The following is a 144,179-nucleotide window of genomic DNA, read 5'->3' on the forward strand; positions in this document are numbered from 1 at the left end:
ATGCCATATATTGTAGAAAACTAACACACAAGGGTCCACACAACACACTTGTTGTACACTGGAAGGAAGAAAGCCTCTGGAAGGACAGTTATCAGACCTTGACAGCCACTCGCAGGAAAACAAGGGGTAGAAAAGCAGAGGGCCTTGGATTCTATAGTTCTATATGGACTGATTTTCTTTAGGAACACACATACGTTTACAATGGTAACACATAAGGACATGCCATAGATAAAAAGACACTTGACACGTATACTTCATGTTGGAAAGGAGTTTTCAGAATACACTCTAAAGGTTACGACTGTTCTATCTTCAAGGTTGGTACTGACATAGAAACACTTTTTCATTTTCTGACTCTTTTCAAGCTTTGTAAGACTTACTAAAATATTCACACATGATGACTTTTAGGTTATGGCCACGGAAAGGGCACACACACGTGTGTATATGGTTGCATATTCTTTAAAACAGACAAAATGTGTACGATTATTTTACAAATGTTTGCACTCACAAGAGATGCCTGCTGAACTCTCTGTGCTGCCTCCCAGACTCTGACCAAACAGCCTTTCCCGGTAACAGATACCACTTTGTAACTCATATACTGGAAAAATTTTCAAATCATATAAAAATACTTGTAAAAGGGAAGTTATTTAAAGACTAGAATAAAAATCCCTGAGTAGGCCAAAGACAAGAGGCACAGTAACCCAAGAATACAGACAATCTCAGACCCAAGAGTCTCTGTTCACTCAGGTGTGACAAACGTGTGACACAGATAGATGTGTAAACACGGCACGGTGACGTATGACATGCAGACGTATGCAAGACACATCCATCCTACTCACATCTGGCCACACTGATGACCAAATCCAGGGAAGACGAATCTCTTAAAATGAAGAGTCTTACAGCAGAGACATGTGTTTAGTAAAGAAGTCCTCATTCTCTTGGTCTAAGACCAGCACGCCTAAAGCAGACAGTAAACACTCGGCAGATGGATGGCTGAAGGAAGATGAACCTACGACCCCAGAGAGCGCTGTTCCTTACCTCATACCACAGTCTAGAACACGCAGTGCCGGAGCCAGCACTGCTGTGCACTCTTCTCAACAGAAACTCGCCACTTAGGCAGTTGTCCAGCACTTTGCCATGTCTCAGAAGGAACATCGGCATGCTAGCTGGAACTCCGACTGCCCTTCACGGACACGAGCTTTCTCAATGAAACACGAGGGTATAAAGCTCTTACACTCTGGCTTCCGAGACCATGAAACAACCCATCGCGATATGAATCTCTACTTCAGTCAACCGTGGTTAACAGTAACCAGCTAACTCTGAGAATTCGGGGATCAGAGGAAAGCCTCAGCTTCCTAGCGTCTCTTCTTGGTTTGGATGAACTTGATGAAAACAAGGGAAGAGAGCTGTGCCGGCAAATTCCATTTCCTTACTCAAAAAAACATCCTGAAAATATTTTCATTTTCATCCTTCTCCAAAAGTTTTGAAGAAACTATGTACATTAAAAGCGGTTTTCAAGTTGTCTCTCTATAAGGAGATATCAACAAAATATGCACCCACATAATAAACAAGGGCAAAATCTGCCAAAACTAGTATTTATTTTTGTAAAAAAAAAACTTGGGACAAATAAAAAAGAGAGACAAGAGAGAAGGAGGGAGTAGAACATTCAATAATTTTAGAAAATTCACCTAAAGCAAAATTATCTAGGATTATAAGGTGGTAATTAAGTAAAGAGCAGAATGGAAACTAAATTAAAAGTTTAACCAATTTTCTTCAAAGCAAAAGATTTTTTTAAAATTAAATAATCCCAGGACAGGCTAAATTATGTGTGTCGAAATCCAAGGAATCTGAAAAGAGCAAGTGTTAGAAACTTGGGGACTTTCTGAAATCACCCGTTTGGTTTTGTCCGTTTTACAAAGTTTGGTATGTCTCAGAGTGACATTGCATACATCGCTCTGTGTGTGTGTGACCACAGAAAGAGCAAGAAACAGACAGTTACCATGGAAACAACATATTGACATTGGCTTTAATTCAGTACATTACCAAGTTAGGCCCATGAAAATGACCATCATGGCTGAAAGGTTCTATGAAAACAGACATGGGAATAGATGATCACACGGTTACAGAGCCTGGTTCAGTACACGTTTATATACACACATCCACACCCTCACACACACGCACCAGTAACTCATGGTTCTTCTCACTAGTTGCATTAATTCCCTTCTGGGTGCTGAGATTTTTTTTTTTTTAAAGCAATTACAGTATCCATAGAACAAATGATGGTACCATTGGGGTTACAGATGACAACAGGTGCATTTGGTGAACTTTGATTTATCTTCTGAAGAGTGGCTTTGTTTGTTGAGACAGGCAGGATTCAGCTATGCATACCAAGTTTCAGAGACAGCCCAGGGCAGCACAAGGTTCAGACAATCCAAATAACACTCCTGTGAGGTGTCCTCAAAACACGTCTGAGGATACCCTGTTCTCAAAATATTTTCTTCCAAGAACCACGAAGGTCAAGTTACTACATGAATGTCTATAGTTAACGAAAGTGACCATTGTTTTCAAAGCAGCAATTGTTTAGGGAAAGGACAAGATACCACGTTGGGAGTGCACCGTAGCTAGAGGCACTGTGGCCTTTGGAGAGCCACAGGAGACAAGAACGCACGAGTTCCTCTAGGTGGCTCGAAGGATCCAACTCACAGACAGGTGCGTCGTCCTGCACAGCTCCTCCTGGTACCGGCTGACATCATGTGAAATCCTCTGTGGATTACCAGTGCATACCTGTCCGTGATCGCTTTCTTTGTTTTTTACAAAGGCAATATATAGGAAATACAAATAAACCTAGGGATTGAAAAAAATGAAGGCAATTAGGAAGGAAAGCACTGAGGTATGTAAGTGTATAAGTGTGTGTGTGTGTGTGTGTGTGTATAAATATATGTGTACATATAGATTTAAAATTTCCTAATTTTACTTATATACAAACTATTTACAACAATCATTATTAAGAGTTCACAAATATAAAAATACTATTGGATGTGTTTTATAAGACTTCATTCTTTCTATTTCCCTGTCGTCCGCAATTCCCTTTATCAGACGCAGTCCTACAAGTCTATTTAAAGAACAGCAAGGCAATGTTTTCCAGCCACCTAGCTGTATGTCTTTACTGTTAGTCCCATCATGTGCACACTGTGATATTCATTTCATTACTGGCTGGTACAACATTTTATTTAAGAACATACATGTGCATGTTTGAGATCTTAATGAGACTTGACAGCACAAGAGAGTGACATCTGTTCTATAAAGTCCCAACTGACTACAATGGCTTGAACGTGACACACTTTGTCCCACACATTCATTACCCATAAAGAGTTTACATGTAGAAAATCATTTAATTCAGCAAAAAGCATCCCACTTTTCAATAGGGAATAATGATCAAAGTAGCTTCTATCCAGAACATTGAAGTTGAAATTTCTAAAGCTATGCTTTTCAAAGTGTGGCCCATGGGCTAACAGCATTAGTCACATCTGGGGCCTCTTTAGGAATGTAGACCCGGCCAGCACACTGCTTGAAACTGACAGGGGCATCCAGCAATGTGCTTCCAACAGCTCCACGGGCTAGCTGGGTCACGCTAAGTCAGAGAACTAGTCCTGTAACACCTGTGCTCATCTCTCAAAAGTCTCACGAACACATCCTGTCGGAAACATGCTCCTCTGACTCACACAGCCCACGCCGCATGGCTGTCTGAAGCTCGGCAGAGCAAAAGCCACGCTCTCTGGCTGACCCACGCTACTGCATACACACTCACACTGCACTGCCATGGGAGAATTCTAATCTCAATGTCACGTGTCTTACCGATGACGACGGCTATGGCCCCTAGTGCCAATCCCAACACCAGGATGAGAGGCGCGATGAACAGCTTTCCAGCTGAAAAACAAAAGTTTGAGAGTTGAGGGTTTTCATTGCTGCGCCACCCAGTACTGACGGGAGCCTGGGTACAATGGGGGGCACATGGAGAATGGATACAAAGCCACAGGCCGATGCCAAGGACCCACCGTTTATAACCCTCGCTGTTTATAACCAAAGACTATAACCCTCCACACCGACACACTTCACTCTTTGTGTTTTTCCTCTCCACTTCTACTTTCAATATTCAAAGTCTTGCATGATTAAGAGCAGAGTGAGTCAGCAGACAATCTATTCAACTCACAAAGTTAGAGAGCCGGTAGGGACCAAAAAGGGTGTCTGACCAGGCCCATGTCTAAGAAAAAGGCTCTATTTACTTGTTAGATAAAGAGGGAAATCATGTCTAACAGACTGAACTCCAAATGGGATGCCCGAAGACAGCTGCTAGAGGAACTTCCCACTGAGTATGTGATGTGCTGGATGTGACCCAAGTGAATCACTGAGACAGATGTTAGCAGGAAGCACTGTGAGACAGCTCCGTGCTGGCATGCTTGGCAGCACCAGCGGCTTCTCCGCTGAATGAATAAATAGATCAGTGATAATAATCACCACAATTTCATGTAACACAGCCCAGAAGCCACCCGTGGGTTCGCTCTGACCCTGAAAGGCAGCAACATAGATGCCAGGACAGGTACTTATGTCCTTTTACTGTGCTGTGGCTTTTGACGAAACTGGACAGACAAGATGTCACAGAGTGTGAAGGAAACAGGAGTGCCCAGCAGCCACACAGCTTTTTAAGAATCACACAGCAATGCCACCTATAAGTCATGATCATTGATCAACGAATGAAAGATATCCCAGCCATCTGTTGGGACTTTGGCAAGAAAAAAATTAACTTTTTTTTTAATTTATAGAAAGCAGTTTTGGAATTAGATGAGTAGATATTGAAAAATATAGCTTTAAATATCAATTTTTACAGCGTTGCCTGATATCTAATAAATTTAGGTATGAATCACTGTCCACTTAACATAACGCCCAGACATACATTTTTCTTTTGCTTCACATCAATGACAAAACTCAGTTAAACAATATTAAATCTTACTGAACAATGACTTGTGTATCTATAGGGCTGTGAGGAAGGATCTAGAATGCAGTACCAAGGTTTACATATTTTAAGAGTCTGCTTTTCTTTCCTTAGCCCCTGCACATGGCTTAGTTTCTTTAGTAATATATTCTCTTAAATTACCCACTGAGACATTTTCTTCACAGCAACAGAACACAAGCATCAAGTACTAGTAGCACTGACTTCTAACCATCTTCCCAACCATCACTGAGTTCCAGGAGCATATATATGTCTACCCTTTAGGAGGAATAAACTTGACAGTGTAGGACATGGTTAGGTCTACTTCTAAAGATGATTTTAACTGGAGTAAGCATGTTTTTTCTTATACCAAGATCAATAACAATTCTCTTAGTGACATCCTTTTAAATAATCAAGCGTAACTTTTCATAACCATAAACTATATCTTACTTAAACATTTTTTAAATTTACAATTTCATTTAATTTCTGCTATTACAATAAACCATTGACTGTATCTCTAGATTTACTGTGTTACTTGTTTGTTTCTTTGTGATGTGTGTGTTTATCCACCATTGTCCCGTTTCATGCTGTACTGAACATATTTAAAAAATAAACAGCCCGTCCTAGTGTTCAGTCCATACAAAAATAAATATAACATTCTTCTTGTCACCAATTGGCTTTCACTCAGTGTTTCAGAAGAGCTGATCATCAAAGAGTGTCGTATTAACAATCTTAACTTTTACATTTTGTTCACAAAAGGAATGCTTCTCTTCTTACTCTTTGGTAAAGGCCGTACTAGAACCTCTGGCACATAGCAAACCCTCAAGATTCTCATGGCTGAGACCTGCTACTGCCCTTCCTCGGATCCTAAGGCAGCACTGAAGAGCAAGAGTATGTGCTACTCACCACAGACTGACCCTCGAACTAATCTTCTTAAATGAGGTCTCTCTGGGAGGTAGCGATATTTGCATCCAAATATACTGAGGTTTGATGTGTGGTCTCCGAAAAATCGGAGCTGGCGGTATCTCTCTCCACATCGATAGCAAAAATTAGTGTTACACTGTGAGCAAGTCATATGGTCACATCCTTCCGTTCTCTGGATATGGATCTGGATAAAGGGACAAAGAGAAGGAAATGCAATCAATGTCTTTAAAGTAAAATATATCAAGTAGTAAAATATATCAGTTTTACCAAATTAAAAGACTATAGCATCCCTGAATTGAAGTTTTCAATTTGTTCAGTCATATTTGTTTATAATCATGTTTATAAGGTCCCCGATACTGCTTTTACCATGATGGGCATATAACGTGGCTTTAGGGATATTATAATGTAGTTAGTAATTTTATAATTAAAACAAGAGTCGAGCCTGCCAGAGTTTGTTGTTCGATGTTTAGCAGGTAAGTTGTTGCTGGGCTCTAGGACTTTATGTATTTCACTTGTGACTCTAATCTTCTTCCTCAAATGCACAGAGTCAGTATGCGCTCGAGGGTATATGAGCAGGTACATTCAGGGTCCTACTGACCCAAAGCTGATGATCCTTGCTACTGGTCCTCTCCCCCTTTAGAGCCATATCGTTTTCTCTTTGTATACACTGGTCCCACAGAGGTGGAGATGGGCTTTGTGCAGCCTATCAATTATCTGAGGGTCCCTCTTTAAGGACAGATGTACACTGAAACAAAATCTGGATACCCGGTCTCCTAGTAACTCAGCTGCTGGTCCAGTGACCACCCTTCTTGTGCCCGTCGGTAAGAATGAGGTGACAGCTATGCACCCTGCAGATGGCACTAAGAAATAACTCAGCCTGTAACTGGGGGTACAGGGCACAGTCCTGGTTCAATCCACTGCACCTCATGAGCTGAGTACAGGCCTGTAAAGCCAACAAGCAGAGGGCTGGGAGACGGGAGACTCTCAAGTCCAAGGTCTTTCTCCACCACTAGGAGAGAATCCAAGACTAATTTGGCCTGCACGAGGCCTTGTCTTTAAAAAACAGAAAACAACACAACACAAAAACAACAAACAACTAAAACAAAACAGAAAACATGAAGTCCCAGTAGCCTTGGGCCAGGGCACTTTTGAACCATTTCTCAGCCTTCACACACCAAGGCCCTTGAAGGCATTTGTGACATCCACCCCTAAGCACTCAGCACCTACTTTTGGACTGTCTGATGCACTGAGATGGAGCTAACAGTTCCTGGTGCTGGTGAGAACGCAGCAGCATCATGGGTGACCCACAGACTGCTACTGCCCCTTCTAACTGCACAGTGTGACCATCATTTTTACTCAGACGTGAGCTCTGAGAAGTATGTGGATCACAGAACTTTGGGGAGGTGGGCAGCAGCTGTGAGAAGCAGGTCATCAGGTGAGGGTCTTTGTAGGATACAGTCCAGGCCTTGGTTCTGGTTGTGCTCTCTGCTTCCTGGTATGTTATGATTTAGCCACATGTTCCTGCCACCGTGAATGCTGCCGTTCGGCCATGCCTTCCAATTACAACAGACTGAACCCTCTACAAGTATGAGCCAAAAAAAAAAAAAAAAATCTTAGAGTTTGTACCAGCTGGTTTGATCCCAGTAGTACAAGAGTAATGACTATGATTGTATAAATTCTTTATTATTTTTTAACTCTAGAAATAAACTGACACAATGCAGATTTGTGTCAACAGGAGGCATTCATAACTAATATTTGCTAAGCAACTTAGAATTCTGAACTTCTAACCTCCAAGGTATACTAAATCCAACATGCTACGTAAAGTCCTGGAAAACATATATTTATTTATTTTAAATTTATTTATTTACTTATTTTTGTATGTAAAAGCAGAGAGTGTTTTATTATGCATAAGTTCAGCATGGTAGGGTCTCCCATTCCAAGATAGAGACACCCAAGTGAACTCACAGGCCCCATTTAAAGCACATTAGGGGATTGTGGGAGGGGTAGGTGACCTCTCTCATTGGCTCTGTCTCTCGAGACACTCCAGGACCATTGCTAGGGAGGAAGTAGATGAGGAAGTCTGAAAACTGCCTCTGACTCGCTGTCCTTGTTTCAGGCCAGGTGGGGCAGTTTCTGAGGCCTGCACTTGCCCAGTGTTTGGAAATGGGCCTAGTCTCCTGAACTGCCAATGTGAAGCCCACCATGGAGGCAGCCTGTCTCAATTTCCAAGAGTTTAACTATTTTGTTTGTTTTTTGTTGAGAACATAAATTTAAATGATACAGCTTGATAACAATGTTATTTTTAGTTTAAGAACATCAAACATTAAGACAGGTGAATATTATAGTCCTTATTTTTTGTCACAGGTTCAAGCTATGCATCATTTTTGTTCTTCTAGAAACAAACTAACCACTCAGTTCAGTATCAGAGCCCATGAGATTAAACTCACAGTGCCTGCGGCACAAAGCCCCACCATGTATTGCTACTTAGTGTCTTCTCTCCATCTATAATAGATGAGGGGGCTGCTTCAGGAATTCAATATTTATACACCAATGTTACCTGTCTGACACTTAAAGACATGAGACAAAGGTTGATACTAGCTTACTGTTTTCATCTGCGACAGGAGCTGACCCTGTGCCACACCTGAGAGCACAGGTAAGAACACTACTTCTGCTCCAATACCAGGCCCAAGAGGGACCCACCCAGAGCCCTCAGGACACAGGAACCAAGGAACAGCCTGAATCAGGATCATTTCAGTTTCAGTCTGTGCCCTGGAGCTGCTCCTGTACCACAGCTCTCCATACCCAAATTCTGCCTGAAGAAAGACTCCCAGGAGTGCTGACACACAGGCTCACAGGAAGGACAAGCCACAGTCAGAGACAGCAAGACCTGCCAACAACAGAGATAACCAGATTTTGAGAGGCAAATGCAAGAACCTAAGCAACAGAAACCAAGGCCACTTGGCATCATCAGAACCCAGTTCTCCCACCACAGCAAGTCCTGAATATTCAAACACACCAGAAAAAGCAAGATTCTAATTTAAAATCATATCTCATGGTGATGATAGAGAACTTTAAGAAGGACAAAAATAACTCCCTTAAATAAATACAGGAGAATACAGGTAAACAAGTAGAAGCCCTTAAAGAGGAAACATAAAAATCCCTTAAGGAATCATAGGAAAACACAACCAAACACCTGAAGGAATTTAAAAAAAAAAAAAAATCTAAAAAATAGAAACAATAAAGAAATATCAAAGGGAGACAACCCTGGAGATAGAAAACCTAGGAAAGAGATCAGGAGACACAGACACAAGTATCACCAACAGAATACAAGAAGTAGAAGAGAGAATTTCAGGTGCATTAGATACCGTAGAAAACATTGACACAATAGACAAAGAAAATGCAAAATGCAAAAAAGCTCCTAACCCAAAACTTCCAGAAAATTTAGGACACAATGAGAAGATCAAACTTAAGAATAATAAGTGTAGGAAAAAAAGTGAAGATTCCCAACTTAAAGGCCTAGTAAATCTTCAACAAAATTACAGAAGAAAACTTCCCTAACCTAAAGAAAGATATGTTCATGTTCATACAAGAAGCCTACAGAACTCCAAATAGATTGGATCAGAAAAGAAATTCCTCCCAACATATAATAGTCAAAACACCAAATGCACAAAACAAAGAATATTAAAAGCTGTAAGGGAAAATAACATATAAAGGCAGACCTATCAGAATCACACCAGACTTTTCACCAAAGACTATGAAAGCTAAAAGATCCTGGTAAGGCGTCATACAGAATCTAAAAGAACACAAATGCCAGGCCAGGCTATTATACCCAGCAAAACATTCAAATACTATAAATGGAAAAACCAAGATGACATGACAAAAACAAATCTATACAATATCTTTATACAAATCCAGCCCTACAAAGGATAATAGATGGAAAACTCCAACACAAGGAGGGAAACTACCACAGAAAAAGCAACAAAGTAATCTTCCAACAAACCCAAAAGAAGACAGTCACACAAGCATAACTCTTCCTCTAAGAATATCAGGAAACAACAATCACTATTCCTTAATAGCTCTTAACATCAATGGATTCAATTCCCCCAATAAAAAGACATAGTCTATCAGACTGGATAAGTAAACAGGACCCAGCATTTTGCTGCATACAGGAAACTTATCTCAGTAATAAAGACAGACAGTACCTCATAGTAAAAGGTTGGGAAAATTTTTTCCAGGCAAATGGTCCCAAAAACCCAGCTGGAGTATCCATTCTAGTATCAAATAAAATAGATTTTCAACCAAAAGTTATCAAAAAAAAAAAAAAAAAAAAAAAAAAAAAAAAAGGGTAAGAAAGGACATTTCACGCTCATCAAAGGACAAATCTATCAAGATGAACTCTCAATCCTGACCATCTATGCTCCAAATACAAGGGCATCCACATTCATAAAAGAAACTTTACTAAAGCTCAAAGCATATATTATGCCACACACAATATTAGTGGGAGACTTTAACACCCCTCTCTCATCAATAGACAGATCATGGAAGCAGAAACTGAACCGAGATGCAGTGAAACTAACAAAAGTTATGAACCAAATGGATTTAACAAACATCTATAGAACATTTCATCCTAAAAAAATACACCTTCTTCTCATCACCTCATGGTACCTTCTCCAAAATTGACCATATAACTGATCAGAATATAGGCCTAAACAGACATAAAAAGATAGAAATAATCCCATGCATCCTATCAGATCACCATGGACTAAGGCTGGTCTTCAATAACAACAAAAACAACAAAAAGCCCACATAGAGATGGAAGTTGAACATTGTTCTACTCAATGACAACCTGATCAAGGAAGAAATAAAGAAAGAAATTAAAAAATCTTTTAGAATTCAATGAAAATGAAGGCACAATGGGACACAATGAAAGCAGTGCTAAGAGGAAAATTCGCAGTTCTGAGTGCCTCCAGAAAATAACTGGAGCATACACTAGCAGCTCGACAGCACACCAGAAAGCTCTAGAAAAAAAAAAAAAAGAAGAAGCAAATATACCCAAGAGGAGTAGATGACAGAAAATAAACTCAGGGCTGGGATCTACCAAGTAGAAACAAAAAGAACTATACAAAGAATCAACATAATCAGGAGTTGGTTCTTTGAGAAAAATCAACAAGATCAATAAACCCTTAGCCAGACTAACTAGAGGGCACAGAGACAATATCCAAATAAACAAAATCAGCAATGAAAAGGGAGACATAAGAACAGAAACTGAGGAAATTCAAATCATAATCGGATTCTACTGCAAAAGTCTATACTGAGTGAGGTAACTCAGTCAGTCACAAAAGAACACACATGGTATTACTCACTGATAAATAAATAGTAGGCAGAAGGGACTTCGCAGGCACTGATCTACTTTTGACCTTTCTGTTGGTATGACAAACATCGCGGAAGACTGTGACTAATGGGCTTACCAATGCCGCCTTCTGCTCCGCCAGCTTGCTTTCCTTTGAGAATTTCATATGATGTGTTTTCATCATAGTCCCTCCACAACTCCTTTCATAACTGTTCCCTTCTTTCTTAATGGCTCACCTTAGTGTCCTCATGACAAAGAAAAACCCATTGAGTGCAATTTGTGCTACCCACAAATAGACTTGAAGAGGCTATCTACTGGAGAATGGCTGACATACCAGGGGCCACACTGTTATTAAAAACAAAACAAAAAACAAACAAACAAACAAAACAAAAGCAATCATGACTCTTCCTCTTTCAGTAGAATCCAACTACCAAGAGGTCCTCAGCTGATGGGGGTTTGTGCCTACCTCCTGTGTACGGTCACATGTTCCTAAGTGTAAATGTCATTACATCCAGAATACACCAGTTTGCCGTAATCATCCACTATCTCTAGCTTTTACACTTATTTTTTTTACTTCCTACCCCTCTTTCGCAAGAATCCCTGAGCTATGAGAGGAGGGAGTGTGATGCAGATGCCCCATTTATTCCATGCACCTTGACAGTTGTAGGTCTCAGTGTTAATCAAAAGACTGTCTACTGCAAAAAGAAGCCTCTTCAGTGAAGGATCAGAGACACACTAATCTCTGTGTGTAGCTGTAATTCCTTAGGAACTGGTTTAATACTATGCCCATTTAGAAGGAACTGTCGGCCAGTAAGGCCCCAGAGTCTCCCAAACATCACAGACTATTACTGCCAGTTCACTTTGGTACCCTCCAGAACTCAGTGGTAACGTCCTACTGATGAAGACCTTACAGGCTTGAATTATGGGACATGGAGAAATGGAGCTGGGACTGCAAAGCTTTTTTCCCACTTTCAACTTTCAAAGTGCTGAAAGGTGCTGTGGCTGCTATCAGAGAAAGGTAAATTATTAGTGTTACCGGCTACGAACTTTGGGACCTACCACCCAGAAGACATGACCACCATTACAGCAGTGGTATGGAAGTTATAAGCGTAAACAAGAACCTTCGGGTTGGTTGAGTTCAAATCCTGCTTCACAAGATGAAACCCATACCTGGCACCATCACTGGGGGCAAGAACCTATGGCTTCACAGGTCACAGACCACCCCATATGAGATCCTTCAGACAGTCTTTTTAAAAATTTGGGACCACTGGCCAAGGGGTAACACCACCCACAGTGGGCTGACGTTCCCCACATCGGTCAATAACCAAGGTCTCAAAGATATGCCCACAGGCCAGTCTGGTCAAAACAATTCTCCACTGGAGATGCCCACAAATAACTGTACTCAAACGGACAACCGTAGCTAACAAGATCTCCTCAGATCCTATCCAACAAGCAGTCAAAGGGAAGAGAACACTAACTAGTTGTAGACTAACTAGTTGTAGACTCCTGCAATCTGGTGCTTGGAAGCCCAAGGTATGAGGATGGCCAGGGCTACATAGTAAGATCCTGTCTTAAAAAGCAATATAAAATAAAAGATAAAACAAACATAATGTGTTTAATTACCAAAAGGGAGTCAACAGACAATGTCAAGGGGGATACATAAGAGCTGATTACTGCCAGGCAACTACCAGAAGCTAAAAAAACAAACAAACAAAAAAACAAAAAACAAATGAGTGAAAAGCAGTTGCTTTTACTGTCAGCCATAGTCAAAAACAAATAGGATGTTGATTTCGTGATTATTTGGTATCTTCCATTGTGATATTGGCTTTTTAAAAACTCCAATGGATTTGTTTTCAGTAAGCCACAGAAGGTTTTATGCATGCTTCTGTCTTAGTTTCGATGAAGGGAAGTCTCTGAAGCAGGTATGAACACTGTCCAGCTTCTAATTCCACAGCCTAGAGCTTTGGTACTGACTAGCCCCTCACTACCTTTCTCTCCTTTACCATAGTACCCCTCGTCCTCAGACAACTCTGAGTTCCATTTCCTCTTCTTCACATTCATTCTCAACCTTTCCCTTCAAGCACCCATTAATTCCCCATGGCTGTCTAGCCAGAGATTATTCTCATTTTTCTGAAGCCCTTGTTCCTCTTAGTCCTGTCTCAGTTCTTCCTCAGCTAACCAGAACTCATGCTCTGGAAACATCCATCTGTCTTCTACTTAGTCCTTTGCCCAACAAACAATTACTTTCTTGCTGATAAAAATCTTTCACAGCTCCTACTCTTAAGGACTGTGTAATTTAAAGTATAGACAGATATTAATCAACTGTACAAAAACATGTCTCTTAAGCCATAAAATGTTCTATGAAGAAAATGAGTGTGCGTGAGAAGAACAGTTAATGGGGGAGGAGCCTGATCAGGTGTTATGGGCAAGAGGAAGTTTATCTGAGGAGGTGACATTTAATCTAGGAGATGAAAAGCAAGAGCAGTGTACTCGCCGAGTGGGGCTCCGGGAAGGAGCGGGTTCTCAGCGCGAACTTCTGAATGTACTGGCGGAGTGCTGCTTTTCCTATGCCCTGAATATCTGCTTCCCTCTGCTTAAGCCCCGGTGAATAAAGTCTACGCTGGTCCAGATCACTTATATGTTTTTTAATTCATCTAGTCATCCCTGTATTTAATTTTGTTAGTATTGTGTCTGCATCAGTGTGTGTGTGTGTGTGTGTGTGTGTGTGCGCGCACACACATGCTCGAGTCCATGGGGCTGAGGGGCGGCACACACATTTCTGTCTATGAGACGAGAGGGCAGGAGAGATCTGTGTTCTCTTCTTCTGTGCTGTTCCTTTGAGTCAGGGTCTCGTTTTGAACCTGAGGCTTTCACTGTCTTGGTTAAGCTGGAAGCCAGCAAGCTTCAGCAATCTGTCCTAAAAGAGCTGGGGTTGCGGGAGTAGACTGGGTTGCTCTGTGGTTGTTAGAAAGTGAACTCTGGTCCTCAGGGTTGCAATGGAGTGCCGGGCCACATCTTCAGCCTTCAGTGAGTCACTTCATCATTTGTATGTTAAGGGGCCTGCACACGTCCTTGCACAAGCACATTCTCAATGAATCCGTACGGAGAGGCAATGGGTGTGACATGCTTTAGCGGTTATCTTCTTGTATCACTTGGTGTCACCAGTCAGCTGTGGCACACTCTTCCTTCAGTGGCCTCCATCTTCCCATTCTTCTCTGATCGCTCCTGGCTTTTTACTTCTACTTGTACATCTAATGCTTTGTGCGAGCTCCTTGGGTGACGTCCTCCACATCTCACTGATGTCATCTCCCTCCGCTCTATTTCATGTCTTCATCTCCTTGTGGGGGCCTGGCCTTAGCCTTAGGTCTGCACAACTATCTGCTTGTCGTGACATAAGACTTTCAGTCACTTCCAACCCAAATAAGCAAAAGTCAAGCCACCGTCCTCATAGAGCACTTCCTCCTAATGAAGCAAGATAAAACCGTGTCTTATCTCCAAGTACAAGTGAGCTCACGGCTTCCTCGCCAGTTTAGGCACGTGGCTGAATGTCAGCGGGGGTGGCACACTGGTCTCCTTGAACTGTGTATGTGGAACTGATCCTGAGGTTCCTGGAGATGCAGGTACAGGTGACATGTCTGATCCCTCTCTTCTCAGCCTTGGGACAACTAGCTCACACCCCCATCTCTTTCTGGCTATTTATACCGACTTTCAAAATACCAGTAACAATTTAAACTATAAATCTGTACCACCACTTAGCTCGTGCTTAAATCCTTTTAATGGGCACTAAAATTAAGTTCCGTAATATGCAGTGAAAAGCCCAATTTTTTAGATATCAGCTCTTTTTTTAATCTTACATCCAACTTTTTAAAACTTTTGTTTTTTATTTCACATGCATTGATGGTTTTCCCTGCACATGTGTCTGTATGAAAGTGTTGGATCCTGAAGAACTGGATCTGACAACCTTGATCTGCTGTTGGATGCTGGGATTTGATCCTCTGGAAGAGCAGCCAGTGCTCTTACCCACTAGGCCATCCCTCCAGCCCCAAAGTCTGGAGACTTTTTCATTCACTTCTCCAGCACCATCTTGCCAGTGCTTTCATGAAGTCGACACTAAATGAACGACCCACGCATTATGGCTCCCGCACATCACATTTTCCACCTCTGGGCTTATGTCATGCTTTCTCTTGGAGACCTTTCATCACGCAATCAAAGTTTCCAACTGCTTTGCTCATGTTCCCCAGGAGGCATCTTCTCATCATGAACCGTGTGTACTGCAGCTTTCTGGAAAATCCTACTGAAGTATAATGGTGTTTAACCACCCCTTCCTCTCTTCTCCTTTCCTTCTTTCTTTTATAACTTAGACCCCCCTCTCTTCTCTCTTGTCTTTTTTGGTGCTGAGGGCTGGGCATTAGATATTCACATAGATAAAATCTACATGTAATGTCTGAACTTAGGCCCTAATAATTTTATGTATAAAAGATACTTACATAGTTTTCACATAGCATTATTTTCTTAACTTACACTGCTATTGTGTGACGGAAGATATTGATTGTATCTGACCTTAGAATCTAACTCCATTTTATATTAAAGCTCAAAACATGTTTGCATAGCTTTAAAATGTGTTGACTGTTCTCAAGGTATAACTGCATATTAACATAAGCTTTTATACATGTGCAAACATGTGCATGAACATATTAGCATGTTTAGACATATTATACAATTTTGCCCTTATTTACTACTGTTAAATAAAAGGGCAAATCTTGTTAATATCTTAACTTCAAAGTTTACTAAGTATTAATACATGTATGTGTATCTGCCTCCTTATGTCTTTTAATATCATAATACAAATTTACATAGGTGTACGTTGTTACATTATTGTAGTGTCACTTGCTTCTATTTTATAATTAGATTAATTAACAATTTAAATGTGGAGAGCAGGAAAGAAAAAATTTTAAAAATTAATGAAATATATATTTAGCAAGTTTTTTTCCTCATAGAACTACAGTTATGATTGGGTATGTCTGCACACGCTCACAATCCCAGCCCGTGGCCAGCTGCTGCGTGATGACCCAACGGCTGGCGTGTGGTAGCAAATGTCAGCTTACATTAGACGGCACTCTTCCTGCCATTAAGGTGTGGAATAGAGACCGCACATAAGACTTTAGCACTGCCTGTCGGTATTTTGCTTGTGTGTTCGTGCATGTGTGCAATACAAGTCAGAGCGTGAGAAAGCGAAGGTCAGCACTCCGCCTCTCACTGTAGCCCTGACAATCCCTTTAAAAGCAGAAAAGTGACTGTCCTTTCACCTTGAAAGAAGGATTGTGTTGGCTTAGAATAAATTACGTAGCTCCTATTGTTTTATATTATTTCACAAATCCTGCTACTTACATACTAACCTTAGAACTCCGGTAATTCCCAGGTAATCAGTTCTTCCCTATGTCTCATAAAGTGGCTCAAACAGAGCACATTAATTTCTGTAGGAGGAGAATAAATCACCTGGTTGGATCACGTGGTTAATGTCTATCACAAGCCATAATAGCTCAGTAAACAGCCTTTAAATCCGATACCCTGGAAGAGAGTAACGTGGGAGGAGGCGGTTTCATGAATTCCCTTTTTACTCCTGCCTCCAGCACGCACCAGCAAAAAAGATTCCCCAAGAAGTCTGGAAGCAACTCAACTTTGGTTTATTAAGTTCTGGATTCTGAGCAAAACTTGACCTTCACCCAAAGAAAGAAACACAAAAACAGGCAAACTAGACAAAGAGACATTCCAAATCTCTAAAGGACATCAATATACAGGTGACAGGAGTGAATGTCTGTGACCCAAGCAATGCCACAGGACGTGACACTACAGGGCTCCTCTTACCAGGCTGGATTTTAATTTTAATTATGAGCAAGTGCAAAGATTTTAAGTATTATCAATGGCTGAATATGGACTCAGTGCCCACGGTTAACAGAGAAAGCAGTGTCCAGCCTTTGCTTCACAGGCATGAAGAGATGCTTTCTTGGATGACTGCTTTCTTCATATAATTAATTATGTGTGCTTGACTCAACTTCCCATTCGATTTGCACTTGCCTCAAAGCCTCAGATAAAACACCCCAAAGGTATGTACTATTGTGTTTTCAAAGTTCCTAAGGCATGTTTGGAGGGCAGGAGTCCTGCCTTGGAAACAATGGGGTTTGTCTCTGCCTCCCCCGTCTGGAGATGGCAGGCATGAACAATCACTCCTGGGTGAGGACAAGAAACTAAAATGTAAGGTTTTTTGTTTGTTTTAGATCATGGTTTTAAAGAAGCATTCAAGATTGGGAATCAAAACCTAAACACTCACGAACAGCTACTAACTTCACTGAAAGTTTAGTGCTAAAGAACATGTAGCTTTGAAAGTTCTTACACAGTGAGGTTTACTTAGTTTTATATTGGTGACTTGCATTTATTATTCATAAGTATACATCTCAACTTTAATCTTATTTATCAAATCTTAACTCTGATGCTGCTTGAATGGTGCATTTTACGTAGGCCCAATCATTGGAACTCACCAGTTTTTATCATATAATTTGTCTAACAATTTAGCCACAAGATTGGAGATCCTATCAAAGACAGTATTATGTACGTAAGAGAACATTTGCTTAGCAAGAGTTACAAATTAGTTGGTAGGATGAAATTATTTAACAAATACAGATGAGCCAAGATGATTCAACTGGGGAAAATCATTTTAGATATCTAATTAATAATAAACACTAAATAAATTATGGTGAGATTAAAATTTTAAAAGTTAAAATATTGATATGTCAAAAAATAAAAGGAAAGAAAGAAAACAGACACTTGTATTAAATGTCTGCATCAAACTTCTGGATGATAAATGACTTTTTAAGCTTAGAAGCAAACATGTAAGTATATAAAATATATGTGTGCATGATATTTGTTTGTGTTTACGTACAAAGAGAATGAAAAGGATATATTCGGACAAATAAAACTTTAAAAAATATGTGAAAATCAATTAAGTAAAAATAAAGAAAAAGCAAGCAGAGAAAATATTCTATAAAAGGGGTTAATTTTTTGAAATACAGAGTTCATAGAACTTGATGCGAACAAGCAAGCTACAGCCTAGCCCAGCCAAATGGTCAAAGAATACAAACAAAATTTCAGGGTTCACGACAAATGCCAAAGAATGTGAATATTTATTTATAGCAAGTAAGGGAATGTAAATATGAGGATGTATGTCACAATCACTAAGTTTCCAAATGACTAACAGTGTACTTGAACAGGAAGAAAAAGCTCACCAACAATCTGCAGACTTTTCTGGGAAGTAAGCGGTTTCACCACCTTTAGAATTTAATAATCTGACATATATCCACCAAATATGGAAAACACTGCAACCCTGCAATCGGTAGCTCTGCATTGACAACGGTGCACGTTAACGGTTCAAGACAGGAGAGAAGATTTGTCCATGGTCCATAGAACTCACGCTGCAGTGCGGTAAGTGAAACCAAGCATCGGGGAAAGGACGCTGAAGCAGAGATGACATAGCTAACAGAGATGCTCACTGATGTCACAGATGCCTGAGTGGTCCCATAGGACACTAACGACCATGATAAAAGTGATTTCGGAAGGGCACGGCTGTGGAGAAGGCGGATGTGGTAGTGCAGTGGGGGCTGGGTGCACGCTTTCCCTCTCAACCCGATTTTCTATCAAGTTGATGAGTTTAGAAACAACACTTAGAAATACCAATTACTATTAGTACTATAAAATTAACTTAAAATGCAATAACAGAATGCAAAAATATAAGTAAGTTTGGTCAAAACAAAATTCAAAGACATTTTGTTACAAATATTGAAGCTATTTACATGAAAATAGATTGTTCACTTGGAAGCTTTATATATGAAAATTCTTGAAAAGAACCTCTTGCACCTTCCTTTTGCATATTTGTAAATTTTAATGGATATTTTGTGAAAAGTGCTCTTAGAGTATAAAATACTACTCACTAAATCTGTCTCCTTAATTCTTAGTAGGAGAAAGAAAAAGGAAGTTAAAAGTCCCTGTTAGAAGAAAAGAATATATATATACAGGTTTACAGTCAAAACAAGCCATAAAACATGACCTACACTGCTTTATGGTTGTTTTCAGGCGTCATGTAGGTGGTTCCATGGATCATTCCTTTGGCTGTCTAAAGGGCAACTCTTTTGAAAGCCTCTTTACCTTCTTTAAGGGCTGCAGCCCTGCCCACTGTCTCTTAAGCTATTTCTCTGTACTTGTGGAAGCTGCAGACACTGTTAGAGTCCTCAGTGGGTACCCAGCTGCCGTTCCCTCCATCCTTCCATGTCAGGTTAGGATGCTGACAGCATCAATGCGTAACTTTCTGCACTGCCTCCATTCATTCAGAAACCCTCCACTGCATGTCACGGGGCCATTCGTTCAGAGCACAGTTTGAGAACCACGCTGCATGGAAACTGCTTTTATGACTATTTAGAGATGTGAAGTAGAGTCCTGAGGAGTGTTCAGTAGTAGCACCTACTGGCCTGGCCTGAAACTGAGGCATCCTCTGAATGGAGTGCTCGGCACAGAGATAAAGACTGAAATGGGCTCTGTTCTACAGGGCAGAGAAAAGTATGGAAGCCTTAAATCACTACGTACCAATCTCAAAAATTAAGTTAAGCTGGTCTAAAGGCCCAGATACTGAGGAGGCTGAGACAGGACAATCACTTGAACCCAGGAGTTCCAGTTCAGCCTGAGTCACACAGAAAGAACTTCTCCCAAAGAGTTCTTCTTGTCACTAAGTACACAGCATAAATGTCACACTATATGCTATTTACTGTCTATATGTATAAGATAGGATGTGAATTTGACACAGCAAAACATTACATGCTCGATAATACATTAGTTTACAAAATGCTCTTGCTTTAATTTGAATTCACCATTATTAATTCTTTATAATAATTTAAATTTTATTTATCTAGTGCTAGATATCAAGGAGGCAACTGAAAAATTATTCTCAAAGAAAATAAGGCCCGATATGGTTGCCTAAAAGTAAATTTGTTGAGAGATAGTACAAATACTATTCAAACACACACATAACTTTCTAAAGTAAATCTTAAGATTAAAATGTCACACTGTAATGAATGCTAATGACAATAAGACACTATTTATGTGCCCATATGTTCAGTTTGACATATAATTATTCTTTAAGAATGAAGTGGCAGAGCCTCACACAGCTGACTAGGCAGTTATGAACATGCTATATGGCCATGCTGTAAATACTGTGTCTTTAAATGCAGGCGCCATTTCCTGCCTGCTAAGGTTTACCTCACCTTGCACTTTGGACACTTCTGGGCATTTCTCTGCCCATGCTCAATCTCACTGGCCCAGTGACGCAGTAACTTGTCTCCTTTTCGGTACTCCTTGCAGTTTACACCTTCATGCCAAGGAGAGTGGCACTTAAAACACCAGATGAATTGGCACGTGGGACACTGGACCTGTGCAAGAAAAAGTTATTAGTACTCCTGAGACAGGCTGACTATTTTCTATCACTGTGGTAAACACGGTAAACAAAGGCAGGTTGGGTAGGAAAGGGGTTGTTTGGCTTTCACATACCAATTGCAGTCCACCATGAAGGGAAGGGTAGGAACTCAAGGAAAGCAAAGGGCCTGCAGCCGGAACTGAAGCAGAGGCCACGGGGAAATGCTTGCTGGCTTGCTCAGCCTGTTTGCTTACATAACCCAGGACCACCTACCTAGGGTGGCACTGCCCACAGTGGGCTGGGCCCTCCTTTATTATTATTGAAGACAATGCTCTCCTGATGGAGAAATTTTCTCAATAGAGGTTTCTTCTTACCAGATGACCTGAATCTGCGTCAGGTTGACAAAAAAAAAAAAATTAAGCATCATAGTGCCTCAAAGATAAGAATGTCAATGCTCTGGAAAATTAACTAAAAGATAATTATTTGAAATACTTTCCCCCAAACAAACAAGACAAAAATTCCCAACAAAATAGAAATACTCTGCTACTGAAGAGGAAGAAAGTGTTTTGGCAAGAACGGCTTCTTGTTCAGAGCATTCATTGAACTCAGGCATTCATTGAACAAGAGGCATTTTCATTTTGAAAACAATTTGGTTGTTGAAAAATCTCCCCCACTGAGACACAGAGTAAACACCGAAGGCACCAAATCCAAACGCTTTGACCATGTGTCAATTCGCCCGTCCCCTGAGACAACTTTCTAGTCATTTTCATTTCTTTTCATACCAAAGGCTTGCTCAACTCACAAGCACAATGCCAGTGCCATATTGCTGAGTCAGCTTTGAGCAATGAGGGTCCTGTTAGAGAGGTGACAGTATGTGGTCCTGCTGGGAACACCTAGGACACCATCAGAAGGAAGCATTTGTGGTGAACGCCAGTGTACAGAACATGCTCAATGGCGCATCTGTCGGCCATCGACACGGAAGATATCTTTCACGCCCTTTCGTTTTGAACAGCAGTCTTTCTCATTCTCGTTAGGAAGGTGTGGTGATAAACACACACCATCGAATCCCTGAACTCTAGCACCAAATTCTAACATCATCAGATGAGAAGACGTGAGATCCCTTTTAAAGGAGATAAAACAACAAGCCTGAGGATCTGAGGTCAATCCCCAGAACCCATATTTAACTTAGTGAATAGACCTTAATAGTTACAGACCTGGTTTTCGCCTTAAGATGCCATGATGCCTTATTAATTATGACCTTAACCACATTAAAAACCAGTCCTACATAAACGCAGATAGGAACACTGCCTCTTCCTCTGCTGCTCTGTTCAGTTACTGCCCTTAGGAGATGTTCACAACCACAGGCCTGCCACATGGAGTCTGTCTTCTGAAAAAGGATTATCTTCACACAGATGCACCACACCCCCTACCCACTGAGACTGGTCTGACTGTGAGAACTGACACCCGTTCTCCAGCTGGGGGCACTGTTGAGGAAGGTTGTGGAGCCTTTAGGAGGTGAAGCCTTACTGGAAGTGGGTCACTGGGGCAACCCTGAAGATTTAGAGCCTTGCCCCAGTTCCTGTCCACTCTTCTTTCTGGTTGCAGATGCAATGTAGCACACTCCCCAGCATGGCGGGCTGCGTTCTTTTGAATGAAGGTGTTTTGTCAGCAGTGAGGAAGATCACGAGCACACTGCTCAAGGAAAATCAGAGGACAAAGGACATCAGCACCATCTAGGACATTGGTGGAAGCACAGGGCTCATGAAAGCCCATATGTAACGAGTCAAGAGCTTACATTTTCCCAAGAGTGTCTTCAGGTGACTCCTACTGTCTCAGTCAGGGTTTCTATTCCTGCACAAAACTTCATGATCAAGAAGCAAGTTTGGGAGGAAAGGGTTTATTCAGCTCACACTTCCACATTGCTGTTCATCACCAAAGGAAGTCAGGACTGGAACTCAAGCTGGTCAGGAAGCAGGCGCTGATGCAGAGGCCATGGAGGGATGTTACTTACTGAATTGCTTCCCCTGGCTTGCTCAGCCTGCTTTCTTATAGAACCCAGGTCTACCAGCCCAGGGATGGCACCACCCACAATGGGCGGGGCCAGGGATGGCACCACCCACAATAGACTGGGCCCTCCCTCCTTGATCACTAGTTGAGAAAATGCCTTACAGCTGGATCTCATGGAGGTATTTCCTCAACTGACGCTCCTTTCTCTCTAACTCCAGCTTTTTCCAAGTTGACACAAAACCAGCCAGCACAACTGTCCCTTTGTCAACCTGACACACAAACACATCACTATTAAGCCTTACTTTCCTGTTCACTCACAAAATCTAAACAACTCTAAAAGTTCCACAGCATCTACAAATTCTTACATATTAAAATTTCAATCCTTTTAAAATTCAAAGTCTTTTCACAATTCAATATCGCTTAACTGTGGGCTCCACTAAAATACTTTCTTCCTTAAAGAGGGAATAATATCAGGGCACAGTCACAACCAAAAGCAAAATCAACCTATAACTGTCCAATGTCTGGGATCCACTCACGAACTTCTGGGCTCCTCCAAGGGCTTGGGTCACTTCTCCAGCTCTGCCCTTTGTAGCACACACTTGTCTTCTAGACTCCAGCTGCCTGTTCTCCATTGCCGCTGCTGTTCTTGGTGGTCATTTCACGGCACTGGCATCTCCAAAACACTGCTGTCTTCCGCTGCAAGTAGGCGTCACCAATAGGCTCTCTTCATGGTGCCAAGCCTCAAATTCTTTCTTTGTACGACCACTTCAGTCCTGGGCTGTGAACTGCAGCTGAGGCTGCACCTTCGCCAACAGCCTTCCATAGCCTTCAAAACCAGTAGCACCCGGGTGACTCATACACATGACTGAGTCCAGCTGCAGCACGAGGCACAACCTTAGCCATCTCTGGTTTATAATGCCTTATTCACCATGTCCTTAACCACATTCAAACTCAGCCTTATATGAATGCAGATAGCAACACTGCCTGTTTCTCTGCTCCTACGAGTTACTGCCCCCAGGAGATGCCTGTTCACAATCACAGGCCTGTTACATGGAGTTTGCCTTCTGAAATAAAACTATCTTCATACAGGTGCGCCACACTCCCTCCTTCCTACTGGGACTGGTTTGAATGAGAGATGTGATTGATACTAGTCTCCAGCAGGGGGCACTGAAACACAGCCTCTTTGTGCTCTCAGAAAACACTTCCCAGGTTTCACCTCAGTGATGCTGGTCTCTTCTTATTTATTTATTTGTAAAATATTTTATTGGATATTCTATGTGTTTGCATTTCAAATGTTATCCCCCTTTCCCCCTCTCCTGCCCTCCCTCCCCTTGATTCCATGAATATGTTCTCACAATCAACCAACCACTCCTACCTCAGCGCCTTGGCAACCCCCTACAGTGGGAAAATGAGCCTTCCCTGGACCAAAGGCCTCTTCTCCCACTGATGATAGAAAATGCTATCCTCTGATACATATGCAGCTAGAACCATGTGTCTCTCCATGTGTACTCATTGGTTGTTGTTTTAGTCCCTGGGATCTCTGGGGGTTTGGTTGGTTTATATTGTTCTTCCTATGGGGTGGCAAAACCCTTCAGCTACCACATTCTTTCCCTAGCTCCTCCTCTGGAGTCTCCGAGCTCAGTCTGATGGTTGTCTCCAAGAATCTACATCTCTACATACTGACTGCCAGTTGAACCAGCACCATTTATTGAAGACGATGTCTTTTTTCCATTGGATGGTTTTAGCTCCTTTGTCAAAGATTAAGTGACCATAGGTGTGTGGGTTTATTTCTGGGTCTTCAAATCTATTCCAGTGATCTACCTGCTGGTCTCTGTACCAAAACCATGCATGTTTTATGACTACTGCTCTGTAATACAGCTTGAGGTCACGAATGGTGATTCTCCCAGAGGCTGTTTTATTGTTGAGGATAGTTTTCAATATCCTGGGTTTTTTGTTATTTCAAATGAGTTTGCAAATTGTTCTTTCTAACTCTATGAAGAATTAGGTTAAAATTCTGATAGGGATTTCACTGAATCTGTAGATTGCTTTTGGTAAGATGGCCATTTTTACTATGTTGATCCTTCTAATTCATGAGCATGGGAGATCTTTCCACCTTCTGAGATCTTCAATTTTTTTCTTCAGAGACTAAATTCTTATCATACAGATCTTTCACTTGCTTTGTTAGGCTCACACCATAGTCTTTGTGACTACTGTGAAGGGTGTCAATTCTCTAATTTCTTTCTGAGCCTGTTTATTCTTTCAGTAGAGGAAGGCTACTGATTTGTTTGAGTTAATTTTATATCCAGCCACTTTGCTGAAGTTGTTTATCAGCTGTAGGAGTTCTTTTGGGGTCACTTAAGTATACTATCATATTAACTGCAAATAGTAATGTTTGACTTCTTCCTTTCCAATTGTATCCCTTTGACATTGATTTCTTGTCTAATTGCTCTGCCTAGGACTTCTTGTACTATATTGAATAGGTAGGGGGAGAGTGGGCAGCCTTGTTTAGTCCTTGATTTTAGTGGAATTGCTTCAAGTTTGTCAACATTTAGTTTGATGTTGGCTAGTGGTTTGCTATATTTTGCTTTGACTATGTTTAGGTATGGTCCTTAAATTCCTGATCTTCCCAAGACTTTTATCATGAAGGGGTGCTGAATTTTGTCAAATGCTTTCTCAGCATCTAAGGAGATCATCATGTGGTTTTTCCTTAAAGTTTGTTTACATGGTGAATTATGTTGATGGATTTCCATATATTGAACCATCCATGTTTCCCTGAGATTTAACCTAATTGATCATGGTGAAAGATTGTTTTGGTATGTTTTTGAATTTGGTTTGCAAGAATCTTACTGAGTATTTTTGCATCGATGTTAATGATGGAAACTGGTCTGAAGTTCTTTTTCTTTTTAGGGTCTTTGTATACTTTAGGTGTGAGCATAATTGTGGCTTCAAAGAATGAATTGGGTAGTGTTCCTTCTGTTTCCATTTTATGCAATAGTTTGGAGAGTATTGGTATTAGGGCTTCTATGAAGGTCTGATAGAATTCTGCACTAAACCCATCTTTTTTTATTTGAAGACTTTTGATGACTGCTTCTATTTCTTCAGGAGTTATGGGACTGTTTATATGGTTTCTGATCCCGATTTAACTTTGGTACCTGTCTAAAAAATAGTCCATTTCATCCAGATTCCAGTTTTGTTGAATATAGGCTTCTGTAGTAGGAACTAAATTATTTTTTTAATTACCTCAGTTTCTATCATCATGTCTCCCTTTTCATTGCTGATTTTGTTAATTTGGACACCATTTCTGTGCCCTCTAGTTAGTCTGTCTCAGGGTTTATCAATCTTGTTGATTTTCTCAAAGAACCAGCTCTTGGCTTTGTTGATTCTTTGTATAGTTCTTTTGGTTTCTACTTGATTTCAACTCTGAGTTTTACTCCTTTTGGGTGTATCTGCTTCTTTTTGTTCTAGAGCTTTCAGGTGTGCTATCAAGTTGTTAGTGTGTGCTCTCTCCAGTTTCTTTTTGGAGGCACTCAGAGCTGTGTTTTCTTCTTAGTACTGTTTCCAATGCATCCCATAAGTTTGGTTATGTTGTGCCTTCATTTTCATTAAATTCTAAAGAAATCCTCAAGTTCTTTCTTTATGTCTTCCTTGACTAAGTTACCATTGAATAGAACATTGTTCAGTTTCCGTGTGTATGTGGGTTTTTTGTTGATTTTGTTGATTGAAGACCAACCTTAGTCCATGGTGATCTGATAGGACGCATGGGAGTATTTCGATCTTCTTGTATACGTTGAGGCCTGTTTTGTGACCAATTATATGGTCAATTTTGGAGAAGGTATCATGAGGTGCTGAGAAAAAGGTGTATCCTTTTGTTTTAGGATGAGATGTTCTAAAGATGTCTTTTAAATCCATTTATTTTATAAGCTCTGCTAGTTTCACTGTGTCTCTGTTTAGTTTTTGCTTCTATGATCTGTCCATTGATGAGAGTGGAGTGCTGAAGTCTCTATTATTGTGTGTGGTACAATATATGCTTTGAAATGTAGTAAAGTTTCTTTTATGATTGTGGGTGCCCTTGCATTGGAGCATAGGTGTTCAGAATTGAGAGTTCTTCTTGATAAATTTGTCCTTTGATGAGCATGAAGTGACCTTTATTATCTATTTTGATAACTTTTGGTTGAAAATCTATTTTATTAGATAGAATGGCTATTCCAGCTTGTTTTTTGGGACCATTTCCTGGACAATTTTTCCTAGCCTTTTACTCTGAGGTAGTGTCTGTCTTTGTCACTGATATGAGTTTCCTGTGTGCAGCAAAGTGCTTTATCCTGTTTACTTAACCAGTCTGTTAGTCTGTGTCTTTTTATTGGGGAATTGAGTCCATTGATGTTAAGAGATATTAAAAAAATGGTGATTTTTGTTTCCTGTTATTTTTGTTGTTAGAGGCAGAATTATGTTTGTGTGCTTATCTTCTTTTGGATTTGTTGAAAGAAGATTACTTTCTTGCTTTTCCTAGGGTGTAGATTCCCTCCTTGTACTGGAATTTTCCATCTATTATCCTTTATAGGGTTGGATTTATGGACAGATATTATGTAAATTTGGTTTCATAATGGAATATCTTGGTTTCTCCATCAATGTTAACTGAGAGTTTTGCTGTAGATTGTAGCCTGGGCTGGCATTTGTGTTCTCTTAGGGTCTGTATGCCATCTGTCCAGGATCTTCTTCTAGCTTTCATTGTTTGTTGAGAAGTTTGGTGCCATTCTGATAGGTTTACCTTTAAATGTTACGTGATCTTTTTCCCTTACTTTAATATCCTTTCTTCATTTGGTATTTTGACTATTATGTGTTGGGAGAAATTTCTTTTCTAGTCCAATCTATTTGGAGTTCTATAGGAGTCTTGTATGTTCATGGACATCTTTCTTTAAGTTAGTGAAGTTTTCTTCTATAATTTTGTTGAAGATATTTACTGGGCCTTTTAGTTGGGAGTCTTTGCTCTCTTCTACACCTATTATCCTTAGGTTTGGTTTTCTCATTCTGTCCTGAATTTCCTGGATGCTTTGGGTTAGGATTTTTTCCCATTTTGCATTTTCTTTGATTATTGTGTCAATGTTTTCTGTGGTTATCTTCTGTACCGAAGACTCTTCCTTCTATCTCTTGTATTTTGTTGGCAATGCTTGCTTCAATGACTCCTGATCTTTTTCCTAGGTAATCTATATTCAGGGTTGTGTCTTTATTGTGATTTCTTTATTGTTTCTATTTCCAATTTTGGATCCTGGGTGGTTTTATTCTATTCTTTCACTTATTTGGTTGTGTTTTCCTGTAGCTCTTTAAGTGAATTTTGTTTCCTCTTTGAAGGCTTCTACTTGTTTACCTCTTTTCTCTTGCATTTCTTTAAGGGAGTTATTTATGTCCTTCTTAAAGTCCTCTATCATTATCATGAGGTGTGATTTTAAGTCCAAATCTTGTTTTTCTAGTGTGTTGTTAAACCCACTACTTGCTGTGGTGGAAGAACTGAGTTCTGATGTTGCCATGTTGTCTTGGTTTCTGTTGCTTAGGTTCTTGTGTTTGCCTCTTGCCATCTTGTTATCTATTATGATGCTAGTTGATCTTTGTCTTCTCTGGAGCTTGTCCCTCTTCTGGGCCTGTGAGCTTAGGAGTGACAGCACTCCTGGGTGCTCAGCTCTCTGGAGGCACATTGTGGGTCCTGATGGCAGTGGAACAGCCTTAGCTTGGGGCAGATGGGGACCAAAAGAATCTGCTGGTCTCTTTTAAATCACCACTAATTTCTTAGTTCTAGCTAACCAAAATCAACAGTCCTAGTAATACAAAGGTTTAGCTTTAGTGGTTCTGGTATTTTGTTAATCACAGCTGATTCTTCAGCCCCAGCTAAACAAAACCACAGAATCCTCACAATCAAAACAGCAATGGCCCTGATAATAGTCTTTAATCTTCCCTCTGAAACTTCACAAACCAGGCCTCCATCATTTGTACTGTTCTCAACATTATTTCCCAAGCTCCTACAGAACATCCCACAGAGCTCTTAACAACCAATGGCTCTTCTAGCCCAAAGTTCTAAAGTCCTTCCACAGTTCTCCCCAAAACAGTCAGGTTGTCACAGGAATACCTCTCTTTTGGTACCAACTTATGTATTAGTCAAAGATCTACAGAGTCACAGACATGTGGAATGTCTCTATACAGTCAGGAAATTTTTTATGATGGCTTACAATCTGTAGTCCAACTCTCCAACAATGGTCAGCTGTGAATGGGAATCCCAAGGATCTAGTAGTTGCTCAGTCCCACAAGGCTAGTTGTTTCAGCTGGTCTTCTATAGATGTAGGTTCCTACAGATGTGCTGGCAAGTAATTGCAAGCAGGCGAAGAAGAGTAAATCTTCCTTCTTCTAATGTCCTTATGTAGGTCTCCAACAGAAGGTGTGGCCCAGATTAAAGGTGTGTACTACCACGCCTGGATCTGGGACTGGTTTTATACCAGGCTGACCTTGAACTCAGAGATTTCACCTTAGTCTCCTGGGATTAAAGGCATGTTCTACCTTGCCTGAGCCTAAGCTTGTCATAGCCACTATGCCTCAAGATCTCCATGTCAAGATCCAGGTCAGAAACTTGTGTCTCCCAGCCTCAAGATCTGAAGTTGACAACAAGAAATAGCCATTATACATACCTATGGTAACGTTTGAAAAGGACCAATCTATTCCCTCCATCTCTTTGACTACCTACTACCAGACCCAGAAATTCTCCCAAATACATGTAGCTACTGGTTGACAAGCTGCCTACAGAATAGTGACATTTGTTTTGGCAGCAGATGTCATCCCCTCTCTAATGAAGAGAAGCAAGCTGTACCTTCTCTCCTTAGATGCAAGATAGGGACTCACATACATCTGGCCTTTACTGTGGAGGCAACGGCCAGGAGACAAGTGGGTGCAGATCCCCGGAGAACACAACTGAAATCGGCCTGTACATTTCTGCTTCTCCTGAAGCCTGCTCTCTTCCTTCCCGTTTCTAGGAGGTTGTGAGTGTGTGTAGGGGATGTGTTTAGGAAACCGCATTGGTGTGGCCTGAGAGAGATCACTTCTTTGCTTTCTCTAATTGAAAAGGATGTAATTAACATGATGTTTCCTGAAAATGTTTCTTGCTTCAAAGTGACTCCCCTGTGCTCCCCAGACATATTCAGAACCTTTAGCAGGAGAGTTATATTAGGTGTACAGATATCCAATCTCCCCAAGAGTCCAAGAACTCTCTGAGCTAGTCTCCACCTGCCCCCTGGATGCCCAAAATTAGTAACACAAACCACAGGACATTAGTAAGTTCTCTGTAAAAGGAATCTGACTGCATCCGGGAACTAATGTGGCACTACCACAGCGACAGATAACATTTTCTAAACGTTTTATCTTTCTTGCGTTTTAGTGATCGTCTTGAATAAAGTGCAAATGCTTCTGTGTGAGTTAAATACAAACTAACTTCATAAGACATTTGTGACACTATAAACACATTACCTTTTGCAGGAATCCTTTCCATAAGGACACTAAAGGTGGCTGCCCTAAGAAGTGGTGTTTTCCTGTAAACTCATCAACTGAAACCCCCCCCCCCCCCCCCAGAAAAAAGAAACACTCAAGAATAAGAATCTCAAATAAAGAAAACTGCAGGTAAGTTTTCACTAAATTCCCATATTCCTATAGTTTTAAATTTTTATTTGAGTATATGTATGGAGTATGAATGTGTGGGTTCATGTGGCTTTCTGCACTTGTGTGTGGAGGTCAGAGGTCAATGTCTGATGTTCTCTTCTCTCGCCCTTTTTCTTATTTTTGAGACAGGGTTTCTCAGTGAACCTGGAGCATCCCACTTGGCATCAGCCTTTCTCCAAGCCTCCCAGGTTGGGGATCACAGATACACATTGCAACTCCAGCTTCTGTGTAGGTGTAGGGCTCTGAACCCAGATTCTTCAATTTCTACAATTTATACATCAAGTACTTAACCAAACGGGCCGAGGGCCAGCCCTGTAATTTTAAATAAATCACAAAACTACTATTTGTTATGCTAAAGGTGTTAGACAACATCTATGCATAGGTGAATCACTCTGAAGATGAGCGCTACCTCAGTTTCCCATGAGGGAGTTCTTTAATTCTAACTCCTGGTTAAGTATATTCTCAATAATGAACCAATGACCCTCTGTCAGCCAAAGTCCACCTGCAGTACTAGATAAGTCCCAGTGAGCACACGCAGAAACAAGTATTCTAACAGCCAGAACTGAGAGGGCATTCAGCTAGCTTACCCTGTTTCCAATAAACAGGCTCTATAAATCCCTATAACCCTACCACATGGTAGAAATGGTTCAGACCCTCCTTGTATGAATCATCTAAAAATCAGCCTATGGTATGTCCTAAAGAATCTAACCAGTGTAATAAATTATCAGAAAATATGAGTTATAAGATTTTAAGAAAAGAAAAATCGTTTTCTTCTGTTCTTCCTTTTTTTATCCTTTTCCCCTCTTTCTTTTTCCTTCTCTTCTTCCCCTCCTTCAAAAGGGAAAACGTGAGGATGTACAGCTTTTACAAAGGGGAAGAAGAGTCTGATATATAGATTCGAACACTTCCAAGAAGCACTATTTGATCCTTTTAAACATCCAGTCCTAAAGCCAGAGTAGTAACAGTAGCCAGATTCTCCTGGCAGACTCACAATATCCTACTCTCTAAAATGTCACTGTCTATTGGGATTTTTTTCTATTAGTACAGGAAACTTCACATTTCACGAGGCAAGGTCCCTTAATAGAGTCCAGGTGTAGTCAAATGAACCTTCACTGAGGGTTGCCCAGGAGGTATGAAACCAAGCTAAAAGAGGGGAGTTTGAAAGACTGGGGACCAAAAGTAGAAAAAACACAGAGTCACACAGGGCAGGATAAGGTCTATCAAGATACTAAGCTTATCTAACTAAATATGCAACCTTGCTAACATCTTATAATAACACCAACTTCATGGCTAGCATTACACATTTCATACACATTCATTTATACAATACATTCACCTCAAAACTTAAAAAAAAAAAAAAACTATTTTCAAGCAGAATGTATGTCTTTCTAGGGTGATGTATCAGAACCTGCAAAGGACTGTTGTGGATTTGATCCCCCAGATTACACAGAACATAGGACACTGAGGGACCGGAGAGACCCTGTCCCTAATTGGTTTTGATTGGTAAGTAAAGTTACTACTGGTGGCCAATGGAAGGGCAGGGAGACAGAGGTGGGACTTTAGGATTCCTGGGCAAGGGACTGAGGAGGAAGAGAGACAGTGCCATGCCAGGAAAGGAGTAGATGCCTACACAGCTGTCCTGTAATGCTGGGGAACTCAGCTGGAGAGGTCTGGGTTCAGGGCAGCCAAGATGGAACATAGGTTTTAGTAAGTAATACCTCAGGAATCGGAGGGAAGAGTGTTAGCCACATAAAGATTTGGAAGTGGCCCAGCCATTGAGCTGCTTAAGGCATATTAAAATATAAAGGCTGTGTGTGTGTGTGTGTATGCGTGTGTGTGTGTGTGTGTGTGTGTGTGTGTGTGTTTCATTCAGAAACCCAAAACATTGGGGCAGGTAGCAAGGAGCAACACTGCCATTGCCACCGCTGCTGCCACCACCACCACCACAGCCGAGGCTTTGATTAGTGTGGCCCTAAATGGGAAACGCAACAGGGATTTCCCCAAAGAGCCTCTTTCTCTCATCCAAGATCACAGTTACACAACAGCTCACCTGGAAATGCTTTGTAGACTCTTTCTCAACTCAGAAAGCAAGGAAGCGACTGAGGCCACATCTTGTCCCAGGACCCACATTTTCACTAATGTATAAAAGAGGAGAGGAACTGGAAAATTCTGTCTTGAGCTACCTCATCCCTAGGCCAGTGTGGGACCTCACTGGGTTTATACAATGGGAGAGTAAACAAGAACAGGCAGGTTTACAGAGGACAAAAGAGAAGAAAGGCACAGTCCCAACCCTTCTTGTTCCTGAACATCTTTGGACTACTGTACACCAGCCCTAGATGTGGCTAACTTACCTCCTCCTGGCTGGTAAACAGCAAAAATGATTCTTTGTTGCCTTGTTCTAAAACCTCAAGAGACAAGGTGATGAAGGAAAACAAACTCACTTCTAAACACTACTGAGGTCAATTTATGTTAGCTTTAGGTTTGAATTATTAATATAATTTATGGTATTTAGGGGTAGCTATAAGGATAAAATATCAGGTGAATTTCAATATGTAACTGTTAGAAGGGCAGGAAATGTTTCTAAAAATATAGCTGTTTTATGAAATCAAGAAAGAAAGACAGGTGTGTTTGACAAGGCCCCTCATGAATAAACAAAGGGAGAAGGAAATGTGTTCATAACACCTAGTGGGCTTGCATCACCACAGAGCATCAACAAGTGCTTCAAGGTTAACATATGCAACACACCCTTTGTTTAACTGGCTGGACGGCTTCATTTTTATCTCTGTGTGAAAGAAGGTTTGAAAAGCTCCATTTGTTTTCTGTCAGCCGCTAGCGTGGACGATGTGTCAGGTCAGTCAGGAGCTGCACTGACCCCGGCTGACTGGCAGTCTGCTGCTCATTTGTACTGGAGAGATGGTGGGGGAGAGCGGGATGTGGAAAGGAGAGCAGAGATACTGATTTCACATTCATGGGGAAGCCTAGAATATTTTTGCACATAGATACTCTCTTGTCATTTCAGTCAGAAGAAATGCTAAGCACATTCTATACCACCTGCTCACCCAGTAGCCTTCTGGAAGCCCTTAGGAAATTATTTTCACCGCATGCCGAAATAGCGTGTGTGTACAGCTTAGGGACCCAGAGGCCTGTGACCATTACAGAAGGGTGGAAAAGTGCAGGACTTTCTGCAGGATGTCTGTCTGGCGGGTGGTTCTGTCTATCTGATGGTGAGTCACAGCACCATTGTGCAAATACCCCAGTTGAGCTTAATAACCCTTGTGATGAATGAAGGGCTGTTATTAGTTTTACCTTCTGGAGCCACAGAGGTGCCTTTGAGATGTTCCCTGTGTTGAGATGCAAGGCCTTCAACTCAAACTGAGTCAGAATGAAGAGTGGCTCATTCTTAGTCTTCACTTGGGAGGAGAGGGGGGCTTCGAATTGAAGGGTCTCAGTAACCACAAGTAGCTGCTACTGGTCCCCGGTGATAAACTGTCCTCTCTACTTCTCGCCCTGAAACAGCAGAGCTCTCACTTTCTTCATTATAATAAGTTTAGTTATTATGATGGATACTCGATTGTCCACTTGACTGGAACTAATTAAAACCCAAGTGGCTGGGTAAACCGATAAGAGACTTCTCTTAATTAAACCATTTGAAGTGTGAAGACACCTTTAATCTGGATCTTTCAAGGTAGGAAATCCACCCTTAATCTGGCCACATCTATACACAGAACAGGGGAGAAGGAAGGTCCTTACTTCCTGCCTGCTTGCTCTCTCGTTCACTGGCAGTAGAGCCTTCTTCCGGATTCTGGTGTACACTGAAAGCCTCGAGTGGGCTGAAGTACCAGATTCTTGGACTTTCTGTCGGGAGGCAGCTAATGTTGCTGTATCTGGGCCACAACCTATAAGCCACTCCAATAAATTCTTTCTTTTCCTTATATCTTGTTCCTTTCATCTACCTCTTTCTCTCATATGTATATGTAATATAATTAAATATTTATACAGATAGACTGATACATGGTAAATAGATGATAAATAAATTCTATCAGTTCTGATCTAGGGCATCCTTACTAATCAAGTGAGAAGTCTCTCTTCCTACAACCCCCTACTACTGATGACCTCTATAAATCACTTCTGAGTCATGGTTCATGGATATCCCTCTGATGTCCCTGTGGGTCTTTACACATCAACATGTTTCTAACTCAAGTGATCTATTCTGATCTAAACAACCTAGCTTGCCGCCCTCCTCCCAGACAGCCAATCTCACCCTCTCCTATCCCTGCCATCCATTTCTTGCCCTATCATTGCCTCTGTCTCTACTCTTTATGACTCTCCTCCCTTCTTGATACTCAGGACTGTTGATCTCGTTCCTTTGCCCAACCATAATGACCACAGTGGTTTCTGGTACGTGTGCAGCATTATGTCAGTCATGGTGCCAATCTTTATATATGTGATTTCATTCAATCCTCACCATAGCCTCAGAGCACAGGTACAGATGGATAAACTAAACTCAAGGTTACTGGAGGAGGTGTGACAGGGTGAGAATAAAAATCACGCTTACCCACGTTGGCAAACTCAACACTGAAAATTTTAATAACCTTTCTAATCGCTCCCACCTTTTCTCCTCTCCTGCTCCAACACTTTCCATCTAGATTTATTCCAGGACATTTATTATTATTTACATGTTGGCCACTCATTAGTTCCTGTAGCAAGTAGAAGTCGTAAGAGTGCTGGCAAGTTTGCAGTTGCTTATCAACAATGAATGAAGTCAGCCTGGACCTGCCCCCGCACCAGGTGGAAGGAGAGGCTCTAACCAGATGCCACACAAATGTCCAGTAAAATCCCAAATGACAGCCTCTTTGGAGACACACTTGGGTGTCTCTAGTTGTCATGTGAGTACATTGAAGCCACATTAATTTTCCCATGTTTGCAACTTGACAGGCATTAAGTATGACATCGGGGCATTTAGAGGAATGGTTTAGGCAAGAAATTGTATTTTTAATCAGAAATTGAAGTCAGCCTTATAGAAATGGAACTGTATACATTTTTGATCTTATGGCATGAGTTACTGGGAGAAATGTAAATACTTTGAAGGAAAAAGTAAAATTGACTTGACAAGGTTGTCTTGGTATATATTTCTCAACTCAGGAAAGCACTTATTCAATGTGATATCAATTTGATGGTGTTTAGAATACAGCACATTTTATTCAAATTATTGCCAGATGCAAACTCTTAGCTGGGGACCCAGAGATACAAATGAGTGCTCAAGAGTTCTGATTACCTGCAAAGGCTGCAGTCTATCTGCCCTGTTGGTATCTGTTAAATAAATATTTAACAGATGGTCTTTACAAAAAACACAAAAATGAAAGGCCTAGATACAGCAGTTTTGATCCTTATGCGAGAAGCATCCTTCAGCTAGAAAATGGCAAATGACTGTCACATTTTAAATCAATTTTAGCCTGCTCCCTGAAGTGCTTCTGTCTTGATAGACAAAACCATAGTAAGAGTGACTGATATCTTAGAATGACGCTGTGACTTAGTGATTCAAGAACAGCACTACTGAAATAAATGTGAAAAAGGCAAAACCTGTGTACAGCTATAAATACCATAAAGAGATACTAAATTATTTGGAAACATTAGAAATTACAGGCAACACTTTTTTGTTAATATACGTCCTAGTTTGAGTGTCAGTGTTAGCAACAGCCAGGTGTGCCTGACTCACTATGAAGGGGCTGCTCCCCCAACTCTCCTGCTCTTCCCTTCTTGCTCCCACTCTCTCCCCGTTCCCTTCCCCCTCCTCTATTCAGGTGCTCATGGCTAGCCTCTCCTCTTCCTCTCCCTCCCTCTGTCTCTATCCTGTCTCTGTCTCTCTCTGTCTGTCTGTCTTTCTGTCTCTCTCTCTCCTCCCCCCTTCTCTCTCTCTGCCTTTATTACCCTTTTAACCTGCCTCCCCACATCCTGAATAAACTCTATTCTATACCTTCATGTGGTGGATCCCTCAGGGTAAAGAGATACCTCAGCATGGGCCCACAGAGGCACCCCTTCCCCAATGCCTGACGATGCCTACACAGAACAAATCCACCCCTCTCTGTATCTTTTATAAACACATTATTGAGCACTTTACTAAACTGGAAGTGAATTTAGTTATTGAGATAGATGATTAAAATACATCAAAATGGAGGGGGAAAGCTCCCATCTGCTCACCTCAAGTATCAAAATTTTATCGTCAACTTCCCGTGCTATCTGAAAGCATGTATGCCATGGGGCTTGCTGGCATGACCATGTCAGCACCATCCTGACCTCGGTATCAAGATACTTCTGAGCACATAAACTGGGTGGTGCTGGCTGATGTACAGCTTGGGTTTTCATGGTGAGAGATGCTATGTGAACACTACACTAAAGTAGTAAGAAGTCCCGCTCCAGGAAGCCTGCCTCAAAACATGGCCAGCACAGAACAGAATCGATGTCTCTTGGCGGCTGGTGTTTTTCTCCTCTAAGGGAATAAACAGGAGCAACAACAGTAGTCTTACCTACAGCCAGCCGCAGCCTTGCTCTTGCTGAACTCTGCAGAACAACTGTTCCGACTGACATGAACTCCGTGGGGTGGCATTTAGGGACAGAAGTTGGACGTCGTGGGTATGCCCCTGAGGACAGACGGAGACCCAGCCCGTCCCTTCTCGTTGGCTTCCTCGGTCACTCTCCAGTTTCCAGTTACTCACCACAGACCCCAAGACAACGGAGACAGCAAAGCACTGACCAGGCTAGAAGGCCATCTTCTCCCCTTGTAAAATGCATTTGTTACAGTGACATAAAGCTGTCGGCCACATACCTAGCTTGAGATCCTTACCCCAAACCCTGAAGATGTCAACTGCTTTATTCTGAACATTTCTTTTGTTCTAAATTTCTGCTTTCCTCAAAGCAACTTTTTTTTTCCTGGTCCATTTGCTCTTTTGCTCCTCTGCTTAACTACAACCAAAAGAATGCTATTTATTGGGATATATTATCTAAACACCTGTGGTTCACTCAAAACTACACACAGCGAAATATACATGCAAGGTGATAAATTATGCTTATCCTGACATGGTTTTGATAAAACTAGACATATTTAATTCTTACAATAATTGTAGCTTAAGTTATAGTACTTGTTGCCAATTTAGTAATAACACTTAAATTACTCAATTATTTTCACTTTGATTCAATTATGCACTCATGTTTTAATTGCCAAATTCCATAACTGGGTATTATTTTATATGTATATCTAATTGTGAAAGTAATTTAGGAAAAAACCCACAATACTCCTAAGTTATGTAAAGACACAGTTTAGTTCTAAAACTAAAAGACTAGTTCTAAAACTAATCTTGTCTTGATAACATTAATAAAACAACCTAAGACTACACATCGTCCAACAAAAATGTTCTATTAAGATCCCACATCCTCGGGCATGATTTCATAAGCTCAAGACGGCATGCTCTGCAGAAGATGAACAAAAATCATTCCTGACGGCTAAGTGCTAGAGACTAGAGAACACAGCAACACCACACATAAAGATACTAAAGAGTCCGAGCAGCTGCCGAGGCCAGTTAGTCATGGAGAGACTTGGGCTCTCGCTCCCCAGGACCACGGTGAGCAGAGGAACTCACTCATAACCGGTCTCCTTGAGGCTACAGGATCCATAATGGTGTGGCCACTGCTTCAGAGACACAGCACACGGGCAGGAACTGCCCTAAATGAAGAGGCCTTGAAACAGCCGCTTGCTGGGATGGGAGGAAGGACACAGGACATACTGCAGCGGCCTGATTGCCCCATCCTAAAAGTCCTCTACTCTGCTGCTGCTCAGGCTCCTGGTGACGTGCCATGTTTCAAGACATTGTTCTGGGTAGGGCTGACACAAGCTTGTGTCTTGACAGCTCCCGAGGCTGCATCCCACAACCGACCCTAGGACTGCTGTCCTCGGTCTTGCCCTACTGTGGCAACCTGTCAGTGCTGCAGGTCTGATTTCTCTCAACTGCCTACAGAGTTATTTCAAACCTGTGAAGACTTCTTACAAGACTCAGCCTGCCCAGTCTTATCTCAGCTGCTCCTCTCCCTTCCCTCCTACGGTTTCCAGCACACCCGCCTCAGCCTCTGGGCCTAGGCACTGACTCAGGCTTTCTCAGCATTGCTCTCCTTCGTGTCAGCTGAACAATTCCTGCAGGTTATTGTTAACATCCCTCGGGTGTCTACCCCACCACTGTACCTGTGCTTTTCAAATGTCTCCTTCTGCAGCAGACTGAATCTTAAGCAGCCGCCACCCCCATTCCTTTAAGGTAAAGAAAGGCTTGTTCTCAGTGAGAGGTGTTGGACCTTAAGGAGGCAAGACCTAAAGGTCAGGAGGCTACGCCCTTAGCAGGGGACACTGGCACTCCAACCCCAGGCTAGAGGACCCTGAGATAAAATGTCTCCAACTGGCCAACAGATAACAAAAAATGTTACCCTCCATAAGCTGACTATCACAGATCTTTGTTACAGTCACACAACACTGGCAAACATACCTTTATGAGACTATTTGGAAGCAGAGACTGTGTGACGTCTGTCACCTACTGCTTGTAAAGGCTAAGCACCTGGCAACATTCTGCGTTTGGCAAATCGTGAATGAAGGATGTTTTATACAAGTTTACTCATTACACATAGAAGCTGAGAAAAAGGAAATTGAGACCACTGAAAAAGTTAAGCTCATTATTAAAAAAGAAACAAAGTCTTAGTATTTATGTAGCATTTGGTGACAGTGATGACTGTCACTCTAAAGCTTAGCCTTTCCATCAAGTCATTAAATGAATTTCCAACATGATTAAACTTAGTTAAATCCTCCAGTGATCTTTTAACATGCACCTCCCCAGGCCACGTGTCAGGATCACAGGGAACATCCACTGACCGCCGGGCCAGACAAGGGGGTAAGAGAAGGAAGGCCACGTAATGCCCACCGGTCAGCCTATATGGCTGCTCCCATCTTGTGACCTTTAGCTATGGTCTGGAGAGCATACTTACTTTGTGTCTGCTGTCTGATCTGGAAGGAGTGGGGACGTGTCCTTTTTTCTTAACGGTTGTGAAGTGTTTGCATTGAGGGCAGGGCTTGGTGCTGGAGTCGATTCGGCCGAGTTCCAAGAAGTACTTGTATCTGATGGAGTCCTCGTGGGTTAAGTTGTAGACCACAGTTGTTTCCTCCAGGAATTCAAAACACTCTGTGACTGGGCATTTGATTTCTACTTGGCCAAGTTGTACCTGTGTGAGGGAACAGACAGAGAAGACCAGTGGTTATTAAGGCTCTTTGCTTTGGCATACAGTCTTTGTAAATAGAGTACATTGTTATCTTGTGCTTTAAGAAAAGATGATCAGCTATCTTCCCAGATAGCATGACGAATACTAGTCATTTTGAAACCTATACTAAAGTACCAAAACCTAACCAGGATCTGTAGTACGCTCAAGTGCCCCTTCTCAGGCACAGTGTGACTCATGACCTATCTGATTCTGGCCAGCTACAAGTGTATCATTTTCAGAGCAGTTTTCTCAGAAGGTTATCTGACAAGTATCTTGAGTAAGCAGTGTGTATTCATTTATTTACCCAGCTATATATGTTCTATTAATTCAAGGACACACTTAAATAAAACCTTTTAACACTGCAAAAGTAAAATTTGTCTTACAGGCAATAGATGATTAGCATTAAGTTGAATTTGCAGCAATTTTACTTTCAGATGGTACATGGCCTAACAGCATATCCCACAACTAGTCACCTGTTAGATTTCTGCAAACCGTGGGGTTCACAGGGCAGGCAACATGAAGGCTTCTAGAGAGATGGGGGAGGCTCATACAGGCTTCCCTAATCATATTAAGGATTCTGGATTACATCATAAATTCAATTTGAGTCACTTCCAGATTTTAAAAGGAGATGTAACATATCACATTAATAAGTAAATGAATCATTCAAGCTCTTATTGGAAAATGTACCTACCATCCAGGAGCCGAAGTGCAGGCTAAGAAAATAGTAGCTCTCAGATAGTACCTGGGTTTACCAGATGTTCAGGGAACAGGCCGATAATGACTGAACTTGGGTGTCTAAGGGGGACACATCTGCATTTATGCTGTACAACTCGATGCTTTAAAATATGGATACACTGTGGACTGGCTACAGCTGGTTTCAGTATTTATTATTTTGGAGTGGGAAACACTCAAATCCTTAGCAGCCTTCAAACTCCTCATTACTAACCATACTGGACAACAGTCCCCAACTTATTCCTTGTCACTAAAGTTTTGTATTCTTTGACCAACGTTTGCCCAGTACCCCATGTCTCTCACCGCTGCTGCCAGCCAGATCTGGACAGCTAGCTATTCTCTGCTTCTCTAACGCCATCCTTTTCGGGTTCTGAACTGAGTAGGATTATCTAACAGTTATCTTTCTGTGTGTGCCTACATCACTCGACATTTGTAATGCTGTGGTAGATGACAAAATTTCCTCTTTTTAAAAGACTAACCAGTGTGTATGTGTATGACAGTGTAAAGCGTATTTCTCCATCTACTAATAGATACTTAGGTTGACTCTACATCTTAGCTCTCATGAACAATGATGCAATAAACATGGAAGGGAGTTAAATCTTTACATGCATATATTACACACACACACACACACACACACACACACACACACACACACACACAAGCATATATTTTTGTGGCTAGTATTTAATTAGAGAGGAGCCATTCTTCTATTGTACATGATAGCTGTAGTAAATTATTTTATCTATTTCAAAATGAATTTGGGGGGGTCACCACATGCAGCACATGTGACGGTCACAGGACAATGCACAGGGGGAGTCAGTTCTCTCTAGGACATGGCTCCTGAGGATTCTACTCTGATGGTCAGGCTTACCGGCCAGCACCCTGACCCCGAGCCAGCTCACCAGCCTGGCTGTGGGAATTTACATTCCCACCCACTGCACACCAACATTTATCCTTTTTACATTCGATAGTAATGTTTTTGTAGCAGTAGTAACAACCATAATGGGCATATAGAGTGGATTAATCCATGAAAGCTTCCTTCATGACCTTGACAACAGTGATTAGTGTTGACAGTTTTATAACTTGGGTTTCACATTACTACTTCAATTAGTATCTTCCCAGTGTTTTACAAAGCCTTCATTAGGAATAATTACAATCGTATGTGGAAATGGTAGACAGGCTCTAAGAATCTTCAAGTATTCATTCTCCCATTCAAACAACTGTCAACTTGTGACCAAGACAGTTTCTTTGGGTACTTGACTCACTTAGATCTTGCATCTCATCTCGAAGTAAATGTCCAACATCATATCATTTCACTCATAAATATTTTCATATGGTTCCAAGAACTAAGATATTCCTTTGCTACCATAACTGAGTTGTCAAACATTTCCCCAAATGTCTCTTAATATCAAACCAACACTTTCAAAATGGCAGCCAACACTTGTCTATTGTACACTGACGTTCTGAATACATACAAACTGACTTTGTATTTTTGTTGTGTTCAATGCTTGAAGCCACTGCTTACATCACTGAAAAATATGTTCTACGCTTCTTCTGAGCAAGTTCAATCTTGTAAGAAAAAAATTACTTAACTGTAAAACAATCTCCAAGGTGTGAGCAGAAAGCCTAATTATCCACTTAACACCTGAGCTAGATGGCTAATTTGCCACATGAGAGAACTCAAAAGTAATTTAGTGGCTAAGGTGAGAGGGACCTCAGAAGTAGTGGATTAATTAATTAAATTCTCTAAAGAAAAGGACGGAAAAAGGTACAATCTGGGGCCTCAGACTCAAGTCATCCAACCACTAGGTTAATTCGTCCCTTGGTTTTAAGTGCTAGACATGAGACTTTACAAGGCGTTTACAGCCTTTTGCTCAATTGATACCAAAGGATCTCACTGTCTGTATCCTGACCAGTGAACAACAGAAGCTTCAGCACCCACCAACCCACGCACCACTGTGCAACGGTTTCCCACTGCACTGCTTTCCAGCATCAGTGAGCATGAAAAGGTATACGCTCCAGGGCACATGTCTTTGTTTTTTGGCTTATGTATACATGTTAGGGGATAAACATGTATCTGTGTGCCTGTACACAGGTGTGGAGACCAAGGACCAAGGACAGGTGTTTTCAGACTGCTTTCTTCATTCACTGAGGCGGGGTCTCTTACTGAGCCCAGGGTTTATAAGTCTGGCTATCCAACTTGCCAATCTGTCTCCTCTCCCGAGCGCTGGGAATACAGCGGGTGCTAGGGATTTGAACTCTAGTCTTCTTGCACAAGAACTTTATCCACTGAGCCATCGGCACATGGTTTTTTAGTTTCCTCAGCAGCTCCCACACTATCCTATGATGACGCCTTAGAGCTTTTTCTTTTCATAGTTCTACCAGGTACAAGCAGCATCAACACAAAGAAGACCATATTTAGGAACCTGAAGCAAACACACACACACACACACAAATAAATGCAACCATGAAAAAGAACCATATCACAAAATGGGAAAAATTCAGCCCTAGGTACCTTGCAGGTAAATTCACCAAGCAGTCAAGAATAAAATAACATTAATATTATGCAATAACTTTGCAAAAGGAGGGGAAAGAGGAGAGAAAGAAACCATTGCTGTGGTTGGCTTATGGAGTTAGCATAACCTTCATAAACAAAACCTGCAACAGAAGTTGTAAGGAAAAAAAAAACTATTGAGCAATCTCTTCTATAGATATAGATATAAATACCCCGACCAGGCAGTCACAAACTGAACTGACCAGGAGAGATATCATGATAAAGTTGGCTGTATTGAAAAATGCAAGCAATTGAAGCATTTCGCACATTAATAGTACAAAGGAGCCTTACTGGCCCTCTGGATAGCATAACAGTGTTTGTCAAACGAAAGCACCGAATGAAAGATGGCAGAGAGGAGCCCAGAAGAACGTGGTCCATCCGTGTTCTAAGAAAGACCTGTCAGATGCGAAAGCTCTGGACAGATGAATGTTGGACACAGGAGGGAACCAGAGCGCATCCCACAGCCTCAGGGACTGGGTATGAAGTGAACCTGGCTCTTCTGCAGACAGATTTTGGAGTTTTATCTGAACCACTGAGAATGTTTGGGGCAAGCCTGTCTAATTAATTTACATGAAAATGATCTAACCCGGGACAAAATGTGTTCTATGGTCAGAATTGGAGTTGGTCAGGAAGGAAGATCACCCTGAACATCTCAGGCTATTGCCATTACTTTTCAGTTGCCCTCCAGAACCTGACGTTAAGACTGGTGAGTCAAAGTTATGGAGAAATCAAGCTGCTACCATCATGAAAGTTTCCTCCCTACTAGCTAACTTCCACGGTGCAGGAAGCCTCTCTCATGCTACTGGGGGAGAAAGATAACCACCAGTTTTATACAGCTGTGATCCCTTGGAAGCGATTTTATAGCAATGCCTAGATTGACAAGATAGGCCCTCTACTGCAATCGTGGTATCAGGAATGTTACAGGATTAACCAACCATTTTCTGATAGGATTTAAGGCCCATTGAGGTAGAAATCAGGTACCACTAACTGGGCCAAAGACCTGATTGTGGTTAAGTCAGCCTTAGGATTCTGTAAACCCCGCCCCACAGTTACCTGGCAATAGCCAGGTATGCTCCTCCCCAGTTACATGACACTATAAAGGGGGCTGCTTGCCCCCTCCTCTTACTCTTTTGCCCTCTTGCTCTCTTGTGCCCTTGCTCTCCCTCCCCCTTGTCCCTCTTCTCCCCATTCATTTTCCCCCTTTCTCCATGTGCTCATGGTTGGCCTCGACCTCTCTACTCCTCCCCCCGCCTCTCTCTACCCCTACTACCCTTTTAACTCCCCTCCCCATGACCTGAATAAACTCTATCCTGTACAATACTGCCATGTGGCTAGTCCCTCAGGGGGAAAAGATTCCCAACATGGGTCCCCCAGAAAGCATCCCCCTGACCCCCATGCCTCACCACACCTCCATGGAGCATATCCCCCAGCATACACACATACACTCTCACTTTATCTTTTTCCTAGTACAAATTGACCTTTGGGAATAACCTAATATTATTCTGTCAAATGGACACAGTATCAAACCATCACTGGGTTCTTATATTTATGCTTATAGATCATGCATTTTCCAACCCTCATCAGAGAAGCTCTTTTTTGGAACAGATGGAGGTTAATATCGACACCTACAACTTCCAACATGCAGGGCGAAGAGTCTATGAAGTGATCCAGTCTAACTGGAACATCTGTATCATAGCCCACCCTTTAAGGTTCAAGGATCACCTCAACAGAGGGGGTGGTAAGAATGTAAGAGTCAGGGGTAGTAACTGCAGTGAAACAGTAGTTGCAGGACAGGCAGGGCCACTGCACACATGAACTTATAGCATCTGTGACTACATGCACAGCACTTGGGTAAGGCCGAGCCAGCCAAAACCCCAGCACGGATGGGGAAAGCTCATTAAGGTACACCCCGAGCTAAGCACCTACTGTCAATCGATGACTTTTAGTGTGGTATGGAATTTTCCTCAGACCTCTGAACTAGTTATGTTTCAGTAGACAGTCCTACATCCTTGCATATACAGGAACTCAGTTGCTGTTTTTTTGTTTTTTAAGAGCATATAGAATTAGGGAGGAAAAAAGGTTGAGGGAATAGCGGTGGTGTTGGAGGGGAAGGAAAAGGGGTGGGTTTGATTAAACACACACACATACATCTATGACATTCTCAGACAACAACAAAAGGCAGGCTGTGTTTACGCTCATGGCAATGCTGAGCTCACGACAGTTATTGGCTTCATCTATTTTACATTGTTTTTTTACAAAAATACAACAACCAGTGAGCAAGAGCTTCAGTTCCCACACACTGCCATTCCCAGAAGACGATGAGAGAAATCATGACCCAGGAGGACACGCAGATGCCTTGAAAGAAGAGGATAATACGTTGCTTCTGGCTGGCACTGGGGAGGACACAAGAAACGCTTGTCTGTCAGTATGTCCCTTTCATGGTACTTTTCATAGGAAAGGAGAAATGCTAAAGGCAGCAGGTTTGAACTGAAGAAACTCCTGGAGCTTCGTGGTGGAGGCAATAGGTCGGGAAAGAGACGGTCCAAAGATCTGCTTAAAATTCAAAGCTTTAATAGCGACAAATTTTAAAATCTTAAAGAAAATAAAATTCAAAACACAATAAGGAAGAAAAATCATTTGATCATCACACGCTAGAAAACATTTGATACAGCCAACATCTATTCAAGAGAACAATCATTCCGAATCTCAGCAAACTCGGGTTATATGAAAGTGTCCTTAGTGTGATGAGGAATAGCTGCAAGAACACCCACAGCAAACACCATAACTGTGAAACACTGACATTTTCTTCCTAAAGCTGGACAGTGATCCCCAAGGTCGCTATTATTCAACAGAGTAGAGTACATGAGCAAAGCAAGAGGACAGAAAGAGGAAATGAGAGTCGAACCACTGGAAACGAGGAACAGTCCCTCATGACTTGCAGATTTCGTGATTGTACACGTAGAAAATTTGAGTTCTAGCAGATAAACTGTTAGAATTAAATGTGAGTCCTGCAAGTGCAAGATGCTGCGGTTGGTCTTCGAATCTAGACTACACTTGATAAAAGGAATAAGAAAGGATGGGCACACAGACACACGGAGGGAGGACCTGGGGCCCCATGGAGATGCACCACGCATCGTGGTAACAGCAACCAGAAACCTGGGATACGCATTTTATGTCTATAAAGCAGAGGCAGGTTTACTGTATCCAGCTGAACAGGGTATCTAGGGTGGCTATTTTGAGCTGCAGTCATCTGGAAGAAGGAAGCCATGGCTGATAGTTTCTGTGTAGGCTGTCAACATTCACACTCAGACCAGAGGAAGGCTGTGTAGCCCTCTGAGCCTCAGCACAGGAAGGATCTGCGGTCCGGAGGCTCTGGGTTGTTGATATAGCTGTCCTCATGTCAACAGAGCAAATTCCCTCGGGACTTCATCCTCTCTGCACAGCTATTCAAGGCTTTCTCCATGTGAGCAAGGGTGCTAAACAGGCTAGTAATGCACAAGCTTACATGTCTGTATACTGCTTATGAGAAACTAAGGATAATCTTCAAAAACCAGTGACATTTTAGATGATAAAAACATTTCCAACAGAGATAAATGTAACAAATTATCTTCTCGTACAAACATCTGAAATACTTTGGAGACAAAAAGCAGCAAATGACTGGAAAGATGTACTGCATTCTAGAACTGGGGAAACACACTTCTGGGTCTAGAAAGACACACTGCATTCTGGGACTAAAAGGACACACTGCATTCTGGGACTAAAAGGACACACTGCATTCTGGGACTGGAAGGACACACTGCATTCTGGGACTAAAAGGACACACTGCATTCTGGGACTAAAAGGACACACTGCATTCTGGGACTGGAAGGACACACTGCATTCTGGGACTGGAAGGACACACTGCATTCTGGGACTAAAAGGACACACTGCATTCTGGGACTGGAAGGACACACTGCATTCTGGGACTAAAAGGACACACTGCATTCTGGGACTAAAAGGACACACTGCATTCTGGGACTGGAAGGACACACTGCATTCTGGGACTGGGAGATTCAACACTGTGAAGTGCAAAACCAACCTGGACTCAGCTATTAGTTCAAGTTAGTGAAATTTCTAGCAGTTTTTCTTTTCAGGGGAAAGTAGGCTCAGTATTTTGAGATAATTCCACTGTTTGAGCTCCCCAAAGCTCATAATTGACATGTAACTGCCATTGTAAATATCAGGAGACAGGTGATTTGGCTCATGAAAGTAAAGCCCCTGCAAGTGGGATTAGTGCCCTTATGAAACCGACCCCAGAGAGCTGCCATCTCCCCTTCTGTGTTGAGAGGACACACTGGGAAAAAGCTGTGTACAAACACAGGCAGTCTCAGGACTCAGTTTCAGAAGTTCCAGTTGATGCTCTCACTGTGGACCTGCAGTGGCGCACGCAGGAACCTGCGGCAGAAGAGACAAGCTTCCTTCATGCCATCTAGAAGGTGAAGAGCAACAGAAGGGAGCGTCCTAACACCCCTTCGATGATACATGTCCCCAATGGCCTACCTTTCTTCCATTAGCTCCCACCTCCTAAACGACCCCTATTTCCCTGCAGTGCCTTAGGAGCGAACCACTTTCCACATGCTGAGCCTTGGGAGGCTTTCAATATCTAAAGTTGAACAGCTCCCTAGCTGATGGTATTTGATTATAAAGGCATGAGTGGACTAAGTAAATACTTGATCAAGAAAAGAACAGCAGTAAAACTTGCTCTGCAAGATTTCAAACTAATCGGGGAGCTCCAGGATTAAAACACAATGGTGCTTGAGGACAGATAGCTCCTGCAACAGCGGACCAGGAGTATGGAGCAAAAGGCATTCCATGGGGAAGCTAAACGTACCAATGTTACACAGTAGGGTGGCAGACAGCTGTTTCAGCATCTGGGTTCCTTAAAGCTCCACCGCCATTCACCTTAGATGTCCCCTTTGCATGAGGTAGGTTATATTTATATAAGTAAAAAAGGAGCTTCCAAAGACACCCGAGAACAATTTTGGAACAGAAAGTGTTTCTTGCACACGATGGGAAAAACACTATACTCACCAAAAAATATAGAAGAGTAGAAACTCGTAATTATAAAATGATATTCACAAAACAGAAATGACAAAGGACAGAGAAGAATTTTAGGAAAGCTGATATCCACGTGACCACAAAGAACGTCGAAGTGTGCTCAGATTTGTGAGTGCTCAGAGAAGAGCCACGGAGCAGGTGCTTCAGAATTAGCAAACTGAATTCTCACTGTGCTCGAAGAGTCAATGTATTGGCTGGGGCGAGATGGCTTAGTGGGTAAGGGACCTGCCAGGCAAGCAATGAGGACCTAAGTCTGAATTTCCAGAACCCACAGACAGCCACAGAGAGCAGCAGCACACATTTTCTGTGCTGTGTTTCTATGTCCCAATGTCTCTCTGCTGAGATGGGAGGCAGACATAGGAGAACCCAGAAACCCATGGGCCAGGTAGCCTGGTCCATCCACCAATGAAATGAGAGGTTTTTATCTCAAGACAGAAGACAAAGCAGAACACCTGAGAATATGCTAAGCACAAACTTACTCACACACTTACACACACACACACACACACACATACACACACACACTCTCACACACTCTCTCACACACACTCACACACTCACACACACACACTCTAACACACACTAACACACACACTCTCTCTCACACACACACACACTCACACACACACACTCTCTCACACACTCTCTCACACACTCACACACACACTCACACACACACTCACACACACACTCACACACTCTCTCACACACTCACACACACACTCACACTCTCTCACACACACTCACACACACTCACACACACACTCTCTAACACACACACTCACACACACACTCTCACACACACACTCACACACACACTCTCACACACACACAGTCTCTCACACACTCACACACACACTCACACAGACACACACACGGAGAGAGAGGGGAAAGTGGAGGGGAAAAGACAGAGTAAACAAACAGTAAATATTAAATGACTATAGAATTAATGATTTGCTGGATTTTACACAGCCAGTTCTAGGCACTCTCTCTCTCCATGTAGCTATGCTCCTTCCTGTACTGCGGGAATGTTTCACCCTCTGGATTTTATAACCACCTACTAAAGTAAATGTAAACATCCAAGCTCATGTGTTTTAAGGTTGTAAATTCTCATGGTTCTTCAATAAAGAAGAAGGACGCAAACCCAAAGGACAAGCCTGGGTCTCAGCCTGGCCCTGTTTCCTCACATCTTCCCACAGAAGGCTAGAAATGCCTTCCAGAGACGATGAAGGCTGGGTGGGAGATGCAAGGACTTCCACTGTCCTCCCAAACTCAAATGCCTGTGAATACTTGTCTTACTCTCTTTACACATCCCAGAGCTGCACTGATATGACCTGAGTAGGTTTTACAGTTACTTCATAATTCCCAGTGCAGCTAACCAGCCACATTGATATTTAGACTATTCATGGTGCTTTGTTGTGCCAGATAATGCTGGAATGTCTACTATTTTACATGCATTATTCAACTCTACCCAATTACTTAAGAAAGACAAATGCCCTAGATCAGAATTGTTAGCTCATATCTGCAACCCCTGTACTTTGGATGCAGAAAAAGGAGGACCATGAAGTCAGGGGCCAGCTGGACCAACATAGTAAGACTGTATTTCCAAATAAACAAGAGAAAACTTTAGATCAATTTCAGAATAAAGCTTTGTCTAATTGTGTGAGGCCAGCCCTAACTCATGGTCGTCCACTTTGGGGACTCCCTATTCCCCTATCAGAGGCTATGTCTCCATCATATTTGCTTTCCTCTGGGTTCTTACACATGCTAAGGCAGATTTTACATCATTTAGGACATATATTTAGAACATTTTCTTACATACATTCTTCAGATCTCAGTACAGAAGTCAAATACTTTCCCATTTTATCGACACTGCATCTGGTGACGCTAAAACAGTATGTATACCTTTGTACGCAAGTAATCTTATTTGTACTGTCTTTCCCATTTTCTTATAGCTCCTTAAAGATAGGATCTGTGGCTTGCTTATTTCTGTACCTCCTACACCCTGCTGATGACCTGCCACAGAGTGTATACCTAATAAACGTGTTGAAATTTTAAAAAGAGGCTAATACAGCTTTGCATGGGGTTTGCTACGTACTGATCAGGTGTCACTGATAATAAGGGAGAGTATGTGAGAAAATGTCCGTGTTATAGAATAAACAGTCTATGATTCTGGACTATTCTAACGAGGGTGAGGAGGCATACAAAATGGTCTCAGTGGCAAAGAGGATAAAAATGGTCAGGCCTAAGAACCAGAGCAGACCCATTCAGGCTGTAGGGGCAGCCTGGTAGGAATCACCCACACTCGTGGCTGGCTATGGATGTAGATGGTGCTGGTGCTGGTTGAAAAGGGAATTTCTGTGGCTCTCTGACTACCCGTCCTTCACAGTCCAGCTCCCTACAAGTATTCCCAGCAGCTCAGAAGAACAACAGGCGGTATGAGGGTTAGAGATTCACTGTCCCTGCAAGAGTCTCAGGTATTGAAAGGTTAATCTCACACTACACCTTCATCAATGGATTAGTCTATTGCTTCATTCAAACTCTCAACAGGAAACTGAGAGGCAAGGAACCGCAAAGGCGGGGTATATTTGAGCAATGCGCCCTGGAAAGGCAGACCTAGTGCTTGGCCGCATCCTACCAATGGTTTGCTTCCTGGAAACTACAGACAACCTCTCATCCAGATGTTCACACATCCTATAGCCCAGAAAGAGCAGACCCAGCCAACCACAGGCTGAATCCGCTGATACTATGAGCCAACCGGATACCACTGGATGTCCTCTCATGTTCTGTCTTAGTGACCAAAAGCTAAAGACATTTGCTAGTGACACGTACTAATGTGCTACTGAGCTTCCACTAGCTGAAGAAACATTAATGGACCTCTACTAAAGGCAACAGAACTATACAAATCTTAGCTGCTTGCTAAACAATCTCATTATTTCAGGTGAGAGATATGAAATATCTATTTTTTTATTCCTAAACCAAAAAGCTATAATTTCAGTCTCATTGGATGGGAACTTAAGGGGTAAAGGAGGGCACTGTCGGGTCAAGTGTGTGATTCTGTATGACTCTTACGATGCGTTGTCAAACAGACCTGCAATATGTGTACTTGTATGTACTTGTATGTACTTACTTTGTATCTGTGGTCACTGTGCTTCTCTTTTCTCTCTTAAGGACATGTTAGGGGCCTGGAGCTCATGGGGTAATATCTGAAAACAGCTTTGGTCAGTGGACGGTCTTATTTACTAAGGAGATAATGCCTTATTTTCCTAGTTGTTTTGATCATACAGGAAAAATAAGGTGCCTTGTATTTGTGTAACTAATAGATGGTTTTATAAAAGATTTAGAAAATGGAAAAGTAGAAAAATCAGGCCTTTAAATACTACCATTTTTGAACAAGTTCTTTTATTTTCTGGATAATTCATTCTCTTCCCCCACATGTCTGTCTGTCTGTCTCTCTCTCTCTCTCTCTCTCTCTCTCTCTCTCTCTCTCTCTCTCTCTCTCTCACACACACACACACACACACACACATACATCCTATCATGGTCTACATGTAACTCACTTTAGTATCTTACCTGTCCATATCTGTGCAGTGTGAGCCCTTTGTATGTTATTATGTGTTACTTTCTGATATCCAGGAAACAGAATATACTGACCATTCTGTGAGCAGCCATAGTCCGGCTCCATACGGACACTGCATCCAGTAATGCACGTCACTTCACTGGGCTAAATACCTCAGTGCAAAAGGCCTCTCTATTAGAGATTATTTTCTCAGGCTAGATTCCCAGAACTGAAATTACAAGGTCAAAGGGAATGATTATTCTAAAATTTTTAAAAGCATACTGTTAAAATAATTCTCAAGGGCTGTATTAATACTTCATACTATCAACCATTTTACTACCCTTTTCTCTATAGTAGACTAGCACCTAAAAAAAGCATGCAAACACATACATAGGTACACTCACTAACTCACAAATATACCTCAGTATTTTTAATGTATGTATATGTTACTAACTGTCCACGTCCCCCTTTCGGTGAGTCCCAGCCCTGTGCTGGTCAGTAAGTCAGATCCTGCTCTTGCACTTTGCAGTATTCACGGAGATTATCTAATATTCTATGTGAAGCATGAACAGTTTCCAGGAAGCGCAGCCAAAGGAGAGCCTTTATCCAGAATTCAGCCCTGAGCAGATGTTTACTTGGCAGCCTAGCTGCACTAATTAGCATCAGAAAGCAGAGCAATTAAAAAATAGACAACCAGATCTCAGGTCCGTGAATCATGGTTCTGTAAAGGGCCCAAACCATCTGGATGACTGGGCACACGCAGTCCTCCATTTTGAGAAGCAGCAGCCGGACAGTGGAGAAAGTCAAGGGACCTCAGAACACCAGGCACTCACAGCACAATGTCTTCACAGTCTTTCTATCCCTCTTTCTGGGACTACCTACATCTCACAGGGACATGCTGCAGTTTTTGTCTAATCTTAGTTCCGACCTCGAACCAGAACCTGCCCTGCATACAAGAAGCAGGACTAAGTGCTTACTTATTGACACAGTAGAAAGGACAATCAAAATCTTGGCAGACATTATGTCCCGGGCCAAAGGCAGAAGATAACCACGGGGCACAGGACATTCTCTGCAGCCCATAGTACCAGAGAAACCACACAAACGAGGGGCAGCAATGGAGACCTCAGGATCCGCAAAGCCTCTCGCCAAGGTCTGATGTGCTGCCCTCCACAAAGCTGGCCTTCTGGAAAGCAAGCTGACTCTGATCTCATAAGCAAAACTGGCAATGTACCATTTTCACGGACATCATTTTAGCACTTTTCCCCCTGTTTTTCTTTCTTTTTTTTTTTCAAGGAACAGATGTTTACGGGTGATTTTTCTTTAAAGGGGAAAGTACTTTTCAAAGGATCTACTCTAACATGGCAACTAAGAAGGAGTTTTGTTTTGAGGTCTTAAAATGATGTGATTGGATATTTCCACGATATTTCAGAGGTAATACACATTTAGAGAACTACAATGTTGCCTTCTGCTCTAATCTTCCTTGTTTGCAAATTCAAATATGTCAAATTCTTTTACTAGCAAAGAATTATTAATGTATCTTTTTTAAAAGGAAAAAAGTATAAAGTAGGCTATAATCTATCCATTAAGTAATTTATTTCTAGATTTCTATTTTGAAACATTTGAAATCTTCTCTTATACATATTTTTCATTGTGTTTCATCATTTAAAAAATATTTACTCACAATATAACCGTGATGAGTACACAGCACACATTAGGTATTTTCATCTAATATAAATGCTATATTCACATTTCCCAGTTTCCCCTCCAATGCTCCTCACAGTTGCTTTAAAAAAAAAAAAACAATTCAATATTGATCAAGGAACACAGTCTCTTAAGCTGTGCCCTAGTAGTTCAGCCCTACATCTTAAGAAAATACTGTCATTAAATTCAGGTCAGTTATTTTGAAGAATGTCTCACAATGTGGATGTGTTGATTACTTCATCCTAAGAAAACCCAGGTGAGCATTTATCTAGTGTGGTGTCTTGACAAACAGCAGGCCAGGAGGCATACAGCTCAGCATCCAGCTCAGCTCCCCACTGTTACTGATGGCAAGTGAGATCACTTAGATACAGTGGTATCTGCCAGGGCACGCAATCACAGCACTGCCTCTTCCTTCTGAGATTAGCATATGATTTATAAGTTGGTACCTGGACACAGAACCTTATTTGGTTCCCCCAAGAATGTTTTACTCTGTGGCTTTCCCATTTGTTGATGATCTGTTCTGGAATCAGACACTACAGTAGGGGTTGCAAAATGCAGCTTTTCTAGTTGTATTATTCCTTCTACTTCTATAATCTATAATTCTGAATAAGAGAGGACTCTGCATGCTTGCTCTGTGTGTGAGTGTGTGTGTGTGTGTGTGTGTGTGTGTGTGTGTGTGTTTTTGAGTTTGTGGCCAGAAGAAATCCAGTAAGTCAGCATCTTTTGAATTATTCCTTGTCATGGCACTAGAATCCGCAGACTCCAGAGCACTGCCTCTTGAATGAGGAGTTAATTCTATCTGAAGCCCAGGATCTGGGATTTCTAAGAGCACTCCTTTCGACTAAAGCATCGCTGCCTCGAAGCTGCATGTCCTATCTGTCCCTGCCCTTCCTCCGCTTCTATCCCAGCTCTGCTTGTAGCTAGCTCTTCACTGCAGTGGGAAAAACTAAGGCAAACATTTCTCCTTCTCTCCCCTGACCCAGAGCATATTTCTCTGAGTGAGTGTCACAGCAAGGTATCTGGTATCTGTAACTTTTCTGAGTTTAAGTCTTTGGCATAATTATTCAGTCAGTCTGGTAAACAGTTAAGTGCCTTTGTTCATTTCTTATTCGATTTTTAAGTTTGATTTTTAACATTTTCTTTTTCTATTTAATTGTATTTTGGGTAAGTAAAACAATGTGATGTGAGAATTAAAACTATTTGAAAAATACACAGAGCATTTACACTTAGGCTCTCAAGGGTTTATACTTCAAGATGGCGGACAGGTACCAGCCCCATCCACTCCATCCCACTCCCCCCCCCCCCCCGCCCGCCATCCAGTTTCTAACATGGTTCTTTTGACAAAAACAAGTTTGTCTCTACTTCACTGTCTTGTCCCCAACATACTCTTAATCTACTTGTGTTAGGGAATTTCTATATCAAAATTTAACAAACACAAGACAGACCTCTAGTTTCAAAATGATAGAGAAAGAGCAGATAGAACTATTCCATGTTCCAAAGACCTTCAGTGAAGACCAGCAATGCATTTAAGAAATATTCAGAGACAGATTTTGGCAAACAAATCATCATGCACTAAATTTAAAAGCCACACCCAGGTAAAGTGCTGCGTTTCCAGACACACATCTCAGTAGAAACAGACTCCTTTTTTTTTTTTTTTTTTTTTTTTTTTAACTAACTGGGCTTTTAAGTAAGAAAGGAACATGCAAACATTATGTACATTTCTACCTGTACCATACATGTGACACAAAGGCCAGTCATCACTGCAGGACATACCAGAACCATGACAATACATCTTAGAAGTGAATATAAGGTATTTAGTATTGTCTTTAGATATAAGCCAAAGCTTCCTTCACTAAACTAATCTTTTGAAACAAACTTAAACTGGATATTTCTACCAAACGGTGCTAATTAGCCTTACAAGTATACATTTTATTCATGGTGTGGTCTTTAATTGGAAAGTCATTAAATATTCAGAATTAATCTCTTTCTCACATACATAAAGATACAAACACACACACACACACACACACACACACACACACTGAAATACAGGAAACTGAAGATAGAATTCTATGCATGGTAGGCAAATGCTGCATACACATTTGGCCCTCTTTCTGCTACTTTGAGACATGGTCTAATTCAGTTTACCCAGGGCACCCTTGAATTGGACTTGAACTTGAAACCCGCTAGTCCTAGCTTCTGAAGTCATGCCACCAAGCTATAGTCACTTTAGAGATGATAGATTACAGTCAAAGTGTGATCCAAATCTAATTTGAATTCTCCTGGCTACACAAAAATATGATGGATTTGAACGTCAAGTGCGGTTATGGACAAATACTAAAATGAAATTCAACCATGTATATATACCTAACACTGTATCAAAGGGCTTTGTATACATCATTTTCTCTTTGTAATATTCATGGGAACATATTTTATTATTAGAATTACTATAATTATTCCCATTTTGCAAACAATAAGACTAAGGCTTTCTATGACGCAAGTATCTTCATCAGTCACAAACCAACACAACTCTGCTGAGGAAACTTAAAATTCTGAGTGGGGTAGCATGTCATATACGTGTGGTCATCAGTCTTCACTTTCCAATTACACATCCACATTATTCTTTAAAGTAAAACGGTAAAAGGAAGATAACATTGATACAGGACAAAGCCCCGCTCCTGAGGCAGTTTGAGCTACTGGTTATTTCTTCCTGTGCTCCCTCCCTTTCACTCCTCTTGGCCACACGCCATGCTAGGGAGCATCTAGTGACTTCCCCATGGAGGACCAGCGTTGAGGACGCTCCTGTACTTCTCACTGCTTTGGTTTTGTCCCTTCATCTTCCTGCCCAGTGGGATCCACATCTGACCCAGTGTGGCTGAAGGAATGGGATTTACTCTTCATCTGATGGCACAGTAACATTTCACCTCATACTGTTACAGGGTGACACACTCTTAGACCTTAAATTTTCCTCTATTTTGTTTTGTCTTACTTGGTTGGTTTTCTCTGTCCCTATTGCTATTGCCCTGGGAGGAGAGGGACTGTCTGTCTGTTCAAAGGCGGGCAGAAGTATGTATTTCAGAGAGCAGGAGTTCCTTGACTTTATTCAGATTTCTAAGTAATCCCACTACGTTCATCGTGTCTTCTAAGTACTCGGACACCATCTACAGCAATGCTTCTCCACCTTCCTACTGTAGTGACGCTTGAACACAGTGCTTCATGCTGCAGAGACCCTCAGCCATCGATTTATTTTTGCTGCTACTTCATAACTGTAATTTTACTATTGTTACGAATTATAATGTAAATATCTGTTTTCTGGTGGCCTTAAGTGACTCCTGTGAAAGGGTTGGTCAATTCCAAGGGGGCTGTGACCCACTGGTTGAGAACCACTGGTATACACCAAAAGACCTTGTGAGATTCTATGGTATGGACTAACATATTTCTTCCTGGTATTTCTTTTATCCTCACCTAACCTTCAAATAGAGCTCTGAAGTCTATCATTCCTCCAACAATCTCCTAAAAACACTGTCTGGATTTATGGTCCAGTCCTGTCTGCTCTTTTCTTCTCACTCTCCCAGTGAGCTAAAACTCAAGTTTTGTGAATGCTAATGTGAAGCATTATAATTGATAATTATAAATTATTAATTATAATATAAATAATATTATATTATATATATTATATAATTATTATATAATATAATATATAATATATATATTATAATATAAATAATATAAATAATTATAAATAATGTTAGCATTTGGAAGCCTTTAACAAAAATGAACAAGATATTTATTATGTTTTCTGCGGAAATTCTTATGCTGAAGGAGGTCTGTCCCTGAAAACACAATGGTTCGTTCTATGGCATACAAGAGAATATCGTAACTAACCCAGTAAATAACCCATATTCCTTTACTCTGAGGTCCTCCAGATTTGCAGCAAGTCACTTGACTTAATAAAAATAAAATATAATTGTTACCCTTTTCAATTTAATGCAGGGGACTTAACTAGAAATGAAAACTATTTACCACAATCAAACAAATCTACGAATTACATGGGTCTACACTATAGTCTATGCTAATGCCGAAGGGGCCCTTACACTATGTCTCCATAGGAACACAAAGCTTTCCCCAAATCCTCCCATGCTCCTTCCTCACAAGCTTTCAGGGAGTCATCTTAACAACCAGTAGTTGTCCTTACACAACTCTAACTCAACACGTTCTGCCTTTAGAGCGGTGGGGGTAAGAACGAGGATTGTAAATGCTTCAGAAAACTCTGGTAAAGGAAATCCATAGTAACCTACGTCTTCTGTAAATTAGGATTCATGGCAGTCACTATAGAGTGACTGGATGCTTTCCTACCTCACTGTGTTCTAACTATAGATGTTCTAGCTGCATTTTTCAATATTGAATGTCTTCATTCATCTCAATACCATGTTTGTGCCAAAACAGCCACTGAGCACAATTTGAATAGAAGGATTAAAGAACTGTTGCCCACACTAGAAAAAGTTACCACTCGGTACGTTCCCAGTAAAAACTCAGTGATGTTTGAATGTACACAAATAAAGATTGAATTCAATCTCTATGTTTAAATATAGGGTTACATTCCTTTGAGCTTAAAGGCCTATACAAACCTTAGTACCAGTGGGAAGAATACAGGCCTGTCTTATAGTAACAGTACTTAGAAAGAATATTTTCCCCTTAAAGCAGGTTATCTATTTTGGGCACTCGGGTGGTACTGCATCTATATATCTAGCTTAAAATTCAACAAAAGAACCTTAAAACAAGTTATGATAGAGGAGATAGCTGCCAAAATGAAGTCATGGAGAACCTGCATGTTTATGAAAGAGGTAGAGCCTTAATTACGACACCTTGCTGAAGGAAATTCCATTCATCTCCAACTTAACTGAAGGCTTTCTAGTTGTGAAGGCAAATGAGAAACAAATGCAGCCTAAAACATTAACGTAGAATTGTAATGCAGTCATTCCCACAGCGGAGCGACCACTGCTTCTGTCCAGTGGAGAAGCTTTGTGTCACCCAGGGGATACAAAGATAAAACTCTAAGCAGACCGATCCTTCGTGTAACGTACAAGGAATGTCATATCCTGCAATACATTCCACTTTAAAGGAAAGTTCACTAGCTCGCCGTCTTAGTGGTAGTCTTGGAAGTTGTTTCCAATTTTTAAAAATAATACATAATACACCAAATCCCTACACAGGCAGAGTGTATGTGTGTGTGTGTGTGTGTGTGTGTGTGTGTGTGTGTGACAGAGAGAGCAAGAACAAGAGAGGATGAGCAAGTAGGGAGGAAGGAGAAATCGAGGGAGAGGGACAGGAAGGGGTGGCACTGACAGGAAGAGGGAGCCGGAGTCTCTGAGGCCAGAAGCAGCTTTGCGTTGGCTCAGGTCAACCAAACACACGACTGAGTCCCCAACAGCACTAGGATGAGGTACACAGCAGATGACCTTGGCATTCACTTTCAACTTAAAAACTAGCTTCTCTTTGTTACGATAATGGCTTCCTCGGAAAAAGCATGCCCCACACAGACGAATGAGTCACTGGAAGAAGCAAGTCTTTGATAATGGCAAGTTCAGCTGTGGTGTTTGGTGTTCAGTGGCTTCTAACTGTAAATGGCTGGAAGATCTGGTCACACACCCCCCCCAGGCTAATGATTCTGTCCTGTTAGGTTTAGTCAGCACTGAAGTGGATTCATACCTCATTTCCTGAATAAGAGAGAAAGACATACACTTGACTGAGTGACGTATCAATCATAATATCAGATAACAAGGAAGCGGCAGCTTATGTCAATTATCAACGGATTTTCCCTTTGTACCTTCATTTCCCTGTCTATAGGGACCATGTGATGCTGCTCCAAGGAGTCACGAGTGTGCAGGGCATTCAGAGTGCAGTATAGAAAGCAGTGCCACCTAATATCGACACATCACTGCTGTCACTGTTGCTCTAAATCTCTTTCTGCCTAGTCTACAGCTGATACTTGACAGAGGTGAAGACAAGTTTTCTCTTGATTTAAGTCAGTGTGCCCAGCTCCATGAACAAAGGCACAAAAGGTGCTGCCCCAGACTGCCCACGAAGGCAGCGCCCTCTTCAGCTGCGTCCACATCAGCCTCGGGATTAGACAGCAACAAGCCCAACAGTGTAAGTTTTACCTGAAGCATATCCTTTCGCAAATATGGACAAGCTAACAGCGACATTTGCACATATAGCCAATGGGACAATATATGTAGGAGTCACGCTGACACATGACTCAATTAGTAAGAACACCGTTTACTATAATGCAGTTGTATTTCATTTACCCGATGAATATTACCCAACAGTGGTCAAATGGGGATTTGCCGCCAGGTCTAAAGGTACGACTCACTTCCTGGTTGTATGGAAAGCAGTCCTGCAACACAGCGGACCACTGGGATGTAATAAAGAAATGTGAACTATTTTTCTGTCTCTCCTGCAGAGTCTGGATATTTTCCTACTGTATTACTTACTATGAACTAGATAGGTGAGGAAGAACTCTGATGCACAAAACTGTCTTTAAAACATGAGCATTCATGTTCATTTCACCTATAAATTCTTCCATAACCATATTTAAATCAGCCTGTGGACCTCACACCTCCCACCTGTGCTTTCCTTAACTTGTCAGCGTCCCGTTTTGTATTTATATGAAGATATCATTTGGGGTAACGAGCACAGCTCTAGAACAATAGAATCTTTATGGCATATGGATTAGATGCTTTATCAATATACAACCCACTCGATGAAAAAAATCAAACCCAATATCCGTTATTTCAAATATTTTCCAGTACTTTTCACAAGCTTAGGAAAAAGGTAAAAGTGCTGGTTTCTTAGGAAACATTTAACATTCTATTCTATATTTAAAACCTACTCGTGAAAAAGATGTGCTGTATAATGACATTTTGCTTCCAGTACTGAACAGACATTCAATTTGAAGACTACAATCATCACACATAACCCACATGAATAAATATTTCAAAAATGATTATAGACTTTCCAATAAAGTGAAAAGCAAATTAAACAAAAAACCTTATAAAGCTTAATCCAACATGCGCAGATAAGCATGGTATAGAATTAAAATTGATTGCATTCCCATAGGCTCTCTATTACCACAGTGCACTATTGCTCCAGTGGAAAACAGGAACAAACTCGTAAGAATCTGGAACAGAACAAATTTCTGTGAAGGAACAGAACTCATGCTCTCTTCGAACATATGCAGTACTCTAGTTGTAAAGGCTTGAACCAAATGACAGTAACTATGAAAACAGTTTGAATAGAATCCCAACAGGATTATAAAGATTTCTGAACCATTAACCACAATGGCCACAGGCAGCATTAGTTTAACCGATACAAAGAACTGCAGATATGATGGAGACATTAAAATGCCACGTTCATTGCTGTCAGCTCATATTCATCAGCAGATACAACACTTCCCACATTCTGCTCAGGGAAATACTCAGGGCTCACCCTGTTCAGTCAGCTGAGACTGCTCAGGAATACTTTCCATCGTGTTTCTGTGTGCTGCATTTTAATATTTAGAAACACCTAAACTGCCTCAATTCCTTTATCCCTGCATAACTTCCCATTACTTCCTTCCAAGTGTTTTCTCTTTCAGATGACTAGATATCAAACCATTTCTGACTACCTCTTTCCTCTATTCAGTCAAACTCAATGCATACTTCTCTAATGAGAAAGTGGGTTGGGATCTTCAAATGGTATTTGGTCAGCCTCATGAAACAACCTCTTAAATTCACACAAAGGTGCTTATAAAGGCAAAGAAAAAAGTCAGGAACTCAGAACCCAAAGGGAGATACTAGTTAATTTACCCAAGTAAGCTGCCTGCTGGGTGTGGTGGCTCACTTCTGTAATCCCACAACTGGGGAGGCTTAAAAGAACAGATCACTGTGAATTTAAGACCAGCCTAGGCTTAGTTCATTCCACTACAATGGAAAGAAAAAGTTAATGGAAACACAATGAAAAAAATGCATTATGTTCCTACTAAATGTCTTTAAGGGACTGGGAAGATGTCTCAGTGGTTAAAGAACTCTGCCCTTGAAGAAAACCTGACTTTGGAGCCCAGAGCCCTTGACTCCAGCTCCATGGGATCTAAGGCCATTCCTGTTCTGTTTGTTTTTTTTTTTGGGGGGGGGAGGGTCTCTGCAGGCATGTATATATGCATATGTCATGTCACAGGACATCTGACGGTGACGTGCCTTAGCCTCTTTGGTGGTGGCCCGTGGACAGACGGCTAGAGCACAGACACAGAAATAAAAATACAGAAACCACAGCTTGTTGTGAAAGTCATTTGCAAAGACTCAAGGTGACTTTTTGTGGAATCCAACGTTTCTTTGTTCTTGAAATGTAACCAGTGCCAATCGAGTAAATGATGCATTTACAGCCATGTCGCCCCACCTTTGAGACAAGCAGAGAGACTTCAGAGTTTATCGGTGAAAATTACTGACAAGGCTAAAATTTATCAAGAAATTTAAAATCTTAAAGTAAGATGAACGAAGGCCCAGGGCACTGGCATCAAACCACTGCTATTATGGCTCAGAAAGTGAGGCTTAACCTGTGCTAATGTAGAATGTGGACCACTCTGTGCAGTACTAGGTGACAGCCCAAATGCCCCCAGCATTTGCTTTGTTATGCTTCCTTACATTTCGACCCCCCTCTATGATGTCACCTTCAAAACTGCTGCTGTCTAAAGTGACTTATCAGATCTGAAGAAGCTGGGCTAATTAATGTGTCAACCACATCCTTAAACGGCTTCCTGCTCCGGTTATGGCTTACCCCTTGTCCATTTGGGCGCACATGTGAACTGAGTCCATGAAAGTAAATGCAGAGAGCTGGAGCCTGGAGCCAGTTGTCAGTCACTGCTGAGGCCAGCCAGCTGTCCACAGGCCACCATTGAGGCTAAGGCACTTCCCCTCAGAGGCCCTGTGACATGACAGGTTCCTTCCCCAAGGACTGAAGGAATGAGGTGCTCAGTGGACTTTCTGTGAATTTTGCCACAGTTTAAATAAGAAGTAGTTTATGTCATGAAAGTCACACATTAGGAGATAAAAGTGTCCGTGTAATGTTTTTCTGACATCTTAAAAAGCAATTTCCATCACGTAGATAAAAACTGGCAAAGACATCAAATCTTCAGAGTTAAAATTCCCATGGACTGTTCATGTTGGAGACAATTAAAACAATGCAGATGCGAGGATTATATATTGCGAAGAAGGATAAATGTGGGACTTTTTTGACTTGTGTGGGTGTTCTGACCATACATACTTCTGTGCACCGTGTGTGTGTGTGTGTGTGTGTGTGTAGTGTCTACAGAGATCAGTTGTTTAACAGTCATGAAGGTAGGATGTTATGAATCAAACCCAAATCCTGCTCTTAGCTGCTAAGTCCTATCTCCAGGCCTTCAACTTACTTTCCTTTCATCTTTAAAAAAAAAAAAATTAAAGAAGCTTAGTCTTCACTCTGTAGCTGCCGTTCCCAGCTTGAACTCACTAGTCTTACACCTTCCCCTGCAGAATGCTGTAACTGCAGGCATGTGCTGGCATACATACTCCCACCAGACAATGAGGAAGAGCAACTGGAGTACAAGTTTTTATCAACTTAATACAAGATAAGATCTGTGGGAAGAGGAATTAAAAAAGAATTCCACAATATTAGCCTGTAGGCCACCCTGTGGGTCATTTTTCTTGATTAATAGTTGATGTGTGAAGGCCCAGCCCACTGTGGGTGGTGTCATGTGTCAGCAAGTGGTACTGAGTTACCTAAGACAGCAGGCAGAGCTAGACATGGGGAGCAAGCCAGGAAGCAGCATCCTTCCATGGTGCTTGCTTCACTCAGTTCCTGCCTGCAGGTTCCTGCCCTGACTTCCCTTCATTGTAAGCTGAAATAAACCCTTTCCTCTCCAAATGGCTCTGGCCATGGTATTTGTCACAGCAACAGAAAGCAAACTAGACCTCAACTAGAAATAAAACTAAACATATTTCATATCCGCCAAAGCTCAGCAGTAAGATTAAAAAAAAAGAGCATGACAAATCATTACATCAGGCAGCCTATCTTGATGAAATCATTTCTGGTCCAGTGAGCACTGAGCCTCTACTAGGAAGCAACCTAAGAAATGCCGACCTACCTCGTGAGTGCAGAGGATAAAAACAGTACCTGAGGGTGGCCAGCAACTGGGCCTCTACCTCTTCTCCCGTGACGCTAACCATGCTCAAAGATCTGACTGCCCCTAGACACGCTAAAGGATGATGAAGAGTTGCCTGCCATTGTGCCATTAAAGGGAGTGTGTGATGGTTTGCATATGTTCACCCAGGGAGTGGCACTATTAGAAGGTGTGGCCTTGTTGGAGGAAGCACGTCACTGTGGGGGTGTGCTTAGAGATCCTCCTCCTAGCTGCCTGAGGATGCCTAGTGTGTTCCTTCAGATGAAGACGGGGAACTCTCACCTCCTGCACCATGCCTGCCTGGATGCTGCCATGCTCCCGCCATCATGATACTGGACTGAACCACTAAACCTGTAAGGCAGCCCCAATTAGTTATTCTTCTTTATAATACATGCACTGGTCATGGTGTCTGTTTACAACAGTAAAACCCCAACTAAAACAGGGTAGAAGAGACCAAGCAGGAAGCAAAAAGCTGCCAACTGAAACTGGTCAAAAACAACTGAGAATCTAAGCAGTTTCAAGGGTTCTAATATCTTAGCATTCAAGTAAGGCCCACTGAAAACAACAGTGTGGGGGCAGCTTGTGCGTTCCCCCAGGGTCTCACAGACCTAGAGCGTGGCTTCTGAGCACTTCCTTTTCTGTGAGTTCAAAAGCAAGGGGTCAGTCTCTACAAGAGAGAGGACCTGAGTTGAATCCTCAGAACTAAGGATGATGGGATATGCCTGTAACCCCAGTACTGAGGACTCAGATCTCAAGCCTTTGCTGGCTAGTCAGCACAGCCAGTCCGTGAGCTCCAAGTTCAGTGAAAGACCCTGCTTCCAAAAGATAAGGTCTCTGTCTCTCTCTGTCTCTCCCTGTCTCTCTTTCACGAGCGCGTACACACACACACACACACAGGCAAAGAACAAGGGAGAGGGAGGAAGGAAGGGAAGGCAAGCCTTTAGCTAATCATTACACAAGGAGAGTGGCTGCTGGGCATCACAGGACACGGCACGACCACGCATTTTACTCTGCCGACAGAACTTCAGTGTAACTTTCTTTTTTTCTTTTTCTTTTTTTAAATCCTATTTGTAATGATGGTTCTTAAATGTTTTAACCTTCCCTGTAACCTTCCACCACCAGAGGTAGTGGAAAAGAAAGGATTCGGGGAAAGTGGACCTGTTTAAAAAGGTTCTTTGGTGCAACTCCCGTCTATGCTGTCTGGAAATCGGCAGTTCAGGTCACAGATCAGCTGCACGGCCTGATCCACTCGCAAACACTTCATGGATACACCAGCCATCCAGTTCGGTAGCGTTGTGTTAGCAGCACCAGTGACACGACCTAGCAGAGACAGCCAGGCCTCAGCCTTGGCTAGAGTCAGGAACACCAGGAGAAGTTCTCAGCTGTCTCTCTCAGGGAACAGGGGGACCCACAGCACTGCACGGCGAGCTGTACCAGCAAGCCAAGCTGTCTCTCACTCTGTGGAGTCCTATTTATACCCTCCAATCATCACGTGTCCTCTACGTGTCTTACCTCATCATGTGAGTCCTTGGAAGCAGCAACAAACTGCAGCCCACCGCCAGAAGTTTTCTGGTGCATTTCTGTCTATGGCTTCCCAACAAAAGCAGCTCAACTATGCAATGTAAGGCGGGCCAATACCTGTGTGTTGTTAGCAAAGACTTTTTCCTGTGTCCTTTCCTGTGCTTGTTTTAGCACCCTATCTCCTGTGTCTGCTTCAGCAAAATATCCCTTCAGGAGTCTGCCTTAGCCTTTCTTTCACACCTGTGTCCTCTTTAATGATACGTTCCTTCATGTGTTTGTCCCAACAAAATAGCATCCAAACTACTTTCCGAAGAACCCTTAAGTTTCTACTTCACTTCATAAAATATTTATTCTCATAAATCCTCCTCCCCATCCCCTTTTCTCTGTTCTTATTCATTTACCACCAGACAGCATCCACTAGCAGAAAAATAACTCTGCTTCTAGAAAAAGGGAAGAAAAAAAAAAGCCCTTCAAAGCTCTAGTTCTATGAAACAGCTTGACAAGATGTGTCTGAGGAAATCCAAGATCTACTACAACATTAATAAATGTTCCTTCCCCTCCTTGAAGGGAGAGATGAGACAGTCTCACTACTGTGACCCAAGAAGGCCTGAGACCTGCTATGTAGAATAGTTTCAAATCTACACTTCCTCCTGCCTCTGTCTCCCAAGAGTACAGGTGTGTACCGTCAAGGGAGCACATTTGATTTTTTTTTTCTTTTGTAGTACCTTGATCTTCAACTCAGGAAGCTCAAAAGTTCCAGGCAAGCATCTACCACTATGCCACTGTGTCTTCCACAAGATCTGCCTTCATTCTTTTTGGAAACCTGTTCATGAATGTGGATGAGAAGGAAAATAATAACACAACAGCCTGATGCTCCTACTCTGAACCTTCACCCGGGTTCTGGCAACAGATGTGTAAACATGAACATAGAGACACATGGTACAATGTCAAAGAACGAATCATACATATTCACAGCAACGTTGCCACATCTACTCAGGGAAGTGCATTCTATCTAGTTTTCTGCCCTCTCTGCCTAACTAGTGATATAACTAATTCCCTGAGATATAAAAATGCACGGATCACTTCCAACCAACAAATGGCAACACTCCACGCGAACATCTGGATGGAGAATAATGCTTGCCTATGGCTGGGCGTAGGACAAGTAATTGGAAATTTTGGTTCCATGCAGTAAATCGAATTCCTAAAAAGAAACAGTGCCATAAGTCATGTGCATGCTACAGAGCCAAACAAAATGAAGCAAAATATTTTTTGCTACCCAATTAAGCAATTCACCTTGGAACTAACAAAAGGAAACCAGGTTAAGGCGTGTGGAGGGGATGAAACAGATACAACCTACAACTGAAGTTGGAGAAGTCATGGTCCGAGTTAAATGCACACGTATAGGCTGGTCCACAAGATAACAGTGTCTCATTGACACTGAATCGGTTTTCTGTTATTTGGATGAATACTGGTGACAACAATTTTAAAGGGAGGAAAAGTTTACTGTGGCTCATGGTCTCCGAGGCTGTTATTTATTGTTGGTGAGCCGTACTGGTTAGGACATATGATGTCACAATCTATATTACCCAAAGAATTGATTTCCACGGGCCTTTGTATCTCACTGCTAGCCAGAAATCGAGGAGAAAGAAGGAGTTGTTCAGTGGCACGTGTCTGATTTACCTAAATTCTACCAACTAGGCCAGTCTCTTAAAGGGCCCACTACCTTCTCAGAGTGCCAGAGGAAGGCGATTAAGCCTTTAATATACTGGCCTTTGGAGAATTCAAGATCCAAACTCTAACACGCCTCAAAAGCAAAAGGCTTCTCTTCAGCTGACTACACATAAAATATCATTCCAACAGATAGTGCATACAGCCCACAAGGTGCTCATTGGAGTGTATACTCAGTGCTGGGACCCCAAGGAGGAGAAAGTTGTGACCAGGTCACACTGAGTAATACTCACTCTCTATCCTCTGGCTCTTTAACCCAGAGAATAAGTGTTATATGAGGAAAACAAAAGAAGTTCACACACAAACCTATGTATGCATGCACCAGAAACACTACAACACAGCATCTGCACTTCAAGCACTGGGGACAAAAGAGACTTGAAAATATGAAGAGCTACAGGTTCAAACAATAGGGAAAAAAAGAAGCTATTAGTCAAGAAAGTTACTTCATGAGAAAAAATACAGCAAAACAAATCCTTGATAAAAGGAGAATCATTCTAAGAATTCAGTTGATAAACTGATTATGGTCAGGCAGAAATTTAAAACACAAGAATTAAAAACAAACCAGTGAACTGAAATATGGGCTTCAGAAAATGACTGAGAATGTTATACTGAGTCTTGACTATAAATACATTAAATAAGCCAGCCCTGGAAGCACACACCTTTAATCTCAGCACTCGGAGGCAGAGGCAGGCGGCTGTCTGAGATTGAGGCTAGCCTGGTCTACAGAGAGAGCTCCAAGACAGCTAGAGCTACGCAGAGAACCCTGTCTCATTTCAACCCCTCCTGTAGCTAAGAACTGTATATATGCGTGTCTCTGTATGTGTGTATTTGTGTAACATATAACCAACAGTTATACTTATTATACAAAAATAAGCCTAAAATACTGATGAGTGTACATTTCTTTAATGCTAAATTTAATGCTAAAATTCAAAGCCAAAACACAATTGTAATGTGTACTGATTCCGACTCTTGGGTTGCTCCAGCTCATCTGTGGAGCAGTATCTGTGGAGCAGTGCACCTTAATTAAAATTAGAACAAAGCTCGTGAAGAGGCCAGCGCAGACAAATCTGCCTCGACCGTGACTTCCCAGCTGACAGCAAGCTCAGACTGTTGCTGGAAAAACAGAATTATCTTTCCTCTCCCTCATCTCACTGTGAAATCTTCTCCCTTTGAGCCCTTATGTTATGCAAGACACCCCGTCTTTAAACTGCAGTGTCAGCATGTCCACATGGAGACTTTTTCTCCCCTAACGTCTCAATGTGCTGATACTCCAGCGTCAAACAGCATCAGACACAGCCCCCCTGCATGGCCCGAGTGTACCCCATGTCAGAGACCAAGTTCAGAGTCCACTACTGCTTCTGCTGTTCTAATTTCTACACAGGGGCTTTAGAAAACGGCTTTTCATTTCTTTACGGCACCGTTCAAACAATTGAAATGAAGACTGTGTTATAGAGTAGGAGGCAGGGTTTTTAAGAAACAGAAAGAACTGACAAGAGACCAGGTTTTTAATATTTGTGCAATTTTATCCATTCATAATTTCACTTTTCCCTTCCCATAAAGCATCTCTAGTTTCAAAGGCACAGACCTCCACGGAGCATCTGAGAAACCTTGCCTTCTTCCTCAACGGCGTCATAATGAAGAAGGCTCCGTTCTTACTGCCTTGCGCTTGGCAGACAATGTTTTCTCCCACGGCTAGGACTCCTCTGCTCTAGTTTTCTCCACTCAGCTTCCACTCATGTATAAGGATAAGGATCTCAGGGCGGGAAGCCTGGCCCGGTTGGAGGCTGGCAGGTATCGATGGAGGGGAGGGCTCAGGCACTGGAGGGGGATACGGTGCCTGATGAGAGACAGTTCTAGGATCCACATGTGCTGCAGGGACAGGGTCTCAATCAGACTACATGCCCTCCCTGTATCAAGGCATAAACGGTGTAATTGGATGGCCCTCACATGTTGACTAACACTTTCTGACAAGATTCAGTTTTCAAAATTACATCTAAGAAAGGTAACCTTGACTACTGAATTTGGGGAGGAGAACTAAAGAAATTTATTTGCACCATATAAATAAAAGATCAAAATCAAAAATCAAATTTAAAAAGTTGTATTGGCCAGAATGTGGATGTCTCAGTCCTTAGAAGGGAGAATAAAGCACTGACGGGAGGAAATACAGGGACAAATAGAGGAGTAGCCATTGAAGGAAAGATCATTCACAGGCTGCCTCATCTGGGGATCCTCCCCATCTGCAGCCACTAAACCCAAGCACTATCGATGATGCCAAGAAGTTCTTACTGGCAGGAGTCAGGCATGGATGCCTCCTCAGAGGCTCTGCCAGAGTCATAAAGATACAGTTAAGGATGCTTGCAGCTAACCCTCAGACTGAACACATGAGGTCCCCAATGAAGGAGCTGGAGAAAGGACTGAAGGAGCTGAAAGGGTTTGCAACCCCATGGGAAGAACAACATTATCAACCAACCAAACCCTCCAGAGCTCCCAGGGACTAAAGCATCAACCAATGAGCACACATGGAGAAACCCATGGCCCCAGGTGCATATGCAGCAGAGGATGGCAGTGTCTGTATCAATGAGAGGAGAGGCCTTTGGTCCAGTGAAGGCTCATTTTCCCAGTGTAGGGGAACACCAAGGTGCTGAGGTGGAGAGGGTGACTGGAAGAGGGAGCACCTTCATGGAAACAAGTGGAGGGGGAGGGGAGATGGGATTGGCGAAAGGAGATAACATCTGAAATGTAAATACAGAGAATATCCAATAAAAAATGTATTGAAAATAAAAATTTTCCTAGGGCATTGGTTAGCTATTGGACAAGGAGATTAAACAACAATGTTGACATTGACTACTTTGAATTTCCATCTCGGGCTTTTTTTAAGTTTTCTTAATCTAAACTTCCTTTCCACAACTCATCCAGCTCAGCAGATGCTAAAGACAACTGCCCAGAGCCTGCTGCAGTAACAGGTGCAGGAAGTGCCCAAAAGATACCTGCCTTTCCTCCAGTGAAGATGTCTTTATTGACATTTATTTCTGTGTGTGTGTGCACTCCCGAGCACGCGCTCACTCAAGCATGCACATTTACATGTACAAACATGTTTGTAGCGTGTTGGCGAGCACACGGTAGTTAGAGGACTACTTGTATGAGCTGACTCACTCCTCCATAGGACCCTGCTTCCTGACCTGCTTGAGTTCCAGTCCTGACTTCCTTTGGTGATGGACAGCAATGTGGAAGTGTAAGCTGAATAAACCCTTTCCTCCCCAACTTGCTTCTTGGCCATGATGTTTGTGCAGGAATAGAAACCCTGACTAAGACAAATTGAACTTTATGGAAAGTTCTTGCACCTGCTAAACAATCTTTCTGGCTTTATTTTTTTAAACATAATAATCATATAGATTATGATGGTCAGAGCATACAGTGTATACAGTGATTAAACCAAGCTAATTAACATATCTACCACCTCTGCTTATGTTTATTCGGTAGACTATTTTAGATGTTAAGTGATTCTGAAATATCTGACACATTGTCACCACGGTGTGTGATAAATCTCTATTTACACATTTGTTTATTATCTAGCATTTGTGTGTACATGCTAGCATTTGTATGTATGTGCTAGCATTTGTGTGTGTATGTGCTAGCATTTGTGTGTGTGTGCTAGCATTTGTGTGTGTATGTGCTAGCATTTGTGTGCATGTGTTAGCATTTGTGTGTGTGTATGTGCTAGCATTTGTGTGTGTGTGCTAGCATTTGTGTGTATGTGCTAGCATTTGTGTGTGTGTGCTAGCATTTGTGTGCATGTGCTAGCATTTGTGTGTGTATGCTAGCATTTGTGTGCATGTGCTAGCATTTGTGTGTGTATGTGCTAGCATTTGTGTGCATGTGCTAGCATTTGTGTGTGTGTATGTGCTAGCATTTGTGTGCATGTGTTAGCTTTTGTGTGTGTGTGCTAGCATTTGTGTATGTGCTAGCATTTGTGTGCATGTGCTAGCATTTGTGTGTGTGTGCTAGCATTTGTGTGTGTATGTGCTAGCATTTGTGTGCATGTGCTAGCATTTGTGTGTGTATGTGCTAGCATTTGTGTGTGTATGTGCTAGCATTTGTGTGCATGTGCTAGCATTTGTGTGTGTGTGCTAGCATTTGTGTGTGTATGTGCTAGCATTTGTGTGCATGTGCTAGCATTTGTGTGTGTGTGCTAGCATTTGTGTGTGTGTGCTAGCATTTGTGTGTGTGTGCTAGCATTTGTGTGTGTGTGCTAGCATTTGTGTGCATGTGTTAGCATTTGTGTGTGTGTGCTAGCATTTGTGTGTGTGTGTGCTAGCATTTGTGTGTGTGTGCTAGCATTTGTGTGTGTATGTGCTAGTATTTGTGTGCATGTGTTAGCATTTGTGTGTGTGTGCTAGCATTTGTGTGTGTATGTGCTAGCATTTGTGTGCATGTGCTAGCATTTGTGTGTGTGTGCTAGCATTTGTGTGTGTATGTGCTAGCATTTGTGTGCATGTGCTAGCATTTGTGTGTGTGTGCTAGCATTTGTGTGTGTGCTAGCATTTGTGTGTATGTGCTAGCATTTGTGTGTGTGCATGTGCAAGCATGTGCATGGCATGGCAGCCATGTAAAGCTCAGAGGACAGCTCTCAGGAACCAGCTCTCTCAGGCTGCAGTGTAAGCTCATGGTTCAGTGCTAGGAAGTCGGTCCCAGCTAAATCCCGGAGGCCAAGCAGGCTCCTGACCACTCAGCACCCGACCTGACAGAAAGGCACTGCCTACTTAGCAGCCACCAAATGGATGTCCCGATGGGGAGAGTCAGAGTGGAGGGTAACAGAAAACAATCCACACTACCTATAGGACTGTGGAGTCCATAAAAATGTCTGTGACTAAATCCCATTTCACACTAAAATCTACACACAGAAGGGTCTTGGTATCCGCCCTCACCTCTCCCTGCCCGGATGGAAACAGTAATTCTAGAGGCCTGCGCTGGGGATGGCCGATGGGGGCCCCTCTTGCCTGCTTTTCAGCTGCTGAGCACTTTTCCACTTATCACCGCCCCGAATCGTACCAGTCAGCGTAAGAAAATCACTGTTTCCCTCTCTCAGCACAAACCATACAAAGCCCACGCAGTGAGGCACTGCGTCTTCTATCTAACACACAGGAGAAATCCTACCTTAGACTCAAAATTGGGAACTTAAAACAGAAAAGAAAGCAGAGTGTATAAATTCCGAATAAGCAGTGACTGCTAATTTTAACAATTATGATTTCAAATTTCAACAAAGTAATTTGATAAAAGTTTACAACCTTAAGAGTCAGCAGGAAGGAACCCACTCAATTATTTCAATTTATTCCTATTGTTATTTTAATTACTAGTTAACCAAACATATTATTATTTTATCAGCCAGGTTGCATGAAACAGTAGGTGTGGGGCTCTTCACTGGGTATTCGCTGGATCCTTCATTCTAGAACTTTCAGATGCAATCCAACAAACCTGAAAGCCAAATTCCCTTGAGAAACAAAGATATTCGGTGGCAAGACGGGACAGGGAGGAGAATAAACAGAAAAAGACCGACGACAGAAACCAGAAACACGTGGCGGGCCCCATGTGGCCGTTCCCATCTGCAATCTCTTCACACAGGAGGCTGCAGCCAGCTGGGGCTGAGTCCACAGGAACAGCCTAGCAGGCCCTGGAGATGAGTCCGGCTAAAAAATAAACTGAGAAGGGAGTGACATAGAACACGGACATGGCACTGCACAGGTGTAACAACTCTAGCCTCTCTCAATACTCCTCCCTTTTATTTCCTGTTGGGAAAAATCTTTTAAATCAGCAGCTGGACCGAATTATCTAATCAATAAAGAAACTCAAGGACGACTTAAAATTAATATCATGCAAAATGTCAAGTCGATAAGTAAGAGAGGATCTCTGGGCTCATGGGAAAGCTGAGACTGCCTTCCAGGGCAGCAGTGGTGCACGCCTTTAATCCTGCACCAGGGAAGCTGGCGAGTTCAAGGCCAGCCTGGTCTCCAGAGCAAGTTCCAGGACAGCCAGGGCCACACAGATAAGTTTGAAGTTTACGTCATGGAAAGATACTTCTCTCACGTCATGCTGCTAATGGATAGTGGTGTTTTTAAACGGCTGTATGGACTACAGTGTAAAATAAAGAGTGAAGGGGAGGTAGGCAGCCACTCTTGCAGTCTAAGGACCTGTGCTTCTTCCAAATCTCATGTGCAAGGTTTTCTGCCAGCATGCTTCTCTCAGGACTGGCCATTCCATGATTACAGAGTACTGCTGGACTGGAGTTACTGGATATCCAGTTCAAGCTGGAACACGGACACGGGCATGCCTATACTTGTGTATCTGAAGCCGGCGTACTCGGATTAAATATATTCTAGTGTGTCTATTTTTCCACTATGCATTCAGATCTGAAAGGCAAAATGTATTCCTAGAATATTTAGTGATATGGCCTTAGGAATAATATTTCCTTAGGGATTCTTGAAATGGACATTTTAAAATAAAGTACCAGCATTTTTTTTTAAGTTTTTTTTACATCATTTTATATTCATATCAAAAAGACAATAAGCCATACCCACCATTGATATCTATAAGACCCCTGCGTTCGTGCCCTAATGGATTGTGATGCATCACAGGTGTACCAGTGTTTTTCACAGGAGAGTCTAATATACATGGTAGGCCAAAAAAGTTTTGGTTGGTTTTTAAACCAGTTTTAATTCATTTTTAATTCTGTGTGTGTACATGAGTGTGAGTATGTGTGTGTGTGTGTGTGTGTGTGTGTGTGTGCAGGCATGAGTGTTTGTTAGTGCAAGTGAGTGTGGAGGCCACCAAAGGGCATTGGACTCCTTGAAGATGGAGTTACAGGAAGTTGAGAGTGATCCCGTGTAGAGGTTGGGAACCTGCAAACTCAGCTCCTCTGTAAGAACAGAAAATGCTCTTGGCTGCCAATCCATCTCTCCAACCCAGATTTTCAGAACAAAACGTCTTTTCAGGGGACTATTCATGTCGTCATACGTTTAGTTTATAGAGTGTTACATACATTAAAACCATAGTGCAAGGACACAGGAACAGCATCAAGTGTCAGGGTTCTGTGCATCTAACTGCTGAGCAATCCAAAGGAGGAGAGATCTGAATGCAAACTCTATGCACTGAACGGTGACGCCCACCACTGAAACCGAGGTTTCTCAATGCTTGGCAGAGATGGGGCGTGAGGGAACTGAGCCGTCGCATGCCCAGTGGCTGCCTTCCACACAGCAGTGTCTGCACTGACCTTGTTCGTGGCTGTTGGGTAGGAGAGAAGCGCTGCTGGCCCCGTGTGAGATCGCCTGTGCTTTACACAGTGCTTGCAGTTTTATAGCTGGGTAGCTGTGTAGGAGAAACAAGTGGGAAGCACGCGTGGGGGTTCGTGTGTGTTCCAGCGTTAGTGCCAAGGTCTATACATCTCCCAGTGTCACCTAACACCGCTTCAAGTTTGTCCACTTTGATCTAGTGTCCAGAGTGGTCCTAGTCAGTCACCTGGCCTAACATAGGATGAGATCATATTAAACATAAAAATGAATTTGAGCTATGCTTTTAAAGCTTAAAAGGAGGATATCCATGACTCTTCTTTTTTTTCCTTTAAATCTTTTAAAATAAATTATTTATATGTATGTGTGTGGCTGCATTGAGTTTGTGTGGATCACATGTGTGTCTTTTGTATGGTGCCCACAGAGGCCAGAAGGCATCAGATCCCTTGGAATTGAAGTTACTGTCGATAATGGGTATATCGTTCATATAAGAGGACCTAGACCCTGGACCAAACCTACATCTTCTGCAAGAACAAAAAAAAAAGTACTTTTAACCACCAAGCCATCTTGTTTTTCAGCCCTTGTTTCTTCATATTTAAAAAGAGGTGAACAACTATTACAGAAAACCACAACCAATCAAAGCACAGCCTTTTTAACCTGATCCCAACTGATACATTTACAACACAACTCCTGCACCCAGGGCTCGGGGTCACTGCAGAAGAGAGTGCGGGAGGACCATCTACCGAGGGAGCAGGGAGTCTGCCCTGACACCACGTCTCGTGGGAATGTCAAAAAGCTACACTCACAAGGCCACACCCACATGGCTGCCGAAACATGAACTGAACAAGGACACCAGCAGACATGCCGATGTGGACAGAGCAAGCTCATGGGGCCTCAATCCTAGACAGAGAACTACAGCAACCAAGGAATGTGAGATCTGGAGAAACAGTCTTCCCCCAGGAGAGAGCACACCAACTGCCATCCAGCACCAAACGGTCAGCCCTGAAAACATATGCAAGTAATATTATATGGACTGAGTGAGTTGTATTTATGTAATCAGGAACATATACATACATACATGCACACACACACACACACACACACACACACACACACACACACACCAATTAATGAAACTAGAGTTCGAAAATTCAAAAAAGAGCAAGGAGTGATATATGGAAGGGTTTGAAGAGGGAAAAAATATAACTGTATTATAATCTCCAAAAATGTTTTGTAAGTGGAAGAGAAAGGGGAAGAGATACACTTAAAGGTGTTTAAACAACAGCAGGTATCCAGTTTTCACAACAGCAGACATCCAGTGTGTTCACACAACAGCAGGCATCCCAGTGTGTTCACACAACAGCAGGGGCCTAGTGTGTTCACACAACAGTAGGCATGCCAGTATGTTTACACAGCAGTAGGTGTCCAGTGTGTTCACACAACAGCAGACATCCAGTGTGTTCACACAACAGCAGGCATCCCAGTGTGTTTACACAGCAGTAGGTGTCCAGTGTGTTCACACAACAGCAGGGGCCTAGTGTGTTCACACAACAGCAGGGGTCCAGTGTGTTCACACAACAGTAGGTGTCCAGTGTGTTCACACAACAGCAGGCATCCCAGTGTGTTCACACAACAGCAGGGGTCCAGTGTGTTCACACAACAGTAGGTGTCCAGTGTGTTCACACAACAGCAGGCATCCCAGTGTGTTCACACAACAGCAGGGGTCCAGTGTGTTCAAACAACTGCAGGCGTCCAGTGAAACTGGATGCTTGGGTGGCAGCTGAGGAAGAACTGAATTTCTGCCAGCTGCAAGTTTGTGACTGTTGTCACAAGCAGACTAAAAGTGGAATGATGTTCTGACAGGAGAATTTTGAAAGTAAAGTATCCCAAGACCAATTCCTCTCAGAACTCGACTACGAGACTTAGAATGAGAGCTGACAGGAGCTGGCAGGCTTTGGCCTGTTCTCATCACAGAAGATGGCTCTCTTTCATTACACATTTCTTAGATGAGCAAAGGCACGTCAAGAGATGAAACTTGGCCATTAGTCAACTACAGGTTCTCGGTACATGTGAATATGGATCTGTCCTGGTTTATATACCTTTTCTGAAATACTTGAGTAAGAAGTGCTTCTGATCTTAGAGTTTTGCTGAGTGTTTGAACATTCGCATAAACTTTAAACGCTGAGCATAAACTCTAAAACTCTGAAATCTGAACCGCTCCAGAAACCTTTAGAGCATCACATGTCAGTACTCAAAATGACGTTTAATTCTGAAGCACCTTCAGATTTCAGATTTGCTGATGTTTTCAGATTGGGGTGCTCAACCTATGGTTGTGGGGACGAAGCAGTGAAGGAATCCTGAAGAGTTTACTCAAACAGGATCTTAGCCAGTTTGCCTGCCAGAGAACGCTTCTGAGCAAACCAAGAACAAGAGACTTCTTGTCCATTGTAAATTCATAATTTTTACAGTGTTTTTTAATCTGCTGCAAAATGGTCGCTTCAAAATTTATAATGCTATGGGGAACGTAAAATCAATGTGTGTGGGAAATGTCAGTGCCCTGGATTTGCAGGCAGCGAGCGGAGTGAAGGCTTAGGAAGCTTGTGTTTCTGCAGCATTTAAAAGGAAAAGCAGCCGAACTGGCCTAGCTCCCTCTCTGCTTACTCCTCACAGTTTGTACAGTAGGCAATGATAAAGGAGCTGAGGAAGCAGGCGCACAGAAGCATTCAGAAAACAATCCATGGAAAGGGAGCTAGAGGACAAGAGTCGGGAAGCAGAGTGGTTAGTGGGGCTGTAGAGATGAGCAGGACCCAGGGCTGATGTTTAGGGAACGGAGACGGTGAGGACTAGACATGAGTCTGTGAGGATGCAGTGGCAAGCCGTCTAGAGGAAGTGCTTTCCTAAACTTCCCTTCTAGAAAGGGATGCTCATGTTTAGAAGGATCCGGGCTACAGAAGTCAGGCACGGGAGCCACATAAGAATGGCTGAGATCACGGAATCTGTGAAGTCAGAAAGATTCTGCAGGCGAAGGGCAGTAAAGAGTCGCTGGAGTAAAGACATTACAAGTCTTCCTGAGACTGTATAAATCGTATACATCTCTGTGGTCGATGTTACACCCACATCACAATTATGTGAGCGGTGTGTGGATCTTCATATTCTCCTTTTTGAGACTAGATTAGACTTTGCTCTGGTGTGGACCGTATTTTTAGCACTCCCAAAGTTCTGGATAGAGGAAAGTCTGGCAGCAGAAAAAGCAAACAAACAAACAAGCCAAGGGAACAAACAAAAGAACATCACATGCTGAAATAAAACAGAAAGGAAAAGCACAAGTCACAGTCAAACAACCAAGAATTTACTGTTCAAGATGCGACTGAACTCTTAAAAGACAAAGCCATGACAAAGTACAACAAAGGAAATATAAATAACCTGTAATTTGCAAAAGCAAAAAGCAAGCTCAACTTCACCATAACCAGGAACTACATATATAACATGGTTCTTTTTAATGCAAAGGTGACGGAAAGGCCGGAACATCTTTCAGCTTTGCGAGCATACATCCATTGGCACAACCACTTTGAAATCCCTCTGGTCATCCCAGCAGGGCCAAAGATGCCCAGGTTTGTAAAACAGCTCCTCCCTTCCTAGGGAAAATTCCCTGTCTGTATAAGCAACAGAAAACCAGAAAAAAAGCCCAAATGTTGTGTGACATGAATGTACATGTGTGTGTCAGTGCCCATATGGACATATGCACACCAAATGTTGTGTGACATGAACGTACATGTGTGTGGTTATGCCGATATGGACATATGCACACCAAATGTTGTGATATGCACACCAAATGTTGTGTAACATGAACATGCATGTGGCAGTGCCCATATGGACATATGCACACCAAATGTTGTGTGACATGAACATACATGTGTGTGGTTATGCCGATATGGACATATGCACACCAAATGTTGTGATATGCACACCAAATGTTGTGTGACATGAACGTGCATGTGTGTGGCTGTGCCCATATGGACATATGCACAGCGTATGCAGTCACGTGTCATCTAGTGGTCTCTGGAAAGTGTCTTCCTCAATCAACCACCTCACTTTTTGAGATGAGCTCGCTCGCTGAACCTGGAACTCCCCACCTGGCTAGTCACTCTGCAAGCCCCACAGAGTCCCTGTTCCGGGGTCACACAGACAGGGGATCAGTTACTTACTTGGACTTAGAGATGGAACCCAGGCCCTCGTGTGTGAATCAAGCATATTACCAACTCCCCAGTCTCTGAAATTTGACTTCAAATAAAAAAACGTGTTGCTATAAGAACAGCACAGCGAGTGTGTCTTCACATCAAGGTGAGAGCAGCTTTAACTAAGCAACAGTGCTTACGTGTATGCACTAGTAGCTGGACGGCTAGTATATGACCTCATAGAAGCCACGATGCTGCTTAACTCTGAAAGCAGAGCGGACTGCGTTGGATGTGCGCCACCATGACGTCCAGAGGACCTGTTATTACTCTGCTTCTTACACAGACCTGATATGCAAACATTTGCTTCCTTATACGTTCTCTCATGAGTGTTCTATGCCGCAGCATGAAAGTGTTGCAGACATTAGAGAGGAGCAATCAGAGTCTGGTCATCTAATCATGTGACGTGAGAGAGGGATGTTACAGGTGCCTGGCAAGCCACAGATATCTCCAAAGTTACGGGCGCGACAGAACTCCTAATAATCTTACTTTAGATTCTTTAACCCAGGAGCTGTAGCATCACCCTTGGGGAGCCTGGAAGGCTCTGCATCCCACTTTTGTGCAGCACTGGGACCCTGGCTTTACAGATGAAGCTATAAGTGACCAGGCCATCAAAGATTCTAATATATCCTTGACTATCTCGGAGATATCTTTCTCAGACCATGAGGTCCAAATCCATGAGGCTGTCAGGGGTCAGCCATTGAGCAATAAAACCCAGGGACAAGTAGCAGGTGCACAGTTCTTCACGGAAAACTATTCTAAAGAGATGAGTGTAATTGGAATGCGATGCTCCACACAGCATTTGAAGACAGTTAAAAAAATGCAGGGCAGGACAGCATTTGGCACATTCAAAACACAAAAACAAGGTCTGAAACTATGTATTTACCTGCAGACACGTCAGGAACTTTTTTTTCTTTCATTCTGGTGTGTTGGGCATAGGAGGACTGTATCACCAAAGCGATGTCTAAATGTTTTAGAGTTTGTGTAATGAAAAGGTGCACACAATGTACACACAATGTGTGTGCGCGCACACACACACACACACTCAACTGTGTTCTTTCCTTTTATAAATCTTCCCTTGGTGCTCTATGAAGATGATTTACTTTCTAAAATGTACAATATTATTTCTTTAAGTGACCCCCTCTACACACACACACACACACACACACACACACACACACACACACACACACACACACTAGCTGGAGGAAAAAGGCACAGACTCCTTGCCAAAGGCTCTGACTTATGTCACCTGAGCAGAGAGCCCATCTGAGGCCCTGGGAGCCATGCCCCATGCCACCAACCGCTCACTCTCAGGCCCGTGAGACTCTCTTCTCAGCCCTTTCTTGGCCTGGCTCATTCCTCAGCCACCCTCAGCTGTTCCCTGACACCCTGCTGCCACAACAGCCTCCTGACAGCCTCCCTGTTCTAGGCTACCCCAGCAGCCACACCCAACCACAATGCAGCACAGGCGGCACTGAGCCAAGTGCTCCGCGTGGGTCTCTCCCTGGCTGCCGAGCACAGAGGTGGCCCACTGATGGAATTCCTGTTCTAGCCTCCCCAGGCCTCCCTCCTCACAGAGCCCCGCTTGCTCGCCTTGTAACAGCTAGGTTCCCCTCCCCATGTTCTTCTCCCCCCTCTCACACAGCCCTGGCCAGTTCAGTCTGATTCTTTCCTCTATGCTCTGGGTGTTTTCTCTTTTACCATAGGAAGGACCCTAACCATTCCAGGAAGTGCTTGTGTCTGAATGTTCTTCACGGCATCCCTTCGTATACAGTTCCTATGTTAACCATGTTGACAAGAGTTCCAGAGCATTCGTGAGAGAAACACTGCTTTACGGTTTGCGTAAAAACAGTTTGGGATCCCAGTGTCTTAGACCATGACCTGTGAGGCCTTGGGAATCAAAAGGAGCTTCCGCACCTGTGCTGACAAACGCTGATGTCACTGCTCATAAGTGCTTTGAAAGTGTCCGCTATCAAGAATGAAGAACCACATCTTTCATTGATTTAATAATGACTTAATTTATAGAGAGAACCAAGCATCTAATAATATAGACGCAGGGATTATAAAACCTTAGGCATGGTAATACAGGCCTGAAGTCTCAGCCACTTAGGAAGCGGATGTAGGGGAATCAACTGAACTCAGGTTTTGGACACTCATCTAAACCATAACCAAGACTGCCTCAGAAAGCATAGAGCCTGGAGCGTGTTCGCTTAGCACCCGAGAGGCCCTGGATTCAATCCCCAGTAGTGCAGGGGAAACAATAAATTAAATAAAACCCTAACCAACTTTAAAATATCTCTCTCAGACACACACACACACACACACACACACACACACACACAGTAGTTCAAAGTGGAGTAAGAGACCAATTGTTTCAAATACTGTTAAGAAATCAAATAATGTAGGAAGGACAAAAAAAAAAAAAAAAAAAAAAACTGGCACCGTGGAGTAACTGAAGGGGAAGATCACGGTGACCCTTGCTAGCAGTCACAGTGGAAGGCAGAGACAAGCATGACGTTGATCAAATGACAACGTAAGATAGGGCTGGTAGCCAGCTTTGGAACAACGAAGTGGGGAGCTGTGACAAAGGGAGCAGCCCGTGCCGCCCCCACACCCACCCTGTCTGCCTCCTGTTCCTTAAAAGACCGAGTAAGAGGGAAAATGGACACAGGACACTAGTTCAGTAACCATTTGGCCAATCTGTACAGAGCATGACCCAAGGAAGGTTTCTACCCTTCCCAGTGGTTGGAAAATGAACATCACGGTTCACTCCCACGTCCATGTTGCTGGGGACCGTAGTTGTGCTGCGTTGTCCTGCACCGTCCCTGGCTGCTTCTGTGCACAACACACGGCCCAGAACACTCGAAACGCTGCTCACAACACAGGAACAGGACACACCCGTAGCTTGACTTGTGTCATCTCCCGGCATCTCTTTCCTCCTTTCAGTGACTTTCTAAAGATTTATATTTACATTTTGTGTGTATGTATATGTGGGCCACTGTGTACAGGTGCCCAGAAAGGGTGCTGGCCTCCCTGAAGCTGGAGTTTCAGGAGGTGACAATCGGCCAGACATGGGAAATTAGAACTAAATTCGGGTCTTCCAGAAGAGCGTCATGCATTAGGAGAGATTCCTAACAGCCATCCCTCCGCCCCACTGTAACGTTTATTACTGCTGTTTACTGTCTTGTGCATCAGAAGGAGACAGACTTCACAGTGACGCATGGATCAGACGGCGGAGCACTGCTTACTCTGCGCTGCCGCTAGGCTAAGAGGACACCAGGAAAGACTAGAGTCGTGAACACCCCGCAGTGGACTGACGGTGCCACTGCCTGTGTAAAGAGTGACACGCATAAAATCTCAATACAAAAGGACATGTCAACACTGACACAACCAACACTGGCAACTTCGGACTCATCAAGCAAACTGTTTCCCGGAACAGAAATGTTTATAGCAGCTAACAGACATTATACATTTTAAGTGTCTTGTTACTGTCACGACAACTACCATTTTTATTTTTTCATCTGGAATAGGTGCAAATCTATTACACGTTTTTCTCTAGTACTTTTAACTGCATAAAATTCTTGATTTTTATTTTTTGTCCTGGGAAAGCTAAAATATGTCCAGCCTTGCCCTTCACAGAAGGTCGGTGTTAGCCCACCCTCGACACATGAAGAAGAGTGGGTGTTAGAGAATTGCTCTGAATAGGTATCTGTGCTGGTTGAATGAAGACAGCCCCCACAGGCTCAGAGAAATTGTCCTATCAGCAGGTATGGCCTTGCTGGTTGGGTCATTGTGGGTGGGCTTTAGGTTTTAAATGCTCAAGCCAGGCCCAGTGTCTCTTCCTCTTTCTGCTGTCTGAGTGTCTGGATGCTGAACTCTTAGCTCCTTCTCCAGGACTGTGGTTGCTTGTGTGCTGCCATGATGACAAGGGACTGAACCTCTGAACTGTAAGCCAGCCCCAATTAAATGTCCTTTATAAGAGGAGTTGTGGCCATGAAGTATCTTCATAGCGATAAAAACCCTAAGTAAGACAGTGAACTGTTGGTATAGTGCTTTGTAGCCTGTGAAAAGGTCCTCTTTGTATTACTCAACTGCTGATTCCTGTAGCAGGGGAGTGATGGGAACTGCCTGTACTTTGTTATTGTTATTATAATTGCTCAGCACCTGCATCCTATTTTATAAACATTCTTCTCCACTGCCTTCTCAATGGTTTAATAAAAAGCTGACAGGAATGATGGGAAGAGCTAGGAGGTGCGGGGTTTGCCAGCATGACCATGAGGAAGGAACAGGTGCCAGGCCTGAAGGAGCTGTAGCAGGCCATGGGGCAGGACTTAGATTAGAATAGAGGGGTTAATTAAGTTATATGAGCCAGTTGGGAACAAGCCTAGCTACAAGGTCTAAGCATGCATAAATAAATGTAAGTCTCTGTGTCATTATTGGAGGCTGGCAGGTTGACAGTCTGGTGATAGTAAACTCTTAATAAATACATCTGCTTTGAGGGTTTGGAGGAATTGCTTAAGAGTACTTGCTGTTCTTTCAGAGGAAGCAGGGTTCAGGTCTCACGACAAACTATAACTACAGTTCTGGAGAATCCAAAGCCCTCTTTCGGCCTCTGTGAGCACCACCACACACGTGGTATACTCACTGCACACAAGCAAGACACTCACACACAAAATTTCCTTAAAAGGGCTGTAGGAGTCTGTAGCATTAGCATGGAGCTAGGTTCGACACTCATCAGGACGCGTTAACATGGGGAGTCAGGAGTCAAAGGCAGACCCACAGAGAGGGGACCTCAACAATGAGAGGACGTTTCACATTAGTCCCTGACACAATCAGAAGAAGAAATCTGTTGGCTAGCAGTTCTTGCCCTCCCTCTATTATAAAACTGCAACTTTCCCAACAGAGAAAAGGCCAGCCTGGCATTAACTAAAACGAAAGATTACAGAAGAGAGCAAAGCACTGGCAAGAACAGTGATCTCTGCTTTGCACATCAAAACAGTTAAAAGTTCAAGAACCCTGTCATCCTAAAAGGAAAAGGAGAGTAACGGAGTTAATGGGAATGTGACGCGAATTGTACTCCTTCAGCGAAGATATTTATTTCCGCTTCTGTGACTGACCCAGAATTCACTTTAACTCACAAGGAAGGGACGGGAGGTAGAGGACAATAAGGAAGATCAGGGTAAGTAATGAACGTGCCATAATAAAGCCCATGGCGTTGTATGCTAATTTTTAAAACATAAAAGCATGAACAAACTGGCGTGTGCACCTGCTGTACAATGCTACTGTTACATTCTGTGTCACGCTTTGTAAGATGAAGACAGAATCTGACGGGACTGGAACAAACCTCAAAGGTGGCAGTACTCCTGCCTCTGACTTTAAATGGATATTCTGGCTGTTTAAGATGAACACAGAAGATACCAAAGAACTTGTCAAAGCCTGTGTAGGCTTCTATAACAAAATTCCCTATAGCTGCTAACGTACGAACAGTGGGCACGTCTTTTCGAGGTGAGGGAGACAAAGAGCAAAATACCAGGAGACTCTATCCCAAGAGATCCTGTTCTCCACAGACACATGTACTCCACGGCCTCGAGCACTGGGCACAGTTCTTATCCAAGAGGTCTCATAAGCTTTCAAAGCCAGTCTGGGAATGAACTGACCCAGTGTTCCCGGTGTGTGAGGACCAGAGAATGTGGCAGTCCCCCTTAACCATGCTTTTGCCTCCCATGATTTCAGGTAGCCAGTGGCCACTTTAGATTGTACGACTGAACGAAAAGAAGAATAGATAATTCATGTTTTAAACCGCACAGTATGATGGGGCCTTGCACTGTCTCAGCTGGGTCCTGGTGGCACATGAATAAGCATTGTGACCAGCACTTCGGTCCCATGTGTATACTTCCGTCTTTGTTAGAAGATGAGCCGTCGGTGTACCTGGTGATTGCCTTCGAACACCTACTAGTCTAACCCTAGGAATGCTACTGTCACTGTGACACATTTTACAACACCTGGGAGTGTCAATAAGTGACTACTGAGGTCAAACTGGCCTGTGGGCACGTCCTGATTATGTCACTGGATATGGGAAGACAGCCTGGATTTGGACCCTGACTGCTTGAGCGTAGAGTGAGAGAGCTGGGCAGTACGGTGTGCGTCCATCCCTTCCCTGCTCTGGCGTCACCTCTCTGAATGGACTGCATCCTCCCCTGAAACAACCCCCTTGGCCCTACACTGTTTGTCCTGAGTTTATTTTATCACAACAGAAATAAACGAAGGAGCCTCACCACGACTGTGATCATGTACAGTCCTGTGCTAGCATCTCACACCGACAGTACAATCAGGTGCGCTGAGAAACTGCACCCTTATTACAGTGGGAAGCCATTATCACTAGTTCATCTAACTATTGACGAAGCTACCAATCTTATTATAGCTAACCTTATATTGCCTAATTTAATAAACTATTATATGTATGGATACTGTACTGGCTGCTTTTGTGTCAACTTGACCCAAGCTGGAGTTATCACAGAGAAAGGAGCCTCAGTTGAAGAAATGCCTCCATGAGATCCAGCTGTAAGGCACTTTCTCAACTAGTGATCAAGAGGAAAGGAGAGCCCAGCCCATTGTGGGTGGAGCCATCCCTGGCCCAGCCCATTGTGGGTGGAGTCATCCCTGGACAGGTAGACCTGGGTTCTATAAGAAAGCAGGCTGAGCAAGCCAGGGGAAGCAAGCCAGTAAGTAACATCCATCCATGGCCTCTGCATCAGCTCCTGCTTCCTGACCTGCTTGAGTTCCAGTCCTGACTTCCTCTGGTGATGAACAGCAATGTGGAAGTGTAAGCTGAATAAACCCTTTCCTCCCCCACCTTGCTTCTTGGTCATGATGTTTGTGCAGGAATAGACACCCTGACTAGGACAGGTACACCTATAGAAAAGTCCAAGCATAGTACACAGAGTTCAGTGCCATCCTCAGCTGTGGTCACCCACTAGGGTGTTTAGAATGTATTTCCCACAGAGAAGGAGGGACTACTACCCAAGAAATGCTTTTTTCATTGACAACAAGATACTCTATAAAAGTCATTTTGCAATGATAGTCATTATCTGCTTTTCCTTGCTTTGCCAAAACTGGTTACTGAAGAAATATGTCTGACTCCTCTTCACAGCCCTCAAGCTGATCAAACATAGCATGTGACTCTGTTAATAAACTGCTTGGATATATCATAAACTCGTCAACATTTGCCTTTTCCATATCTAATTTATCAAAGGTATAACTGTTTACATACTATATATGTTGGCATCTAGTCTAGGTCCCGCCCCACAGTTACCTGGCAACAGGCAGGTGTGCCTGACTCACTATAAAAGGGGCTGTTTGCCCCCTCCTCACTCTTGCTTTCTTGCTCTTGTTCTGTCCTCTTGTTACTCCTCCCCCTCTCTCCCCATTCCCCTCCCCCTCTCTCTGCCTTTCTCAGTCCCTACTCCCTCAACTCCCCTCCCCATGCCCTGAATAAAGTCCTGTGGCTGGTCCCTGAGGGGGAAGGGATGCCTCAGCATGGGCCTGCCAAAGTACCCCCTTCCCCCACACCTGACCACATCCAAACAGATTCCTTCTCCTTATTGTTTTATAAAACACAACAATACAGATATTAAAAGCTGTTCCAGGTAATATTTGTGAAAATGACTATGTTATCAGGAATCTACTGAGTCTATGTAACCAACAGTCCAACTCTTCACAAAAATGGAGGGAGAAACAAAGGTCTTAAATAAATAGCTGAAGCAATCCATAGACCATGAGCAAAAGAGTCACAAGACCTAATTTCAGATTTACTACAAACCAGCAACTATAGGCAAAAACCACAACAAAGATAGATTAATGAATCAGAATAAAAAACTCAGAAGCAAATATGCACCAAACAGCCACCAAGGTTTCCACAAAAATCCAAACATACACTGGAGAAAAGACACCTTCTTCAACAGTGCTACTGGGAAAACTAGCTTTCTACAAGTTGAAGATAAAACCAAATCCCTATCTTTTATCCACACCACTCAAAATGGATCAAGATCCGAAACTCTAAAGAGAAAAAGGGAAAGCTTTTCAAGTTCAGACACATGATGGTTTATACTGTCAGGTTGAAAGGATCTGGAGTCACCTAGTAACAAGGCTCCGGGTATGCCTAGAGGAGATTATCTAGATTATAGGAACAGCCATGGGAAGAGTCACCTCAGCTGTGAGTGGCCTTACTCCACAGGGCGGATCTGCACTAGAGGACTGTTAATATTCACTCCCCTTGCTTCCTGACATCAGTTGCAATGGAACCAGTTTCTTTAGCTTCTTGCTTACTGACTTCCCTGCCAACTATTAGGTGAAATAAATCCTTCCTCCCTTAAACTGCCTTTGTCAGGATATTTTGCCAAGTCAACAAAACAATAACTAATATAATACATAAGGACTTTCTCAAAAGGGTTCCATCGTCTGAGGAAATAACACTGGGAACTGATGAAAGGTAGTTCATGAAATTATGACTTCTTTAACCCAGGTCACAAAACACCAAATAATGTCATTAATAAGAGCACAAATGAAACCACTAGACACTTAAAAAAAAGATAAGGTTCAACTGTAAGTAAGTGAGAAATGTTCAAATATCCTTAGTCATCACAGAAATGCACATCAAAAGTACCATGTTTCCATCACCCCCAAAGCAAATGCTGGGACGAGTGTGAAGGAAGAAACTCTGGGTACTGCTGGGGAGAGTCTAAATAAGGCAGCCACTATAGTAGTCAGTAGGAGAGCTCCCCCAAATAGAAACAACTATTACATGATTCAGGTATCCTCCCCTGGAAGTACTTGAAGGCCACAGTTGAGTAAAATGGATTCATGAAATTCACTGTTGTTTATGATGAATAGGAAGAAACAAGGGTGGAGGAGCTGGAAACATGGCTCAGTAGTTAAGAGTGGGTATTAAAGGCTGGAGAGAGGGCTCCACACTGAAGGGGCCCGTTGCTCTCGTAGAGAAGCCAGGTTCAATTCTCAGCACGCCATGACAGCACACAACAGTCTGCAGCTTTACTTCCAAGGGATCTTACACTATTATCTAGTCTCTGTGGGCCCTGAGCACACATGTGATGTACAAATGCAGGCAAAATACTCACACATATAAAATATATAATTCTAGAAACTGTTTTCTAGAATGCATGCTGTTCTTCCGAATACACAAGTTCAGTTCCAAGCACTCATGTGGAGTGGCTCACAACCACCCTTAACTCCAGTTCCAGAGAATCTAATGTCTTCTTCTAATCTCACCCACACTAACATCACACACACACACACACACACACACACACACACAAACAAATATTTTATTTGTTCTTAAAAAAGCTGAGCCTGGCAGTGGTAGTACTTACCTTGAATCCTGGCACTCAGGAGGCAGAGGCAGGTGGATTTCTATGAGTTCAAGGCCAGGCTGGTCTACATTGAGTTCCAGGATAAAAAGAAAGAAAAAGAAGAGGAGGAGGAGGAGGAGAGGAGGGAGGAGGAGGAGGAGGAAGAGGAGGAGGAAGAGGAAGAGGAGGAGGAGAAAAAGAAGAAGAAGCCGCCAATGTTCCTTACTGCTCCTGTGGCGCTCTGAGCAGCATGTGGGCATGTGGGCGGGCAACCTGCCTGGGCCTTTATGAAAAGGGCACCATTTGGGAAAACAAAGTAGGATAAAATAAGGCAAAAAGAGCCCAAGTTCCTATAGAGTTGAAATGTTCTGTTAACATAAAATACAGTGAAGCTATTCAGTTTTCTAAAATTATTTTATAAATACTTAAAATACTGAAGTTTCCCTGGACACTACACAGTACCTTATGAAAATGTCTTGCATTTAGTGAACACCAAGTGAATGGCTTTCTTCTCGGAGTAAGCCATACAGAATGAGGCGAATCATATGTACCTGTTTATACTCTTCTAAAATACCTATAAAACACACTGGAGCACAGATCTAGGGTAAAGGTAAACACAAGGCATTTTTTATACTGGGAAAACATCACACTGGCATTAATGCCAATTCAAATGTTACTGGTCTTCTAATAAACATAGAATGTATCAGAGGATATCCTCAGGCACTGTGGGAAATAAATCCGTGTGTGGGAGGGAGGGGCAACTCAGTCACTCAGCACAGACCCAACAGAGCAGACCTTTGTTTAAGCAGCCACTTTATCATCATACGCTTACTGAAAACAAAGAACAGGACAGCCACATCCAAACAGCACAGCTTGTGCGTGGCGGAGCCGTGACCCCAGAGCCTGTGCCATTAAATGCAGAGGAAGTGGAACTTAGAACAAAAAAGAACACTGTTACAGAACTAAGAATCAGAAAGGGGAATATCGGTAATTAAACACAATTAACTGGCGAAGCAAAGGGCAGTTACTAACCAACTCAACAAAGGCATACATGAAATAGAACCACCCGTCCCCGCTGCACCTTTGCTAGCTACAATCGGGGAGGAGGGAGTGAAGGCTAAGAACTGAGCATCAATTTAGCAGAGAATTCCTTTCAAGAAAAACAAAAAGGCATCTAAAGGGGGAATGGGAATCAAACCTGGCTCTAATAATCGCTAAAGTAACTACAGACAGTAAAATATATAGACAGATGTGTGCACCTATATTTTAGGGCAATGGACTTTCTACATAGTGTCCCCAAGCTACACAAAAGCAAGCAAGCCCACAGAAATCTATCCTAGACAGGTGAAATCTGGCAGGAGAATCAAGCCAAGGAGACATCTGTCTGTGTGGCCTGGGGGATAAAACTGCAGCTAGTGTTCAGGGTTGTGCAACCTCTAGACCTTTCAGCAGAGTGGCTGCAGGCACTGGCCAGGCCTGCTGCTGTAGCAAGAGCACCCTCCACACCTTTGAAAGACATAACGCAGACAAGCCATCTGCAGCACCTGCACGATGACGGTGCAGAACCACAGTCCCCTCTGCTGTCACAGCAACTGCCTCCTAGTCACCTCCCTGCTATTCTCCCCTGGAAACACAGCCTATGCTCCCCACAGAAGGGAGGATCCTTTTAAAACATTGATGACATCTCTACACCTGTACCCAATGGTCCAGTGACTTCTCATCACACTTGCACTGAAGTGTCGATTCCACGGAGGAGCTGTAGAATCTGACCCTAGGCAGTCGGTGCGCCCTCCTGCACAGCTGCACCCGAGCTGCACGTCCCTGAAGAAGGCCAGGCCTGGTCCTATTGGAGCCCTGTGAATCCCAGCCCTACTCTGTGGGAGATCTCAGAGGCTCTCAGCTCTTCTTCTGTAACTGCTACATGGACTGATCAGTCCCCTCTCCAACCGTGGTCACCAAGCATTCTATTTGCACAAGTGTGTTTTGATTGTGTGTGTGGGGGTGTGTGTGTGTGTGTTTAATCTAACGCACAACTGTCTCGCTTTTAACTCCCCCTTCTTCCACCTCCTACAGCCAACAGCCACGTTTCAGATACCAGCCAAGTTCCAACTTTCACTAGTCCTAACAACACAGTTCTCTCTTCCGAGAACTGCTGTCTCCAACAACCCCTAACAATTTCATCTCATAGATCACACCCTAATCTTTGCATGGGGAGCTTATATTTCACCTGTTGATTTTTTCAAAGCATGTGCTCCCAAATATTCTGTGCTCTGAAATCATTTTCATAGAATACACTCAAGTTGAGCTCCTCCTTCCCATGATCCTCTTACGTCCACTGTGGACTAGTGAACGGTCTGTATGAAAAGTGAAAGAAAAGCAAGCTTTGGACAGTGAACTCCTGGCTGCCTGTTCAACCTCTGATGTGTTTGTCCAAAAAAGGTGACAAAATTAATTATTCCCCCACCTTGCCAGCGCTCTGGTCTTATGAACAGCAGCAGGCAGACCTTGACTGTGTGGGGTTAAGGATGTGGCCACTAATCAACAAGTGGCCTGTGCGAAGACTGCCCTCTCGACCTTGGCCTCATTAGCTAGTGCTCTGAGCAAGCCTACGGGGCCCATCTAGATTGTAACAAACCAAGAAGACACTGAAATCGATCAATCCACAAGATCTGGGGACTTTTTTTTAACGTCTTAATTTAATGAGTTAATTAACCATATAAAAGTGATGCCATAGAACTGCCTTTGTTAGTTTTGAAAATTTGGTCAGCTGCTGGTGATTCTGGGTTTCTAAAGTCTGCATTCTGCTCACTTTGACACTGATGACAATGTGACTGAGACAGTGCCTCAGCTGAGGACAGTGGAAAACACTGCACTGTTGCCTATGCTTGATAATCTTTAGACTTGCTTTTGCCTCCCGGGCACAGCTTATGGGAAAGTTGCTGCAGCTAAATACATGGCACACACTCTTGCAACTAAACGTACACCACTACATTTGTAAGTCTTTAAACAAGCAGATCAAAATCTCTCTGAAAAATCTTCATTTAGACAGACACAAGCCACAAGTCAGGAAGGACTTGCTATCCTTTCTCTGTTCCCTCCTCAGCCCGACCTCTAAGCACTTCCTTCTTATTACTCACAGGTAACGTTACAAATCAGGACAGCACAAAAAATAAATGTTAGAATTATCTATTCTGATCAATCCAAACCACACTTGAAACAAAGACTTAACTGGGAAAGAGTAAACTTGGGTTTTTCAAAATCAACAAATATTCTTGTGACACAAATATGTAACTCTGAAGTTAACAAGCAGACAGTACACACAATCACAGTACATATGTGTGCACACAAGCACATACACACAGAGTTTTAAGTTAAATATACCAAAATACTATTCCTTTCTTAAGTTTAGGGAACCTCTCACTAGGTGTTTCTTCCAGAAACAATCTTGAGAAGAAAACAATGGCAGCACATAGGAAGGAAAGCCACTTAAAGACACTGGTGGTTACGTAGGACCAAATGGAACATTTCACATCCAGGGCATGTCTGGCAGTGGGATAAAACTAACCTTCCAGCCAAGGTCACATCAAAGTCACTTCTAAATTTACCAAACAGCTGTTCTTAGATATGAACTAATTAAATTATAACTATTAGGGAAAACATCTTATAATCAATTACAGTTCCCTGCTGGTTTTGATTGTTCAGCACCTAGGAGAAGAGGCCATGGTGAATGTACTTGCCACACACAAGCTAGAGCTAATGAGCCTCACTGACACTAAGAATGGCCAATGGTCACATGACGGAGAACAGCAAGAGTGAACACCACAAAGGGAAAAGATTTGCCAGGTAGCCCGTAATTAGCGTCCAGTTCTACAATAGAGAACAGTATTAAGGCAGTAGATTAGGAAAAATTTAAAAGGGATTAGTCATTCATGTGAAGAACTAATCCCTGATTTAAGTTACCTGAGCCAGGGGGTTACATCATGCGAGCAATACATCCCTCTATCATGGATCCCCTCCATTAGAGATCCTCCTCCATTACAGGTCCCCTGTATTATAGATCCCTCTATTTTAGGTCCCACTCTTTAACAGATTCCCCTCTATAATAGAACCCCCTATTATAGGTCCCACTCTTTAATAGATTCCCCTGTATTATAGATCCCTCTATTTTAGGTCCCACTCTTTAACAGATTCCCCTCTATAATAGAACCCTCTATTATAGTTCCCACTCTTTCATGGGTCACTCTATTATAGATCCCTCTTCTCCAAGTACAAAGAAGCAACATTGGAGTATAGCACACTTGCTTCTGGAAAGTTCAAGCTACTTCTTAAAGGAGACACTAAGCAAACAATACAATCATTAATAAGACACCATACACCACAGAACTCTAACAGTGAGCCAGTATGCATTAACTAGGAGGGGCAACTCTTAAAGTATTCTTAATACAATACCAGCACCATACAGAATCTACATGATAAAAGAATCTGCTGTATCAGAAAGCTTAAAAATTTCAAGGGAGACTTTTAGCTTCCACTATGACTAAAATTCTGATACAAAGAAAGGAAGCTGTACTAGAGACAATGCTCTTAAGTAATACTAATTAGAATAGTTGAGCTTGACCCCAGAATATCTCAGTTACAGTAAAATTAAATAATTCTGAGAAGAATGGCCTTCAATGGTCCCTTATAAAATTATTCAAACACAAAGCACAAAAATACAAGATTAAGATGTATTAATCAATATAATGACATATCGGAAATGTGCAAATGGTTGGGAAAACATAAACATTAAACAAAGTAGACGCTGGGAGGTGGTGCTCCCCGTTAACTTTAATTCCAGCACTTGGCAGGTAGGAGCAGGCGGATTTCTGTGAGTTGGAGGCCAGCCTGGTCTATAGAGTACGTCTGAGACCAGCCAGGGCTACACAGAGAAACCTTGTCTTGAAGAACACAAACAAAAAAAGGTAAAATGCCTATTCTAAGACTTTTACCACCTAATTTAACAATGTTTCTATATTTTATCATTGCGTGGTAGTTACTAAAATAGGTCTCTAAAGTCCTTGAAGGAGTGGGGTAAACACCCCTTTCCACTAGTGGATAGGCATGTGATTGCTTTACCCAGGTGGTGCTGAGTACTTGCAAGTCAGAGTGGAAAGGATTAGCTGATGTTAGCCTGGTTGGATGCCATCTCTCAGGCAGAACCCTGGGACAAGCAGGCATGTTGGTAGACAGCCACAGCTGAACTCCCTGACAACAGCTGGGAGCCGCTGAGTATGACATCTGACTACCACCACATGAGAAACTCCAAGAGTGAACTAACCATTTGAGCAGCTCCCAAATTCCTGACCTAAGGCGTCATGGTCAAAATTAAATGGTCATCTTAAGCCCCTAGGTTCTGGAAGAATTCATTAAGCAGCAGGCACAGTTACCAGAGCAAGGGCTATAACCAGAGAAGAAACTTCATTGATTGGTGGGCCAATACAAGACATACTCCAGCCATGGCAAACGGTAACATTCAAATTTTAAATATGCTGTACAACAGCATGTCAAAGGACTCAAGAATTCACCTTTCCAACCTAGCTTACACCATTTTCCACCTTGCCCTTTTGTTTTACTAAGAATTAACTTAACACTTACCTGTCCTGGATGCCAGTCCAAGATGCTAGCTATGAAAACAGCAACGGTACTGAGTACAGTCCCTGATCCTCCAGAATCAAGCAGCAGTCATGTTCGAGGACATGCTGACAGCAAGAAAGGGTCACATGGAACTTGGCAGAGATCTGAAGGCTGCGGGGAGCTGAGCACAGAAATGGCATCAGAAACGAAGGGAGTTACAGAACAACAGAAAACACCTTAGGACACGGAGAGGAGGGGAGGAAGGACTCGGGCAGACCCTGAACTGGGTACGATAGAAGCAAGCAGGGACTCCTGAAGCAGGAAACAGACGCTGAAAAGGCCGAGGACAGAAGCAGGAATCCATTTGGAAAGTATTCAACGAGCTACCATCCGGTAGGTATAGGTAAAGCATCCTGCTAGAAGTGGTCAAAAGATAGAGCCTTACAGTCAAGACTGAAGAGCAACAGGTTCTTAGTGTTTTGAGGCAAAAGCATTTGGAGGATCCCTGAGGAAATATGAGCCAACGCTGAGGAAAGGCTTGAGGACCATCCGGACACCATCACGAAGAAATGGTAAAGAGCAAGCTTAAATAAAGAGTAATGACTCAAAGGGGGAAAAAAACGGGAGCACAGCCAGAAGAGAGCAGTAAATCGAGTCCCTGTTTCTAAACCGAGCTCCCATCGGTTACTCACAGCTCAGGATCCTTCCCTACCAAGTCCCGTGGGAAGTTTCCACTTTCTGAAACTGTGTAACTATGTTTCTTTTCTGCCTTCAGCTGGGAGAATTTGAATCTGTGCGATATAAACATTTCCTCCCTGGAATACTCCCATCCTCATTTAATCAACTTTTTACTTCCACTCCATTCCCAGTGTTCTCTCAACAGACATTAAATCCTTCCAAAGGGATGCACCCACCTCACAATTCCTCACTCCGTACATCTCTCATCCCTCCCAGAGAGCACGGAAATTATTTACAATATTATGCAACACCCCCACCCCCTCACGCTCCCACTCCCCTACCCCCTACTCCCCCACCCCCAGCTTTGCCCAGGTCTTTGGTCAACATCATCTTGTTGATTAGTTAACAAATTTAAAGGCTATAAAAGGGCTGTGGGCTCTAGAGCCAAACAGATCTGAACTGAAATCCCACATCAACATTTGCTCAGTGAGTGACTTTGAGAAAGCTATCTGCTCTCCAGTGTTCTCTTAGAATGTCCTACCATATCCGGTCTTAACCTGGGGGCTCGAACAACATTTCCACAGGGGCCGCACACCAGATATCCTGCCCATCAGATTCTGATCTTACAATTCATAGCAGTAGCAAGATTATGGTTATGAATGAGCAACAAAATAATTTTATGGTTGGGGTCATCCAACATGAGGAACTTTATTAAAGTCGCAGCATCAGGAAGGTGAAGAAGCGCCATCCTACAACCTAAGCCTTGACATGAAATGTGTTGTCCCTATACTCTAGTCTGAAGGTCAACTGCAATGAAGAAAGATCCGTACACGGTTAACAACTGTCTTGGGAAAGATGACGGTCACTTTCAGTTATTGGTCTGGGCCTCTCCGCTGCTAGAGACACTGACCACCTTCATGAAGGTCTCCACAGCATCTCCACGTAGCCTTTCCGACTCCTCCTTTTCCAAGCCGTGTCCTCCCACCTTCTTCTTCTTCTAAACGGCAAACCTGCTTTTCTAAATGCTCCGATCAAATCCTGACTCATCCTTAACTCTCTTACTCCCTGTCAACATGCAATCAGTAAATCCAGTAAACTGTCAGCTCTATCAGGAAAATATATTCAAAGCGCAAGCAGTTCAAACCATACATCTCTCTCGCTTCAGTGGAAACCATACCTTTCCTGCTTGGAATAACAGTACCCTCTTCAAACTTCCCCTTTTACTTCTACTTGACCTTTACTTTCTCCTTCAAAGGAACACAATTATTTGGCTACACCTCTGTTCAGTGCTTCCCTGTAGTTTCCACCATATGCAGATGAAAGACAAACCTGCCTATGGCCTTAAACCTCTGCCTTCTGTCTTCTTCCCACACCCCCCAGTCCTGCCCCATCAACCACATGGGCCTCCTTGCCATTCCTGGCACACTTCTGAAATTCTATTGCCATTTTCTGATCTGCATAGAAAGGGACTTTGTAAAAGAAGCCAAATTTGACAACATCCCCCTCCCCAAATGATGAACTTAGGAACAACCCCCTTTTTGGTATTTACCACTTTTTCCTTGCTTCTTTTTTTCTCCATAGTCCTCATCACCTCTAATATACAGTAATAATTTACATATTATCTTCTTCATAGCCTGGCATATAAACTCCACCAAACCAGAGGTTTTGTTTTCTTCTCCCCTTTTATCTGGGGAGCAGACAACAGTGCCTACAATACAGAGCTTACTCACACAGAACGACAAATTACTGAGGAGACCGGTTAGAGGTTAGATTTGAATGGATGGCTGTTATCAGTAATTGTGAATACGACACACATTTCAAGCACAATTATCCCGGCAGAGATGACATAAATGAGATGGTTGGAAGTTATGGAGAATTGGAAATATTGAACGTTATATTCATATAGACAGTGAACTGTCACTTTATGACACAACCTAATTTGAGAAGTTTCATCTTAGTTTAGTATGTAAAATCCTAGCAAGATAAGTGTGAAGAAAAAAAAAACCACTTGTTTTAACTTTAGGGTTTGAGAGTGAAGCTTCATGGCCAGTCATGTGATGAGCATTATTATAGCCCTGGGTTCAATCAACATCACAAAGGAAAAATGTCCTTTAAACATCAGGAAAACTGTCATAAAATAACCAACGCAAAATTAGCTAGATATCATGTTATCTCTTACATTAGGGGCGTGAATGTTTTAAATAAAGAGGGTGCTTACAAATATTCTATTTCCAACAAATGCAATGTATTCTGAAACATACGTCTGTGTGTGCTTCTGTGTGTATGTGTATGTACATATGTATTTGTATATATACATATATAAATATACACATGAGCAAGTATATACAGATCTATTATTTTGGGTTAAACATAGTTACAGAAATCATAGAACATTAATTAAAGGTTAGTCGGTTCCTATAATGGTTTTAAAAGAAGCTACCAGAGAATAAAGAAAAGGAGGAACAAGTACCTAATTACTTTAAAAAGAGCTTTTAACTGGAAACAAAAATACGAGGTTGTAAGACAGTTTCTTGAGACCATTAACATGTCGACAGAGCAAAGCAAAAATAGAGCACTGGTTAGCAAACAGGGTAATTGTAAGGAACTAGCGCCAGCTGCCTGTCTTTGTTGCCTGTCACAAAATCTTAATAAAATGCCGAGGACTCAATCTCTACCATAATATTTTCTGTCTAGCACCACGGGACTAAACGGTGTTTCAGTTCTAAACAATGAGCTCCATCCAATTCTAGAAGGAGAATAAAAATCACATCTAGCCAGGCAGTGAAAGCACATGCCTGAGAGGCAGAGGGAGGTGGGTCTCTCTGATTTTGAGGCCAACATGTTCTACAGAATGAGTTCCAGGACAGTCAAGGCTATCCTGAAACACCTGAGAAACCCGTCACATAATAAATTAATCAATAGATAGATGATAGGTAGATAGATAGATAGATAGATGGATGGATGGATGGATGGATGGATGATAGATAGATAGGGAAAAATCATGGCTGTGTCAGTTAATACAGAAGGTCAGTAGTCCTTGGAATGTTACCTGAGATCTTTAACAGGGAGGCACAGTATAGGACTGCTTTACAGAGCCTCTCTTCCAGCCAGCTGTAAAAGAAGGGAAAAAGCCACAGGGTAGGAGGACCACGGTTTCTGGCCCTAGAGCTCAGCTCTTGATGGAAGATTGCCTTGCAGAAATTAAGTGCCAGATAAAAACAGCAAAATGGGAAAGAATAAATAAATAAATACAACAAGCCCAGAAACAATTGGTAAAGAGAAATGGTGCAGAAATAGAAGAAGAAAATAAGGGCACAAGTCAGAAAGGTGTTACCACATCCTGCTAAATATACATGGACACACATACACACACACACACACACTCTCTCTCTCTCTCTCTCTCTCTCTCTCTCTCTCTCTCTCTCTCTCTCTTCCTCTCTCTCTCTCTCTCTCTCTCTCTCTCTCTCTCTCACACACACACACACACACACACACACATACACTCGGGAGTGGGGAGGAAGAAATATGCATACAGAGGCCTTAGGCCTTAGTGCTCACTTTGGAAATCTGTAAAGTGACTCCAAAATAGAGTTTGTGCTCACATTACTGTTCACACTTTCAGGATTACCAAAACATTCGGCCTGGTAGGATCTGTAACTTTACCTATGTGCAGACAGTGATGTGCAGACTTTATATTCAATGAGATAGAAGTGTGTGTTGGCTCTAAGGAATTTAAGTTAAACTTCCTTACCTATGAAGTCTGGATGACTTAGATCTACCGAGACACTTTGCTTTGGGCCCTAGGTCACTTTTCTCAGATGACTACAGTAGCAGTCATGTTGAGGCATTACCATGCAGCAGCTGTTTTCCCCACACAGTGCAGCAGAAATATGTTTCTTGATGCTATTAATACCCACTGGACAGGTGTACACATTCCAAGTCACACGAATCTACCAGTCTCCTGCTCTCCTGAGCAGTGTGTTAAATCTCCAACAGCTGCCGTCTTGAGCTAGTGTGTGAGTTGGGTCAATTCTTCCTTTGGGTCATCCAAGGTACTAAATGTTAATTTCATATTTATAAGACATTGGTCTGTCTAAATCAAAATCATGAAGGAAAGATACTTGGGTATGGTTTCTGCAAAGCCAAGATGGCAAGAATCATCTTTCTTCCTAGAAGAATGTGGCAAAGGCCAAACAAGCTGAGAAGATTGAAACTTGGAGAACCTGGAAAACTGGGAGACATTGCTGGCAACCTGGGGACTGTGTTAGCCACGTGTAACACTGAAAAACGCACTTATAAAACTGTATGTTCAAAACATGCGTACACTTCTCAGTGCACCAGGACATCTAAATCAGTCAGTACAGTGACTGATGTTCTAATCTACAGTTTAATCAGAAGGTACAAAGAACCTAATGCACTATAAAGTCATCCGACCAAGATTTACCCTACCCTATTACAGCCCCAAGATGCTGTCGCTGTCTAAATCTGCGGCCTATTCTGAAGTACGGCTGATACTGACTCGTCACCCTTGGTCACAGATTCAGTACCAGAAAGAGTCTTTGTTGCCCCAAATCTGAAAACATTTCTGGGTCCCAAATCCCTGTCTTTCTTTCAAAGAACACACAGTGTTTCTCAGAAGAGTCCAATTAACCAGGCATGGTTCCAACCTGCAATTAATATGCATTTTTAATGTTTGTATAAAATGTTTAATACTGATTTGCTCTATATTTTTAAATGTTGTTAAATAATGCACTAAGTATGTGGCACAAACTCAAATACAAAAATGTCACTAATAGGTCTTTAACTACATCCTTTCCCCCACAAAGATCTTGAGAGGCCTTGAAGTCAAGGCTTGTCACCTTTGCTTAGGACAAAAATCTTACTAGATGAGAAAAAGAAAACATGTAACATCTCCCCTGCCTATTTTTGTTGCTGTTGTTTTGTTTTAGGCATTGTGAATCAAACCTACACAGGCTAAGTAAGCACTCCCCCACTGAGCTATGTATAATTCTAACCTCTTGCCATTCCCCACCCCCAACACACACACACACACACACACACACACACACACACCTTCTTTAAAAGCTAAAGTCGGGGTCTCACTACATTTCTCAGGGAGGCTTTGAACTCACAAAGTTGCCCAGGCAAGCCTTGAACTATTTTTCTGCCTCTGTCTCCCAAACAGCTGGGCTTACAGATCTGTACCATTAAGCCTGGCTGCCATGCCTTTTCCCTTGGTCCGGTAAGGCTGCAACCAAACATTAAGACACAGTTTTACTCAGGCACTGATGGATTCTCCAGATCACTGTCTACAGTTAAATTTCACTGATGAGAAGATTCAGGCATAGATGACCGTAAAACAGACACCCCCACCCCCGGATATAAAGATGACGAGATCTTAAAATTCGGGATCGTATCAGAAATATTATAACCTCGATCTTATATTTTTACACAGTGGAAAAAGCCTTAAGTTTGTATAAGCTAAGTTTGCTTAAACTCTTTTAGATCTAATAGTAAATATTTCATTTATCTGCCTTTAATCTTAAATACAAAAACATTCAGAGCAAAATTTAGCACCTAAGCTTTCTGGGGTGACCTTAGGTTCTTTACAAATTCATTAACTACTGAGCAAATATCTGTCATGTGCTAAATAGGCAGAAATTAACAAAATCATATAGAAACTCCTGTCTTCACAGACGCTATCACTTAGGTACAAGACAGAGTAGTGTTATGGAGAAAAGCTAAAACCCAGGAAGAGACACAGGGAGTGTGGGATAAAGCTCAGTCTTTAAAAGGTGGTCACAAAGGCTGGGGAGCTGGCCCGGTTGGTAAGAATTTGCTGTTCAAGTGTTGATCTGAGTTCAAATGTCCAGCATCCACATAAAACACGTGCACGCCTGCATCCCTAACACTGGAGAGCAGAGACAGGTGGGCTCCAGGAACTCATCCAGACAGCCTACGTGAAACACTAAGCTTCAGGTTCAAGACTGTGAAAAAGGACAGAGACAGAGCAGGACATCCGATATCCCCCACTGGCCTCTGCAAGTGCACAAATGTGCAAAACCCGTGCGCGTGCACGCCCACCAAGACACTCGGTGAGGACCACAAGGATGGTGTGTGACTATAGACCCAAAGGTGGTGTGGGAGACAGAACAAGCCAAGGACATGGAGGCTGATACCCAGAACAGAGAATATTACAGCGCCCTGAGATGGAAGCCCGCCTGCCCTTCTGTGACTGTGTGAAATACTGTCTAATTCTTGCTGCTGAGATTCCTGCCAGTTGCTTCGGGAAGTCGGGAGCATCTGATGACGCTGACTGCAGACCCAGTTCGTACATCGCTGTCACTTCAAAGGAGTCTGCTGCCTGCATGTGCTTCACTGACTTCACACTCAACCTGTTCCTTCTCCCCCTTCTCAGGGCAGCTCCAAACACCAACTTCCTAAAACCAACGTGTGCAAAGAAAACTGCTTCGGAGAAAGGCCCTTTTGTAAAAAAAAAAAAATAATAATAATCAAACTGATAGAGGCAGGGTATCAACCCACCAGGAATACCAACCTTGAACACCAAACCAGCTGGTGTTTGTAAGGAGCACTTAGTAGGTAGAGCCTGGAGTTGGGCATAGTAGGGCAAAGTTAATCCCAGAACTCAGAAAGTGGTAGCAGTAGCTCATGTTTCAAGGCCGACCCAGGGTACTTAGCCAGTTAAAAGCCCACAATGGGCCACACAGCAACCTCCTGCCTATGAATGAGTGAATGAATGAATGACTACATAAATAAATAACAGCTCCTCAGCATTGGTGTTTACATCTCATCAGATGCTACTCTGTACTATATATTTGAATGCATTTGCTCTCACCATGACTTCTCTGGAGCAAGGCCCATTTCCTGGGAATGTCTGGATCCCACAAGGCTGTGTGTACACAGACGGCAGCATTACCCGTACAAGGGTGATGTCATAGAAACAACCACGAAAAGCAGCCGACATTCCTGTTTTAAGGCTCCACTGGTGGATAAATCCTAAAGCAGACAGCACGGTCTCTCAGGGGCATGCGGGTAATCTCAGCCACTTGGGCCAGGTTCCTGTTAGCCTAACATTCCATTCTGTGTAAGTTTGCCTTTGCACGTCCAGTTGGGCACACTACACCCTTTCAGACCAGACCCCAGCAACGGAGCTGCCCACAAAACACACAGGAACCGCACTGTTTAGACCCCTATCCAATTGCCTTCAGCCAATACAGACAAATGTTATCATCTGAAACTACCCAATTCAGACTGTAAATGGGTGTCCAGACAGTCGACAGAGACAGGCAGGCAGGAAGGGAACAATTTCAGGGCAGGAAAGGTTGGAAGGCACACTTGAAAACAATCTGAGCAGGGCCTAGAGGACGAGGGAAAGCAGCCTCACGGAGAAGCTGGCACCTGAACAGACAAGGTTTGGAAAGATGAACAGGCCGAGGACAATCAGACAAGGGATCAAAGGGCATTAAGGATTGTGCAAAGCCGCTGGCAGGAACAGACTGAAAACCATGAAGGAGGGCTGCTGTGTTTCTCAAGCTTTCCAAGAAAAAAAAAAAAAAAAAAAGCCCTTCAGAGGAGGGTGGAGGGAAGTTAGTCAAACCTCTGGTCTCTCTGTTTTGTTGGTTTCTTTCTGTTTTGTTTCTCTCTAGAAGAAATAAAAGTACTGTGCTGGCTTAAAATTTGTGGGGAAAAGTATTTTAACTTCATTGTGGAAGAGTAGGCCAAGAGTTTTTTTTCTCCCCCCCCCCTTTTTTTGTTTTTGTTTTTTACATTTCGTTGGCTATACAAAGACAAGGAATTTAAAATGCAGGTTATCACAGCCCTGACATACTAAGTCCAAACCTTCTCTTCACCAGCTCCGTAAATATTCATTCTATGCTCACTGTCTGTTAGTGTTGGGGATGCCGGGCCTGTGAGACAGCCTTTCTGCTCTCCTCGGACAAGCTCTTGCATGCAATCCACAGACAAAATAATCAGAGGGCAATCCACCTCATTCCTCCTGCAGCTGCCAACCAAAACCTGAATCTCAGAGCAGAGTTAACCAGCCAATAAACCAGTGTGGGAAAAACACACTCCATAACAACTAGGGCGCTGGCAATTGCAGGGGGCCCTGGGTAAGGGGACCTCGTCCCTTGCTAGGAAGCTTAATGCTTTGCGTTGGTGATCAGGGCTGAGGGTGGGCAGAGAGTAGTGGGGAGTTACCTGAGAGCTCAGGTAGATTTTGAGGCACTCCTCACACACCGCCTTCTTGCAGCAGGGCAGGGGCTTGATGGGCTTGTCTTCCAGGCACACCCGGCACATCAGCACCATGAGGGGCGCATAGGGGTCCCCTACCCCGCCCAGGCCAGAGTAGGGTGGAGCTCCTAACAGGCCAGGCACGGAGAAGGGCTCCGGAGCCAGGTAGAACTCCAGCTCGATGCTGCCGCCGTCGGGAGACAGGGGGTCAGCCGGGAGCGACAACGGGGAGCCGGGGAAGGAGGGCGGCGGGCTGGCGGGAATCGGCCCGGGCGGCGCTGGAGGTGGGGACTCCGGCGGCGACGGGGACTCGGCGGAGGGGGCCTCGGGCAAGTCGCTCTCCACGCAGTACACGGAGCAGAAGACTTGCGGCTTGGCGGGGGGCGGGTGTCGCTGGGCCAGCACTTCCAGGAGCAGCCCGTCGGGGGGCTGCTGGCCGGGGGGCGCCTCTGGCCCCGCTCCCTCCGCCCCGCGCTCCAGATGCAGTTCCAGACTCTGGGGGTCCAGGGGCCCGGTGAGTGGCAGTCGCGCGGGCTGCCCCGCCGGGGCCGGGTTGCTCGCAGGCTCCTGGGCGCTCGCGTCCACGCAGCCCGGGTCTCTACCGCCGCCGCCGCCGTTCGGCCGTGAGGAGGAGGAGGCGGCGGCGCGCGGCCCCGCTGCCCCGGCGCGGTCCCCTCGCGGCCTGGGGGACTCGGGCTGGCCCGCCGAGCCTCCGCCAGGGGCCCGCGCCTCCCGGGGCCCGCCGCTGCCGCTCACCGTGCTCTGCTCCTCGCCCATCGCCGCCCACGGCCCGCGCCGCCGCCGCCCATCCAGCCGCCGGGACCCCCAGCCGGCGCCGGGCAGCGCGGGCAAGCGGCTCGGCTCTTCTCGCCGCGGCGCTTCTGCTTCCGGGTCCCTCCTCCGGGGCCGGGACGCCCCAAGCGCCCTCCGGGGAGCCCGTGCTCCCGGGCCGCAGCGCGCGGGCAGCCGGCTCCTCCTCCACCGCCTCCTCCTCCTCCTCCGGCGCGGCCGGGCACCGCCTCGGGGACGCCGAGGGCCTCAGACTGCGGGGCCCCGGCCCGCGTGCAGGTCGGGGCGGTGCCGCGGTCCCGCGAGCCCCGGGTGGGGCGGAGGGGTTCCCGGGAGGGGGGAGGAGACCGTCAGCCCCGCGCCATCCCTGTCGCCGCGGTGGGGCGCGCAGCCGGCGAGCCCGAGGGTCGCGGGGCCTGTGGCGTCACCGAGAGGTGGCCGAGCCCGCGGGCGGTGGCTGGTGCTCCGGGGGAAGAGGCGGGAGCGGGAGACCTCCCTCCCTTCGTGCAGCACCTAGGGCCCTTGCTCCCTCACCCCACCCCTTTGGCACACACCTCCCCACACGTACACACACACATACACACGCGCGCGCGCACACACTGGCTCGCACACTGGAGTGAGGGCGATCTAAGCCGAGCTACGCTCTCGCCCCGAAGAAGAACCAGCCAAACCCTTGAGTGCCTGCGCCCCCTGAGTGCCCTGCTTTCAGGAGAACTGCTGGAACCTGGGGCCCCGGACGGGAGAGCGCACTAGGATGTCACACTCCAGAAGTAGAAGCGATGTGTGCAGTACGCCTCCGTCCCTGTTTTCTGCCTGGTGCGACAGGGAGGATCTTTGAAAAGACTTGTCCCCTACTCCTCCAAGTAGAATACTTAGAAAGAAGCGCTAACAGATAACTAATGGGAGATTTACCGCTGTTCCTCCTCCGCTCAGTGTTCTCTCTCCGGAATTGTTTTTGTGGGCGTTTTGTTTTGTTTCTTACTTCTTTAAGTGGGTAGCCTGGCCTAATTAATCAGTTGGATCATCATTAGGAATCAGGGAGACTTTCTTTAATATAACCAAATTCATACCCAAAACTGTTTTCAAGACAACAATTATATCTCAGCCAGAACTTATGTGTTGATCTATCTTTATTTTACAGGAAGTATCACTCACCCAAACACTGGTGTGTTTTAGTTTTCTAAAGCCAATGAAAACATTTTTGGGAAACCAAACTTTTTTATTTTTTAAAACTTGGGAGGGAATTCAAATTACACAATGCGTGTCGAAGGAAAAAGCTGTTAAGTGTGTAGTTTTTTTTTTTTTTTGTTTTTTTTTTTTACCTTGAAGTTGTTATCGATTTGTTATAAAATATCTTCCAAGGCAAATGCAAACGCTACATGGGGACTGAGAATTCGGTATCGACCAGGTGGCTTTCCACATGTGCAGTTGACGCTCAGGTAGACGTGAGCGTGGTGAGGTGCCTCCAGATGCCCTGTCACTCATGAGTCTGACCCAAGAACGAAGACTAATTATTTCCACGATTAAACGGTGTTCAAGCAGCCTGGGGGGGGGGGGGATAGCTCACTCCATCAAAGCATGGGGCCCTAAAGTCGGTCCCCAGTACCCACAGTCTGCAAAGCCCACGGAGGTGAGTGGATGCCACTTGGACTCCAGAAGTCTGGCTATCTTCCTGATCCAGCCCCTTTCCTTCCCAGGACTTCTTCCTACTACATGCTGCTGGCATTTCTGATCATAGGAACATGTTATTCCCGTCTTCCTCTAGGTGAATCCTCAGTTGTCTGAGTCCTAGGCCTGGCACCCCTAGCATTAGGTTTGGGATCCACCAGTGCCCAACAGCACAAAGAGGAATCATGATGCAATCTTGTAACGGTGGCTCTTTGCTCTGTTTCTCCCAGATTCATGATGCACCAATGATTATTGTGCTGATGGGGTTTATCTTATTTACTTATATTTTTTAAAAGATCGAAAATATAGTTAGTTACTAGCTAGGAGGTGGTGGTGAGCACCTTTGATCCCAGCACTTGGAAAACAGAGGTAAGGAGGATCTCTGAGTTCAAGGCCACTTTGGGTCTATATAGAGAACTAGGACACCTAGGGCTACACATAGAAAAACTCTGTCTTAAAAAACAACAGCAGCAAAAAGAAAAAAAAGGCAGGAAAATATATCTACTATTTATATAGCAAAAATCTCACAGACATACCGTGAGGCTAATAGTGTCCCTGTTCAGACCATCAGCAGACAAACTGTATATGCTGTTACTACAACAAAAGTGTTTCTAATGTCCTGCCTATACCACTTTCAATGCTCAGCATGTCCTAAGCTGAACTGAACAACTCATAATCCTCCACCTTTAACGTCGGAACTCAAATTGAGAATTCAGTGTCAGACCCAGGACCTTAGGGTCCTGTTCTCAGCGACTTTGTATTACTTACCATTTATTCCTACTACCACCTTTTTATCCTGCCCTTTGAATATGGCTTGCTTGGGGCTTCTTTGAAAAATTTTAGCCAGATATTAGACTATTTAAAAACCTAAAATTAGCTAATTAGAAGAAAATGACGTGATAACTCAGACACTAAGTCACTTTGGTTGTGTATAGAAAAGTGACAATAAAATTCTTCTGAACTGTCGTGGAGAAAAATGCATAATATTTAAATATCGTGAAACAATTGTATGTAAAGTATTAGATTTCAGAGGTAGGCAGAGATCTCTGTGAGTTCAAGGCCACCCTGGATTACAGGGCAAGTTCCAGGACAGCGAGGGCTCATAGACAAAGAAACCCTGTCTTGAAAAACAACAATCAATCAATAAATAAATAAATAAGTAAATAAATAAATAAATAAATAAATAAATAAATAAATAAGCAAAAATCCCTGCTACGGGAGCTGAGGAAATGGCTCAGCAGTTAAGAGCATTGGATATTCTTGCAGAGGACTGGGTTCAGTTCCCAGCACCCACATGACAGCCCACAACTCTCTGCAGCTTCCAAATCCAGAGGCACATGTTCAGGCAAAACACCAATGCACATGAAATGAAAATAAATTTATAAAATAAAATGTTTAAATACTGGATTTCTTAAGTGCTCTATTTGTGTATTCATGGGACAGTCCTGTAACTATTTAAAGAGGCACAAAGAAACTAGTTCCTTAACTAAACTGTGAAGCAGCTAAAGAAGCCTTTTTCGCCTCAGCTGCACAGTGGACTCTGGGCCTCGCCCAGATGCTGTGTTTCATCTTCAGAGAAAGAGAACTTAGAATCATGAAGAAAAGCACTGCGGGCTCATGAGAAACACGAACAGCTTTGTCTTCTTTTCCCACCTGAAACCCTTAAGGGAACTCCAAAGAAGAAAACGAATGAAAAGGTCCACAAGAACACCAAACAATGTCTTCTCTTCAGAACAAAATATTACACTGTATGCCCAAATGTTTGGAAAATGGAAGAAGCCAAGAAGAGGGAGAAAGAGGAGAAGAAAGGGAGAAGGGAGAAAGAGAGGGTAGAGAAAGGATGTGGTGGGAGAAGCCGATTACCAGTCGGCACAACTCCAAACAAACACTTAGATAACTAACGCATTGGGATGTACTGTTCTTTTGTTTGTATCTGTGTTTGTAAAATATATTGGGGAGAGGGAAGCCCTAAAGAAATGGCTCAGTAGCTAAGAGCACTGGCTGCCGGGGAAGAAGAGCTCGATTCAGTTCTCAGCACCCACATGATGGCTCACAACTGGCTGGTCCAACTTCACTTTCAGAGTATCTGTGTTCTTTTCTGGCCTTGGTGGGCACCGTGTACACACTTGGCACACATTCATATGTGCAGGCAAAACACCCATGCATATAAAAATAAATTTATACGTAATTGTAGAGCTTTTGTTTTGTCGTGTTTTATTTTGTTTGTTTTTTTTTTTTTGCCTCGGTACCTTTATTACTTAAGGTACATCCTGAACACATTTCCTATGACTGCATCTAAGTCATATGATTTGTGGCCATTTAATACCTTTCTGTGTATATTCTATGTCATGTGTATTATACTGCATCAAATAGATAATCTATAATCTCAACAAATGTAGCATGTTTATAATATTAGTATCATATAAACATTTAATGGAGCTTTTATATAATTCCTAACATAGTATACCATGAATTCCTGGGAATTAAATTGCTACTGAAAACACTAAATATATCTTAAAGGCTTTTGCCACACATTACCAAAAATATTTAGAATCAATTTATAGTCTCATCAACCCAGTAGGTACAAAATAATCTTTAGTCAGTCTAAGGATAGTTCGCTATTTACCATCAAAAATGTAATACGAGGGTGTGATTTTTTAATTAGAAAAAAGAGAGAGGTCTCTTAGTCACGGAATCTGCACATTCTCCATCTCCATTCCATTCCGAGGTTAAGACTCTGACAGTGTCTTAGTCACTGTTCTATTGCTGTGGACAGACACCATGAGCAAAGCAACTCTGATCAAAGAAAGCACCAGGCTCCTTTGCCGAATCTGTGTCCATCCAGAGAATGATTTATCTCAAGGGTTCCCTTAGAAACCGTCTGGATTTCAGTACTGCACAGAGCAGCTAGCTCATTGGCTTTTTTAGGTTTTCGTTTTGCTTTTTTGCATCCCGAGCAGAAAGGTATCTGTGACAATGAGAGGAAACTGTCAGGGGAATGTAAAGAAAGTTCATTTTCCTGGGTGGTCTAGATATAAAACTCCTTCATTCTCAATGGACAGGCTACTTGAAATTAGTTATGATCCTTTGCTGGATAAAAATCTAACAAGATGACTACATAGATCCAAAATTTTTAGAGCCAACCGCTTAAACTATCTGGGTATATTTATTTTAAAATTATGGCAAATAATTTTATCTGTTTATCTCTTAACACACTGCTGCTACCAAGTTGGAAAGGGAAAACCCAGCTGCCTTGGGGGATGTTAAATGCCACAAGCTGTTTCTCAAACACTGTGGCATCAATATAGCTCAAAATATTTTTCTCAGATACTTTTATTTAAATTTCTCAATATGCAAGTATCAAAAACAGCTTTTTTATTCACACACTCATGACTCATTTACATTTTAGGGTATTTATATGACTCTGATGAACTTTGGGAGAATTATTTATGTTCCATAATTCTGTGGGTAAAGCACCAAAGTAGGTTTGACTGTAAGCAAGTTCTCTTTTTCTATTGACTGTCAAGTTGCTTACACTTTGTAGACCTCAGTGTAAAAGAGGGCAGATCTTACTGAATGGTTCTAGAGTTCATCTCATTACTAAAATTATACTTTCCTAGTCAACCACCATGCTTATATGTCTCTGTGCATAACATCTTGATATGCATAGGTAAAGCATATACTCAGTGACAATAACTTACTCACATTCCCGAGGACGCTTACAATTCAGAAGAAAAGACACATTGATAAGGGACATCAGATAGCTCTTGTGGGTATGATCTATATATACTCAGTCCTGTGGGAGCTTCTGTCATGGCAAATTTTATGTAGTAAAATTGGAGTAGGTGGAAAAGGTAGTTATCTATTGAGAAATGAGATTACATGGTTCATAGCATCACAGGCCAGAAATGTCCCTTATCTTCCAATTCATCCAAGGAAAATAACTAATAGGTGAGAAGAAGACTGGCAATGTGTGTGTGTGTGTGTGTGTGTGTGTGTGTGTTACTTTTCTAGTTCCTTTTTTTCTCTTTTTTTTTTATTAGCTACTCTGTATTTACATTTGAGATGTTATCCCTTTACCCAACCCTGTTCACATACGACCTCCCCGTCCAGTTGCCTTCACAAAGGTGCACTCCCTACTGATCCCCCTCTCCACCCCATTGCCTCGTCATTCCCCTACATCTGGAAAACATGCCCCTTCTGGAACAAAAGCCTCTTCTCACACAGATGCCAGACACTGCTATCTTTAGCTACATACACAACTGGATAAATAGGTCTCTCAAAGTGCACAAAAGGTTGGTGTTTTACTCCATGGGAGTTTTAGAGGGTTGTTATCTTCCCATGAGGTTGCAACCCCTTTCAGCTCCTTAGGTCCTTTCTTTAGCAACCTCATTGGGATCCCTGAGTTCATGCTCAGCCGTATCTATATGGCTCTAACATAGTCCCTGAGGGGGCATCTCTGTCTGGTTCCTGCCAGTAAGTACTTTTTGGGAACAGATATAGTGCTTGGATTTGGTGGCTGCATATGTGGTGAATCCCCAGGTGAGGCAGCTTCTGAGTGATCTTTTCTCCAATCCCTGTTCCTCTATTTGAGCTTGCATTTCCTCACATGAGAGTTTTGTTCTCTTTTCTAAGAAGGACTGCGGTATCCCCATTGTGGCCTTCCTTCTTTTTGAGCTTCATAATGTCTGTGAATTGTTTCTTGGGTATTGGATATTCAGAGCTTTCTGTGGCTAGTATCCAATTATCAGTGAGTGCATGTGTGTTCTTTTGTGACTGGGTTACCTCACTCAGGATGATAGACTCTAGTTCCATCCATTTAGCTATGAATTTCATGAGGTCATTGTTTCTAATAGCTGAGTAGAATTCCACTGTGTAAATGTACCACACTTTCTGTATCCATTCATCTGTTGATGGACATCTGAGTTCTTTACAACTTCTGGCCATTATAAATAAGGCTGCTATGAACATGATGGAGCATGTGTCCTTGTTATATGTTGGAACATCTTTGGGGTATATGCCCAGAAGTGAAATAACTGGGTCTTCAGGTAGTACTATGTCCAATTTTCTGAGAAATTGCCAGACTGATTTCTAGAGTGGTTGACCAGCTTACAACCCCACCAACAGTGGAGGAGTGTTCCTCTTTCTCTGCATCCTTGCCAGCATCTGCAGTCATCTGAGTTTTTGGTCTTTGCCATTCTGACTGGTGTGAGGTGGAATCTTAGAGTTATTTTGATTTGCATTTCCCTGATGACTAGGGATGTTGGACATTTCTTTAGGTGCTTCTCAGCCATTTGGTATTCCTCATCTGAGAATTCTTTGTTTAGCTCTGTACCCCATTTTTAATAGGATTATTTAATTCTCTATAGTCTAGCTTTTTGAAGTCTTTGTATATATTGGATACTAGCCCTCTATTAGATGTAGGATTGGTAAACATCCTTTCCCAACCTGCCGTTTTGTCTTCTTAACAGTGTCCTTAGCCTTACAGAAAGAAACTTTGCAATTTCATGAGGTCTTGTATGTCAATTCTTGATCTTAGAGCATAAGCCATGGGTGTTGTGTTCAGGGATTTTTCCCCTGTGCCTATGTATAATATGCTCTTCCCCACTTTCTCTTCTAATAGTTTCAGTGTGCCTGGTTTTATGTGGAGATCTTTGATTCACTTGGACTTGAGCTTTGTACAAGGAAATAGGAAAGGATCTATTTTCTTTCTTCTGCATGCTGAGTGCCAGTTGGACCAACACCATTTATTGAAGAGACTGTTCTTTTTTCATTGAATGTTTTTAGCTCCTTTGTTTGTCAAAGATCAAGTGACCATAGGTGTGTGGGTTCATTTATGGATCTTCAATTCTGTTCCATTGCTTTACCTGCCTATCTCTGTACCAATACCATGCAGTTTTTATCACAATTGCTTTGTAATATAGCTTGAGATCAGGGATGGTGATTCCCCCGGAAGCGTTTTTATTCTTGAGAATAGATTTCACTATTCTAGGGTTTTTTTGTCATTCCAGATTAATTTAAAAATTGCTTTTTCCAACTCTATGAAGTATTGAGTTGAAATTTTATGGGGATTACATTGAATCTGTAGATTACTTTTGGCAAGATGGCAATTTTTATAATGTTGATCATGCCAATCTATGAGCATGGAGATCTTTCTATCTTCTGAGATCTTCAATTTTCTTCTTCAGAGTCTTGAAGCTCTTGTCATACAGGTCCTTCACTTGCTTGGTTAGGGTCATCCCAAAGTATTTTATAGTCTTTGTGGCTATTGTGAAGGGTTTCAATTCCCTAATTTCTTTCTCATCCTGTTTATCCATTGCATAGAGGAAGGCAGTTGATTTGTTTGAGTTAATTTCATATCCAGCCACTTTGCCGAAGTTGCTTATCAGCTGTAGGCGTTCTCTGGTGAAATTTTTGGAGTCACTTAAGTATGCTATCATATCATCTGCAAATAGTGATATTTTGAATTCTTCCTTTCCAATGTCAATCTCTTTGATTTCTTTTTGTTGTCTAATTGCTCTGGCCAGGATTTCCAGTACTATATTGAATAGGTAGGGGGAGAGTGGGCAGCCTCATCTAGTTCCTGATTTTAATGGGATTGCTCCAAGTTTCTCTCCATTTAGTTTGAAGTTGGTTACTGGTTTGCTGTATATTGCTTTTTACTATGTTAAGGTATGGGCCTTGGATTATATATATAGACTTTTCTAGTTCCTAATCTGATGAACTCCTCCTGTGCAGTGACTGTGCCTTCTGACCAAGACTGAATACCATCTCTCTATTCTAAGACTTCTTCCTAGAGCTCTCATGATAGTAATGAACATCAAGTGCTACAATAAACAAAATGCATCAAAGTTGTAGAAATCTGTTGTCTGGTTCTTCTGAGATTACAAGTCTGAAACTATGATGTTGGATGAAACCCAAGTATGGGAGGGTATATTTCCTTTCTTCTCCTGGCCTTTGGTGACACTAATGTTTCCTGACATTCTTTCCTGTGCTGGTTTGAATGAAAATGGTCCCCACAGGTTCATATATTTGGATGCTTGGTGATGGGAGTAGCCCTACTTGAGAGGGACTAGGAGGTGTGCTCTTGCATAGGTGTGGCTTTGTTGGAGAAATATATCACTGGGAATGGGGTTTAAATATTTTAGAGCCTAAGGCGGTGAGTGGGGGGAGCACTGAGGAGCCGAGTTAAGAGCTCTGGCAGCTCTTCCAGAGGACCCTGGTTCAATTCTCAGAATCTACATGGCTGTCTGTAACTCCTGTTCAAGGGGATCTGACACCCTCACATAGACATCCATACAAGTAAAACATCAATGTACACAAAATAAGAATAAATAAATTATTAAAAATAAAAGGAGCCCGAGCATCTTCTTCCTGCTGCCTATAAATCCAGATGTACTCTGCCTGTTTCTCCAGCACCATGTCTGTCTGTAAGCTACCGTGATGATAATGGACTAAACCTCTGAAACTGTAAGCAAGCTCCTGGTAAATGCTTTCCTTTCTAGGAGGTGCAGTGGTCGTGGTGTGTCTTTAGAGTGATGGAATACTGACTGGGCACTTGCCTTGTTGACGTTTGACTCCCATCTCTGCCTCTGGCATCATATGGCCATCTGTCTATCAGTATCTCTTTCTCCTCATAAGGACTCTAGTCAGTTTGGATTAAATCCTACCTCACTTCATTGTGGCCTTATCTGAGCTAATTCCATGGGTATCCACTCTACTTACTTCCAAGTAAGAGAGCATTCTGAAATGTTTGGGATCCCTGCTTTATTGATCTTCTGGGGAAACAGCTTAATTCACATCAGGGGAAATCCCAGGACATTGAATTGTCTGGTCTTTGTGAACGATGCTGTCAGTAAGTTCTCTGTGAGTCGCTGCTTGCATCCTCTGTGTTCTGTAGAGTTTCTCTCTGTATGAATTTGATTAGGGAGTGATCGGACGAGGTGTTTTGTTGTGGGGTAGTTTTAACTAGGGAATTATAACCCAATCTGGGTTTCAGAAAAGTAGTTATGCAGGCAACATGTTAAGTCATGATAGAGTGGGAAGTGGGAAAGGACGCCAGCGGTCAAAGGTTTCCTGTCTCCGATACAATCCATAGTCTTCCACTGGCCCTCTGCACGGTACACATTTTCCTAGTGCCGTTTTGTCCATCCTTCCTTAGTTTTCATATCGCTTTTTAGAGTCTTTCTTCTCACATATCCCATCATGCTCTAGCCTCTGTTCTTTATCTGTGTCCTGTGCACTGACATTAGCACCTCGCCTCATGCTGGTTAATATTCATTGTCAGCACGACAGAATTTAGACTTTCATAAGAGCTGTTTCTAAGGAAGTAAGAACCACCCTAAATGTGGGTGGCACTATCCCATACTCGGGGGCTCAGAGAAGAATAAAGAAGAGAATCAATTTCTCTCTCCTCTCTCTCTCTCTCTCTCTCTCTCTCTCTCTCTCTCTCTCTCTCTCTCTCTCTCCTCTACCCCCTCTCCCTTCTCCTCTTTCTTTGTCTCTATCTGTGTGTCTCTCTGTCTCTCTCCTCTCTCTGCTCTCCTCTTTCTTTGTCTCTCATTCTCTGTTTGTCTCTCTCTTCTCTTCCCTCTTCTCTCTCTTTCTCTCTCTCTCTCTCTCTCTCTCTCTCTCTCTCTCTCTCTCTCTCTCTCTCTCCTCTCTGTCTCTCCTCTCTCCCCTCTCCCCTGGCTCTGTCTGCCTGTATCTCTCTCTTCTCCCCTCTTCCCTCTCTCTGTCTCTCCTCTCTCCCCTCTCCCCTGGCTCTGTCTATCTCTGTCTCTGTTCTCTCTCCCCTCTCCCTTCTTCCCTTTCTCTGTCTCTGTCTCTATCTCTCTCTTTTCTCTTTCTCCTCTCTCCCCTACCCCCCTCCTCTCTCCTCTCTCTCTTTTTCTCCCTTATGGTATAATAGTGGACTATAGCCTCAACTTGTGACCCAAAGGAAGCCCTTCCTTCCTTCCATTGTTTCCATCAGGTATTTCTCACAACAGTGAGCCATGTAACTAACAGACAAGCAGACCAACGTTCTTCTCAGGGCAAAAGCCCCATTGTCAGAGAAGCCTTCCTAAACCAGTCTAGATCACACAGCACCGCCACTCCATCCCAGACTTCTCTCTCTGTCTTATATTCCCCAAGGATCTACCTGCCCAAGTCAGTATGTAATTATTCTCCTTTTAGTTATCTACTTCATAATGTATTTATAAGTCCATTAGAAAAGTACTCTCTTGTCTGCAGTTGATGGGGAAGTCAACTAGCATTGAACACACTCAATAAATACTCATTAACTGATAGACAAAATTCAAAGTAGAATCTACAGCAAGTGGAAATAGTATGACATAGTCATGAGTGACAAAAGAAGGAGGGAGAGGAGGAGGAGAGAAGAGTTACTAATTATGAGCCTAGGAGTTGTTTAACCCCAGCTTAGGAAATCCTGATAGCATACAAGTAATTCTTTAATGCCTTTCTTACAAGGCTACCAAAAGGATTTGCTAGAAAGGTTTACTTCGTTTTCAACGTTCCATTTTGAAGGGTAGTTTCCAGTATTATTTTTAAGCCCCTGATGTTAGTCATAGGCATTAGCAATTCCTGGGAGAGCGCCTGTAGGTTGTGTGATGCAGAAGCACATTTCTAAGGTGGTGATTCTGGTCTATAAATTGTTATTTTATGCTGGCAGATTCCACTAATACCATTCCGAATGACGTGGGCTATGCGTAATGAGTGCCGGACTTCGTCACCCTTAATATGTACTCCTAATATCTCTTCGCATTTATCTTATTCTTCCTGAACTTTCTCAGTTGACTCAATGCTCAGTGGTTACGTTAAAGTCTTAGCCAATGCACGAAATGTGGTTAAATAGCATGTTCTCTGATCCATAATTTTTATTTCATTATTTGCTTCCAATTTTATTCATGACTAAGAGATACTGTAGAGCCAAGAACTACAGTGCTTTCTGAACCTGATAAGCATGGTGCCACTGTTTCTTAAAACAGTGATTGTGTGTGTGTGTGTGTGTGTGTGTGTGTGTGTGTGTGATATCAAATTCCCTGGAGTTACAATAGCAAACTGTCCTGAGCTCTCTGATTAGAGTCCTGGAAACATACCTTGTATCCTCTGTTCAAGTCATATATAACTTTCACTACTGAGTATTCCAGCCCTTGATTCTTTTGGTTGTTAGTTACATGTTCATTCAGAAGCACCAGTGAAGACTCACAGGGTACAGTCATTTGCTCTTAAATTATTAGTCAGCCATAATGACTTGGAAACCTTGAGTACAAGTGAAAAACTAAGAGAGAATTCATGACAATTTGTATGTCCTAATCTACTTATGGGAAGCCAAGAAGTTCTTTTCCTGCCTGAGATGATTCAGATGGATGATTTCGACATTTTCCTCTGCTCCCAGACTAATGACATTTGTTTACAAAGCCCGGCTATAGAAACATTAGAAAGGAAGCTTGGTGGTGGTGGGGGGGCACAGCATTGATCCTAGCACTCAGGAGGCACAGTTAGGCAGACCACTGTGAGTTCAATTCCAGCCTTGTCTACACAGAGAATTCCAGGACAGCCAAGGCTATGCACAGAAACCTTGTCTCAAAAAACAAAACGAAACCGTCTCAACTACAGAAATAATAAAATACAGCCCACCATCTGTTTTTATACAGCCTGTCACTAAGAATGCTTTCATACATTCTAAGGAACTGTTTAGAAAGGGAGTAACACCAACCAATAAAAATAAATAAAAATTAAAAAAAAAACAGCAAATGACGTCCAAATCTGAAATATTTACTGTCATTCATTTGATAGATAAAGTTGCCCTGAGCCAAACTGGGATCTTCTCCTTAGAAGATAAGGGGTAAAGAGCTGCAGATGGGAGCCATGGAGGCTCAACACATTAAGGCCGTTTCTGCCAAGCCTAAAGACCTCTAGTTTCTTTTGGCATCCCTTAGTCCTAACATGAGGAGCAGCTAACGGCCAGGACACAAGTAGACCAATGGCAGCATTTGTCAGACGTGTTTGGTTATGTACTGTATTGTATATTGGGGAATGTACCATAGCATATGCACACTTTGGGAGCCTCAGTCTAGCGTCTTTTGATGGGCTTTCAGGTTTTCAGGTGCTGTATAGAGACTACAAGACAAAACCAAGGGGGAATTCTGATGGGAAAATAGAGAATGCAAATTTAAAAGTCACTACGTGGGCATAACAGCAAAAGAGAGACAATCCGAGTCATAAAACCTGAAGACGGGTAAATCAGGACTAATCTGAAAAGAAAAAAGAGCACAATGTTAAACACATGGCTATTTATGCAGCTGGTGGGCCTGAGAAAGTCCAGCTACCAAATAGTGAGTGTATTTGTTGAATCATTACATTAGCAACAATTGGAGAATAAAATTAAAATCATTTTAATAGACCTCAAACACATCACACTTAATTTAACAAAAGATACCAATGACTTCCACATGTGATATTAAAAAAAAATGTAGAGAAATTAAAGTGCATGTAGAGATGTCTGAGGCTCATGGATTTAAAAAAAAAAAAAAAAGCTCAGTATGAAGGTACCAGGTTTTTCCTGCAGATCTACAGGTTCAACAATGGACAAAATTCCAATCATAACCTAGTAGCCTTCTCACAGAACACCTGAGCTCTGTTTTTAGAACACTTGTTCAGCGGGACACGACAGCCTATAACTACAGCTCCAGCAGATGAGACTCCTTCTTCTGGACTTTGTGAGGATTCACACACATGCACACACACACACACACACACACACACACACACACACACACACACACAACACTACAACAGAAAACATGAAGAGTTGGTGTTCATATCTTTGACCTCATAATTTTATTCATACTTAGTTATCCAAGTAAAACAAATCCAAATGAATTGAAAAGACTATAACTGTGGTTATAAGATGTTTAGTCCTGGTAGCTCCAACCAGAGGTAGAGCAGAATGTATTTGAAAATGTATGGTATATTTATACAATGAGACATCATGCACTAACAAAAAAAAATGCAAGCTACTGATACACACATTAGCTCAGACGAGCTTTTAAAACTGTGCCTGGTGTCAGACTCTTTACAGAAAACACTCTCACATGAAGTTAGATAACGTAGTGCATAAAAAAATCAGAACAACGGTTGCAACGGAGATAAGAAGGAAGATGCAGCGTCGAGAAACTTCTGGGGGGCTGCTAGTGTCTCAGTATACACTGAACTTCTCTACATCTCAGACACTATGAAGTTGTGAAGGCTAAATACGCACAATGAAGTTTTTCTGGGGACCACAGAGATGCTTGAAATTTACTTCAAGTCTGTCAGAAACAGTGTCCATGGATGTATGAGTGAATGGAATAGGAACAGCCAAGGTCACAAGCCAAGGTCATATGCTAATGGAGGAATCCGGGTGGTGGACAGATAGGTGCTTACTGTCTTCCTTTCAAATTTCATTTGAAAATTTTAACTTGGGTGGAGGGGGCAGGGAAGTTTCAAACTAGGAAGATGATCAAATATGATGTCTGTATTTGAAATTCTTGTAACGTTTACTCAAAGATATTCCTAGAAAGCCGTTTTCTATCTGTCAGTGCTTCTATACAAGACCAAGGAGAAATGCCCATTTTATGTTATGCTATAGAATCATAAAGGTAGCTCTCCTGAGTGTTTTAAATCATCAGTAATTTACAGATAAAGGACAAAATTAAAGTATAAATTAGGATTAATTGTTCTGTATAGAAATTCTAACTTTGTAGAGAAGGCAGGGGGAGGGGAGAAGGGATAGGGGGATTCCAGAGGAGAAACTGGGAAAGGGAATAACATTTGAAATGTAAGTAAAGAAAATTTCCAATAAAAAGAAAGGAAGGAAGGAAGGAAGGAAGAAAGAAAGAAAGAAAGAAGAAAGAAAGAAAGAAAGAAAGAAAGAGAAAGAAAGAAAGAAAGAAAAAAGAAAGAAAGAAAGAAAGAAAGGGGGACTATAGAGGTGGCTCAGTTGTTAAGAGCATTGACTGTTCTTCCAGAGGTCCTGAGTTCAAATCCCAGCAACCACATGGTGACTCACAATAAAATCTGTTGCCTTCTTCTGTGTGTCTGAAGACAGTTATAGTGTACTTATATATAATAAATAAATAAATCCTAACAAAAAGAAAAAGAAAAGAAATTCTAACTTCATCTAGTGTGAAATCTTGCAAAGGCTCAGGGAGAAATGCATCCAGCCCTGTTCTCAAATGAAGAAAAACTACAACGTCCCTGACAGACATTGTTCTCTAATGGACACCTTGCTCTATCAAGTGTGGAATACATTATGCTTTTGAAAATACAAATGTAAATTATTACAGCTGTGTGTGTCTTCTTCTTCTTCTTCTTCTTCTTCTTCTTCTTCTTCTTCTTCTTCTTCTTCTTCTTCTTCTTCTTCTTCTCTCTCTATCTATCTATCTCTATCTCTCTCTCTCTCTCTCTCTCTCTCTCTGTGTGTGTGTGTGTGTGTGTTTGTGTATTTGTATGCACGCACCCATGCATAGGTTCACACGAAGGTTAGAAACTGCTATCAGATGTCTTTCTCAACTGCTGTCCATCTTATTTTTTAAGACAGGGTCTCTTTGAACATGGAGCTCAGCAGTTTACGTAGACTGGTTGACAGGAGAGCTCCTGGTTCCTCGAGACTTGCTTCCCCAGCATGAGAATTAGGAGACACAGACCTCTGGGTCCCACTGTTACGTGGGTGATGGGGAAGAAGTTCAAGATCCTCATGCACACAAATCAAGCGCTATACCTACTGAGACATCTCCCAGTCCTCCTGTGTATGAAGTCTTTTCCTTATGAAAAAGGATTTTCCATCTCATGATAAGCTATCATATATTTAGCCTTGATCTGGAAGACAATAAATGAGCTACTAAACAGACGGAACAGGTTTATGACACATATCCTTTGTGTCAGCAACCATAACACTCAAGACAGATGGCCTGTCTCAGGATGTGTTTTTGGCAAAAATATTTTAAGCTGAAAATCTTACATTTAATCAGATAGTCTGATTTAAGGTGTATTTTCTTCTCCAAATGCATATTTCTTAGTGAATTTGTAATTGCACTATAGAGTTTATCATTGCTTAAAAATTGTACCATGTCTCTCTTTTAAAGGAAAGTAAAATGAGTTGTCATAAATGTGTCTTTAGCCAAGCAAAGATTATCCCATTGCTTTTGTTCTCCGGTGTGATCCAACATTATTCTTGGGTTATATCAATATTCTCACACTCACTACTGCTCACAGCTACCACTTGTTTTAGGATGATATGTTCTGCAGATATCTATTAATTCCAGTTGGTTCATAGTCTCTGCTAGTTTTACAGTGTCCTTATTCAGTTTCTGTTTCCATGATCTGTCCATTGGTGAGAGTGGGGTGTTGAGGTCTCCCACTATTATTCTGTGGGGTGCAATTTATTTTTTGAGCTTTAGTAGGGTTTATTTTATGAATATGGGTGCTCTTGTATTTGGAGCATATATGTTAAGGATTGAGGGTTCCTCCTAATAAATTTTCCTTGTAATGAGTAAAAAGTGTCCTTCCTTATATTTTTGATAACTTTTGGTTGAAAATCTACTTTATTCGCTATTAGAATGGACACTCCAGCTTGCTTCTTGGTGCCGTTTGCTTGGAAAGTTTTTTCCCACCCTTTTATTCTGAGATAGTGTCTGTCTTTGTCTCTGAGATGAGTTTCCTGTATGCAGCAAAAGGCTGGGTTTTGTTTACGTATCCAGTCTGATAGCCTATATCTTTTTATTGGGGAATAGAGTCCATTTATGTTAATAGATATCAAGGAATAGTGGTTGCTGTTTCCTGCTATTTTTGCTTTTGGAGGTAGAATTGTGCCTGTGTGTCTTTCTTCTTTTGGTTTTCTTGCTTAGGTATTTTCTTGTTTTTACTAGGATGTAGTTTCCCTCCTTTTATTGGGTTTTTCACCTATAATTTATTGTAGTGCTGGGTTTGTGGTCAGACATTGTGTAAATTTAGTTTTGTCTTGGAATATCTTTGTCTCTCCATCCATGGTGATTGAGAGTTCTGCTGGGTATAGCATCTTGGGCTGACACTTGTGTTCTCTTATGGTCTTCATGATGTCTGTCCAGGATCTTCTAGCTTTCATAGTCTCTGTTGAGAAATCGGGTGTGATTCTCATTGGTCTGCCTTTATATGAAAGGTCATGTAAGACCTTTTTCCCTTACTGCTTTTAATATTCTTTCTTTGCTTTGGGCACTTGGCGTTTTGACTATTATGTGTTGGGAGGAATTTCTTTTCTGATCCACTCTATTTGGAGTTCTGTAGGCTTCTTTTATGCTCATGGTCATCTCACTCTTAAGGGTAGGGAAGTTTTCTACTATTTTGTTGAAGATATTTACTGTGCCTCTTAGTTGATATTCTTTGCCCTCTTCTCTTCCTATTATCCTTAGGTTTGGCCTTCTTATTGTGTCCTGAATCTCCTGAACATTTGGGGTTAGGAGATTTTTGGTTTTTGCATCTTCTCTGACTGTTTTGTCTATGTTTTCAATGTTGTCTTCGGGCCCCGAGATTCTCTCTTTCATCTTTTGTAGTCTGTTGGAGATGCTTATATCTGTGACTCCTGATTTTTTTTTTTTTTTTTTTTTTTTTTTTTTTTTTTTTTTTTTTTTTTTTTTAGGTTTTCTACCTCTAGGGTTGTCTCTTTTAATGTTTTCTTTATTGTTTCCATTTCCATTTTAAATTCCTTCTTCTATTCCTTCATCTCTTTGGTTCTGTTTTCCTCTAGTTTTTTGAGTTCTTTGAGTGATTTTCTTGTTCCCTCTTTAAAAGCTTCTATTTCTTTATGCTTTTCCTCCTGTTCTTGTTTAAGGATCTCTATCATCATCTTGAGGTATGATTTGGGGTCTGAGTCTTCTTTTTCTGGAGTGTTTGGCATTCCACTGTTTGCTTTGATGGGAGAGCTGGGTTCTGGTGTTGCCAGGTTGTCTTGGTTTCCCCGGGGTATGTTCTTTTGCTTTCCTCTTGCCATCTTGTTGTTTGTGATTATACGTGGTCTTCTTGTCAGTGATTGGTTTTCATCTCTCCAGTGTACCTGTCCTGTGTCCCTGGATCTCTGCTGTTCCTGGTGGCAGATGGCCTGAGCACCTGTTCTGCAGGCAAAGGAAGGCAGGTAGAAACAGAAACCCTAAGGCAGGGTTCCTGCTCCCCTGAACCAATGGGGGGTGCACTTTCCACGCGATAGGCACAGACCTCTTTGCTCCCTGGCTACTGGGAGCGCTGTCTCACCAGGCCTGTGTCCCGGGATCTCCGCTGTTCCTGATCTTGTTTATGAATTTTATGTATATAAGCTCACTGTATCTGTCTTCAGACACACCAGAAGAAGGCATTGAATCCCATTACAGATGGTTGTGAGCCACCATGTGGTTGCTGGGAATTGAACGCAGGACCTCTGGTAGAACAGTTAGTGTTTTTAACCACTGAGCCATCTCTCCAGCCCCATAATTTCTTTGAAGGTGAAGAAATCACGTATGTTTGCAGCATAGGTTCAGTCACATAACCAGACTGCAAAAAATATGCAAGATAAATATTTTAATCATTTCAATTTTTTAAAAAATATTTACTTTTAATTTTGTTTGCATGAATGTTTTATCTACATGTATGTAAGTAAAATGTCTGTGTAACGGGTGCCTATGGAAGCCAGAGGAGGTCATATGATGCCCTGGAACTGGAGTTGCCAATGGCTCTGCGTATCCTGAGGGTGCTGGGACTTTGTGATTTCATTGACACCTAGCATATTTTTATAGATTAGAGAAGAAAGTTTAACTCTAGAAAAATTAATGATGATAATAGAAAAATCAAACTGTTATGTTCTGAATCAAACAATCTTTCTTTTAAAATGTTTCCAACAATGCTCTGGTTCTTAAACTGTTTCTCTTAATTTCCACACAGCATTGTGATATATTTTTGTTATGCTGTCAAATCATTAAAATACAGGGCACATTTAGTAGAATCCTTCAAGTAAGAGTAAGTGCCAAATAAAAAAGTTTCAGCTTAATTTATTTTTTAATCATATTTATTGTTAAGGACCCAAGTTTCACTGTTGAAACAGAAAGACAAGTTGAAATAATGACTGAATTTGGTAAGGATGGATAATGTGATGGTAAAGAACTTCTTGTCAGCCCTGTTTTAGCACACCAGAGGGAACTGCTTTTCTGTTTACTAACTTTGCCCTCTTCTTACAGCAAGTTTTGGTTACTCACAGTACTGAATATCTTAGCACACGTTAACTCACTATTTTGTTTTAATTTCCTAAGCATAATCTTTGGCCGGTTTCCTATGTGCTAATTCATTATGTTAAAGACACTGGTCCATTCTTTCTTACAGATACATCAATATATTTGCCTTGTAAATGAGAACTATCTTAGTAGCTCTTTTGTGTTCCTTAAAATTTTTCCTTTTGAACACCTATGATCTTATTGGTGTAGCGAATTAGATCTAAGCCCATAGACCAGCCGCCATAAGAAATATGTCTGTAGGTATCATAGGCATTTCTAATAAGCTATAGTTTTCAATATATCGTAGCCTAGGGTCGTTGTATTAAAGTGCGATGCCTTCACCACATATCCAGATGCACCCGTAAGTCTCCTGATTTTTCCCCACATAATCTGAAGCACCTTTCCATATACTGTGTTTGACTTGCTATCCTTTGTGTGTGTGCATGTGTGTGTGTGCGTGTTTCCCAGCATGCAGGACTTTAGTCTTCAGGATCTCAGGTGTAAAGTTCATCAATTTAAACAGGTATCTACAAAGAGCAAAAGACAGAGGAAGACAATAGCTACCCATGGACTTAGGCAAGTTGCCAAGCTTCGCACAGATCAAGCCACTGCAAAGATGGCGGCACATGGTGAGAGTACCATTATATGGCTTGAACTGTAGAGTCAAAATGGAAAAACTGCCCAATGATAGATTATTCGCCAAAGATCTTAAAGAAATTTAAAATGGCAATCTAATTTATTGAGGATAGAAATCTCATACAAATCCACATAAGAGGAAGAAACTGTTCCTCAAAGAAATACTTGGGAAATGTTATGTTATATTCAAAATAGGATTTGAATACATCCATTGTGTTATGTGATGAGAAACAAGCAGATGAAATTAGACCCAAGAAGCAAGTGAATTATATCAGAAAGGATTCAATTAGCCAGCTGTTCATCCTAATATACAAGTGAATGTTGGAACAAATTAAGACTAAGCCACTGTATGATTCAAATTAGATCATGTATAATTCTCAACAGAACAGCCATTCTCATTATCATAGATTTCTTTCTTTCTCCTTGTAACTTTATTAAGCACTGAACATTTATAAAAAGTTCATTTAGAGAAGCAATATCACAACACCCATTTTACAACTCAGAATATATACTTTTGATGATAATATAAACGTATTCTAGAATATAATTAAACTGGATAATTAAAGCTAACCAATCTGTATCGATATATGAGGCAGCTTAACTTTGTGAGTTAATGACCCTTTTCTTTGCCTTCAGACAAATTCCCTCAGGATTAATTTTTTAAGTTTTTATGCTTATGTAAGTTCACTGGGATAAAATGCTCTTTATCATATACTCCATGTCATCCATCTTTACCCTGAAGAAATTCACTTCATTCTACACAGCTTCTCTACTAATGATAAGACTGATCTTCAAATATAGTGTTGCTGCTAAATCTCAATAAATCCTAAATTAATCTCAATGTAAGACAACTTGATCCTCCAACAAATTCTCTTTGAGCAATACAGAAAAACATTATGGTTCGTTCATTGTCATTTCTTCTTAATGCCACAATCCCAGCATGTATAGTATATGATTTCCTTAAGTTTGATTTAAGTAACTCCATGATGTGACTGGCAAGCTTGGTAAACCAGCCTGCTTCCATCTTGGGCTTGAAAGCGATCTTATAGTAAAGACAAACTAGGCCATTCCTATGATCACATCACTTTCTCTCAAGGTTTGGGCTATGCCCTGACTGTAACCTTAACCACAAATAGCTATGTACTGCCTGTTCCAGGACGTAGCAACCATGCCTTTGTTTTTAAGACCACATTGTTGCTTTTAGATGAGGAAGAGGATGGAGACAAAATGTAGGTAGTGGAGGCTCCTGGTTCAGGTGGGGGTTCCATTGGGATCTGCTACTGAAGGGTTTTAACTTAAAATTGCTTACAAATTAGGATGCCAACTGCTGCACCCAGCGATTGTGTTACCTGTTGATTCTAAATGAAGAAGAAGAAGAAGAAGAAGAAGAAGAAGAAGAAGAAGAAGAAGAAGAAGAAGAAGAAGAAGAAGAAGAAGAAGAAGAAGAAGAAAGATGAGGAAGAGAAGGAGGAGGAGAGGAGGAAAAGGGGGGAGGAGGAGGAGGGGAGGAGGAGGAGGAGGGCTGTGATGTTGGTGGCCTATCTTCCCATACCTATGGAATTAATAAGATAACAGCCAGCATATTTCGAAAAGCATTTTTTCCCAAAAATATGCTAGGATGGGGGAGTAGATGGGTCAAGAGAATGACTCAGTGGTTAAGAGCACCTGCTATTCTTCCAGAGGACCTGGGTTCAGCTCCCAACATCCACATGACAGCTCACAACCATGTGTAAGTTTAGTTCTAGGGGATTTGACAACTTCTTTGGCTTCTTTGGTCACCAGGTAGAAGTGTGGTACCCAGTCATACTTGAACAAAAAACAAAAACAAAAAACACTCCTATGCGTGGAATAACAGTAAGTCAATCTTTTTACAAAATTAATCTTTTTTTCATTTTCTCCAGGGCATACCAGTCAATAGCTCTTTCCAAGGATCTTGGTAGCCTAACACCAAGTTTAGAAACAGGTCAGCGTGGTGTTTAAAATTACTGGTTAGAGCCACTAAACCCAAGCACTATTGCTGATGCCAAGTAGTGCTTATTGGCAGGAACATGATATGGTTGCCTCCTCAGAGGCTCTGCCAGAGCCATACTGATAAGAGGAGGATGCTTGCAGCTAACCATCAGACTGACACAAGGACCCCAATGAAGGTGCTAGAGAAAGGACTGAAGGAGCTGAAAGGGTGTGCAACCCCATGGAAAGAACAAAATGATCAACTAACTAAACCCATCACATCTCCCAGAGACTAAAACACCAACCAATGAGTTTGAATGGAGAGACCCATGGCAGAGGATGACATTGTCTGCCATCGGTGAGAGGAGAGGCTTTTGGTCCAGTGAAGGTTCGTTTTCCCAGTGTAGGGGAAACCTGAGGCACTGGGTGGGAGAGGGAGGTTGGGAGAGGGAGCACCTTCATGGAAGCAAGGAGGGGGAGGGGGACGGGATTGGGGTAGGAGATAACATTTGAAATGTAAATACAGATACTATCCAATAAAAGGAAATTACTACTTAGGTAATAAATCTACAACATTTTTATACTTGGGAATTCCTTTTAGGTCCCAAAACAAAGTGTTGGCATGGAACAGAGTGGATAAAAGCATCTATAGACACTTAATCGCTTGACTGAACTGTGCCTGTGGGGAAAATACTCCAGACCTTTAAGCTCTTTCTTACGCTTACACAGTCGAATAGTTGTAAATTTGCTGGTGTTTGTAAATATGTGCCTCACCTTCTACCACCCAAGCTGGTGAAATGACCTCACAGCACCCTGGGCAATCAACCCCCTCCTGATCCAGAGCTCCAGCCAATGTTGTGTTTGCTCACCTCTTCCTTAGAGCAGCTCTAGCTATTTTGGCATGCCTACCCACCCGTATTCCTGATGTCACATTTCACAAATGCATTTCCAACAAAGGAGTTTTCCACATTATGCCGTGTCTAATAGAATTCCGCTGAAGAACCCTGTGGGACAAACACCCACTCGAGTCCAGCCTGATGATGTCTATTGCCCCTCCCCCAAACTCAGGCATTTACCCTTTATATAAACCTCTATCTTCCTTCATAATTTAACATTTTCCTGACATGCCCAAGTGTCGCTTCTTTTGTTGTTGTTGTTGTTGTTTAACAATAGACTTTATATTCTCTCTTTTCACTACTATCAATGATTGTCTTCCTTTAAGTTAACTCTGGGATTTGTTGTGGATGTAATATAAAAGAAGAAAGAAAATTAAGGTACCCTTGCATCCACACTCCAAGAATGGAAACAGAAACACACAGACAGAAACACACAGAGGCATGTGAGCCGTCTTTTTCTTCCAGACTTCTACCATATAACCCTCCGAACTGCCCTGGAGATTTCATTTCAGGACCCAGAAACTTGGCCAGTGTCCCAAACCTTGTTGTTTAGGAGTATCCCGATCTCAGAGTATTACTGTGGTGACAAAGAAGCTCCTCTATTGAACGAAGGTCAGATTTTAGCAGGCTCTGGCATTAATTTCTGTCTTTGAGTAAAGGCATATTGTACCATGCTCGAGCTTTCTACCCGAGAATAATGGAGGGACCACGGCCAACCTTCAACCTCTCTAAAACTGCCGAATGCTCCCTGTGTTGGCAGAATTGTCTGTGGACACATAGTTTTCTTAGTCTGGAAGACCTTCAGATGTTTGCTTAAGGAAACCGTTGAAACTCAATGCAAATTAAGACCAGCTTTCCAAAAGAGGAGATTAATTTCTCAGGCTCAAGCCTTGAGCGCACAATATTTAGATGTTCGATGTGTGTTTGTGTTGTAAGTAGTTAAACTATGCCTAAAATTCTAAAACACAAGCCCTTTTGCTGTTTATAATATGCCGTATAAAGCTATTTCTAAATTCAGGTGAAATTTGTTTTCTCAGTACGGAGATGCTGCCGTCACAACAGCTCCCAAGAACTGGTTCAGTTTCCACTGAGGAAATTAATTTTATGGGGACATAAGAAAAACAATGTGAAATAATAAGAGAAAAGTTGTTTTTAACCCCTACATTGGAGCCAGCCTGGTTCTGTTTAAGGAAAAAGGCCTTATGCAGCCAGGTGTGGTAGACACATCTGTAATCCTGGTACTGGTGAGGAAACAGAAAGACTATGTCAGTGTAAAAACACAGCTTCAAGCTCAAAGGGCATGAGGGACAATTTATTCTAGAAGCAAATATGGCCTACTAGAACCTGCTAATAAAGACTGAGGTTATCCCAACTATCATGTTCTAACACAGAAGTGCTTTCGTAAAATTTTATTAGGTTCAGGATAAAAAAAGCCATGTCACAAAGGCTTGGAGAGATGGCTCAGCAGTTAAGAGCACTGACTCCTCTCCCAGAGATCCTGAGTTCAATTCCCAGCAACCACATAGTGGCTCACAACCATCTGTAATGGGATCTAATGCTGTCTTCTAATACATCTGAAGACAGCTACAGTGTACATATATACACAAAATAAATAAATAAATCTTTAAACAATGAGTCACAAACAAGACATTTGTATGGTATATTGGTGGGGGTGGGATCTGGAGACAGAGCTCAGCAGTTAAGAGACCTGGTTATTCTTCCAGTGGGCCTGGGTTCAATTCCTACCACTCACATGGCAACTCACAACTATGTGTAACTCAATCCCACGGCATCCGAAGTCCTCATCTGGCCGCAACGGACACTGCAGTCATGAGCCACACAGACATGCATGCGAGCAAAGCACGTAAAATAAAAAGATTTAAAAATATAAAATAGATTGATAGGCACCACCAGGACTGCAGGTTCAAGGCCATCGCAAAGTAGAGAAAATTCTGTTATACACCTGCACACTATCTGATAATATTCTTAGCTTTGGCTTAGTCAGTATGTTGCTAAGAACACATTTTAAAGCCTTTTGCTGATCACAGGATGTAGGTCAGACATAGAGGTGGACAATTAATGCTTTTCCAAAGGACGAAAATGAGTGTAAGATAATTCGGCTGTGTCGTACAGCCTCTCAGCTTACCTCTCCATGACCACAGCGTTCGCTTGTGTAGTTCTGAAGATTTTGTTTAAAAAGACAGGTCTCACTTTGTAGCTCTGCTGCTTCTGGAACTCATTATACAGACCAGGCTCGCAGGCCGGACTAGAGCTCACGGAGTTCGGTGTCTCTGCCTCTGAGTATGGACTTAAAGGCGTAAGCTTTGTAACGTTCTTAACAGGCTTTCTTCCTCCCTCTCTCCCTCCTTTATTTCTTTTTCTCTTTCTTTCTTGGTATGTGAGTTCAAGGCTAGAGATAGGGAGACCATCTCAAAAGCATAGTCCCCTGAGCTGGAGGGCTGGCTGAAGAGTTAAGCGCCCTTGCAGAAGACCCAAGTTTGGTTCCCAGCATCAATATCAGGTGGCTCACAAGTGCCTGGAACTCCAAATAACACCTTCCTCTGAACTTTTCAGACAGGGGCACTCATACACACTACACACACACACACACACACACACACAGACTACACACACACTATACACACACACAAACCACACACACTACACATACACACACTATACACACACTACACACACACCACACACACATACAAACCACACTACACACACACCACACCACACACATGTATACTCACATACCATACAAACCACACACACACCATACACACATACAAACCGAATTACACACACACACCACACCACACACACACACACACACACACACACACACACACACACACCACCAGATACACACCACACTACACATACCACACCACACAACTAAATCTTTTTAAAAACATAACTACCTTAAAAGTCCATTAAATGACTATTAAAAAGTCCTATAACAGCTTAATAAAGGATACATTAAGAAACACATTGGAAAGTCAGGCTAAGTGGGAAGTCTGAGCACAGTGGTTTGAGTGTTTCCCCAGTTTAATCCCCTCCCCTAATGCAACAGTGAAGAGGTGGGACAGAAACCCTTCAGGAAATGGATTCAATACCTTCAGTATAGGAGTGGCTTAGTTCCCACAGAAGAGGACTCCTGAATAAATGCTGAGTATGCTCTTTCCTTTCTCTTCTACTTTAGGAGGTTGAAATAATAGGTCCTTAGCAGAGGTGAGACCTTTGATCTTAGACACCAAAGTCTACAGAGCTATTAGAGGAAAGCCTTCGTGTGTGTGTGTGTGTGTGTGTGTGTGTGTGTGTGTGGTATGGTTTGTATGTGTGTATTTGTGTGTAGTATGTGTGGTGTGTGTGTGTGTGTGTGTGTGTGGTGTGTGTGTGTGTGTGTGTGTGTGTGTGGTATGGTTTGTATGTGTGTATTTGTGTGTAGTGTGTGTGGTGTGTGTGTCTATAGTGTGTGTGTGTATGTGTGGTGTGTATGTGTGGTGTGTGTGTGTGTGTGTGTGTGTCAGTTATCCTGTCACCATACTCTGTCATAACAGCAGTCACCTGATGCTAAGACTAGGGCTCATGGGTAATAACTGCTTGAAATTGCAAGTGGCTTTGAGCTGAAATTAGAAGATGTTTAAGGAACGTTCTGGAAAATTCTCAGATGGTCATGAATGTGGCATTAAGGACACTTCTTGTGAACGCTCCGAAGAACACAAAAGCAGCAATGCTTGAATTTTCAAAGGTGTTGCTACGACCAGTGGTTCTCAACCTGTGAGTCTTGATCTGCCTTTGTGAGGGGGTGTCAATGATCCTTTTACAGGGACCATGTAAATGGAAATACCAGATATTTACATTATGATCGATCACAGTAACAAAACTAACAGTTATGAAGTAACAAGAATAATTTTATGGCTTGGGGACGTCACCATAACATGAGAAACTACATTCATGATCATGTTGTTGGTGGAAACACAGACAATAGATTCATCTCTGGAGAAGGAACAGACAGAAAGGAGGAATAGAGTTTTAGAAAGTGAAGTGAAAGCCATCCTTGTTATATAGTAGTAAAACCCAAGGAAGTGTATGTGTCCAAAGGCTATATGAAAATCAGAATTTAAGAGCTGAGCTCCCATTGATGAAATGTGTAGACAACAAAGAATTTAAGACATCACATGACTTAAGACTGTATGGCTTAAGGCCCTGCACTGTGTGAGCCATTTCTTGGTTTGAGGTCCTGCATGGTTTCTTCTTATTTTTTGGCCACTTGCAGTGAAAGGAGAGGAGAAATTGTTGAAGGAAAGCAATTAAAAGAGAAACAAGAGAGAGGTTTGGATACCTGTTAGCTTGGCTATGTGAAGGGATTAAAAATGGGTGTTCTGGAAAGAGAACAGAGGTAGAGCCAAGAGATCATTTGCTAAAGAGATTAATACAGACAAAGATCAGCCACGTTCCATTTGCCAAGGCAAGGGAAGAGTGACCCCAAAGATATTTTTAAAGACTCTTAAGGCAAGCCGTAAGCTGGAGGGAAGGGTTGCCCAAGAATAACTATAAAAACTTTGTATATGAGTTGTCTCCCTTGATCTCTGGTACAGTTCTCCTGAGCTGACCTAGTCACCCATGACATAAGCAAAGCAGGTGAGCCTTGGCCTGTTTCTCCCAAGAGTATGTCACAGACTTTGATGTTATCCATAACACAAGACCTATGGGACCGTGCTGACTGCCACCTAAATTTCACGGGATGTTGTAGACAAGCTTGGGGAAGTAAGCTTTGGATGCTACAGGAAAGGAGAGACTTTGGTGGCAGAGTCACCTCAGAGAGTCCCCACTGGTTAGTATCTCCTGGTACCACAGGTGATGCTTCTGAGCTATAGGGTAAGCCGGATAGGTCACCAACCAGGAGAGCTATGAGCATGAAGTATCAAACCATACAAACTGTTGGGTAGAGTTGTTGCAGCTCAGAAGTAGCAGAGAGTAGGCCTGCTTAAGATCTTACAGGCCCAAACCATTGTTCCAGTGTGCTCAGGAAGTCAAACATGGAGTCAAAGGCGGTTTTTTATTTTATTCTTAAAGTGTATTTTACTTTACTTTTCCAGCTTTTACACTAAAGCCTGCTTCTGTGCTTGGTTTTAAACTTATGTGGAAGCAGTTACTTCTTTTATTGTCGCGTGCCCCACGTCCTGCCGGCAGGAATGGTATGTGACAACAGGATTCTTCTGCGAACAACCTTTATTGTACAACACTCTGAGCAGGGGACCACGTGGAAGGAAAATGCACTGCTTATATATGCCCAGGAGACTCATGTCGCTACCTGATTGATGCGCCCTCCAGTAACTCATTAGCATGCCCCGAGAGCGGGCTGCGACGTCTGTGACACATGCGCATTACGTCCATCGGGCTGGACAACAGCTCTGTTTGCTGAGTCATCGGCGGGAAGCCGGCGCCGTGTTGGGTGCAGCACAAACGGCTCTCAACATTTTATTCTATTTTTCTCTTCTGACACGGGAAAGTCTAGGCTCTTTAATCCCACCACTGGGATTTGTGACACATATAATTTTGATCAATTGGAAACAAACTTCCCTCTCAATGAACTGTGCTTTTATTGTGATTCACTTTATTTAGATAGAATCTACAATGTGAATTTTAGGCTATTGTCTTGAATTGGTTTTGAAAGTCAGTTAAGATTAGGGGACTATGAATAACTTTTGCCTGTGAGAAAGTCATAGATTTTGGTGGCCAGAGACAAAAACTGCATTTGAGTGTGTGCTCAGGACTCTATGTTCAAACCCCAAAGTAGCCTGAAAGACTGCACTAATACTTGTGTTGTGGGATTGGTAAGTTTTCTTGGGAGAGGGATTTGGATATAATCCTGAATTGAGCCACATCTTTAACCTCAACACTTGGGATGCAAAGGGAGGCAGATATCTGTGCATTCAAAGTCAGCCTGGTCTGCTGAGTAAGAAGGCGCCAGGGCTATGCAGAGAGACCCTGTTTCCAACAATAACAACAAGAAAAAAAGATGAGTGAATCTCATGACTGTCCTCCCTCTTTCCTATTGTTCCCATATTGTCTTCCATTGTGGGATGGTGTAATAGGAAGGCATTCAGCAGCCATGGGGCCTGGATATTTGACTTTTTAGCCTCGTGAACCATATCAAATAATTCTCTGTTCTCTATAGACTACTTAGCCTCAGCTATTCTATTACAGTAGCATGAAAATGAGTGAAGTCAGTTAAGAAAAAGAGTAATATACAAATGTAAACTTGAATGTTGACATCTTAAAACAGTTGTAACATTTATGGGGGGTGTCTTTTCTATCTAGAGTTCTCATTTTGTGGACAAAGAAGTCAAGATGCTGATGAGTAAGAGATTTTCTTGCTGGGCTGGAGAGATGGGTCAGCGGTTAAGAGCACTAACTGTTCTTCCAGAGGTCCTGAGTTCAATTCTCAGCAACCACATAGTGGCTTGAAGGACCCTAGGGGCTTTTGCCAGACTTAATCCAACTGCCTCAGGTCAAGACTAGGCAAGTTCCATTCTCCACCCACAGTTCTTGGAAGGAGCAGGAACATTCGTGAAAAACCACAGAATGTGCTGACTGATAGTCACCTGACCCTCTGATCCCATAGCCTGTCACATGTTTGGTAGCCAACAGAGTCAAAGGCTAATATGCTTAGCCAACGAATTTAAATCATAACCTTGCTGATGTAACCTGTACCCCAAAAGAGTATAAAAACTGTTTGTAATGGCCTTCAAGGTCACCTCTCCTCTGAATGTAGGCCACCCCAGTGAACTGGATGAATAAACTTCTTGCTTTTGCATCGATCCTCAATCTCTTGTCTCATTCATGGGAGTCTCAAATAGATAGGACTCAATTTGGGTCTTAGGGGCTCACAACCATCTATAATGAGATTTGATGCCCTCTTCTGGTATGCCTGAAGACAGCTACAGCTATTTATATAATAAATAGATAAATCTTAAAAAAAATAAAAATAAAGACAATTTCTTGCTGTTTTTTAGGTATGGCTTAATTACTTTTGGTTTGTGGCCAGATAAACCAGGCAAGCCAGGTAGAATAAAAGTATAGTCTAAAAGAAAAAAAATAAGTAAATTCTGGGGCTATGGAATTGGCTCAGTGTTGGTCAAAGGAAATGTGCAAATATGAGGATCCAGCACCAAGCCAGGCACTAAGAGTTGGGAGTAAAAAAATTACCAGGATTGGCTGGGACCTCAGCTTCTAGGGAAAACCAGCAAGCTTTAAGTTCAGTGAGAGACCCAGTCTTGAGAGACCGTCACAGAGAGTGGTGGATCAGGACAACAGGCATCCCTTTTTGGCCTCTCTGCCATGGCCTACAAAAGTCTGTTTAACTCTGGTAGATAAACCTCTCTTTATACTCTCTTTTCTCACGGACCCTCTGCTCTTTAACAAAGCCTTTCCCGTCGTGGGTTTCTCTCTGCTATGTGCACGGCTGACGATGTTTGCTCAGCCAGGTCTCTGTGCACGTTGCTTTCTGTCGCTCAACACTTTCCTGTTTCTGTTCAGGACTTTTTATCACCTTGGACGGTATGATCTGCTGCCTGTCCCGTCACAATCTAACCCTTCACCTTATACAAGAATATAGGCTGATGTAAGAAAGGTACCATTTCTTCGGCATCTGTTGGTATGTCAGTCATCTTTCCATTGTGGGGACAGGACTCTTGACCTTTAAAAACTTCAAAGGAGGTAATATTAGTTTAATTCACGGTTCCAGACATTTCAGTCCATTGTGGCTGAGAGGGATACGGAACAGTTTACAACAGGACAGAAAGGAAGTAGAACAGAACAGAAATGGGAGAGAGGCCAAGAGAAGATATGATCCCCAGGATACTGCCTTCAATGACCTGCTGCCTCCAAACAGGCCTTGTTTTCCACACATTGTATTTGTAAATTCTGAATCCTTCAACAGATAAAAGCAGTCGTTAGGTCAGAGGACTAATGAATGTTTCTGATAAACATTTTCCCCTTGGACAGACCAACAGGTTTGCTTTATTTGTTTTCTGGACATTTCTCTATTCAAACAAGTTATCAGTTAAAATTAATCATCACTACTAGGATTCCCTGCATTTGAAATGCTTTATAAGCACTTTTTAATTTTATGTTCATGGTAATTATGTTAGGAAATATTATCACCATCCGTAGGTATTGACGACATGGGCTTTTAGCTTTACCTTTAGGTGTTGAACTAAAAACAATACAAAGGAAATGAGCATTCAACACACAAATGACACACCCACTTACACATTTGTGGTAATGGAGCTAAAGCAGACAGTAGGCACTGGAACTCTTCAGGGATAGTACTATAAGAAAAATCTTATGATGCACTAAGTATTTTTGTGTTGCGAGGCAGAACTGAATACACTATATTCTCTTTGAAATGTTTGCTTAGTCGATGGCAAAAAATCTATTCTATTATTAAGTCTATTGCGTTACCGTGTTACTGTCTAAGTCTAGAGGAAAATGTTCTAGTGTTCTCCATGCGTGTGATTCCTGCTTTCTTAAGGCTCATGGCCAGTAAGCAGAGACAAGGACAAGTCTTCGTAGACCATCTGGGTTTTTATTTTATTCCCTTTGGCCAAATAAATTCTTTTCTTTTTAACCTATAAGGCAGTTTTAGATGTAAGTTTTGTTTTGTTGTTTGTCTACCTAAGACCCATCACATGGTGTCCTGCCGGGCCTGGAACTCACTTTGCAGATCCAGATCGGGCTGCCCTTGAACTCACTGAGATCTACTTTCCTTTGCCTCCAGAATGCTGGGATTAAAGGTGTGTGGACCAAGCCTGGTGTTGTTTGCTTATCTCCTGTCCAAAGTTTCCTTTGTTTGCTGAGGGTTTTGTTTATTTGTTTTGGATTTTGGAGAAAGGTCGTTTACTCACCAGATCTAAGCTTAGAGACGTCTATGCATTTGCCCCAGTGGTAATTAGACCCACATTCAGTGATGACTTTCTTCCTTGTGAAACGGAAGCTTGACAGCTGCCTTTAGTTCCAGAGAATCACCCCTGTTTCTCATGCATCGGGAAACTACTAACTGGCTTTGGAAGTGAGCGTTTCTTCTAGCTCATCTTTGTGCACTAGGTACCAGAATATAGCTGCAGAGGAATGAGCTCTAGCAACACAAATACTGTAGCATCAAAGCCACCGAGTTATAAGATGTTGGTAAAAGGGGGACAAATTTTGGCGAAATCTGGTCAAAGCCAACCTCTCTAAATCAGGTTTTTCGGTTTCTCTTAGAATGAACAGTGGTTAAGTTAATTATCTGATGTGAATCAAAACTGGCTCACATCCCTTATGATGCTTAGATACAAGGACACATGCTCCACTATGTTCATAGCAGCCTTATTTATATTAGCCAAACTCTGGAAAGAACCCAGACGTCCTTCAATAGAGGAATGGATACAGGAAACGCGGTACATTTACACAACGGAATACTACTCAGCTATTAAAACAATGACTTCATGAAATTCGCAGGCAAATGTATGGAATTAGGAAGTATCATCCTGAGTGAGGTAACACAATCACAAAAGAACACACATGGTGTGAACTCACTGATAAGTGGATATTAGCCCAAGAGCTTGAGATACCCAAGAAACAATTCACAGACCACATGAAGCTCAAAAAGAAGAAAGGCCAAAATGTGGGTGATTCAGTCTTTCTTAGAAGGGAGAACAAAACAGTCAAGGGAGGAAATTCAGGGACAAAGAGTGGAGCAGAGACTGAAGGAAAGGCCATCCAGAGACTGCCTACCTGGGGATCCATCCCACATGCAGACACCAAACCCAGACACTGTTGCTGATGCCAGGAAGTGCTTGCTGACAGGAACCTGATATAGACGTCTCCTGAGAAGCTCTGCTAGAGCCTTACTGTTACAGATGAGGTTGCTTGCAGCTAACCATCAGACTGAGCTCAGGAACCCCAATGGAGGAGTTAGAGAGAGGACTGAAGGAGCTGAAGGGGTTTGCAACCCCATTGGAAGAGCAACAATATCAACCAACCAGAGCACCCAGACCAACCAAAGAGTACACATGTGGGGGGAACCCCATGGCCCCAGCAGCATATGTAGCAGAGGATGGCATTGTCTGACATTAATAGGAGGAGAAACCCTTGGTCCCATGAAGTCTTATTTCCCCAGTATAGAGGAATGCCAGGGCAGTGAGATAGGAGTGGATGGGTGGAAGGGGGAGCATCCTCATCAAAGCAGAGGGAGGGTTGATGGGAGGGGGTGAGAACAGGGGATAACATTTGAACTAAACAAACAATTATGTCTAGAATTGGGCCATACGTGCTCTCTGGGTTCTGAATAGATGGTTCAGTGATTGAGAGGGGAGAAATGATCTCAATCCCGTTGGCTTATGCTAATCGCAAATATTTCTTTCAGTAGGACACAGAGTAATCCTTGTCCTTAAGAATCTCTAATGAAATCTCTGAAAGCGTGGAATATAATTAAACTCCGGGTTTTTCAGACGTGTGTGGTTGTGTGTGTGAATAAAAATGAGATTTGGCTGGGCTGGTGTTGAAGTTCCTTGGTCTGCTTGTGTTTGTTCTTTTCTGCTCCCTGGACATAGAAATGGTCCTGTTAAATCGGACTGTCAAAGTAACAAGGTTCCCTGTTTGATTCACTCATGCCGCACAAACCCATGCAGATTGGTATGAAAGCCACATTTGAGAAAATCTCCCATTTGGGAAAACATACAGGGGGCACATTAAAAAGGGATCGAATGGATCTCTTTCCTGAAGACATGTTTGGTAGGTAGAAAGAAGTTCTGAAGTGGCTCCTGGATGATGGTCTAGCTAAAGATGTCTGTTTCCCCTGGAAATTACTCTTACAGGCTCTACATCATCACCTGGGGGGTGAGGAAGCTGCGAGAAGCAAGCTTTCTTTTACCCTGAAAGCAAAAGCTGACAAATGAAATCCTGACCTGCAGAGCCAGCAGCAGCTTACACATTTCAAAGAAACCCCATCTTGAGCTTTGCCGAGCCTAGGCACCAGAGGCACACTCTGAGTCACTGTGCTACATTTTCAGAATACACACGGCGGGGTGTGACCCAGTTTGTTGATTCCTACAGCTTGTATGGCAGACTGGCTTTATTCAAAAGGTCTCCATGCCGTTACTTTTACGTTGAATTATAAGGCTAGTGGATCTAAAGGTTAATGCAGGGGTAGTATACAGACATATAAAGAAACGGGAGTATCTTCCAGGGTGGTGTTTGTTCCAAAGCACAGCAAGATGCGCAGAATTCTGTGAGACGATCAGTGATTGCTCCTGGAGATCTAAATGCACTTGGGGAAGGAAGGACATGATGGGAAGATAGGATCAGTGTCCCCAAATAGGAGAAGGACGCGGGTCCTCAAAGAGGAATGGCTCTCACAGTGCCTGCTCTACCGGAAGTAAAGTAGCTCTGTACGAATTGAAAATGATAGTATTTTAGATAGGCTTGTAGTGTGCCGTAGCTGTTTTACGGTGTTTTGTTGCTTTGAATGTAGAAGGTTGGGGCTGGAAAGATAGTGAGAGTACTCGGTCGTAAGAGCACTTGCTTCTCTCACCTCTGAGTCTGGTGACTTAAGGCTTGCCTGTAACTTCAATTCCAAGAGATGTGACAGCCTTCAGTGTTCGAGGCACACACATGACACATGTCAACTTGTGGCCAACAGTCACAAAGCTGAATGAAAGGGCAGTGTGGTTTTGTTATAACTTTACTGCTCCAAGGCTTATTTTATGAGCAGTTAGAATGTTTATGGGTACTTCCTATACAAAAGGCCTTCATTTATTTGGTTTGCCATAATTTGCTACCTAGAAAGTCCTACTGACTCATTCTGACAGGGCTTCCAAAAATCATTCCCAAAGCCACTGCAGTGGGGGAGCTCAGTGAGATTAGATCTTGCAGTTGCTGTTTAGAATCTGTGTTTTGGTAACCTCTAACTGTTATGAAATATAATAACACACCAGTTGTTATGAAATATAATGTGGCAGTGGGCAGGGGTAAGGGAGTACCTGGCCGGCACAAGCCAAGGTGTCCCCCTGAGAAATCATGCCTGAGAACTCATGCCATGAGACAGAGCTGGTATAAGGGAAATTGAATTGTGGGAAAGACGAGGAAAGAGGAGCTGGAGAAGGGGTAGAGGCAGACAGATGGGAGCAAAGCCATGGGGGCAGAGAAGGGGAGGTGGACAGAGATGCACAGAAACATGGGTAGGAACACATGAGAGCAGAGAGGGAGAGGGTCGGGGACAGGGAAAGGGAGAGGAACAAGGAGAGGGAGAGAAAGAGGGAGAGGGACAGCGAGAGGGACAGGGTGAGGGAGAGGGACAAGGAGAGGGAGAGGGACAGGGAGAAGGAGAGGGACAGGGACAGGGACAGGGACAGGGAGAGGGAGAGGGAGAAAGAGAGGGAGAGGAAGAGGGAAAGGGACAGGGACAGGGACAGGAAGAGAGCTGGGTGGCAAAGAATCCTTTTTCTATGCTACTGGGTGCATCATCTGCTCGTAGTAGTGGCGTGGTGGCGTGGTGGCGGGGAGGTAATGGTGGCAGACGATGATATGAGCCGTTGCTGGGTCTCTGGAAGTCTGGCTAAACGAGTCAGCGCTTAATGTTTGCTGTTTAAACTGTTGTTTACGTTTACTTTTATTTCTATGTGCATGGGCATTTTTCTTGCTTACATGTCTGTACCCCCTGCATGTGCCCAGTGTCCACAGAGGTCAAATGAGAGCATCAAATCCACTAGAACTGGAGGTACAGATGGTTGTGAGCTACTATGTAGGCGCTGGGAATTACATTTGAGTTCTCTAGAAGAGCTCCCAGCACTTTGAGCCATCTTTCCTGTCTCAAGACACTTGACACTTGGATTTTGCTTCTGTTCCCCAGCCCCAAACAAACTATTTTCAAACGGGGATGATTAGTGTTTGAAATCTTAATTTTTGTAGAGCAAAGAGCAAAAAAAAAGAAAAGAAAAAAAAAAAGAACAATCTATGTTTAAAAATTCAACATTATCTATTGTTATAAATTGTCCCTTTTAGACAAAAAGTTCTTCCTAAAGCAGGAAGGACAGAGGCTCTCCCCAGACCCTTGTCAAACCTTCGGAGTGTTAACTTGCTTAAACGAGTTGGTGAGTTGAAGAATGAATACATACGAAGAATATGTCTCATTTTTTATGTATCTAGGATTGTGTCTAAAGGACATTCTACGTGCTTGCTTGGCAATGCTGTGTCCCTAAAGAAGCCTCTTGTGCGTGTATGCTAATGTCACCTGCACAAAACAGACCTTGTTTGCACTTGACTCTTGGCTTTTGTTAAGCCTTATCCAGCAGAGTATGATGGTGATATATCCAGGTGCTTTGGATGAGGATGTCCCTCATAGGCTCATGGATTTGAACACTTGGCCATCAGCTGGTGGTGATATTAGGGACATTTAGGAAGTGTGGTCCCATGGAACTGTGACTCAGTGTAGGCTGTGACATACTCTCTTTCCTCCTTTCTCCCCACCACCCTCTACTTGCAGTTAAGACATACATCCCAGCTTCCAGCTCTTACCACTGTAACTGCGTGCCATGAAGAACCGAAATCCCTCTGGAACCATAAACTCTCTCTTCTGTTAGTTGCCTTGGTTGTGGTGAACTATCCCAACAATGGAAAAGTGATACAATATCAAATGTCACTCAGAGGACTTACAAGGCCAAGGTTTAAAGGGCTACATGATTGTAAGCCTATTGATGGATTTCAGGATTTGAAAAACATAGAAATATGGCTCTTGTAGAAGGAGAAAACCAAAAATTATACTACTCTACCATGCTTAGTGTTAATCCTGAGATTCATGAGAGGAAGAAAAACAATTTCCACAATCCTGAGTCAGATTCGAAACAAGCTTTAAATAAGGACTGACGGGGATGGAGTCTGGTCAGGTCCACTGTCTGGAATCCCAGCTTGTGAAGATGAGTCACTGGTTTTGAAATGTTTTAAGGGCAAAACCATATAGACACCATGTTTCCTGTGTGGCTTTGTCATTTTCCAAGAACTACAACTCACAGGATTCCCTTGGCTTTGGGCAGGTGAAGCTTGCATTTTGACTTTGGCTCTAACATAAAATTTTGTGTTACTTGACATAGGATGATATTTTCTAGATCCATCCAATTGCCTAAGAATTTTAAGAAGTCATTGTTTATAATAGCTGATTAGTATTCCATTGTGTAAATGTACATTTTCTTTATCCATTCCTCTGTTGAAGGATATTTGGGTTCTTTCCAGCTTCTGGCTATTATAAAAAAAGCTGCTATGAACATGGTGGAGCATGTGTCCTTGTTATATGTTGGAGCATCTTTTGGGCATATGCGCAGGAGTGGTATAGCTGGATCTTCGTTTTGTTAAAATTTCTGAGGAACCTCCAGACTGATTTCCAGAGAGGTTGCACCAGCTTACAATTCCACCAACAATGGAGGGGTGTTTATCTTTCTCTACATCCTTGTCAGCATCTGCTGTCACCTGATTTTGATTTTAGCCATTCTGACTGGTATGAGGTGAAATCTCAGGGTCGTTTTGATTTTCATTTCCCTGATGACTAGGGATGTTGAATATTTCTTTAGGTGCTTCTTGGTCATTCAATATTCCTCAGTTGAGAACTTTGTTTAGCTTTTGTCTTAGTCAAGGTTTCTATTCCTATACAAACATCATGACCAAGAAGAAAGTCAAGGAGGAAAGGGTTTATTCAGCTTACACTTCCATATTGCTGTTCATCACCAGAGGAAGTCAGGACTGGAACTCAAGCAGGTCAGGAAGCAGGAGCTGATGCAGAGGCCATGGAGGGATGTCACTTACTGGCTTGCTTCCCCTGGCTTGCTCAGCCTGCTTTCTTATAGAACACAGGTCTACCAGCCCAGGGATGGCACCACCCACAATGGGCTGGGCCCTCCCCCCTTGATCACTAATTCAGAAAATGCCTTACAGCTGGATTTCATGGAGGGATGTCTCCAACTGAGGCTCCTTTCTCTGTGATAACAAAACCAGCCAGTATAGCTTTGTACCCCATTTTTTAATAGGGTTATTTGGTTCTCTAGAGTCTAACTTCTTGATTGTTTTGTATATATTGGATATTTGCCCTCTATCAGATGTAGGATTGGTAAAGACCACAATGTGGATGCTTTTGTCCTTATTAAAAGAGGGAACAAAAACCTCATGGGAGGTGGAGAGTGGGAGGGTCTTGGGTGAAAGAGAGGAGAGGGAGGGAGAAAAGGGATGCAGAATTAGGTATGAGAGGAGACTGGGATGGCATACAGAGGGTCAAGAATTTGAACAGAGATGTGTAGCAATGGGGATGGGGAACTGGGCGTAGCTACCAGCAAGTCCCAGATGCCAGGACCTATCAGAGATGAAATTAGCTAAAATGCCCAACAAAGGAAAGGAAAAACCTGTAGAAATCATATCCAGAGGTTAGGCAAGGCTCCTGGTTGGGGAATGGGGCCACCCACCTTTCTCAAAATTTTAACCCAGAATTGTTCCTGTCTAAAGGAAATACAGGAACAAAGAGTAAAGCAGAGACTGAAGGAAAGGCCATCCAGAGACCACCCAACCTGGGAATCCATCCCACATGTAATCACCAAACCCAGACACTGTTGCTGATGCCAAAAAGTACTTGCTGACAGGAACCTAATCTGAATGTCTCCTGAGAGGCTCTGCCAGAGCCTTACTGATACAGAGGAAGATGCTTGCAGTTAACCATCAGACTGAGCACAGGGACCCCAATAGAGGAGTTAGAGAAAGGACTGAAGGAGCTGAAGGGGTTTGCAGCCCCATTCAACCCATATCAACCAACCAGAGCACCCAGAGCTCCCAGTGAATAAATCACCAACCAAAGAGTACACAAGGAGGGACCCATGGCTCCAGCAGTATATTTAGCAGATGATGGCATTTGCTGGCATCAATAGGAGGAGAAGCTCTTGGTCCTATGGAAGGCTTGTTTCTCCAGTACAGGGGAATGCCAGGGTGGTGAGTTGGGAGTAGGAGCACCCTATACAATTAGGGGAAGGGGGGATGGAGAAAGGGGGAACAGGAAAGGGGATAACATTTGAAATATAAATACCTAAAATATCCAATAAAAATGGGGGGATAGTGAATGAGGCTGAGAAAAGACAGATTAATTGAAGAAAGACGTTGTTGGTGTACATAGAGAACCAGGAATATAAATACTTGGCTCAAGTTTGAGAGTTGGCTCAGTGGCTAAAAGCACTTGTTGTTGCAAAAGACCTGCGTTTGATTCCTAGCACCCACAACGGAGGCTCAACATCTCTTCAAGGACTAGCACCTTTGGTACACAGATACATATGGGGTCAAAACTCTAAAATATTTTTTTTAAAGAAATAGTTGGATCATCAAATAACCAAGGTTAGAGACTTAAAACCCTGGTTTAATAGATAAAAAAGAGACATCAGCAGACAAAGAGGGACAACACAAAAATTTTCTAATGTAGAATAAGTAGAGGTTTGAAGAATGCAGGAAAGTTTTTGGTGATGCCTGTGAGTTAACTTGTGAGAAGTCTTGCTCTTTCCTTTCCAGACAGGAGCCTCTCTGTGTTCCTGCTATGGCTTGATCCACATGTAGAGGGAACTTATTTTCCAGCAGGTGCTACTTTGGCTCAGATATTGGAAGAATCAGAAAGGCTTGTCTCTGCATGAGTTGATTCTCAGGGTCTCTAGTCTTCCACAGTTTATGCCAAAATATCATTTGTTAGCCAGTCAAATATACTCTCATCCCATGCACTCTATAAGCAGCTACCATAAGAAAACTGCAAGTATTAACTCAACGTATAGAAAAAGAGATGTAGGTCTCTACACTAAGAGATCACATTCTGATGACTTTTTGACATGTAAAGTTAAAAGGTAGTATGTGGAAAATTGTGTAGCACTTTTCAAAATCAGTTCCAGATTTCACACCTCAACAGGTAGCAACTAATATTCTGTTTCTTAAAGCTTTACATAATCTTAAAAATAGCAAACTATTTTGATAAAAGAAGTCATTACAGAGACAGAATATACTAGATTATACCTTCTCATGATAACAACAATTTGGAGAAAAAATTAATAGTCACATTAATTAAGAAAACTTACATGTTTTGAACTCTTTGTAAATAAATAGAAGCAATTAATAGATCTCCACTATTAATGTACTTTTACTGAGTTTATATTCTATATCCAAGAATTCATTTGTAATTTTGGGTAAAAAGAGTTTCATATCTATAGCTTGGATATAGTGGTGGTGCCTGCCTTTAATCCCAACATTCAGGAGGCAGAGGTAGGTGAATCTTGATGAGTTTGAGGCCAGTCTGGTCTTTAGATCAAGCTCTAGGACAGCCAGGGCTACACAGTGAAACAGACACTGATGTACTGGCAGTGGCAGATGAAAGATCAAAAGGATGGCTAGGACAGGCCCATCTGTTTGTGTGTTATTATCCAATAAGAGAATAGATGAAGTCAAGGTTGACTCATAAGTTTCTAGCTTGAATAAGAAGGTCAAAGTTCAGAAGAGAGAGACACAATGACTTCAGTTTTTAGTTGAATAACTTTTGAATGTCTACAGAATATTCAAATGATGATATTGAGAACAAGCTGGAAATGTGTGCTTGTGAACTGAAAATGTCTGAAGGCCAAAGGCCAAAATAAAGATTTAAGGAATACTCTGTGAATAAATGGACAAAGTAGGTAATAACAAACCACAGACTCACACATACACACACACACACACACACACACACACACACACACACATATACACACACACACACACACACAGAGAGAGAGAGAGAGAGAGAGAGTGCAATTAACCATTATCTACCAATCTATTTTATCTATCTATCTATCATCTATCTATCTCAATCATCTATCTATCATCTATCTATCAATCAATCTATCTATCTATCTATCTATCTATCTATCTATCTATCTATCTATCATCTATCATCTATTTTGAGACAAGGTCTTACACTGTAGCTCTGGATGTACTGGAACTTACTTTGTAGAGCAGGATGACCTTGAACTTAAGAGACCTACCTGACTGACTGTCTCCAGAGTGCTGGGATCAAAGATGTGTGCCACCATTACCAGATTATCTTTTTATGTTTTTTTATGCAATTAACAATCTTTAATACAAAACAATAAAAGGATTAAGCAAATGACAGATGTGAGAATTTTGTAAAAGATGAGCAGAGAGAAGGAACTAGTCTTGAAATAGGAAGACATTCTTAAAAATATAGGGCTCTGGGTGGACCTAGAATTGACCTAGGAGACCATCCGGCAATGGGCACTTGAAAGAAAGGTAAGAAGTAAAGGCACAGAGGACACTTGACAACAGCTCCATAGAAGAAAGTCAAAGAGGAGACGGACTCCATTTGCCCTGAACTTACACATAAAATTAAGAATATAAGCACAGAAAATAAAATGCTTATGAGTACTGTGTTTGATGCACTGTGTAAGTTGGAGGAATAGACCTTGCTCATGGAATGCTGGGGAAGCATCAGAGTAGCTGTGATATCCTAGGGTTAGACAGGAAAGAATGGCAAAGCCAATGAAATCACAATGCCCAAGAGTCCCACTCAACACCCACAGTGACTAAATACATCCTCACCGATGTCCTTTCTGTAAGTTTCAAAGCCTAAGAAAGTGCACTGGGAAGGTTGTCCCTGTATTTTCCATTATAAATATAACTTGTAATTGCTATGATGAAGCATAATTACCTAGAGCCAGATTAGAAGAAACAG

General features: G+C 42.5%; 1 protein-coding gene across 1 annotated transcript; it reads right to left on the reverse strand.

Annotated features, from left to right (window-relative positions):
- Positions 1-1,984: 1,984 nt before the first annotated feature.
- On the reverse strand, positions 1,985-103,126 carry RNF217 (ring finger protein 217). The gene is made up of 6 exons (XM_080929320.1): positions 102,175-103,126; positions 39,427-39,660; positions 20,564-20,728; positions 5,891-6,092; positions 3,853-3,924; positions 1,985-2,841 (listed from the first exon to the last, which is right to left on the reverse strand). The coding sequence occupies exons 1-6, from the start codon at positions 102,982-102,984 to the stop codon at positions 2,768-2,770; spliced, it is 1,557 nt and encodes a 518-aa protein (XP_080785446.1). The 5' UTR covers positions 102,985-103,126; the 3' UTR covers positions 1,985-2,767.
- Positions 103,127-144,179: the final 41,053 nt, after the last annotated feature.

Source organism: Micromys minutus, assembly GCF_963924665.1.
Source record: "Micromys minutus genome assembly, chromosome: 15".
Taxonomy (NCBI): domain Eukaryota; kingdom Metazoa; phylum Chordata; class Mammalia; order Rodentia; family Muridae; genus Micromys; species Micromys minutus.

Bases quoted from the DNA above. Each gene is read 5' to 3' on its own strand.
- RNF217 (XM_080929320.1), bottom strand. From the start codon at position 102,984: ATGGGCGAGGAGCAGAGCACGGTGAGCGGCAGCGGCGGGCCCCGGGAG. The intron at 3,925-5,890 runs GTGAGTAGCACA...TTTGTTTTTCAG, and splicing joins AGTTCGAGGGTCAGTCTGTG to CTGGAAAGCTGTTCATCGCG. The intron at 2,842-3,852 runs GTAAGACACGTG...TTCAATCCCTAG, and splicing joins GGCCATAGCCGTCGTCATCG to GTTTATTTGTATTTCCTATA.